The 144,179-nt window shown below is 41.3% G+C and overlaps 2 protein-coding genes across 6 annotated transcripts; one reads left to right on the top strand and one right to left on the bottom strand.

Moving 5' to 3' along the window:
• Nucleotides 1–26,243: 26,243 nt before the first annotated feature.
• Nucleotides 26,244–49,314, bottom strand: NEUROD4 (neuronal differentiation 4). Of its 2 annotated transcripts, XM_042946777.1 has the most exons (5): nucleotides 49,215–49,314; nucleotides 48,884–48,952; nucleotides 43,907–44,089; nucleotides 42,724–42,854; nucleotides 26,244–28,177 (listed from the first exon to the last, which is right to left on the bottom strand). In XM_042946777.1, exon 5 carries the CDS (start codon nucleotides 28,167–28,169, stop codon nucleotides 27,174–27,176), a length of 996 nt encoding a protein of 331 aa, XP_042802711.1. In that variant the 5' UTR covers nucleotides 28,170–28,177; nucleotides 42,724–42,854; nucleotides 43,907–44,089; nucleotides 48,884–48,952; nucleotides 49,215–49,314; the 3' UTR covers nucleotides 26,244–27,173. The 2 variants fall into 2 exon arrangements, with proteins under 2 accessions (XP_042802711.1, XP_042802710.1); XM_042946776.1 differs by lacking the exon at nucleotides 48,884–48,952.
• On the top strand, nucleotides 48,244–89,298 carry TESPA1 (thymocyte expressed, positive selection associated 1). 4 transcript variants are annotated; one of them, XM_042946773.1, is made up of 12 exons: nucleotides 49,455–49,558; nucleotides 50,710–50,991; nucleotides 59,236–59,313; nucleotides 63,900–63,976; nucleotides 74,874–75,090; nucleotides 76,036–76,078; nucleotides 81,640–81,689; nucleotides 82,333–82,386; nucleotides 83,152–83,188; nucleotides 83,450–83,548; nucleotides 85,072–85,280; nucleotides 87,548–89,298. In XM_042946773.1, the coding sequence occupies exons 5-12, from the start codon at nucleotides 74,928–74,930 to the stop codon at nucleotides 88,495–88,497; spliced, it is 1,605 nt and encodes a 534-aa protein (XP_042802707.1). In that variant the 5' UTR covers nucleotides 49,455–49,558; nucleotides 50,710–50,991; nucleotides 59,236–59,313; nucleotides 63,900–63,976; nucleotides 74,874–74,927; the 3' UTR covers nucleotides 88,498–89,298. The 4 variants fall into 4 exon arrangements, with proteins under 4 accessions (XP_042802708.1, XP_042802707.1, XP_042802709.1 ...); XM_042946774.1 differs by lacking the exons at nucleotides 49,455–49,558; nucleotides 59,236–59,313 and adding an exon at nucleotides 48,244–48,325; XM_042946775.1 differs by lacking the exon at nucleotides 50,710–50,991.
• The last annotated feature ends 54,881 nt before the right edge of the window (nucleotides 89,299–144,179 follow it).

Raw genomic sequence — 144,179 nt, 5'->3', positions numbered from 1 at the left:
GAAACCCTCAGAAATACTTTGAGTTTATTATCACTGGAGTTCTTACCAAAAATTGCATATTCCAGAATAGCCATGCCTACTAAACAAGAATCTGCTGATATAGCCTTAAAACCTGAATCTTAACAAGCTCTCCTATCCTCCCCCCCCACCCCCGACATAAGCGCATATGAAGCAATTCTGAGGCATGCTAAAATTGAAGTACCACTGAGCTCTCTGAAAGCCATCCATAAAGTATTTCCCATTTTCTACTAGCTAAAATTAAAAATGTTACTGAACAATCTTAGGAGAAATTATTACAGTATTAGGACAGGGGAGAGAGGATGTCTGAAAAGAGAAGCATGGTTTCATTACCAACAGATTTCAAATTTTTGAGTTCATTGAATTACATGTATCTACAAACCCTTACATAGAAAATGTTCGTCCTCACATCTAACTTTAGTGACTGCTTTGGAAGTTTTAAAAAGGTCGGTCCTTTGCTGGAGCCTTGCAACTGACAGAACAACAGGTTACTCTTTGGGATTTAAAGGAGTAAAGAGTTGCTTTCAGGCCAAAGGATGCAATGGAGAGAGTAGCAATGCCTTCTGGACCTGTGCTCAGAGGCAGATGCTATTTCCTCTGGAAGTATAACACGTTTGCTGGCAAAGGAAATCTCCCTCCAGGGCAGGCAAGGGAGGACAATAGAACCACGTCACCACCCACCATCTGTCGTGAAAACAGACACCAGCTGACAGAGAGGGAAGCTCAAAATCCTGCTCCCACCCCCACACCAACGTCAGCAACCTCACTGCCTGACCTCCTGAGAAGGGGGCCGGGAAAGACGAGGTAGGGATTAGCCTGAGGGGCCTGTGGGGATCAAGTTCGGGGTCACCCTGCCCAGATTGCTACAGTTCTTTCGTCAGGGCCTCCAAATCATCAAATCTTCACTCTTATCTGTGAGATGAAGGGAAAAACCATGGCAGATAAGCAGAGATCAGTATACAAAGAGCCCAGAAAGGCAATCCCATTTCTGTGTGGCCAGACAGTCTGCCCCATCTCTAGATGCCCAAGGCCCCAGAGGACACAGAGACAGGAAAAGGCAACCTTGGATAACTGGCAACAGAAACCATTCAACACTGTGGAGGCAGCAATCAGGCAAAGAGTGGGGGGCTGGGGGTGGGGGGGGTAATATAAATAGAAGTCGCAGAGTAAGGGTGGCTCCCTGGAGAGGGGGGCATCCAGAGCCACTCTTGAGGGAAAAGGCTTGGTTTTTCAGTGAATATTTTACGAATTATAGTGTAAGGATCAGAGTCAGGAGTCCTAGGTTCTGCCACTGACTTAGATATGGCCAAGGGCAAGTTCCTTCCTTATTAAAGAACTTGGTCTCCCCATATAAAATGATGAGTCTGGACGAGGAGATCTTAAGGTGACCTCTCTGATCCATGAGTGGCACAGGCAAAGGGTGAGGTGGAAGCTCTCAGGATGCTGAAATACACTTGAAAGGTCTAAGATACAACCACAGAGTTCCCAAACCTTAAGAAAATTGAATAATTCTCCCAGTACAGCAGGGAGACACCTTAATTTGCAAAGCACGTTCTGATCTGGTGAGATTAGATCTTCACAACAGATCTGTGAAGGAGCTGGAACAGTGACTGTTATTCTGCCTGTGCTAAAGGATGCTTAGAAAGGGTGAGTGGTGTGGCCAGAGCTACAAATGACTACAAAAAGGGGCTGTGTCTGAAAGCCAACAGGATTGACACTCAAAACAGGGCAAGCTCCACCAGGTCATGAGTTAACTGAGACCTTGACTAGAATGGCATTAATGTTCCCTTCAGCTTAACTACAGTTTAGAAAGGCTTCTTCCTGACTCTAGGCCCCTAACCTCCCTATGAGATGTAAACATGTTTGAAGGCCTCTTGCCCAGTTTTACAACGTAGAACTATCTTTCTTAAGGACATGGGGACCATCTCTTTGAAATGTAGTCATCAAGGAAGACAGCACCTCTATTTCACAGTCTCTGTAGGAAGGAGGAGCCTAACTTCAAAGGGAATATTGCTTGCTCCAAGTTGCAAAACTACCTACTTTCTTAGGGATATGAGAAGCTTATTTTTACTCTGGATAAAGCTATTAGCAAACAGATGGTTTATGACTTCCCCCTAATGTCTGCCCATCCTTCTCCAATAGATCATTCCAGTGTTTAAAAACTTTCCCACCCTTTATTTTAGCAAAGTTCAGACAGATTTCTGGCCTCTCTCCTCCATTGCAATAACCTTGACAAAAATCTTCCTTGTCTGCCTAACTTGGTCCAATGCAATTTTTGCTTTGATAACTTCCTCAGCACATTTGCTACACCTCACTTCATTTCCCCTACTTTGGGTTTATAACTTGTTGTACAAATCCAACTTATGACTGAAGTTTTTCATTTATTGAATGACTATTTATTAAATATCTACTATCCATCTGACCTAAGTCCTGGCTTGGTTATTTTCCATTAAAATGTAGTGTTACATAAAGTTATAGTGGATGTAATCTATGACAGATTTTTTAGAAGTTAGGCCAAGAGTTTCTCCACTTAGCCTATATGGGCAATGTATAAACGTCCACTTAACCAATCATTTACTGAACTCGGAAGCTACATATTACTTCTTTTCTGCACCAGACTTTGTGCTAAACCCAGAGACATACAGAGATATAAAAAATAATCAAAGTAAGTCATACCTCTGCCCTCACTTTAATCCAAGGAGAATGAATTCCATTCTACAAGTGGAGGGCTCCGTGTGCATAAGCTGTTCCAAACTCTGCTCAATAAGGGTTAGGTGAGTACAGGGCACACACATAAAAATAAATAAATAAAAATATTAAATTCGGTCTTGGATAGACATCAACTTGTTTGCCTCACAGAGAATTCAAGTGCTAGACTAAGATTTGGAGATAAGCTGAAAGAGTCCTGAATATAAAATGAGCACGGCACACAGGAGTAGGCAATACCCTACTTTATCAATGACTTTGTAAGTGTGACCCTTCCACAGAACCTGTGGAAGCTGGAGTCCCCAGGAAACACAATGTTGATGTCCATACTGCCACCTCCCAGTTGAAGCTGTAGGCATGATATTTGAGGCTAACGGCAAGATGAGAATACAGCTGTCTGTCTTGTTCTCTCTAATCTAGTTTCTTTGGAAGACCCAACTTCCCCTGTCCATTGGGTTTCCAAGTGACAGAGAGGAATTTAATTTTAGAAGAATGGGGGAGGAGAATTTTACAGCCCATTAGATATGTATGTATACAAAGGTTGTGTTCATCTATTAAACTTCAAATAAACACAAAAGGAGAAGAAAATGAGAATATTTCCAAATACAAATGTTTTGAAGTACTAAACATTAAAAGAACAGAAAAAGAAGCAAATATAATGAAGCAAAACAAAGAAATAAAGAGATCGGGAAGATCCCGAAGAAACACCGTTGTATAATCCATACACAAAGTTCCCCAAATTATCCCCAAAACTTACATCGATGTTATAGGTTTCTGCCTTCTACATATGAGGGACAGAAAGAGCATGAGGTTTTGTAACTTGATATAAAAAATCCAGAGGAAGTATCAGATTAGTGGGAAAAAGCAGCTAAGAATCTAGAAAGACCTATAAGATTAGGTGAAGGTAAAGGTAAGACCACAGAAGTCACACATTGCTGATTATTCAGAGACCGGTAAGTAAGACTATGAGCATAACCATAGGGTAGACTTCACAAGATTATTCATTTTACAACAGAAAGGACAAGCATGATGTATATATACAAATGCACACTAGAGCAAGCAAGATGCATATATACTCACACACACTAGCTAAGTTCCAAATTGAGTCAAGATAAAGGAGTTCATAATGACTTTCTAAGATTCCAGTCAAATCAAGAGAAATTCTCTTTTATTTTGCTCATTACCAATGTGAGTCATAACAATAATAGGTCACCAACTATCTGTTACACGCATTAGTCTACTTAAGCATCACAGTAGTCATTTGAGGGAGGTACTATTATTACACCTATGTTACAGATAAGAAATGGAACCCTAGAAATGTTAAATAAATTGCCTAAGATAAAACAAACAAACAAACAAACAAAACAGTGAAGGACAGGTTTAGGATTCAAACCCTGGAATTCTAATGCCAGATGCCACGACAGAACTCCAAAGTCGATCTTACAGAAATGACCACCCACTCCCTGCTAATTTTCTGATTTTACAAGGTTGTTTGCCTGGATGCAGTTAACTGGCAGAAAACATTCACAACAAGTCTAGGACTGCCTACGTTAACATATGCAGCATCCTGGTAACACAGTCACACCTGATATCACCTCTTCTTGTGTCCTGTCAGACTTATGTCTTGTGTGGTACTTTCTGTTTGTCAGAGGATTTAGATTACCTGCTTTCTCATTTTATCCTGCTTCTTGCCATTAAATGCATGCACATACATGCATACACACACACACACACACACACACACACACTTTTTTTTTAAGGGAAATACATTTTCTAGAAAAGAAGCAAATTGAAATTACCTAATTAAAATATCCCAGTTTGTGGGGCACCTGAGTGGCTCAGTCGGTTGAGCTTCCATCTCTTGATTTCTGCTCAGGTCACAATCTCACAGTCGTGACATTGAGCCCCATGTTGGGCTCCATGATATGCATAGAGCCTGCTTGGTATTCTCTTGCTCTCAAAATAAATACAATAAAATAAAACAAAACCATTTAAAATACCCCAGTCAAAGTACGAGAACAAAAGACAAAGGTAAATGTGGGAGAAGACACTTAGCTTACAGGTTCCCATCAATAACCAGTGCACCCCCGCCCGCTGCTATTGGCCTTCACCTTGCTGCCCACAGATGCTCCGGCTCAACAGGGCCTGCATGGTATCAGTCCTGGAACCTTCAGTCTAGACCCAGCTTTCCCACTAGTAAGGTCTATGACTTTTGACAAATAACCTAAACTTTCTTGCACTCATGTGTTTCTTCACCCCTAAGATATCCCCAGATCCTAAACAATGTGTTCCACCATGGGAAAACCCATAATGGGGATGGGAGATGGGGTATTTACTACTAGCTGGGGGAAATCACTATCATATCAGAACTATGAGGCAGTGGTTTATCCACAGCTTTGATTGAGTGTTACTCCAACAGACATGGTTGCCTATCCAGTTGTCATTCCCGTTTCCCTTATTCCCAATCATCTGCTGCTGCCCCAGGGACAGAGGAAAAATACAAGGAACGAGTCTCTCATCCAACTAGGGATAAGCAGATGGTCCAATTCTAACCAATGAAACATAAAAGGAATTATGCTAGGTAGATGCCTGGAATGTTTTTTCTAATTAAGAGAGGAAAAGAAAATAAAGAACATTGTTCTCCACCCACATCCCCTTTCTTTCTAGTGTTTTGGGTGGAATTGTGGAGGACAATGGTGCTGACACAATGTGCCGACCACCTCGTGACCATCCTAGCAACAAAGATTTGGTGAAGGCCCACCATGTGTAAGACATGTGGATTACTGGGGATTAGAGATGAAGTAGGCCACAGAGGGGATTATGGTTCATTAGTATCATGAAACTGATAATTATTTGTGAATAATTAAAGCCTACAGAATTCAGCAGGTGGCTGAATATAAAATAAAGAGAAGAATCACTATATTGTACACTTGAAACTATTATAATACTGTATGTTAACTATTATGGAATTAAAATTAAGAAATAAAAAAGAGCGACTTTTGACATATGCTTCAGGGGGAAAAAATCACACTACAGTCAGGAGTTTTAGAATTTCTGTTGGATTTGAGGAGTCAGATGCAGCTTGTAGCTCTTTCATTAAAAAAATTCTTTTTCTCGGGGCGCCTGGGTGACTCAGTCGGTTGTGTCCAACTTTAGCTCAGGTCATGATCTCACAGTTCATGGGTTCGAGCCCCACATCAGGCTCTGTGCTGGTAGCTTAGAGTCTGGAACCTGCTTCGGATTCTGTTTCCATCTCTCTCTGCCTCTTCCCCACTCACACTCTGTCTCTCTGTCTCTCTGTCTCTCTGTCTCTCTGTCTCTCTCTCTCTCTCTCTCTCTCAAAAATAAATAAACATTAAATTTTTTTAAATTATTTTCTCATCCTTACCTAAATGCTTCTCCATCAGCTTCTCATTTATTCCACACACACCCCCCCCCCCCCCACACACACACACACACAAGTATATAGGATGGGACACCTGGGTGGCTCAGTTAGTTAAGCCACTGACCTTGATTTTAGCTCAGTTCATGATCTCACAGTTCATGAGTTCAAGCCCCACGTTCAAGCCCCCGGCCTCTGTGCTGACCGTGCAGAACCTGCATGAGATCCTCTCTCTCCCTCTCTCTCTCTGCCCCTCCCCTGCTCATGCACGTGTGCTCTCTCTCTCTCAAAATAAATATATAAACATGTTTAAAAAGTGTATAGGAAGTAGGGGTTTTTTTTGGAAGTAGTTTATGTCATGTTTAATAAACTCTACAAAAAGCTCTGTAAAACAAATCAATAGCAAAGTTTTACAGAGAATAGTGTAGTCCATTGGCATGCCCTTACCTATGGATTGCCATGCTCTCTCCCTTCGCCTGGGGTCAGGAAGGCAACGATCTCTCTTCTTTTCCAGTGCCATTCCCTTATCTGGAGCACCTCATTTCACAATCTGGGGGTCAGCCTAGTCAGCTGAATTTGAATTCAGCCTATTATGTATAAACTTTTAGGCATTGAATTCTATAGTATAAATTTTAGAAGTCATTCATATTAGATTATATTTCATAAAATTTAAGGGTTTTTTATGTTTCTCATTAAGATTGAAAATCACCCTAAAGGTGATGTTGGTAACTGGTAACAGACTGAGCTTCTAGGTGTTTCTTCTGTCTCAGGACTCTGCACAAAGCATAGAAGGGAGGGGATCCTTTAAACTGGAGATCACCCCCAGAAATAAGGTATGGAATACCATGATTCCCGGGTAAAGATTGAGAGCCCATGCTTTACATTTAGCAATGTTTATTGAAATCCTAAAGAAGTGACAGGTAATTGAAAAAAACTCTAGCAGAAAAAAAAATCTATAAATTTTTCACTTGTCCACAACCATCTACCTGACCTAACTAGTCCTTCTTCCCCACAAGGTCTTAACTGGGGGAAAAGAAGAGAAAGGAAAGAAAGCTAACAAGGGGAACATTTTCTGTGCCCCCATAACTTGTTAATCTAAGCACATTTTCATGTTTAATTTTCATAAAAGTTCTGGAAGAAAGATTGTTGTGATCCTGATTCTATAATTAAGAAACTAAAACCTGGAGGTATTAAGTCAATTTTCCCAAGATCACATAGCAACAAAGTCAGGAAGCAAAATCCAAAGGCACAGGGCAGGACCTTTCTTACCAATAACATCCAACTAGGAGAATGACGCTCCAAACTCTGCTCCTCTTTTCACCAACTCCCAGCCCTCCAATTGGAAGGAGGAGGACTCCTGGCTGAGTAGTCAACTGAGCCATTACAAGCTGTAAAATCTTTTATTCTGAAGCTAAAGTAAGATCCATTAATAGATATATGGTCTATAATTGGACCTGTCTCTGATTCCTGGTAGACCTTAAAAGAATATAAAAATGCTTTGTGTTTGGTGAGGAGAAGTAAAAGTAAATAAACAAATGATCATCTAAACAAGAAAGTGCAGTTCAAAACAGAAAACATATGTATTATCTTCCTTATGATATTGGCCTCTACTCTTTCTGAGAATTCTTGTCTGTCTTAGGAAATGTGTGTGTGTGTGTGTGTGTGTGTGTGTGTGTGTGTGTGTGTACATTTGCATACATATGCAACTTATGTGGTGCTTATCCAACAATTAATTGCTGACAACCTGAATAATTAACATGTGTATCATAATACGCACTCCTGAGAAAACAAAGGATTCTTGTTTTGGAGTGCTTGTACTACTGAGAACAAACTGAGGGTTGATGGGGGGTGGGAGGGAGGGGAGGGTGGGTGATGGGTATTGAGGAGGGCACCTTTTGGGATGAGCACTGGGTGTTGCATGGAAACAAATTTGACAATAAGTTTCATATATTGAAAAAAAAAAAGAAAAGTATCAAAACTTCCATGAATTGACTTGCTGGAAAACCTAGGGTATTATTCTAGGTTCAGTAAAATAGAATTGGAACAGTGTACTCTTAAGAGAAAAAGATGGGTCCAAGATTAAGACCAGCCCATACTGGTCTGGTAGGAATAACACTAGCCAGAGAAGTAAGAAAATAATGCACTTTCATAGACAGAAGCAGAGCATGGAACAAGTTTAAAAACTAGGAATGTTGAGAAGGGGCATTTGTTGAAATGCTTTGGAGTATTTTTTCTGTGGCCTAAGAGAACACTCATTTATAATGGATAATTTCTTTTTTTTCCCTTTAATATTGTAGTTATCTTAATTTACCTATGTCTTTAAGTGGTGTGTGTGTGTGTGTGTGTGTGTGTGTGTGTGTGTGTGTGTTTTAAGAGTGACAGAGTGAGCAGGGGAGTGGGGCAGAGGGAGAGAGAGAGAGAGAGAGAGAGAGAGAATCTTAGGTAGGCTCCACACTGAGTCCAGCATGGGGCTCGATCCTATGACTCTGGGATCATGACCTGAGCCGAAACCAAGAGCCGGATGCTCAACTGACTGAACCACCCAGACACCCCTAAGTGGTGGTTTTAGAAGAAATGTATTTAAGAGTAGCAGAAGGTGTAGTCTATGACACATTTGCATATTTTCTGATATCAGCCTGGAGGAAAAGCATCAGGTAATGGCCATGAGTCCCAAGCCTTGAAATGAGAAATGCCCACTGCAAAATTGGATGAGCTGGGAAGAGAACATAATCCTGGGAATAATTGCCAGCAGGATGATTATAGAAGAATATGAGATAATCTCTTCAAACTTCATTTTCTCTCAACCAACTGAGCCACCCCAGACTCCCCCCTCTACCTTCATTTTCTATATTCCCTACAAAAAGGAAGTCGTTTAGAGGGAAGAAAAAACTGAATTTTGACTGATTTTTTTGGTTTGATCAGTTCATACACTAAATGTAGCCATCTAGGGCAGAAAAAAGTTAGATGTGTTGCCAGACAAATCAGGCGCCAGGGAGTACTCAGAGATAATAACTGGAAGTCTCACTGTTCATTTCCATTACCTATCTTTCAAAGTTGCTGTGGGAGTAAAATAAATAGAAAAAGTGGATGATTGCATCAAATTGATGCAAGAAAGAATTACTGCATCAGTGAAAAATGTATTCGAGTGGAACTAAAAATTAATCCTACGATCTATCATTTACTCAACAAATATTCATTGAACACCTAGTAGATGCCAAATACTATGAAGGCGTCTGGTAGTAGCAAACACTATTGTTAGTTTTTGCTACATACTAATTAACAGAGATGATTAGAAGCAATCTCTCGCATGTTAGAGGTCAAACTGTAATACTAATATTACTGATAAAAGAAAGTAGGTTATTTAGAAGCAAAGAGGTAGCTGGAAACTGTATTACAATCTTTTCTTTGAACCTCAGACATTTACCTGGATGTAGCCCCCCCCCCCCCCGAATATGGATCTTCCCTAGCTGCCCAGAAGAGCAGTTCTTTTCCCATCCTTCACCCCGACCTCATCCATATGGAAATAGTGATCCCTCCTCTGGAGCAGGGCCTTCAGATCAAGGTATCTCAAGTTTTAGCATCTAGGAAGTTATTCCTCAACCCTGACTTCAATCTTCCTCCTATAATGGAAGGACATCCCCCTGATATTGTCCCCCATGGAGGCACAACACAGTGAGTCAGTCTCCTGGAATCAACTTCCAGTCATGGGAAGCCTAGTGTAGGGCTCCTCATGCTTAGTAATTTTCTGGGTTTCCATAATCTTTATTGTTCACCACTCTCCTTTTAATTTGTTTAAAATAAACTTTTAATTCAGAACAGTTGAAATCTACAGAAAAATTATATAGTATAAAAAGTTTCCATATATGCTACACCCGATTTCCCCTTTTAACATTTTACATTTGTTTTTTTATTTTTATTTTTTTTAATGTTTATTTATTTTTGAGAGAGAGACAGAGCATGAGCAGGGGAGGGGAAGAGAGAGAGGGAGACACAGAATCCAAAACAGGCTCCGGGCTCTGAGCTGCCAGCACAGAGCCCCATGCAGGGCTCGAACCCACGAACCGTGAGATCATGCCCCAAGCCGAAGTCGGATGTTGAACCGACTGAGCCACCCAGGCGCCCCTAACATTTTACATTTGTAAGATGCACATTTGTTACAATTAATGAATTAGTATTAATACTAATACACTACTATTACCTAAAGTAAATAATGTATTACCTAAAGTAAATAAGGTATTTTTACCTTATTTGGATGTCCTTGGTTCCTACCTATTGCCCTTTTTTGTTCTAAGATCCCATCTAGATTCCACATTATAGTCATTAGATCTCTTTTAGCTCCTCCTGTTTGTGACACTTTCTCAGGCATTCCCATTGTTAACCACTTTGTTTTACACGGTATTGGCCAGGTATTTTGTAGAATGTCCCCTATCTGGGATTTGTCTTGTGTTTATCTCATAATTGTTTTGGTGTTATGTTGTTTTGTTTTGTTTTTGAAGATTACAATGAAAACATGCCATTTTCACATCTTGTCAAAGGGGAAGTTGATGGAATGACTTTTTTTTCACCCTCTCCACAATGTACTCTTTGAAAGGAAGTCACTATGCATAGGTCACATTTCAGCAGTGGGGAGTATGTACCACCTCCTGGAGAGCAAAATAGCCATATAAATTATTTCGAATTATTCTACACAGGACAATTGTCTATCTATATGTTTTTTGTATCTCTGCATCTTTTCTCTATATATTCTTTTTTTAAGTTTTTATTTAAATTCCAGTTAGTGAACATACAGTGTAATATTAGTTTCAGGTGTACAATATAGTCATTCAACACTTCCATTCAACACCCAGTGCTCATCGCAAGTGTGCTCCTTAATCCCCATCAGCTATTTCACCCATCCCCCCATCTCCCCTTTAGTAACCATCAGCTTGTTCTCTAGAGTTGAGTCTGTTTCTTGGTTTGCCTCTCCCTCTTTTTTTGTTCCGTTGTAATATTCAGTCATTTGTCTATATCCGTATGGAATCATGTGTTTTGATTTTATGCCTTGCACCGCCCTCCCTTTTTATTTATTTCCTTAAAACTGAAAGCCCTGATCTAAGCCCTTTGGAGTCTACAACAGCAGTTTTCAAAATGTTTTGCAAGAGTACCTTCAGCAAAAGAGGCTAGGGGTGGCTAGGAGAAGGTAAAGGCCAGTAGAAAGGATGGCAAGTTAGCTAAATCTCCTTACTTCTATATGAACCTTTAACAAGAGTGTACCCATTTCTTTCCCCTGGACTTTCATTGAACAACAACAACAAAAAGCTACAGCAAAAATGTAAATATCACTGGGTAGGTTTATTTTCAGTGGATCTCATCTAATGAAATGGCTTTATTTTGTAAATGAAGCAGAAAAGGACTTACCCAAGACTAGGTAAGTAGTAGAACTAGACATTGGTGATCTTCATTCTAGCCCTCATGGCAACATGTCACTTTGCTGTTTGTTTCACTGAAACACCTTAGAAAGATAAACTCTAACGCAGATTATATTGGTGAAGTGCTACAGACTTGTGCTACAAATGAGTTTTAACGCCACCTTGAATTTCTCTGGAAATATGCACAACTATTATTGGATTAATCTTTGGCATGGTGGAACAGAAATTCATGTTTCCCCTCCTCTATCTTTCAGATATGGAAATTGAGGCATAGGAAAATGATCTGCAAACAATATCAGTGATTGTTGATAACAGAATTTTTAAAAACTTGGGAAGTCATTCAGAGCAATTACAGATATACAGGTCTGACCCATTTTAAGAAAGCTCCAAAGTATAATTACTAGTTTCAAAAAGGAAAAAAGAGGAAAATGAGGTGAGTTTGCTTTTGAAGAGTCTGCATTTAAAAATTTTTCTAATACAGGATTTATTCAAGGGATAAATTAACTCCTAGTTATTAAAAATGCAACCCAATTTAGAAACACATACTTACTTACAATACACTGGACAGGAATGGGAAGTATCTAGGATAAGGGCTGGACTTCCAGACTGAAGGCGGAGGTGAGGCATTGGCTGGGGGAGCAGGGAATAGAAATATATTTCCTTCTGCCCAGAATCATTAGCTTCCAGCTACTATCTATATTTACAAAATCTGTTCTCTTGCCACAGGGACTCACAAGTTGTCTATTTCTCAGCCCTGGGTACAGTTCAGATATAAGAGTGGAATCTGAGTATTTGATTGTGTAAACAGTCTTCCTCAGATAAAAATTAAGGAATTACCTAATTAGTTGCTTGACTGTCTCCTCGAGCCAACATGAATATGCAGGTGGGAACAAGCCCCCACAGTCCTCTGCTGGGAACTAAAAAAGAACCACCACGCTCTTTATTTCCAGCAGTAAATGTAAGGTGTTCACTGTACCTCCCTTGCCCACATCCCTCACACCCTGAAGAATGGCCCAGGACCCTGTGGTGACAAAGGGGAGTGAGGCAAAACACGGCTAAGTCTCCAGTTAAGAATGAAAGTTCAGAGTTAAATCCTGACTAGCAGTCTTAATCATATACATTAGTACTTTGAGAAGGTTCAGATTAAATAGCTTATAAACTAGACCTATTTCAGGAATTTAACCCATTTTGGTATCAGCTTTGCCAGGTAAAAGGACCTATGGGTTTCGTAGTGCAGGGGATAAGGGGTAGGACGAGGGTAAGACAAAATGAAGACATTTTCCATCTAATGAAAAAGTTCTTTCTCTGAGGATGAGGAGGTTCACTTACTACTTGGCATTGGTGTTGGTGTCATTGGAAGTGAGGATAAAACATGGCTATGAAGAATTGGAATGAAGAAGTGGAGGAATAAAAACTTGATGTTCCCATACATCTCTCTACCTAATTAGATCTCTACTTAACCCAGCCCCACGCAGATAAGGATTTCTTTGTCCTTGCTCAGAATTCAGTTAACTGTTAGTTTCCCCTCTTACAATTGGAAAAATCCTTCCTAATATCTAAACTTCTCAATTCTCCCATTCAGTCTGTGTCCCCGACATCTGTGTTATCATCAGACTTTAATAATTCCATTAATAAAATTTAATTAACTATTTAACGAACTTTAGTAGAAAGATCATGTAATGTAAAATCACAAATTCAAGCCTTGGTTCTGCCACCTGTTGAGCAAATCATAAACACAGAGTCTCAGTTTCCTAATCTGTAAACTGGGGATGATAATACCTACCCCTGCAATCCGTTATTGTGAGGACCGAATGAATTCAAATCCTGAAGGTAAACTTCCTAAACCGTAACTAGCACATAGTTGGCATACAGTATTTAGTTACAATTTGTTAAGCACTGAACTAGGTTTGTTGGATACTATCCCACATACCACCATCTGCAATGAGGGATCCACGCTACAGCAGAGGAACATCAAGGTATTTGAAAGAGCCACAGAAGGGAAGGGAGATGCTGGAATTGAGAGAGGCTGTCTTGTGGAGGTAGCATTGAGTATAGCTTTGAATGGCTGGACCAACATCCAAAGGTCTCAGATGACATGGTAGTGAGGGTTTTGCAGAGACAGGTAACCAAAAAGGTTCCGAGTTGGAATTTGGTATTTAGAGATGCTTTCAGCTAATAGTTCATAGGCTAATAGCACATCGAAGGCCTGATTGAGAAGAGATTTGCACAGGAGTGCAAATAGCCAGGAGGAGAGACCTGAACTTTTTCAGAGGAAAGATCAAACTATTTTCTCCAGTTAAGCCTATACCCACCCATGCTGTTCATTCAGGCCTTAACAGCCCCCGAGAAAGGGGGTTGGGGCCTGTGGAAGGGAGAAGGGGACCTATAGAAGGGGAGGGATGGGGGTGGGGGATATCAGGCCCGGCTGTTGTGTATTCCAGCACCTGCCAGGGATGCCCTGGGGACGCCAGGTCTGCCCTGCTGGGGCCCAGCTGCCACCCAGGCCCTCCTGACATCTAACAATGCACGGTTGAGAGGTCAGGAGGGAATAGGGCAGGCATGACAATGAGATTCCGATGCTATAGAAAGAGAAACAATTGGGACCCAGGGAGAGAGAAGCCAAGTGTTTTGGAACTGTGCAGGAAGGGGTGGGGGTGGGGGGCAGCAAATGTGAGGATAAAATTAGAATGACTGGAATTTTATGGGGGTGTCAGGGAATGAGGAGGAGAGACTCTGTCCTTGATTATTCTCTTCAGAAGAGAAAAGGTCAGCTTGGCCAGGGAACAGGCTCCCTTGTTCCTGACCTTGGGGTTGGTCTGTCAGTAACACTGATCTGCTCTGCCACACGAGTCTGATCTTGTCTCTAGCTCAGTCATTTATTCTTCTGTCCATTCAATGAATATTTATTAAACCCCTGCCATATATCAAGCTCTTTGCAAGGTACTAGGGACAGAGATCTATAATTTATCTCCCTACTATTGATGAGCTAACAGTCTTCAGGGGAGACAGATTTAGGAATAACACCAGTACAGCAGAATGAAGTGGGGAGGGGGGAATGTTTTGTGGGCGTGAGTAAAGGAGCCATTAGCTCACTGAGTAGGGGAACTTCACTCAGCCTAGGAGATGTGTGTGTTAAGAGAAGAATCAAAAAATCTTTCCAGGACAGGTGATATTTGAGCTACCTCTTGAAATCCAGGTAGGAGTTCAGCAGGCAAAATAGCAGGGAACCGGAGAGAGAATAGGATACTTAGAAATTAATCAGGAAAGTACTTGTCAAATAAAGCCTTGGAGTTTCCAGAGGCTTACGCTGATGTCAGGGGAAGTTATTCAAGTGTCACAAGGCTCAAATAAAAATTCTACTTCAAGAATTATCTGGGGAGCTGTTACTTTTCTTGTGTTTGCAGGAAATAACATTTCCCTGGTCTCTGATCTACTTGTGACTCTTTCCTGTGTACAAAGATGTACCATGGATCCCAGTGGAGGGCTTCTTCAGTGATACTTAGAATGGAAAAAAAAAAAAATGTTCCTTTGTGTCCATTCACATTTGCTGACAAGAGGATAGACATCCGGGGCAGCAAAAGTGACTTGGATCTGGCCTTTAAGGAAGACGGGTTAAAATCTTTCCAACATTTTTTTTTTTTTTTTTTTTTTTTATTTTTGGGACAGAGAGAGACAGAGCATGAACGGGGGAAGGGCAGAGAGAGAGGGAGACACAGAATCGGAAACAGGCTCCAGGCTCCGAGCCATCAGCCCAGAGCCTGACGCGGGGCTCGAAGTCACGGACCGCGAGATCGTGACCTGGCTGAAGTCGGACGCTTAACCGACTGCGCCACCCAGGCGCCCCTAAAATCTTAAGTACACTGCAAAAGGTGCCCTCCACCAACTCAGACTTAAGGGATGAGGGCCATGTTATGTGGGTGGAGAGCAACCAGGTGCGGGTGAAGAAAGAAAATCAGCATTACCGGAAGAGATGTCTTCTGTAACAACATCTCCTTCCCTCTGATGCCTACACCTGGCACTTTTCCTAGATAACAATCTAGAGTCCCGAGGGGGGTATCACCTTCTTCTCAAATGAAGAGTCTAAGCTCTTGACAGTGACTGCCTACCATCATCCTCTGTCATGATGGATTCTGAAGAACCTCCAGGAGGAAAGAGTCATAACTGATGGATGGCATCCATATGCCCAGGCATGTCGGAAATCACTTCCCACGTTTTCTGACCTTGGGATCCAAACCCACAGTTTTGAGATGGAAAAGAAATTAATCCATAGAGATCTGTCTCTAAAAAGACAGAATCAAGCTATGCTCTCCACTGTGTCTCAACTAACTGTATGAGGCTATTTAAATTTAACTTCTTTCTAATTAAATAAAATTGAAATCCTGTTCCTCACTTACACTGTCCATATTTCAAGCGCTATACATGATAGATAGGACATTTCCATAACTGCAGACCGTTCTACTAGACAGCGCTGCTAGAGAGCAACGAACAAAAATTCAAGCTGAGTGAGGGTGCCTGGGTGGCTCAGTCAGTTAAGCGTCCGGCTTCAGCTCAGGTCATGATCTCGCGGTTTGTAAGCTCGAGCCTCGCATCAGGCTCTGTGCTGACAGCTCCGAACCTGGAGCCTGCTTCAGATTCTGTGTCTCCTCCTCTCTCTCTGCCCCTCCCCTGTTCATGCTCTGTCTCTCAAGAATAAATAAAGTTAAAAAAATAATTCAAGCTGAGTGCCAAGCTTCCCAGGTTCAATCTCAGATTTGTCACTTGCTTATTATGTGGCCTGAGAGAGCTGCTTTACTCCTCTGTGCCTCGAATTTCTATCTGTAAAATGCAGACAATACCAGCGCTGATTTCATAGTATTCTAGTAAGAATTACATTATCTCGTATATGTAAAAAATGAAGGCCATGGCCTGGCATCTGGTTGGCACACACTTAACATTAGTTATTGTGACTATTATCTGCCCGTGTGTCGGCAGCAACCTGAGGGCAGAAGAGGCTAAGGAGGTCTTGACCCCTAATCTAGCTCCTCTACTGAGCCATCAGCCTGCTGTCACTACTGAGCATCATTTCACATTCAGAACACCCCCTCCTTGCCACCGCACACATCTCCCTCCTTGCCCAGGCCCTCGCTTCTGTGCAGTGGAATCTGCCGTCCTGGGAACCCGGGGCACTGCTCCTTGCTTGTCTCTCCCTCCCTTTTGCTTAGCCTGATGCCCACTTTCCCTGGGAATCGAGGCTTCTGCAAACAGCTGCCGCTGCTATCCCTGCTTGCAGCTGCTGCTCAAAAACAGGGCAGCATGGTTCAGCGGTGCTCTCTCTCAGGACTGATTTTTTTTTTCATTTATCCTTGAAAATCTCGTTGGATTGTGCCAACTGTGGGCACGGTGTCAGCTGCCCCCTGTCTGTCCCTGATGCTTCTGCTTAGGGACCCTTTGTACTCAGGCTCCAGCTGAGTCACACGCTCCAGACTACAACCCAGTAATTCCATTTGATGGGTTAGTCATTATCCCATACTACTTGTCCCCTTGTGGGTCACCTTTTCTCAGACCTTTGCCTCTGCATTAATCTGTCCTTCCGCGTGCCCAGCGTGATGGAGACCTTACCTGCCCAGGGGGAGCAATGTTGATAATGATGATGACAAAGACTCAAGATTACTATTATTGAACTCTAACAATGTGCCAGGTCTCATGATATATGGATCATAACAATTATATTTAAGGTTACGAAAATCCTGCAAGATATTACTGTCATTTTGCAGATTAAGATTTTGAAGTTCTAAGAGTTTCTGAAATTTTCCCAAAGTCATTGAGAGCATGTAGCAAACCTAAAATTCACGCAGAGTTTGTCTCTGTGGACTCACAAGCCCAAAGCATCGTAGACCTCAGTGGCCATGTGGGCTGGAGAAATGTATTCACCCACCTCATCGGCAAATAACACTTTGTTTGCTGTACCTTGTCATTGAAGAAGATATATCCAGTGACCAAATGGAAACTTTCATACTGCAGCATAAGTCTTCCAGCTAATGGAGATACTTGGAAGCATGGAGTCTTTGATCTTCTCCAAAACGAGATATGGTAGTGATATTTCTGTTGCTCAGAAGACAGATAACCAGGGACTGTCCTCAAGGAGGCTTGGTGGAAAGTATGGTGGTGCCCAGCATTTTGTGCAGCAGTAATCAAGACCCAGGTCTCCTGCCTGAGACACAGCAGATTTCCTGATGTGGACCCCACCCTCACCCACTGCCATGGAGCCCTGGGCCCTCGAACAATATCTAAAAATACTGGAACTGCCCCATTTGACGAATGGGACACACTCTTATCTTGCCTTTATTCTGTTCTTTTTTTTAGACTTCCTAGTCTCTCCCTCCTTTCCTCCCCAGGCCCACTCGGCCTTTATGTTGGCTTATTTCTGTTTCTCTGGTTTTGTTTCTCCCGAAAACCCTACTTTTTCAACATTCTTTAATTTGTCTCTGTATTTTACTCCATATTATTTAAACTGACCTCTCTGGCTTTGTCTAAATAAATACTTTGATAGCCAAGTTCTTGTTACAGTCAATGGCATGGAGGGCATTGAGTAGATAAAACTCATGAAATGTTTAGTCTTTTTCATTCACACATACGCTGGTGCAAAAATCACCCTGACAGAAAGTCACTACTCCCTTTTAAAAAAAATTTTTTTTTTCATGTTTATTTATTTCTGACAGAGAGGATGACAAGCAGGTAAGGGGCAGAGAGAGAGAGAGAGAGAGAGAGAATCTGAAGCAGGCTCCACAGTCAGTGCAAAGCTTGACATGGGGCTCAAGCCCATAAGCCATAAGATCATGACCTGAGCTGAATTCCAATGATCAACCGACTGAGCCACCCAGGTGCCCTACTACTCCTTTCTTGTAGACTTGGACATTATTGGAAACCCCTTGTGATCATCTATAACAAAGGAGAGAAAGAACACTTCTCTCCCAGTTATGTGAGTTTGTGGGATGTTAACTTAACATCACAATTCCCAGCACATATTTAGAAGCCCCTCAAAAAATTGTGCTTTATTTCCTCCTTACTCTATGGGAAGAACTGCCCTGGGAGCTGTAAATATAGCAAGCGGATAAAACAGCCTCTCATCTCAAGGAGCTTATAATCCAGTGGAGGAGACCTAGGTGGAAATAGAACTTTATGTCTAAGATCGGCTTCCACGGTTCCCTACGCTGCAAAAGAAGGAGGCAATAATTAAATAAATATACAGAAAGAAGGGGGCAATAACATAAATAAAATAAACATAAATATAAATAATAAAGAAGGAGGCAATAATTACTATAGGGATGCTTTGTAAAGGCTTTATCAAGGAAGAATTTTATCTAGGATTTGCAGAATAAATAGAGTTTTGGTAAGTGAGGGTGGAGGAGAGAACTCTCCAGGGAAAGACATTGCAGGAGCAAAGGAAAGGGAGCTATCTCACTTCATGTTGATTAAAGGAAGGGTAATCCGGAGAGGTGGCACAAATGTAAAGATGGGGTGGCAAAGAAGGGTGGGGGAGGGGGATGGGTGACTTCTGATGTCAGTGAGGGGAGAATTAGTGGTATTTACACCTGGAAACATAGACCAAGACCAGATGTGGTGGGCAGGGTTAAATGAGAAGCTGGGAAGCTTAGACTTCATTCTACAGTGGTTTAGAGAACCCATGCAGGTCTTTGATCAAAAAATGACACAGTCCTGCCTTTACTTTAAGACGATCAGTCAGGATGGGTTGGGAGGAGACGCTGGGTGCAAAAAGACTGGAGGTTTGAAAAAACACTGTTGCCTGAATACAGACATAGAGATTCTGAGCGCCTGAACCAAGGCAGGGTCAATGAGGTGAGACTGCACGAGGGAAGAGTAAGAAATAAGGAAAGGTAATGTGGCAGGTGTGCACATGTGCTCCACTGATCCCTGTGTCCCTGACTCTCTGTCACACTGTCTGGGCGCTCCTGAAGCTCTGACTCTCCTGGCTTCTGTTTCCCTCACTTCCCGTCTATGACTTTCCCTTCCTTGTGGAAACCCAGACTCTGTGGGTCAGTGAATGCTCTTTCTCAGATTATTTGGCAGCAGCTATGGGGAGGTCTGGATTCTTTCTTCCAGAGCTTCTGTTCAGGTGAGAAAACAGCTTGCCTGGGAGCTGCTTGAAGAAAAGGAGACTTTAGAACCTCCTTTCAAGCCTGGCCCATTAACCAAACGTCTCCCAGGCTTGTCTCCTTTGCTCCTCCAATACGGAACAGCTCTGAATCCCCCCGGTCCTCCATCTGGCTGCATGTGTCCTAGATCTCCCTGGGCAGGGATTAGGTAATTGCGCCATTTCCATCAGCGTGCCCAGGGGCCCGGCAGGAGGGAAGCTGCCGGCTGGCAACAGTAGGCTGAGCAGGAGCCAGGGGAGCGTCTGCTCCAGGAGTCCCTGAGCAGCTTGCGGCTGTGCCTGGCCCTTGGCGAGGCAGCCACGTGCTTGCCTGCCCTGGATCCGCCTCGCGCGGCGGCCGGCTCTCAAAGGAGAGAGGACAGGCTCAGACCAAGGAAGAGCACTTACCGTATCAGGCTGCCCCTCCAAGTCCAGCCCAGTGGGAAACACTAGGTCTCCTCCACTTCCTTCCCAGCTCTCTGCCTCCACCCCCCCCTTGCCAGTGCCTGGCCTTCTAGCTGTTGTTACCATCGGGTTAATGAAGGAAAGAACTCAGCATATAGACTGGGCAAACATTGAATGATCCAAAAGGGTTGCCATTTGACTTTAGACCGTTCAAATATGTAAGTATACATGGATGGATGTGTGTGTGTGTGTGTGTGTGTGTGTGTATGTGTGGATGTGTATGTTCGACATATACCAATACATACCTTCAAATACACACACACATGAACACACACACACACACGCATATATATATAACTTGATGTATGTTTTTTAAATGTAGACACATTCATATGTGTGTACACACATACACACACACAACAAAATGTAGGAACATATCAGCAAGCATGAAGAAACAAGATTCATGTGAAATATTTTCCACCAGTCATCCACAGCATGGATTATTCATATGGATAACGGAGAACACGCTGTATTTGCAACCAAGTAAATAAGAGTCAAACGCCTTCCTATCCTTTCCCACTTAAGGGAGGGAAAGGGGCACAATTCTAGGAATAATGCAATTTCCTAATTTGATTTTTGATAAGTTTATTTTAGCTCCGTGTAGCGTATGGGCCTTTCAGTGGCCAAACATGTTGCAGTCAATATCTCTGTTATGAAATTGGCCTTTAAATTGATAACAAACTGAAATCACCCCAGTTCCTTAAAATAGCTGCCTGGTAATTATAAAACCACACGAGGAACCCCAACCTTCATTTTAATGTTTAAATGTATTTTACACATACTGTAAACACTATGTGTTTCCTATTTCCATTTTGCCTTACCTATTAGCTTTGACTTAATCACCATTCACTCATTTCCCCCCTCCCAAAATGTGGTTATCTGTCAGTGAATAGGGACATTGGCCCCTCATGGAACTATGAAGAATGTCTATTGGCACAATCATCTCATTTTATTAATGAGAAAACAGAAGCCCCGAGAGTTTCCATGACTTGCCACATCCTCAAATTTGCTTCCACGTTTCTACACAGGTTTCTACACAGGTTTCTACACTATCTGGAACTTCCTTTAGTGGCTTATTTTGAAGACTGATTCAATATTGTAAACTGACTTTATGACCTGGTGTGGATGCTCAATAAACAGCAATTTCCTCTTCCTTTCCTTGAGTCTTTAGCTATTATTTTTTAAAATGATCTCCAACTCACATTTGGTAAGTTTATTTACTTACACACATAGGAGGCATTGGTCAAACATTTTATTTTCAAGTGTGTTATTACAACCATGATGGGATTCTTTTAATTTTTACGATCAGCTTACCTCCCTGGTTACTGCATCTACAGCTAGCCTTGGCCACAATTTTCTTCGCTTTATTTATTATTCATAGTGATTAACTTTAGCAATGTTAACAAAGCAACTGAGACTCTGAAGGGTTAATTAATTTAACCAAGTAAGTTATCCAAAATTATCATAATAATCCATTAACCTTATTTCAGAATATGTATTTTACTTAACCCCAAATAAAGCAAGACTTCACTTATTGAAACAAATAAACAAACAAAACAACATTGTAATCAGATAATCTGACTTAACTTCCAGCTGATTACCTGACTTAGCTATTCAGTAGTATCTCTTGAGTGTCAGTTTCCTCCTTTATCAAGCAGTATTTATAATACTTCAACTATTGCCCTCACATTGTTGCCAATATTGATAACTGTGAAAAATGCTCTATTATTTTATACTGTCCCAGACAATCAACCTACAAAGCATGGTCATATATTTACTTCTGTATTCCAAGCACTTGGCTTTGTGCCTGACCCACAGGAAATACTCAATGAGTATTTGTAAAATTGAATTGAAATGAAGTATGAAATATAAAGTACTAAGTATTTGTAATGTAATAGCATTCTTTTTCTACATGGCCTCAAGCCAGATGACATAAAAAGCAACCACAAGTCTCCTTTTATTCTATACCAATTTCCAGAAAAGAAAGAAAAATATGGTGTTTCTTATTTGCTAAATTCAGGAAATTTGCCTTTGGGGAATTCTGTCCCTGTGATGAGTTAGAATATAATATATTCCAATGTATGGACTACAGGTCCAAAGGCTTGGATTTTGATGTTGGCTCCAGTCAATGATTTACTGTATAAATTCAAAGCTCTGCTTTGTCCCCTTGTTCTCCATTCTTGTTCTCAATTCCCTCATTTGTTCCCATCTCCTCCCTGGTAATAATAATAACAATAATAATGGCAAATTGTTTCCTTTGTGCCAGAACCTGAGGCAAACCCTTCACTGGCATTATCATTACTTTTAATTCTCATATCAACTTTATGGATTTGGTGGAATTGTTATGCCTTTTTTTATACAGAAGGAAGCTGAAGCATAGAGATGTTGAATAAACTACATAGGACTACTCAGATGGTTAGTTTCAAACCCAAGTCTACCTGACCCAATCCTCTTAACTAAGAATTCTATAGGGGCCCTAAGCCTGCTACACTCACCATCAACATTCCCCCAATCAGATATTGAAGGCAAAGAGACAAGTTAACATAAAAATTACCAAAGACTAATGAATGATAACATGGGTGTAAGTAATTACCACTTATTAGATACTTACTATGTGCTCTGGATGTATTATCTCAACTGACTCATCATAAGAACCCTGTGACAAAGCCAGGGGGTATAGTTCAGGGGTAGAGCATTTGACTGCATAATAACCCTGTGACATAGCCATTGCTATCATTGCCATTTTAAATTTGAGGGAACTGAGGTTTTGAGAAATTAATCAACTTCACAAATGTTATTCAACCAGTAAATTGCATAACTAAACTATCATGTATTTTCCCCTAAAGCTAATGTTTGCAATAAATGTGCCAAACTGTACTTTAAAGTTTTATAGCTAGACAAAAAATAATCTTGAAGCTAGGATGCTCCTCTGTTGTTGCAATTTTCATTTCTATAATTCCTTGGTAAAACTTTTTTTTTCCCTAAAGCACTAAAGGTCTATGAAATGATAGCAGTGAAATAGATTTAGGCCCTCTGAAAGATGGACACTTTCAAGCAATAAAGCATTGGTCTGTGAGCTAGCCTGTATCTACATAATCTACATAGGCAACATACAATACAAAGTTGAGCTTTTGTCAAAGGAAGGAAAGTCTTCTCAGATTCAATGGCAGAGTCTGGGGTGGGCCAGTCTGGGTCATAGATACAACAGGATGTCATATGTAAAGAATAGCTCAAGAGATGTCAGAAAGTTCCACCAGCTCTGGCTTCTTGCAGATATGACATTGTTATGTACCTACCAGGCAAACAACCAAATAACCAAATAAACTAGTTCCAATTCTAGCTCCACCATTAACTAGCAGTGGGAGTTTGAACAGATTACTCTATGCCTTAGCTTGCTAGTTGGTAAAATGAAAATAACAATAGTGTCTCCCTTATAGTGATGGTTTTAAGATTAAATGAATTACTACATGTAAATCACTTAGAAAAGTGATAGTACGTAGTAAAAACTGCTAGATGTAATTGTTGTTATCTGCCAATTTATCATTATTCCTCTAAAACATTATTTGTAAAGATTCTCTTCATAAGTGTCAAATGACATGTGTACGTGATTATTCACTCAATATCATAAAAATTGGGAAAATCTAAATTATGTTTTAATTACATTTTAACATGGAATGCCAACCAGCTATAAGAAAACATTAAGAAATGTTTATGACATAAGAAAATGCTCCATGGTATGTGTCAAAATAAACAAAAGTAATATGCAGAACTGTGTTATATATGGGAAAAGGAGAAAATAATGTAACTTAATATTTGTATCTAATCTACCTGATATTATCTTATCAGTATAACAGGTCTCTGGTACCTGATAAAGTAAAACATAAAAAGCGGTTTCAAGTTGGAAAGTGGGTACCAGGCAGATGAGGAGAGCTGTGGAAGAATGACTTTCGTTCCATATTTTTTGCTTCTTAAATATCTTAAACCAACTCTCTCCTTTGACTAACCAACTATGTTTTATCATTATCATCAACATCATCATCATCATTATTTATCATCAGCATTTTTGTTCATGTAATAAAGGGACCTGAAAGAAAAAAAGTCAAGAGAAGAGATGTTAAGAAGAAGCTGCCAAAAAGTATAGTTCATAAATTTTGAAAAGTTGGTGGGCCCAATTTTGGATAATAGTACATCTTCTTATGGTCCACCTGTTCGTGCTTCAGTGGCTTAGAATGCCCATCACCCTAGATTTCTGTAAATGGGAAGATCTTTTTTCCTCAACTGCTAATTACATAGTTGATTATGTGTGTGACAGAGATCAGTGCTTCTAGGTTTGTAACTACTTAGTTTAGACCTTTCAAATCTTCTGAAAGGAGGAGTTGAAATATGGGATGTAAATCCTCCTGACAGGCTGGCCTGTGCTTTTGCTGGCTGCTTACAGGACACAGAGTCCAAGAAAAGGGATAGAAGAAAGTGAAGAAAAACTTTGAAGACAGACAACGCAACACAGTGTCTAATAAAACTCACAGCTTTATTTCTGCTAGAAAAAAGGGAGGAGAAACAGTCTGGGTTGTGTTTTGTTTTGTTTTTTTACAAAAAGTTTGAACAATTGTTTTTCTTTTATTTCATAAAATCCCCTGAAGAATGAGACCACCCTGGGTAAGAGAGTAGGTTCTTTCCAATCATACTGCACTCCCAAATTTTAATTCAATTAGAAAGTCTCTCTGAACAATCCCAAGGAGGCCTGGTTCATGGGTACCATATTCCCCAAAAGCATAAACAACAGCTTCCCAAAACTAACTCGCTCTTCTTAGAATGGATGGGAAAAAAATCTAAGAACATTAACTTGCATAGCCATTCAAATTTATTGCTGCTTTTTATAAAATCATTACAGGTAATTCTGCACTAACTTCCCCTTTTCCCCTTACCCCAAACTCAGGAATTTCAGAAAAATTATGAGCTACTTTCCAAAGGAAGCCTTAGGGAAGGTTTGCAAGCACATGTAAGGAGCCGAAGAAATTTGCATGAAAGGGAGAAATAAATTAAATAAATAATATCTAATAAATAACTCCAACAACATTCATTATCTACAAACTTAAATGCCAGAAAATACTACCTTCAAGGATAGATTCCCCCACAGCCTCTCACAAAGGTAAGTGCCAGTATAGACTCAGAAAGCACATAGGCTGGCCTTGTAGACACTTAACTTGCCTTTTCCCGCTAGGAAAAGGGAACCACTTCAGTAGCTGGTGGGATTTAAGATCTCTCAGCAAGGATACTTTCGAGGGGGTCTACAAACCAAGGGTGCAAAATACAACAGGGTTAGCACTGCAAGCAAAATGGAAAGACAATAACTTAGACTGTAAGGAGATAATAAATAAGAGGGTAAAAAAAAAAAAAAAAGTCAAGATCCACAGATAGTTTGGCAGCGTTTAGGGGATAGCTGAGCTGTAGAAAATGACATACTAATCTGCCTTATCAATTTTATTCATTGGTCCTATTTGTGTACCCTACATCCTAAACTTATCCTCTCTGGCAGAGCAGGATGTGATCCACTATCATGTAAACCATTTAGGCTTTTAGTTTGTTTTAAATAATTGTCCTGGCAGATTGAACAGGACATTGAAATTTCTCAGATCACATTTTTCTGAAAAAAAAAAAAGTGACAAAATTAATGCTGATATAAACAAAAGAGGAGTTCCATGAAGAAAAATAAACATCCTGCAAATCAGGATAAACCTGTGATGAAGACATAAATTGGTAAAAGCATTCACCGACCTTGGATTTGATTTCTGCATCCTTAAGTCCGCTCACTTGGAATGTTATCTACAATATGTAATAACATATTATATTTTAGAAGTGAAGAAGAGGTAACAATTAGTGGAGGAGGAGATAAGGAATTGTATATGCATTGGAAAAATTCAAGTTTGGTCATAAATTGATTGGTGCTTATCCCTCTAGAAAATATAAGAATAATTGGTGTGAACAGAGGTCAGTGGTTTTAACCATGTTTTGTGTAACCAAATGAAATGTATCTTGCCAAAGAAAATTTGGTCTTCCTATGGGCAGATGTGAGATAGAGGGAGTCACCAAACTATGGTAAGGTATAGCCAATTGCCATGTTAGTATAGCCAATTGCCATTTTATTGCTCTTGAATATGACCTGGGTTGTTTGCTGATTCCAATAGCAGCCCCTGAGCATCTTCAGAATTTTTAGAGCCTCCTGGTTACAGAAGCTATGAAATGGTATGGATGACTTCTCTAAGTTCCATTGGTCATAGGAGTCTGTTTACAGTGACTTGCTTGCCCCATCTCTAGAACTGAGAAAAGTGCTTTTGAAATGTTAATCAAGAATCAAGTTGGTATGAGATCTCTACTATGGTTCTCATATTACTAAGAAAGAGATGTTCAGCCTCAGCCAACAAGAAGTAGAGCTAATCTCTTAAAGAACATGCTTTGTTATTCACAGTGACAGCCAAGTTAGGATTTTAGCCTTTGGAGACAATTTTTAGATAGATGTATAGACGTCCTATCAGGTCCCCGAGAGAAATGCATCTGTGCTCCTTTGGCAACTCCATCTAATCATTCCACACACAGTGTTCATTTACTATTATTCTTCAATTCTTTCAGTTTCAGTAAGTTTATAGGAGTGATCACCAAAATTATTGAATTTTCAGAACTGTGAAGGACTTTAAAATCATCTAGACTTAAAACAGTTGTCTGATTTTACCAATCAGTAAACAGAGGCCAGAAATGGAAAATTAAGTGGCATAGATCATGAGTTTTTGGCACCATTAGAATAGGGCCCAGGGCTTCTGTTGTATTTCCACGTGATTGTAAACAATCAAATAATTTCACTTGAGGACCCTAACTAAATGAATCAATACAGTGTGAGAAGCTGATGATAAATGAGGGTGGCAGGTGCAGGAAGGCCTAAATGGACTGGGACTACTGCGTTTGATATCTATCTATAGGGTTCCTTTAAGGTCATTGAATCTTCAGCTCAACCCACTTGAATTATGGGAAACACGTCCACATTATCCTCTGAAATGCTTGTCTTACTGCCCTAATCAGTGAAGATTGTATTAAGTTGGGCCCCAATGCCATGGTGAGGGTAGGAATCATAGGACATATCTATGGGAACATCATAACGAGGGGTACCAGCCTGAAAGGGAGTTGAATGAACATGCCCTGAGCTTAGACTTGCAGAAGGGTAATGTGGCATGAAACTGTAGGATTTATCCAGGTCAGGAGAGCCATCTTGCTTCAAGGAGAAGTTCCCACTGATGCTCAAGGGTGGAGTGAGTGGGCCCTCATAAGGTGGTGTACTGCAGTCAGGTGGATGGCTCCCAAAGGATGATTCTCCCAAACTCTTGAATACTTGGGGTTTGAGATTAATAAGATGTGTTTCCATATGGCCATAAGGAGGGCTAGGGAGCCCAGGAGACTGATAGTTGAAGTTATGGACAGAGATGGCAGAGTCACAAATAGGAGATTTCTCCTCATGCTTCTCCAAGAGGACAGACTGAGGGCCCAGCTGGAGGCATCCAGCCACCAGGTTGCTTGTAGGCTGAGAGAGCCCTTTGCAGAGCATCTCCACAAAGCCCTTCCCTTCAGGTGTCTGTCCAGTTTCCAGGACCTCAGACAAAGCCCAAATATAGTTCCTGGCCAGTCTAAGAGTCTCTATCTTGGAGAGCTTTTGAGTCTTAGAGTAACATGGCATGACTCTCCTCAGGTTGTCCAGGGCATCATTCAGGCCATGCATCCGGGTCCGTTCTCTAGCATTGGCCTTGACTCTTCGAGCCCTGAATCTCTCAAGGCGAGCTTTTGTCATCTTCTTTTTCTTGGGACCCCTTCTCTTAGGCTTCTCCCCATCATCTTCCTCCTCTTCTTCCTCCTCAATACTGTCATGCTCTTCAGCTAAGCTTCCAAGCATCCCATAAGCAGCTGATCTTCTCTCTTCCTCCTTCATCTCATTCTGAGAGCCCAGAGCTTTGTCCATCCAGGATGGTGTGTTGACCAACTCTGTCATCTCCTTGGGTTTCACATAAGGTTTTGCCATTTCCAGGTCTGGAACAGGAAACGGCAATGATTAGTGTCTGTGAATATCTGCTTTGATTTAAAACTAAACTTTCTTTTTATATCTTAGATATAAAACAGAGAATTGTATTGGGATTCAACTTGTGATTATCTAGTCCAAGTCCACCATTCTAAATAAGTAATCTAAGACTCAAATAAATGCCAAGAACACTAATATAGCTATGGCATAGTACAAAAAAATCAACTTTAGAAAAATGAAATTGACTTGATTACTCATGGTAGTGCCACTGCCTTGTACTTTTCATTCTCTGGTGCCTTGTCTTGTAGAGATTTTATGCAAAAATAACTGGTATAAGAGTCAAAATATATCTTTCCTTCTTTCCAGAGTACAGATCAAAAAGGGAAATAGATAAGGTGGACATATAAATTATTATCCAAACAGAGAAACTTCTGAAAGTAAAAGAAGGTGCTAATGTAGTTAAAACTTATAACATGGATATAATTATAATTATTGCAAAATTTAAAAAGCATATCACACAGTAAGTAAGTACACTGTTGTATTTTACACCACAAAATAAATGAAACGCTGTGCTGAGATCATTCAGACTAATTTGTTCTTCAGAGGACTGCCCAGCCTCTATTGAGAGATATGCCACATACACTTAACCTGTAACATTCCATGTTTCCCACTGACTCTGCCAACTCTTAGCTTCAAGCATCCTAGGAAAGAGCAGTGCCACAACTGGCTGGTACCCCCATGTGACCATGACTATTTCTTTCACTATCACCAGAAGAGCATTTTGGTTTTCATCAAGCACCTTATGGTCTGTCTAATGTAGTGGTATTAGAGATGTCAGTGACATGGTGTCTAAAAGGATCATGAAAAGAGAGCAGGGTTACCACTGACCATTTTTTAAATTCACCCATATGTTAAAAATAAAACTCTTTCATTGCACAGGCATCTCACACCATCAGACAAGAATATGGCAACATCTAGATTTACAATCCAGAGGTCTACAAAGCTTATTCAAGATTATCTTAGTATAACTATTATAATAATACTTCATTAAAAATGAAAAATCTGGGGCAAACTCTAAACTTAACAGAACATAGTGACTGCAGGCATAAGCGAGGACTATTTCAGACAAACATGGAAATACCCTGACTACTTTAATTCACTTGCCTAACAGATACTGTTTAATCCAGATTTTCTTTGAAAAAAAATTGCACTTCGAAAACCAGAAGAGACTGGTGGTTTAGTAAACATTTTATGTTCAATTCTGGAAGGGTGAATTGTTTTGAGATTTGCTGAGCGATTTGCAGGTATATAATTTACCAAATAAAAGTATCTGAGAAGCAGCATTGGGGCATGCCAGTTTACCAACTTAGTCTTTGAAACGCTAAACCTTCCATCACTTTTGTGTATCAGAAAGGGGAGAACATGAGACACATTTTTCGATCCTTAAAGCTTGAGCCTCAAATCAATGAGGCAGGATTTAGCACATAGATTTTAAAAATATAAATATATGATCTGATTTGTTTCTGGTAATTTGAGCTTGTTTTCCTTCTAACCTCATTTACCTCCTATAAATAATTAATGTTACTGCATTGCAAAAACAGCCTAGGTTTCATGTTAATCAGCACAGAAATCATGTCAGCTTGACTTACTCACTTAATAAGGCTTCCTGGGTAAGCAGCTTTATTGAAAACACACGTTGGAACCTATTGGTCAACTGGCTGCCCAGGCCAAGTTAGAAAATCCCACTTTTAATATGGATGATGGAGCTTGTGTGCTGAGCTGCACTTCTAACTCAGCCCGATATCCAGAGGGAGGGTGAAGGACCTAATTAACTTTCTGTTAAAGTAACACAGACCTTTCTGAGGCAGGTGCACTCTGAGGCCAAAAAGGATGGAGTAGGCTTGGGAAACGTAATGTTGCACACGTAATTATAATAACATTTGTGTAGCCTTATAGCCAACCTTTGAGGGAAATGGGGATTTATGCTTGTTTTGTAGTCGAGGTCACTGTGGGTCAGAGATTAAGTGATGGAAATGCAAAGATATAGAGCTGATAGAGCAGGACATAAAGTCAGTTCTTCTGATTCCAAATCCTAGGTTTTAGATTATTTCTCCTCCCCCCCCCCCCCCACCACCACAGCTACAGGAAGAAAGGAAGGCACTTTGACTTCAGGGGGTGTGGATCAGCTGAACTAAATCACCAGGAAATGAACATCATCCAAAGGGAGGCTAGTTTAGCTGTTCTTTGCAATGTTTAACTCTCAGATTCCAGGATTCCTTCCTCTTATAGATTTTTTTTTTCTTATCGCTTCCACCCTTTTATTCCCCCCCCCACCTTCTCTTACTCTGCTTCCTTATCTTTTTTCTCTTCTATTTCTCTCATCTCCTCTTCATCATCATCATCACTCAGTCATACTTACATGCAGGGAGAGTTGAGAAGGAAGATGCAGGAGAGGAAAGCAGTCTCCCAAATTGCCCCTGATAGCCTCTGTAATTGGCCTTTTTCATTATTACTATGATCCTCACCTCCGTACCTCTGGACTCTAGCCAAGTTCTGTCCATCCTCACCCCCACCAAGAAGTGGGATTAGGAGAATAGAGTAGACTATCCTTCGCCTTTAACATAATTTGATGGTTTCTATAAGAGTCAAAGAGTTGCTTTCAAGTCAGGTTATCAGCAGGTACGAAGGAAAAGAACCAACTGGCTTTGGCTAAAACAATGTAAAGGGCAACCATTTTTTATCTTTCTTCTCTTACTAACCCTGGGAAGGATATAGATGGCTCCAGTTTAACTCTCTCTTTTTTCATAGATTCTCGTCCATTAAGTTCTAGGAGCATCGCATGGGTATATACGGTGGCTTCAAAATCATGAAAGCTGGAATGACGCACACTCTAGTCCCAACTGTTCTGATTCCCAGTTGCTGATTTCAAACACATTACATAGCTCTCTGGTCTTTCATTTCCTCTTTGATAAAATAGAGGTAAGGTATATTTAACATGGTTCTTGCAAGACAAATAAAAATAAGATTTTGTAAACTTTAAATGCTATAAAACATTATCCATATATTTATCTTGTGTTTATTCTTGAGTTTTCTTATCTAATCTATTTACACAATTTGCATATTCAAAAATAAAAGTTGTTTCCCACAGATGAATCATAAAAGTAGATTCTGCTAACTACTGTACCTCTTCTTATCTTGAGGGAACCTCCTCTAATTGGCTCAGAAGATGATCTAACAATTGCCCAATAGCCCATCTTTTCTCCCAGTGTATCTGGACAGCAGACTCTGGAGTCACATTACCTGAGTTTAAACTTCAGCTCTATTACATACTAGATATGTGATCTTAAGGTTTCAGAATCTATCTGTGCCTCAGTTCCCTCTCTTTAGAATGGGAATAATAATAGTCCTACCTCATAGGATTATTGTGAGCATAAAATGAGCTAATATAGTGCCAGACATCATAATGCCATATAAGTATTAAGTACTATCGTTCCTAAAGTTCATCATGACTTCTCCTGGACACATGGACAAAACCAAGTATACTTAACAATCTGTGCTTACTATTGATTTCATGCCAACAAAAGCTAATGGCTCTATCTCAACATGCATTTTGAAAAATTCCCTGACAAACCCCCTCCTCCAACCTAATAACTAAGTATCAAAGCTTCTACTCCATTGCAAGAGGTGAAGAAACAGAGTTCTATCAGCTGTTTCTACCGGATTGCCCAAAACTCTTTTACCATATTCATGGAGGAGGTTAGTCACTTTTATTGTTTTTTTTATTATGGGGACACAGCAGTTTGCTGGACACTCCTACTCAGTTACTTTAATGTTTAGGTTCATGAAGTTTCTGACAGAACACACACAGCTCTTAGCCCTGGACATTTGTTTCCTTTTGTCTTTGATTAGACACTACTGGGGATAAGACTTTCCTACCAGAATCCAGTGCCAGAGCTCTGAGGAGAAAAATGAAATGTCTCTCAAATAGAAGTAAAAGCCAGGACTCCTCAAAGATTAAAAGAAGTAATAATTCTTTTCTTTTGACTTTTTCCACCTAAATGTCTCCAATGCCTCGAAAAGTTAGCAGGGGAAAAAAGATGATGAACATCCAGTTTTAGACTTGAGAGCCGAAAATGTGTGTGGTGCAGTTGTGATTTCTGATCAAGGAAATCAACTCCGTTTTCTCTAGAACAAGAATCTAATTCTACCATGGCTTTGAGCCTGTTAATGAACCCGCTCAGAGGTGTACTGAAAGAAGCCTGGCACTGAGACCCTCTCCACTCTTTTATCACTCGCTTATTAAATGAGCACAGAAAATTATTTTCATTTTTTTTTTACTCCTAGGGAAAAATGGAAATAGTATTTCTGTCTTTCGTATCTCATTTAGAAGATTTATGAAAAGCAAGGGTAAGGACTTGTTGTGTAGAAGTTTCTATTGATGGACACGTGAATGAAGGGTGCTTACATGTGTGCATGTGGTGATGAGACAGTATATTTCCTCTTGGAAGCTGACTGTACTCACTTCACCTCCTGAGCCTAAGACTGAATCCTCAGTACAACAGGAAGGAGCCTATTCAGCTCAGTTTCTAAGGAATCCAAGCACCAGACAGGCTAAATGCCTTGCTCAGAGCGGCAGAGTCTTCACACTAAAAAGACAGAATGCAGACCGGGGTGCTCACAACCTGCTCTGCCCAGAAACTGCCAGTGGACTGTTTTGTGCTCTTCCTATACAACTTTTTAGACTCTACCACTTTCTCTCTTGGTTAATACCTGTACACACAAGCGCGCGCACACACACACACACACACACACACACACAGGCACACCGTACCCAACACAGCCATATCATATTTCGGTTTTCATAGCCTCAAACCCAAATGATGAACTTTGCAAACAGAAATTACTCAATCTTTTAGTTTTCCCCCTTCTTCTTCAACATTTGATCCCTGGTCCCTCTGTCCGAAAACAAGGGAAGCATTTTACATTTATTACTATTGTTCTGGATACAGTTTGGGGGTGGTAAATGAAGAATAAGAGGCAGAGGAGACAAAAATATATAAGAACAACCTTTCTTTTCTGATTTCTTAGTGGAAAGAGCTGAGGAAAAGGAAATTTTCACCACTCTATTACAACTATCTAAGAATTTCTAGCACACCAAATGGGGGAAACGGTAAGAATATGCTCCATAGCTTTCCGACATCTTCTCTCATATCTTAGTCTATTACCATTCCCCTTCTTACCCCTTCCACTCTCTCCACAGCCTGAAAATGCTGTGAACAGAGCAGCGGATTGAGTCAATTCTTGCAACCTACTTCCTGAGCCACCTCAGACAAAGTTAAACTTTTTGGACATTTTTTTCTCCTGCATTAATAAAATGGAAGGGTGAGTTTGACAGACATAGAGGATGATAATTTGTAATCTCTACTTTATAAAAATGATTGAGTGTGTGAGTTTCACTTCGGGTGGCAGGTGCTATTGGAATTAGTGAAATTGTTAAAATTTTAATATCCGTCCCCAAATGTTCTCTGTCTGCTTCTCTGTTCAAGTTGCCAAGTCCTACTCCCTCTTCTCCTAGCCCAGAAGAGACTTACCTCAGCCCAACTGCTCCTCTAGGTCTGTGGGAACTTCCCACAGAAACTTTAGTAGTCCCGTACCACCCCCATCCAAGGGCTCACCTCTGTCAGTGGTGGTCCCTGGTGTGAAGTCTGGATCTGTGTCCTGGAGGAGACTCAGAGAACCCAAGTCTCCCTGAGCGTCCAGATCATAGGAGAAGGAAGTACTTTTAGCGATCCATGTTAAACCGGCCCCTGCCTCTTAGATATGTCACTGAATCTGTTTTTTCTGACTGATTCTTGTTCTACTCGTTCCTTGGAGTTCTGTATGCTCCTCCAGGACGCCTTCAGGCTGATGCTCCCGTTGCAGCTGATTTAGCTGTTCTTCAGCACCTCCTCTGAGTGGCTAGTTCCCCGGAGTGGAGCTTTCAGGACCACAGCCTCTGGGCAGCTCCTGCGCTCTGGCCGGAGTCTCCGAGTTGCAGCAGTTTTGATTGCTTTCCCAGCTGACCAGGGCGGGGTGATGCTGCCGGAGGTCTAACTCCTCCCCTTCCCCAGTCGAAAGACACACCTACTTCAAAGGGCTCCTCTGCCCAGGTCCAGTTTACCATTCATTCGTTTTGTTTTATTTGATCGTTTGTATAAATGGGGAGAAAGGTTAATAGAAGGAGAATATGGGAGGAGAGTTGCTGAAGTTGAAAGGTAAAGAAAAAGAGGACTGGAAATCTTTGTGGTTAAAAAAGTAAGACATTGGGTGAGAGAAAATTGGAGGGCGTCTCAGAGAGCTAAGAAGGGTTAATGAAAACAGTGGTCTCCATCTGAAGAGTCAAAAAATGAGAAAGATACATGCCCAGGACACAGCATCACTATTACCTTATACATGTAGATTGGTGTCTTTAGTTTTAAAACTTCAGAATTTTAAAAGAAGAAGGAAAAAGTACCTTCCTCTCCCTTCTTTTCAACATGTCAGACTTATTTCCATTCAAAACCTTTTTATTTTAATTAGTGACTATAGACAGGGCCATATCTATATTTGTTGTACTGTTCTTTCAACTTTTGTTTGCTTGAAATTTATAAAAATGTAAAGCAAATGAATGAAATAGTTCATTGTAAGGACACTTAGCTCCTTGAATTACAAACTGGGATCCACTATTATTTTTCAAAAATATATCAAAATATATCATTAAGCATTCAGGTAGAAAAAGTCCATCTGAATAGTAATGGACTTGGAAGAAAGGAAAGGTCCTGCAATTGCTAAAATCCCTGTGGTATTCTGTGGTAAGATTAATTGGCTAGAAGAGAAAGAAGAAAACTACACCTAGAAAGATTTAAAGAAAATATACGGATATGCTTTATTACAGAGAGCTACCAAGTCAAAATGCAGAATCTTCATTTTAAGATGTGAAGGATTTTGTAAACTTCTATGGTTCTGGGGAGGCAAGGGAAGAAGGGTGCTTGGAAGAAGGGAAGAAGCAGTTGGCTGAATGATGTTCGGTATTTCAACCTCATTTCCAATATCACATCTGTAAAAGGACCTGATCAGTAAAGTGTTCCCCACTGTAGCAAGATAGAATTCCGGGTCCAAGCTCAGCCTCTTTTTGAAATTCCCTTGAAGGAAATCCCTCAGTTTTTTGGAAATCACTTGCTCTACCAATGCAACATATGTAATATGCTCTACCATATTACATGTGTGATTTTGGAAATCACAGTGCTCTACCAATGGTACATATGTAATAGAGATGAAGAGCTATAAGAATGTCTTGTGTGCAAAGAAAAGGGCAGAAGGTTAAAGCAAAAGATAGGTTTACTGGATTACTTGGCAATCAAAAAGAATGAAATCTTGCCAATTGCAACAACGTGGATGGAGCTAGAGGGTATTATGCTAAGCGAAATTAGTCAGAGAAAGACAAATATCATATGACTTCACTCATATGAGGACTTTAAGACACAGAACAGATGAACGCAAGGGAAGGGAAGCAAAAATAATATAAAAACAGGGAGGGGGACAAAACATAAGAGACTCTTAAATATAGATAACAAACTGAGGGTTGCTGGAGGGGTTGTGGATGGGGGGTTGGCTAAATGGGTAAGGGGCATTAAGGAGGACACTTGTTGGGATGAGCACTGGGTGTTATATGTAGGGGATGAATCACTGGATTCTACTCCTGAAATCATTATTGCACTACATGCTAACTTGGATGTAAATTAAAAAAAAAAAAAAAAAAAAAAAAAATATATATATATATATATATATATATATATATATATATATATATATTTTTTTTTTTTTTTTTTTTTTTTAAGATAGGTTTACTGGAGTGCCTGGATGGCTCAGCCAATTAAGCCTCTGACCTCAGTTCAGGTTATGATCTCACAGTTCATGGGTTCGAGCCCCATGTTGGGCTCTGTGCTGACAGCTCAGAGCCTACAGCCTGCTTCGGATTCTGTGTTTCCCTCTCTGCCCATCCCTTGCTTGTGCTCTCTCTCTCTCTCAAAAATAAATAAATAAACATTAAAAATTTTTTTTATTAAAAAAAAAAGCAGGGGCACCTGGGTGTCTCAGTCGGTTAAGTGTCTGACTTTGGCTCAGGTCATGATCTCACGGTTTGTGGGTTCAAGCCCCATATCAGGTTCTGTGATGACATCTCAGAACCTGGAGCCTGCTTCAGATTCTGTGTCTCCCTCTCTCTCTGCCCCTCCCCCACTTGCATGCACGAGCGTGCACCCTCTCTCTCTCTCAAAAATAAATATTAAAAAAAAATTTTAAAGCAAAAGATAGGTTTGCTGTCAATAAGGGTGAAGGATATGTCTTAGTTTTGAAACAGTTCATTTTTTTAAAACTCTTGTAGGTGTGAAGGACTCTTGTCCTTCACCAAGAAGAAAGAAAAAAAACAAAGAAAGAAAGAAAGAAAGAAAGAAAGAAGAGAAAAATTAACATTTTCCCCCATTTTATAAGAAGTGGTTCATCTTCAGCAAATCTCTAAGCCCCTACTAATATTTCTTGTATTTCTATTTAGGAAATACCTGCTCAGCAAAACAAACTTCATGTTCAGAGTAATTAAGTAACACAGGCTAGGAAAGGTAGATTTCTGAAAACCGTATCAGAATCCCCTCTTCAGCCAGAGGAAGTGTATCTATGGAGGCATTTGTGCTCAGGAGAGAGCTGCAATGACCATGTATAGAATGGATTGATCCCCTGCTTTGTGTCTTAGAAGCCATCTCCCTGGATATTTGAGAGTTCATGATACTGGCGATGTTAGTATCCCGCCTGTGAAATGCTCAGAGGGCAGGGAAGAGTAGTGGATCAGCAGAAAGGTGAACATATTGAGACAAACATGAGGGTGGGGACAGAACATTCTGTAGGGCTCCTTGCTCTCTTTGACAGATGTAAGAAACTAGACACAATGGGATTAGCTCTCAAAACACATTCAGTTGTGTGTATGTGTGTGTGCCCACGTGTGCAGCCTCAAGAGGGCATTGAGGAAGACGCCAAATTTTCTTTAAGAGCTGCCTTTTGCAGAGGGAGGGATGCAATATAATTCATCAGGGTCACCCACATCACAACTCCTGGAAGGTTATACAGACAGTTAGCTATTGAACTCAGAGCAGGAAGGGGCAGGAAGGGTGTGTGCAGTCAGCAGAGGAAAGAGGGCGGGGACTGCATGCAAAGCGTTTACATTCATTCTCCTCCCCCACATGGTTCCTGGGCCAGAGGGCCAATCCCCAGGCCTTCCTTCTTTCTCTGTGCTTTTTGTAAAGCTCTGAGCTAACCTGTTAGAACCATCTGCTGGGTGGGGGAAATGCAACCAGCGCTCAGTTGCCGGCCCACAGGCCGAGTGAGAGCCATTGAAGCAGAGAGGAGGGAGGCAACAGGCAGATTTATGGGCAGCAATCTGTTCCCCCCACCCCAGGCCCCACTGCCAGGAGACAGCTTGATAATCCATCAACCCCACTAATGAATTAATTAGTATTCCCAGTAATCCTGACCCCCAAAGGAGACCGGCCCACGGGCCCCTCAGGGGGCTAGAAACTGCCTTCTTAGACCAGACACTGAAGCCCCGGGACCAATGCCTGACATTAGGCCCCAGGGTGCTCAACTACATGCCACAGACCCTGTTGTTAAGATCCCCAGATGTCCCTCCTTCTCACCTTCCCTCGGGAGACAGCTAGCTTTTGCTGAATTGAAACCAATACTACCAACAAATGGAGTCCAGAGCCATAAATCAGGGATGGTAGAAAGCGAGGATTCATGCTGCCTAGATTTAGGATAAAACTTGAACAGATCCTAAAGCTGCCCTCCAAGGATTAGTACAGGGATGGAGTAGGTTAGGCCTGACCTCAAAAAGCTCCAGGAGGGAAATGACACAGGGTCAAAAATAATTGTGAAACAGGTTGAAACAGAGTGATTGGTGACATGAATCTCTCCTGAATAAAGACTGCAGTGAAACAGAGATGTCTGTGAAACAGCTGAGTTTCTGAACAGTCTAGTCTGGAGACTGGCATGTGGGAGATTCCCAACCCCCCCCCTTACAACAGTAAACACCACCGCTGTTCTTTTACAAAACTCCAAGATGCGATGGGGTGAAAAAAGCTTGGAAGTAAAGAAACCTGTGTTCTAAATCTTAGCCTGCTTCTAGCTGTGTGGCCACGATGAGTGATCTAAGCTCTCTGGGTCTCATGTCATCAATGATCCGGTTGGATCATGATCTCTTAGGTGCTTTCCTCCCAGCTGTAACATTTAGTGATGGTGACACGGCCAAATGTTACAATTCCCCTTGGAAAGTGAACAACACTAGCTCTTCAAAAATATACAATTTGAGTCCCCAGGTTTGAATAAGGTAACCAACCAGGTTAATGACAACAGTGGGTCTAGAAAACAGATAATAGACATGGGCGTCCTCTCTCCACCCAGATTCCTGGTCTCTCTTAAGGACGCTTGACTCAACCTTCTCCCACCCCATTCGTTCAAGGCCTTTGCATTTGCGCACTCACAAGGCACACAGAGTAACTCATTCCAGCAACAAAATAATGACCTGCATTTGTTAAAAGTCTACTGGGAAACTGCTGCGCCTTTGAGAGCTCTGTACCTTTGCCTTCAGCCTGCCTCCCTACGCTACGATACCCAACTCCTAAGAACACAGTCCTCTTGGATTCATTTGAATCCTAACATTGCCTTTCACTAACCATGCCACTTCAGACAAGTTATTTATCTCTCTGGGCCTCAATTCCCTCATCTGTAAATTGAAGGTAATAATGTTTATCCAATGAACTTGCTCTGAGGAGTATACATCTCATTAAATATGAGATAATGTATGCCAAGTACCTAAGATAGAATCTGGCACTTAGCAAGTGTTCAATAAATTGTAGTTGTTATTGGTATTTTGTCTTAAACATTTAAATCTGATTTTTTAATCTCTTAGAAATCAAGGAAAAACTAATATCAGAATCTCCATGTAGAGCTCCTGTCTCTGTGCTTCTACCTCAATATACATACCCTTTTTTATAGCAATGACCACACTTTATGCATTTATCCCAGAAATGTGTCTTATGTACATATAAAACCCTAGGTACCGTGTAAGAGTCTGGGAATACAGAGCTGAATAAGAGTTCTCATTCCTAACCAACTTCCAGTGTAGCGGCAGAGGCAGAGAAACAAATTATATGAGTATATAATTCAAAAACTCCACTTTGCAATGTCTTTCTAACATAATTACATGTGTACCCCAGGAGCCATATATGGGCCAGAGATGTTCATGGCAGTATTGGTTTTAATAGTGAGAAAGTACATTATCAATACATTAAATAACCCAATGGTTTGGCCAAGCAACAGAATATTACTTAATTTGCATGACTTGGCCTATATACACTAACAAGAAACGTATTTTATGTAATTTTTTTAAGGTGTATTTATTTTTGGAAGAGAGAGAGCACCCACGTGCATGAGTGGGGGAGGGGCAGAGAGAGAGGGAGACAGAAGATCCAAGCAGGCTCTCTGCTGTCAGTGCAGAGCCTGATGTGGGGCTTGAACTCACAAACTGTGACATCATGACCTGAGCTGAAGTTGGACACTTAGCCAACTGAGCCACCCAGGTGCCCCCGTACTCTATGTATTAACATATGTGGGAGGAAATGTAAAACTATATGTAGAAATTAGGTTCCGTATGATACACTTAATTTTTTTGAATGTGTACACATATGTTAAATAATAGATATTGTAGACACACACCTACAAACTGATAACAGTGAGCCTTTTCCTCAGGACATAACCTTCCTGAGAATAAGCACATTGAGAGTAGGTAGTTATCAAAGGAGACTATTTTCTTTTCATTCAAGAATAATGTATTCAGGAGCACCTGGCTGACTCAGTCAGTAGAGCATGCAACTCTTGATCTCGGGGTTCTGAGTTTGAGCCCCATGTTGGGTGTAGAGATTACTTAAAAATAAAATATCTTAAAAACAGAATAATGTACTCCTATATAATCTTTTAAAGTAAAACTGATATTAAGATATAATTAATGTATGCTCTTTTAAAAATCTTATTTCCCACGCATAGCCAACCTTATTTTCGGGAAGGATCTGACCGTCTCCCACTCGGCCCCAAACACTGGGTATACGGCAATATGCCTCTTCCATGACAAGACCACCCTAGCTTCCACTAACTCTGGCCCCAAACCCTCTGCCCCAAGAGCATTTGACAAGTCTTAGGAACACACTTTATGTTGAATTTCAGAGGCTTCAATTATGTGATTCCTAAGCCCTGAGAAATACCTGGTGGAGAACAGAGGGGATTTTCTAAGAATCCAGCCTGAATTTATACCACTGGAAGCAGATTAGGATAAAGAGATAAATCAAACCAAGTCTTCTGGGAGGACCAAACAGAGCACTGCCCTTGGCACTCTCCCATCACAGCCAAAGCTCCACTACTCCAAGTGGGCACTACACTGTCATGGCAGAAGTCTCCTTGCATGCCCGGAAGCTCTCAGTGGTCTACTGCATTAGCCCAGTGCTCTGATCACATCACTTCTAAGCATTCAGGAACTGAGTGAGATAGAAGCCAATGAGGAGAAACAAATTACTTACCGTGATAATTATAGCTAATCCTTATAGAACATATACTATATGTTAGATGTTGTTTTAAGTGCTTTTCATGTATTAATTTATTTTATCATCACAACAGATTTATGAGGTAGGTAGGTAGGTAGGTAGGTAGTAGTAACATCTTCTGTTTTACAGAGAAATTGATCCAATACAAAAAGGTTAAAGCACTTGCCGAAGGCCACGCAGGGAGTGATGGTGTCCTATATGATGGTCCTGGAATTTGGATACAAGTAATCTATCTCTACAACATGATACTGCCTTCCTAAAGCAGATAATTGATAGTTAACTCATCTAAAATCTATTGCCCCAGCAAGGTTACTGAAAGTAAAATGATTCACAATACCTGCTGGGAACAGCTAGCAGGATGGCATCCACATCTGGTTCCCTACTGTCCGGGATATGTTCAGTAGAATCATATTTTGCCCATAACACACTTGCTGAGATTCAGTTTCAGGAGACTTTTTACCTCTACTGCCGATAATGTAATATGAAGAGATGGTTTCATGGTGGTACCTAGAAGCTTCTACGATAGGAGAGCTACTCCCCATTCATCTGGTCTGAGGCCCACTCTACCCGAGATCTCATGCTCTGCGACAGTATTTTATGAATCCAGAGCAGAGAGGATGACCTCATTTGTGGAAATAAAACAGGAAACCTTTTAGGATTTGAGCCAAGCAGAGTGCTGAAAGACCATTGTGGCAAGTCATATACTGTTTACTAGCCTGAGACTTATCTTCCAGGTGGGGTTTTCCCTTTCTCCCACTAATTTTAAAAGAACAACAATACCAAAAGAATACATGAAATATCCACATAGCCCAGTTCCCAAACTCTGATGTTCTGTTCCTGCAATAAATGATTTTTCAACCACAGAGGTCTGGTTGAATTTCTCATTTTCCCCTTCTTCCTGCTCACCCATTCTCTCAGCTAGAACTGCTTTCATTTCCAGACATTTTAATTCCTGGTCTGAGTCAGGAAGGCAGGGAATCAGGCAACACAGAGAATATAAAGCCATGCGGGTCCTCTGGGGCTCAAAGGTGAGTATTTGAAGATACCAGAATTATAGTGTGGGGAAAGGGTAGGGATAAAGCAGGAAACTGACATTTGCAATGTGTCTATACCCTACAGTTGCTGCAGCAGTAATCTGCATATATCATCTCTTTTAGAAATGCTTACAGCCAGCATTCCGTGAATTTTTACATTGAACTGAGAGCTTTACCAACATGACTTCATTTAATTGCAGCAACAACTCTTTGGAATGGGCACTATTATTATCACCTTTTTTCAACAGATGAGGAGAATGAGGTCCATTAATCCATGCATTCAATAAATATTTGACTGCTTCCTGTGTGCAATTAACACCGGGGATATATCAGCAAACAAAACACAAAGGACAAGGGACTTGCCCAAGATCACACATCCAGGAAATGAATGCTATACTGCTTATTGGTATGTCCCTTTTATTTATTCTGATTGTTATTCTATTCTTTTAATCCTTAAGCACTGAGAAGATAGTTTTGAATGAAAACTGAGTCAGTTAATGTTCGCACCTCCTCGACAGAGTCACATTGGTTAACTAAAGGAAAGTCATGGTTCCAGGTAGTTACCACAGAAAGGGATTCTCTCGGGCAAGCTGAACAGTCTCCACATCCCCACCCTTTCTCCCAAACACACACGTGCGCACACACTCACACGGAGACAACACACATCTATTGTGTTACATGCCGATTCTTCATGTTCAGGGTGACCGTAAGTTCTGGTTTGCTTAGTATAGTCAGTTTGCACCGATTTTAGATCAATTAATGTCCATTAATTATTTTTTGACCCCCTTTCACTTCAAAGAAATCCCAGCTTTAATGTACTCTGTATGATCATCGTACTCACACTCTGCACTGAATTTCTGGACTTACCTGTTCCTGGACCATAAGTTGATTTTAGTTTACTCCACTCTTAAAGGGAAAAAAGCTGTCACTCCTTCCCCAGGCTCAAAAGGATGGTGATCAAGGGAGTTGGAGAGGTGTGGAGATATTGCAGAGCAGGGCTTTAAGAGTAAAAGATGATTAAAATGAGAACTGGGGAAGGTAAAGTGAGGGAGAAGAGGTTAAAAAGCAAAGACAAAGACAAAACCTCACTCTAACCCATCCTGTGACCCCGCGAAAAAATACCCCCAGGCCAGCTCTTGACATTCAGTCCCCACTCCTGCCTTCACCCAGCTGAAGCTGGTAGTTAGAAGCTCAAATCCAGCTTTAAGGGTGGGATCCGTTTATTCCCCCAGGCTAGAAGGGATTTAAGGTCTTTAAAGGCTGACTCAGGGCTGAATATTTTCCGTGGGTACCAGCTGGGGCCAGGATAAAACCGCTGTACTGTCTTCTAGGAAACCCTTGGAATAATTCTTGGGGACAGTTGCCACCTACTATTCTTGAGTGCCAGTGAAGTCTTTCCCTAAATATTGCTCCCCTGGCCCCAGACGGTTATTTATCGCTAGTATTGAGAGTTCAGTCTTGCCTAGATTTGAGAGTGATTGAAATGCTCTTCCACCTTCCCTGAGACCTTTGGGAATTCCGGCTCTCAGACCCTCCCTGTCCCTGTTTCCCCTTACTTCCTAACTGTTCCAGAAAAATGCCAGCCTCCCAAGATGGGACCTCCTTTTCCTTTTTCTCTCCCTAACTCCCTCTGCTCTCTCCCCTTCTGGCTCTGAGGGGGCTCCATCCCACTCTCTTCACCCCCACCCTACTGTGAGACCTGCCCCCCCCCCCATCTTCCCCCTTCCTTTAGCGCACATGTTCCTCAATTTGATTTACTTCTGTACATTGTGTGGCTTTGCAACGGTCGGTCCTTAGAGAGCCCTCAGAGGGAGCACTCCATCTGTCAGCCTTTCGCCATCCCTCCCTGGCCCCCAGCCACCGGCCCTCCCTCCCCTCCCTTTCCCGCGGGCAATTTCTAAGAGAGCCGTGGAAGATTTAGGCAAACTTCCCTTACCCCACTTCTTCCCACTTCAGCCCTCACTTGTTGGTTTTCCTTCTCCTACTTTCTCCCCCGCCCCCCGCCCGCCCCCGCACTCAACTTGATCCCTGCCGCCCTTGCAAGGAAAACCTTTGAAGCCGCTGGAGTCGGTGAGAAAGTACAGTCCGGTGAAGTCCTTTTGCGCCTCCTTCCCTCCTGGGATGCTTGATGTCATATAATTAAGACTTGCTGATCTAACACTATATTGGGTCCTCAGTCAATTCAGGATTAGGCGCACAGACGGTAGGGGGCAATGGTGCAGAAAATCCCAAACTGCAGATAATCCAAAATTATTTCCCACTTAACAAGTATCTATTTGTTCAAATCCTGCGAGGTACTGAAGACACAAACATGAATAAAATAGGAAACACGCCAAGGATCCATAGTCTAATGGAGGCTATTCACATATACAAATAACTTTAATCGAGGAAAATGATGACAAGTGCAAAATAATGGGCTAGGACTCCTAGAGAAGATATCATCTCCTGGCTCAGGGAATCCAGCAGGAGGTGGAATTTGAACTATGCCTTGAGACAGATGTATTCCATTAACTCAGCACCAAATGGCAACTGGGCATTTACTGCATTTTTCTTTAAAGCACCACAGTAATCTATTTTATATACTGCGAGCAAGTAAACTTGCAGGAGTTTATTCGTTTAAGGTGAAAACCCTAGGGTGTTTTGTTCTGTTTGTGAGTGTTAAGGAAAACCCACCAATGTTTGGCTGGGGTTGACAATTCAATAACTTGTTTTCTGTGAGATGGGTGGCATGATAGTACCAGCTTTTAAGATTGTGACAGTTTGGAGCATAGAGAATAATAGCAAACTCATATTTGCAGAGAGCTCTCAATATCTGCCTTAGTTTTAAGTCCCTTGGGCAGAAAGTCGGAGTTATTTTGTGCATGGCAAGAGAAGAAGAAGAAGAAGAAGAAGAAGAAGAAGAAGAAGAAGAAGAAGAAGAAAAATACCCATAGGGAGAGTGGCTTGAATGGGGTTATCCATTGAGAGGGTTTGACTTAGTGACTGGAACTTGTCTGGAAACAACCAAAACAAAACCAAAACCACTTATAGCCACTTTAGTGTTAAGATGTGACTAACTCCTTGGATTCCATAATTTCGCCTCAAATGACCTAGCCAAAGGAAATAGCCCCAAACCAGAAATATCCTCATGCATAAGTGAATTCATCCCTGTGTTATTTAGATGAATTAACATAGGAAATAACTGAAACAGGCTCAATACAATAATTAATTCAAGTTAGGGGAGTTCATGAGATAAAACTTTGCTGCTTTTCCTGGGTGCTTACAGCAGATTTCCGTGACATAGAAAAATGGCATAAAGTACATAAAAAGAACATAATATATAAAATTTTGTATGCAATGTGATCTCAATTACCTATAATGTATACTAAGAACTGAAGCTTTTCTTCTTTTTTTGATATGAAATTTATTGTCAAATTGGTTTCCATACAACACCCAGTGCTCATCCCAACAGGTGCCCTCCTCAATGCCCATCACCCACCCTCTGCTCCCTCCCACCCCCCATCAACCCTTAAGAACTGAAGCTTTTCTATATTTATGCAGCTTCTGTCTACATTAACCTGGCTTCCGTACTCCAAAAGTTTTGCCCAGAAGGAAAAAGCTTTCAAATAACTTTACTGTTTATTTCAGGAATTTTGCTGAAAAAAAAATTCTTAATGAACATTGAATGACAGTATATCAAATGACTGTTTACTATCATGACTCTTCTTTTTGTTTTAATGTTTATTTATTTTTGAGAGAGAGAATATGGGGGAGGGGCATAGAGAAAGGTTGACACAGAATCTGAAGCAGGCTTCAGGGTCTGAGCTATCAGCACAGAGTCTGATGCAGGGCTCGAACTCACGAACTGTGAGATCATGACCTGAGCTGAAATTGGACGTTTAATGAACTGAGCCACCCAGGCGCCCCAAGACTCTTTAAAATTCTCATCCCATAATCCTTGCTTTGCTTTCTTTCTCAATCCTAAATTATTCTGTTATCTTTATCCAATTATCTTTATTCCTCACATTGGAAAAAGCTTCTTAAACTATACTTCTATCTTACAAGACCCCTTTGTGCCTCCAAAAACCAAAACAAAAACAAACAAAAAAAAAAACCCATACTCCTTGGACTCTGACAACATAGTGATCTCCCTTGCTGTGGAAAGCAAGAAACTAAACTGTGTCCTATAAACAACTTATTGGCAGAATTTTTGAGGAATACAGCATTTTTGAATATTCAAGAAAAAAAAAATCAAGAACGAAATACAGCAGATTTTTAACAATGATTATCGTTTAAGCAATAAGCTATGTTTGACTTTTCTTTTCTTTGTTTTTTATTATAAAAAATGTATATTTTACAACTTTAAAATGAGTTATTAGTGGGGTGCCTGGGTGGCTCGGTCAGCTGAACATTCCACCCTTGATTTGGGCTCAGGTCCTGATCCAGGATCAGACTCTGCACTGAGAGAGGAGCCTGCTTAAGATTCTCTCTCTCTCTTTCTCTCACTCTCTCGCTCTTTCTCTCCGCCCCTCTCCCCCACTCACACGCACGCACACACACACTCTGTCTCTCAAATAAAAATTAAAAAAAAGAAAAGAAAAACTTGTCTTCCTTTTCAATTAAATCTCTGCAGCACACAACACAGCACATTCATTACATTTGTTGACCAGAACCAGGAGAGATCAGGGCACCTGAGTGGCTCAGTCAGTTAAGTATCTGACTTCAGCTTAGCTCATGATCTCAGGGTTTGTGAGTTTGAGCCCCACTTTGGGTAAGCTAGAGCCCCACTTCAGGCTCTGGACTTGTTCTCTCCCTCTCTCTCTCTCTGCCCCTTGCTCACTTGCTCTTTCTCAAAAACAAATAGATAACATTTTTTTAAATAAAATATTTTTAAAAAAGGAACCATAAGAGGTTATCTCTAGAATCCTGCACTGCTTGTGGGACCACCTGACCTCATTGCATAAATGTCTACTAAGACCATATGATTGCCAGACCCTGTTCCAGGCACTGGTGGAGAATTGAACCGACAAGTTTCTTTGCAATTACATGATATGATTTATGCTTAAGTAGAAACTCGAAAATTTCATTTCACAGGTGCTTCTCAGGAATACTCTCCTGATGCTTAAAGTCAGAACGTTCTACCTTGGTTTCAACCTGCCTTAGATTCCTCCTGCTATGAGAGAAAGACTATTTCTTTTCTCCAGTGCGAGGTCCTTGTTAAAAAATTCTTTACTCAAGGGGCGCCTGGGTGGCTCAGTAGGTTAGGCGTCCGACTTCGGCTCGGGTCATGATCTCATGGTCTGTGGGTTCGAGCCCTGCGTCGGGCTCTGTGCTGACAGCTTGGAGCCTGGAGCCTGTTTCAGATTCTGTGTCTCCCTCTCTCTCTGACCCTCCCCCGTTCGTACTCTGTCTCTCTCTGTCTCAAAAATAAATAAACATTAAAAAAAATTTTTTTTAAAAATTCTTTACTCAAAACAAATATTTTGTTCCAGACCTCAAGGACCTTTGGACGTTAGAATACTTAAAACACTGTACAAGCAATTTCATTAAATGTGTTATCAAGTGTAACTGGGCATCCCAAGAGAAAATAGTGAAGTGAGATGTTAAAGAATCCATCCAGAGAGTTAGTTTAGAATACAAAAAGAGAAAACAGAATGGCTTAAAATAGGAAAGTAAGATGTAGAATAAGAGGTGAAATGAGCCAATTCTCACGATAGATAGATAGATGATAGATAGATGATAGATAGATAGATAGATAGATAGATAGATGATAGATAGATAGACAATAGAAGATAGATAGATAGATAGATAGATAGATAGATAGATAGATCTCCTACTGGTTGGTTTCTCTGGAGAACCCTGACTGACACTATATTCAAAATAAGTTGTGAAGAGACATTATTTCACTTTTGCAGTTAATGATTAGAAATTAAGAGGAAAGTAAATAACCAAATGATGTGCGTGCCTATTAAGTGTCATAGCAGGACTCCAAACCACATTTGCCTGACTGAAAAGTTCATAATCTTTTGATCACCCAGAGTGGTTGGGGAGATAAATAAGGCTCATGTGTGAGGAAAAGTATAAAAGGCAGCAGATAAAATGTGAAGAAGCCCATACAAGGCGCATGCCGAGGGAGTGGCAGAATCCTCAGGGGCTGTGGAGTTTCAGACCCAGATGACCTCACTCTGATACAGTCAATTGATTATTCTAAAGAAGGGGCTTACAAACAAGTGCCTGCTTGGCTCATGTGCCTTTCTGAGAATAAGTGGTTCATCCTTCCTAAAGTTATCATTCAGCCTTTATCTAAAAACTGAAACCTAACAATGGAGTTGAGTGGACCCACGGTCAGAGGCAGACCTTGGGGAGGCCAATCCCCTCTGAAGGGGCCTGGGGCAACACCCAGTAGAAAAACGGCATTTCGGATATGGGTGAGAAGCCCTCATCAGATCCTCTCCTGGGAAGTGCCAACTTAGGGTTCACAGACAGTGAGGTAAGAAAGCTCAACTGTGCCCTTAATTATCTCAGTGTCCCTCCCTGTGCATCACTGAGACCCCGGTATTCCTGGGACTCAGAATGATTAGGCTGCCGCCACACACTCTCATGCTTCTTTACTTCGTAGTCCACATAGCCCGATAGTAAACATGGATTATTAAAGATTTCTGTGAGTCTTGCCTTATAATCTACAAGACCCTCCCTGAAACAACTTTAAAGATAGCGGAGAGGAGTGGACACCAAGAAGGGTAAATGGCATGAGCCTAGGCGCATCACTTGGCCAAAGGGGCCTGCTCAAAGTTTTGATGCATTTAACATACCTTTCTATCTACCCATTCCTTCCACCCATCTAAATCCAGCATGCCCGTTGTATCAGCTATTGTGCAAAAAGCCGGGAGTACGGAGATGAATAGGACAGAGTCTCTTTCCTGTGGGGTTTATATCTCATTGGGAAGTCCAGAAATGATGGCTGTGCCTGTAGGAAGGCAGTATGAAGGCTGTTTCAACCACTGAGGAAGAGACATCCATCACTTTCGTTTTCCCAAATCCCACTTACTAGCAGCTCAGGCTCCCATTTTTCTGTGGGCAGAGCAGTAAGCCAAAGTCCATAGGTAACACACAGCATCTGGTGGGCACCAGGAGAAAGTATTCACATCTTAGTCCCCATCACGTTGTGATCCAAGCACACTTCTCAAGCCTATCATTCCCTGCTTTGTTTCTCAATATTTCATTCTGTAGCTACAGGAACTCCCTCACACTCCTCTGGTCTGTTCATGCCCTTTTAGTGGCTTCATCCCTCTTCCAATGCTATTTCTTCCCAAAGAATATCTTTCCCCAAATCACTCTTTTGGTTAATCCTTATTTGATTTTCTGGGAGCAAAACTTACTTCAATCATTCTCATCTCTAGGAAAATTCTTGATACACCTGGGAAGAGTTAGGTATCTGATGCAAGCTGACTGTGTTCCCTTCAAAAAAGACGCATTGACATCTTAACCCCTAGTGCCTCAGAATGTGATCTTGTTAGAGAATAGGTCATCAGTGAAGTTAAAATGAGGTCATACTGGAATGGGGTGGGGCCCTATCCAGTATGACTAGTGTCAATAGGAGAAGACCATGTGAAGACAGAGACATACAGGGAGAATGTCATGTGAACACAGAGGATGGAAAAGATGCCTATATAGGCCAAGGAATATATAGGAATGTCAAAGATTGCTAGCAAACCACCAAAAGGTAAGAAGGGGGAAAACAAATTCCCCTCCTCACTCAGGGGGAGCATAGCCTGACCGACATCTCAAGATTGGCCTTCTAGCCTCCAGAGCTGTAAGACAATAAATTCTGTTGTGTTAAGTCACCCAGTTTTTAGTATATGTTTACAGCATCCCCAGGAAACCAATATAGTGTTCCTCCTCTTCCACGCTCTCGTGATACCCTCTTTTTAACATTAGCCTATTTTCCTCTAGACTGAATTCCTCAAGGGGAAGGACTCTCTTATTTGTCTATGCTGGGCCATGTCTAGAATAGTGCTCCATACAGAAAAGGACTAAAAGCATATGTGCTGAATCAGCAAATAAATGAATGAAGAGGAAAAGGAGACTGGTGACTCTATGGGGAAACATGGAGATCCAGTCCAAGGGCTTTGTTCTTTTCTTTTCTTTTCTTTTCTTTTCTTTTCTTTTCCTTTCTTTTCTTTTCCTTTTAGCAACCCCACTGCCAGAATTTTTCCATTTATATCTTTGGAAATCTTAGCTTCTTCTTTAAATGCACCTAGAAAGGAAATGGTCATCAAGAATGGGACAGTTACGTGTGGGAGGGATTATTGCAAGCCAATTTGAAGAGGAAAGTTAATGCAAAGGAAGGGGCCCTAACTAGAGCAGCTCAGGTCTTTGAGAAGGAGAGTTGTTCTCCCTGAGTAAAGAAGGCATGAATTTGGGGCCCAGAAAGATCCAGAGATAAAACATTCCTCTACTTCCTAAGACTCATCCTTCTAGCTACTCCTTTTTGTCTTATCCCATATGCTTGCAGGTCACAAATCTGTTGTACCTTTCTTCCCTCGAGATCCCTTATCTCCCTTCCCAGAATTCCTGTCCTGTTGTAGTTTCTGAGCAATTTTTCAGAACTTCACTCCAGTGACCTTTTTAATAATGCTTTTTCTGATTCCTATCCCAAGCCTCTTGCACCATTACTGCACCCTCACATATCTCTTAAAGGACCTATCTGCACATCTACATATATTTAAACCAATCATGAGGCCCTCCTCTCCTTCAAAACAGAAATTATGTCTTTACATTCTTTAACATCCATCTCACTAGGAGGCATGTTGGTGGAATAAAGAAATGAAGGCCAGGTAAACTTTGCCCTAAGAAAATCGCAACTCTTCTTAGGTTGCAGGCATGAATAACGGAAGAAAAGCATTGGAACCTAGGCTACAAAACAATACTCTGTAAGGGGACTAGCATTCTTTCCCACATGCGACAGAACTCAGAACTCAAAGCATCGGCAGCAATCGTGGCAGGACAAGCGGCAAAGCATATTTGCAGGAAAGACCTTGGAGTCGGGCAGGATGGAAGGAGCAGCAAAGATAACAGTAGAATCTCATTCCTGAGAACGAGTTCCATATCCTTCTCTCTCTCTTGGCCCAATGACGGTGGCCAGGCACAGTGGAGGTAGGCAGCAGAGTGGATGGGATTTAGGAAGGTCCCTTTGAGTAAAACTCTCTTCTCTCATTCTAGTCTAATCTAATTCAAGGGGCCCAGATTGGCTGGGGAGGACAAAACCATCCAGGCAAGAAGAGGCAAATATCCTCAGCAAATATTGGCGATGCTCATTTGCTCTTCACTGGCCCAGTACCCCAAAGGTGGGGGAAGAGAATTCCAGGCCAGAAAATATAATTAGTCAGCCTGCTGGTTTGGGCTCTAATTTAATCTGGGCAGCTGTGCCAGGAGCCTGTATTAGCATGACACTGGGAGGCGGAGAATATAATTACGGAGCAATAGAGAAGGGGAGGTGAGGTGGGATGGTGACCCCCATTTGTGCCCGCGTCCAGGATGGGGGGGAGGGGAGGGTGATGTCAAGGGGGAGTGTGGATTCCCCTGAGAGAAGGGAATAGGAAATAGGCTTCTGTCAGTGGATGGATGGCAACTTTAATTTGGCTTTTGAGAAATTATGTGTGTGGTGTGCAGGATGTGTGTGTGTGTGTGTGTGTGTGTGTGTGTGTGTGTGTGTGTGTGTTGGTGTTGGTGTGTTGGGGGGACAGGGCTTTGTAGCTAGGGGCTAGTCCACTCTGCATGACAAAGGTGAGTCTGAAAGTTGATGGATGGCCTTGGTTACCTTGGAGGGGACAGATGGGAGGGGGATGTTGGAGCAGGTTAGGGCTGAGTTCTGGACAAACCCTTAGATACTTTTTCAGTGGGCTCATCTAAATGGGTTAAGCAGAGTAAAGATTTTAAATCTGCACACTCATTACCTCCCTTTTGCCTTTGGCAAAAGAAATGTTATTAAAAGAATACTTCTTAGGGAATGTCATTCATAGCAAAAAGGGACCAGCTACTAATTTTACTTCTAGGGAGTTAACTTTGTGCTGGGCTGTGGGTTAAGCAGTTTATACTTTATTACGTAGTCTGTATAAAGCTCCACAAGGTATTTGGTATTATAATCCCCACTGAACAACTGAGGAAACCGAGCCTCAGAGAAGTTGAATAAGATGCCCACAGCCACACAGCTAGTAAGTGTTGAAGGTGCAATAGAAATCAGGCCTGTCTGACTCTGGATTCTAGGCTGCTAACCAGCTACAAACTAACATCAGTTGTGAGTTACTATCACAATTGGAAATAGAACTTGGCTCTCCCACAACACTGCCTTTCTGCACAGAGGACTTATGGGGGAAAGAGGAAGATATCATCTGCCAGGGTAAGAACTGGATGTATTAGAGAAGTAGAAACAAAAGCCGTTTTCCTCATCCTCAACCCAATGCTTTGGTCAGTGGAAATAAGAATGTGATAGTAACCGCTTAATTCTTTGCTCACTTGGTGTGCACTGAGTGATATGCCCTCTCATTTCACACCTACGGCATTTGGAGGTCCCAAATGTCTCTCACTGTCCCATATCATGTGAGGAGACGTAGGCTTCTGGATTCCAGCACTTGCCCAAATGCAAGTGGCTGACTCATGACAGGGCAGGGGTTCACATCTGGACAGCCCACTCTCTTAATCCCTGTCTCACTGTGAGCCACACTCGTCCTTCAGGCGTCATTGCCTTGGATGAGGGAGTGTGGGGCAGCCTGACCTGCCCTCCGCCCCAGGTGGGATGTGTGTGATATTCCTCAGGCACTCCTGGCTGCCCAAGAACAAAGGAAAGGAAAGAAAACAAATGGTTAACTGATAAAGATCACAGTCCTGCAGGACAAGAGTCTCCCTCAGTTTACAAATGTCTTAGTAAATTACAAGAAATAGACAATCTTATCAATAGCCTAATCTCCAGAAACCTATGGACTCCGTTTCCTGGAGCCCCTTAGCATCACCCTCCCCTCCATAGTGATGTGGGGAACAAAGGCAAGAAGGAAATGGCAGGTAAAATTAAATTTCCTTATAACCTGCAGCCCGTTGACAAATACCTGAGGCAAATACGGAGTACAACATTTCTCCTGGAACCTCCTACCCTCCTAATGTTAATAATGCTTTGCCACAGAGAAAAACAACCTTAGCTTGACAACTGCAAGGCCTCAGGTATCTTAAGAGTCCTCTTTAGCATATCACCAGTCCCTCGAGAGACCTCCCATTTGACTTTAGTTCCCCCACCTCCATAGTATATAACCAAGCCTTTCTTCACAACCCCAGTGCCGCTCTTTCTGCCCACGGGTTCTGTCCCAATACTTTAATAAAATCACCTTTTTGCACCAAAGACATCTTCAAGAATTCCTTCTTGGCCGTCAGGTCTGAACCCCACCCCCATCACCCAAAAAACCTCATCACCATCCTTCCCTCTGTGTCCATGATGGAGCTGTGAGGCCTATCCACCCCAAGAAGTGACCTGAAACTTCAAAGATCCATAGAAATCTTCCTTAATTTCAAGCCTCAACACGTACAAATCACATTTCAGCCTGTTGTTTGAGGGAATAGGACAACCTACAGCTGTAGCAGGGATCTCAGAGTTAACTTTTCCTGTGGCTTTTAGCCTTTTCCACTACCCTGTGAGGACCTGCAAAACTGTTCTGTCGTGTCCTAGGGTCCTCTGGTCTTACAAAAAAAATGGGGAGGGAGCACAGAGAGGCCTGGTTCTTCATTTTCTTTTGGTTCCATTACTCTTTCAGCTCTCTTTTTTCCTAAGCAAAGACCTCCCTCCAGGGCCTTGAAAGCCACTGGGAGTAAGAAGGGAGAGCAGCCAGCTTCCTCCTCCCAAAGGAGGAAGGGAGGGAGGCTCTGCTCCCAGGGTGTCTGGACAACAGGGTTAGCCAGAGGAGATGGCCCTCCCTGCCTGCCTGTCCTGCTTGCTCAGCTGCTCAGCATCTGCCCTGCACCCAGGAGTGGGGCTTCTCTAGGGCCCCTGCCAATCTCCTGGGCTCTGGCAGAAGGAGCCGGAAAGGGCGCAGATGGGTCCTGTATCCTGAAGCCTGCGGGCGCTGTGGGGCGGCTCCATGGTCCATGTCCAAGAAGCCAGAAAAGACGTCTTGATTTCACAGATCTCCCTACCCTTGACATCCTCCACTTGTATAGCTTTTATTCCCTATATCCCCTCTTTTACTCTCCAAAATCCTCCCGGCCTCCTCAAAAGAGGGCACATGCTATCATTAGAAAAAGCTTTGGGCCGAAGGTCAAAAAAGCTTGGTTTTGCCCCTCGTTGTGTGGGCAAATCTTCATCTATAAAATGAGACAAATGGTATCTGCTCTGTGTTTCTCACAAAGCTGGGAGCAGGGGAGGAAAGGCCTGTGAAGACGCGGTTATGTCAGCTACTGAGACGATGACAAGGGTTGCCCTTAGTATTGCCACCACAGCGAGGGGAGTTACAGAGCAGCAGAAGTCTCAGAATGAGACCCACCAGGCGTGAAATCCGGGCCTCCTACTGACACCGCTAGAGCTCATTTTCTTCATCTGTCTATTGGGGATAAGATTCTCTGCCTTGAAGGGTTGCCATGAGGTTCAGCAAGGGGATGGATAGGACGGTAGTGAGAGCTTGATACGTGGCTGTCCTCTCCCAGATTACAATGTTTCCCACATCCAAGCCAAGGCTGTAGGGCCCTGCACTAGGGCTGTGTGGGCTGGACCTTGCATAAAAGTGAAAGGAACAGCTTTGAATCCAAATGACAGCCCTGCCTTAGTTTAAAGCTAGGTTCTCTTTTCTGCTTATTATGGATCTTTCATAAGAAATACAATTGCTGAGAAGTCTGTTTTGCTTGCTGTTTGCTACGAGCATTGTGAGACCTTTCCTGATTGTAACCCGCTGTGTAGTAGAATGGGCTGTAAAACTTCCTAAATGTAGTCTGATATGTAATGGAATGAGTGATTTTACATAAACTAACCGGCATTTCTCGCTTCTGTAAACCTGCTTGCTTAGCACATTCCTCACCTACCCCCTTCCCCCTTTCTTCCTCCCGCCACAAGTAATGGACAAAGCCTTCCCACCAAAGGACAGACAAAGGACGCCCAATCAGAGAACAACAAATGTCCTTACTTTAAAATCAACTAATCAGGCCCCTCATAATTTGAAACCTCCCCTGTGCTATTTGTCTCTGTCTATAAAAACACTATACCAACCCTGATCGTGGCCTCTTGCGTCACCGGCGACGAGTGCGCAGAGGACCAGGTTCGAACCTGCAATAAAGGACCCTTGCCGCTTGGCTTTGACTTACGACTCTGGTGATCTTTTGTGGGAGGTTTAGGGACTTCAGGCATTACAAAAAGTGCCTCCCCAAGGAACCAAATACAACCAAGGTGCATGCTCTGAGACCTGCCTGTACTGGCCGGGAGGAAAGGTGTCTTTTTTTTGCCTGTCCCCCAAATCTACCGAGATTGTGATGTGCTAGACTCGAGCATAAAGGTTTCCTGAAGCGGGTTAGGACTCCAGTACCAGAGTTTCAGGCAGAAGGAGTATGATGCACAGGAGTTACAGTAAAATCACACACACACACACACACACACACACACACACGCACGCATGCATAAACACAGCTTCCAGAATGAGATTTCTAAGCATGCTTCTGCTTACATCTTGCTGCACTCAATATAGTTTTGATATCTTTCTGACACTCCCCTGTTAAGAAAATGAAATACTAAAGCTAGGAGGTGAGAGCTTTGATCACGAATAGGGTGTTTACGTAGTCCTCAAATAGTTAGGAGGACTTCATAATTTTAAAACATTATAATTTTACAATAAAAAAAACCCAGAAAGTAGCATCTTATGTTACCAATAATGGGAAAACTGATACCGTGTGCTTCCCGATGTGATGCGCTGAGGATACAAGGCACATACAGACTCCTGACGAAATCGTCTCACCCGAATTTAGTCACATGAAACTGCAAGCAAACCAAATTGAGAGATGCTCTACAAAAGAGAAGGACTATCCTGTTTAAATGTCAGTGTCTTGAAAGAGAAAGGAAAGCTGAGGAACAGTTCCCAATTAGAGGAGACAAGAGACATGGAAATTAAGTGCACTTTGTGATTCTACACATTATTAGGAGAATAACGAAATCTGAACTAAGTCTGTAGATTAGATAATAATATTGTATCCATCTTAAATTTCCTGACTTTGATCATTGTGCCATGGTCGTGAGAAATCATTGTTTTCAGGTCAGGGTAAGGGGGCATAACACCTGCCAATTACTCGCAAAAAATTCAGAAAACTAGGCAGTGTGATAAAGCAAAAATATTAACCCTTGTAAATCAAAGGGACAGTTGCACCAGAGTTCTCTTTACTCTTCTTCCATAAGTTTGAAATTATTCCAAAAGAGTAGTTCACAAAATAAAACAAAATTCAAACCCAGAAACGTGACATTCAAGGATTTCTTACATGTCACCTAAAACTAACTGAACAGTCTTCTGTTCCATTCATTGTCATGCAACTCACATGTAGCCACCTTGAGCCGCTTGATTTTTCCCAAACAAACCCTGTATTTTCTACCTTGCTATTCATGCTCACTCAGATCTCTCTGCCAGCACAGGCTTCTTTTTACTCCATGAACGTTTGAAATCCTATCCAACCCTGGACATCCTTAATAAAAATTACCCAATATTGAGGAAGAAACCCTCAATAGCCCCTAAATCCATCCAGTCTGCTGGGTTAATTCCTAGGTCTGGGTTAAGTCAACCTTCCCAGCAGTGGGCTAGTCTCAGATACCACGGGGGAAACCACAGGAGGAATTCAGAGCCTGGGTGTAGGCTGCCACCTGGTGGTCATTAGGAATACATTCGCTTGAAGAATTCCGTCAGCCAGTTTGTAGGGAAGTCAGGACACGTTCTCCGTGGCGCCTCATTCAGTTCATCTGAGGGTTATAAAATCCACTTTACGGTTTGTTTGAGACTAGAGTTAAGATCTGTTTATTGTTTTTCACAGAATATTCACTCAATAAATGATAGCTATTATAATTAGAAACAAAATAGTATACTGTAGAAACCATTTATTTTTCACGTTTTCATTTTGTGGTTAAGGAGCATGAAATCCAGGAAAGATGCAGAGCAAAGCCTACAAGACAGATTTGTTGACTCCTGACTTCTTTACCAAATGTAGGTCAAGAAGAAACAAGTTCATTATGAGCATGGCAAAAACTATAATAGGGAATCAAAGAACACTTTGAGTGGTCTAAATCTTTCATGCTCATCCTCTCATGTACTTCTTTTTTTTTTTTTTTAAGTTTATTTTTTATTTTTGAGAGAGAGAGAGAGAGAGCACGCAAGCAGGGGAGGGGCAGAGAGAGAGAGAGAGAGAGGGAGAATCCCAAGCAGGCTCTGCACTGTCAGTACAGAGCCCAAGGCTGGGACTCAAACTCAAGAACCATGAGATCATGATCTGAGCCGAAACCAAGAGTTGGACAGTAGGACGCTTAACTGACTGAGCCATCCAGGCGAGGACTGAGGCCCTACTTCATGTACTTCTACCTTCTAAGGTCAGCCTGGCAAGCTGCTAGCTCCACGTGGGTAAGAACAGGAGGGGACTCCAGAGGTGGGAGGGAAGAGAAGGACGGTCCTGTTAGGAGTTGCTGCCCCAGGGAAGGAGGCCATGTTTCCTCCCGTGAGGTACACCACAGCATTCGGGGTGGTTATACTTCACTTTCACTTTCTCTTCAGTGTGAACCTGTTCCTTTCATATTCTCTTCCCTCTAGTTCAGTGTCCCTTTCTTCTCCACCTCTTCCTGCTTTTCTCTAAACCTAACAAAGGGTTCTCTCCTTGGTGCCAAGACTCCTACACAGACCAGGGGCTGGGGTTAACACACATGCCATTTCCCCCTCCTGTAGCTCTCCCTCTGATCAGCAGATGACGGTTATCCCACTTCCTGTGATCAACTGACAAAACACTGATGCAAGGGTACAATGTCTTTCCAGAAATCCTGGGTTGTTCTTCCCCAGTCCATCACTGGGTTCTACTCCACACCCTCTCCTGCCCCTATGTCTGCTCCACTCTCTAGTCCACTGTGGCTGGGGAATAGTTAGACTTTGGTGGGATGGCCTCAGAGCCTCAGGGCTTCCCTTTTATAGAGATGAGAGAAGGACGCAGGCTTAAGAAAGAGCCACCCTCCCTCCAATCTATTAACCTCCTACCCCATCTCACTATAACCCAAGTGCTCATGCTCTACTTCTGCCCCTGACCCCACACTCACCCTACGTTTTTTCCCCTTACACCAAATCTCCAGCAACCCCCAAATTCTACCTGCTGTTGTGGCTTTTAATGCCTATCCCTTTAAAGATTTTAGAGTGCTGGACACAAAGACCCCAGTTTTAAGTTCCTCAAATCCATGAGGTCACTAACCTCCTGGCACTTATCCCATAATTTCTTCAGGGTTCAGCCCACCTTAGATGCTATTTGACTCAAAAAACATTATATTGCTTTTCTGTCATCCCCTCTTTATTTTCCCACCACCAATGAATGATATCATCGTCATGAGTGTCTGCTTTGTACCAGGTACCTGTATAGACAGGAACCCTACTAGAAGTCCTCTTTTCTTCTAGAAAGGGAGACCAAGATGAAAATTATTCCACATTTTTTTCCCTCAAGTGCATGGGTCTGACCTAGCCCCAAAAGAAGCCTGACTCTCATCCTAGTACATCCCCAGATCCTTCCCCCTCCACTGCTCTTACACTCTATATTATGGGTCCCAGGATCTGTCCTTCTCAACAGGCTTGTAAAACACTGAGTATTCACTATGTGAGTCACACTTGAAACCCAGTGAGGCCCTGTGCTTCTAAACTAAACAGGCTTGATCAGAAGAAAGATAGAACATAGCTCACCAGACAGTCAAACAATCTTGAGCTCAAACCATCTGAGTATGATGAAACACGTGAGTGTCACTATTTAATCTAGAGAAGACAGAACTGTAGTGGCTGTAGTGGACAACTTTCCCAAAAGTAATTTCCTTGGGATGCTCCTCAAAAAATAATCATGTATGTAATATATATATTATATTTGGGAACTACAAACTCTCTCTCCTTCTAGGAAAGTCACATTTCCATCACTTATTAAAAACTTCAAGGAGGTGTGCCTTACAGTCAAGTTTGTCTTTTGTTAACCACGTGTTTCCCCAAATTATTAGATTAGCCTGGAAGTAAGCCCTCTAATGGATAGCATTTTATATTGTCTCTTTTCATATCCTCCTGGATCTAGCTTATTTCTGGCACTACCCAGTATGAATAGATTTATAATTTCAGATCTCTGAAGGAATATACTCTACAGAGGCCTGTAACAGATTGTTCTCCCATTCTGTAGGACTTATAAACAAGGAAGATAGAGCAAGACAGAAGGAAGGACTTCCCTGCAATTGAGTTGAGCGATTCAGGAGGATGGGTATGTTAGAAAAGTTAGCAAAGCCCATTTCTTGGAACCCTTAACTCCCAGAACATAGAAGCAAAGAGAAGGAGACGATGACCCTGGTCTGGTGGACCCTTTTGTGTCTGAAGAAAGTTTAGAAAACCCTTGATTAGTTGAACCATCGCTTTCTCCCCTAAGATTCCATCCACTGTCCCCACTTTTGAGCCTTTGCTATGGTAAGGAGACAAACTCACTCTAACTCCCCCATCAGCAATTTGAAGGAATGGGACTCAGTGAAGAATGGGCATTTGACTCAGTGAAGAATGGGCGTTTGCAAAGCCATACATCTGAGAAAGAAGAAAGCTGACGTCTGAAATGGAAGCAGGTCACTTGCATCTGGGCCTGGGAGGAGGGGCTGTGAGCCACAGCTTCTCCGTCATGGGACAACCTCTCTGAGCAGCCTTCCTGGCTCTGTCCTGGGTCTGGCTGGGCACCCTGCCAGCTGAGCTCTCAATTCGGCAGCTTCAGAACTCACTCCCAGCTCCAGTTCGGCTGTTTGAGGGGTGCATCGGTGTTCAGAAACTGTTCTGACTTATCACTGCTACCAGGCTACCTATCTGGGGGATAATATCCTTCGTGAGCAATTTTTACTTGGCTTTTCAATGGACAAGAGTTGTTTTCTAATGTATTCTCTATTACCTTTACAATAACTTCTTTTTTTTAATTTTATTTTTTTTTTTTTTTTTTTTTTTTTTTTTTTTTTTTTTAAATTTTTTTTTCAACGTTTTTTTATTTATTTTTGGGACAGAGAGAGACAGAGCATGAACGGGGGAGGGGCAGAGAGAGAGGGAGACACAGAATCGGAAACAGGCTCCAGGCTCCGAGCCATCGGCCCAGAGCCTGACGCGGGGCTCGAACTCACGGACCGCGAGATCGTGACCTGGCTGAAGTCGGAGGCTTAACCGACTGCGCCACCCAGGCGCCCCTCTTTTTTTTAATTTTAAAGAATTTTTTTAACTTTTTTTTCTTTTTTGAGAGAGAGAGAGAGAGAGAGAGAGACAGAGCACGAGTGGGGGAGGGGCAGAGAGTGTGGAAGACACAGAATCCCAAGCAGGCTCCAAGCTCTGAGCTGTCAGCACAGAGCCTGATGCAGGGCTTGAACCCACTGACCTAGGGATCATGACCTCAGCCAAAGTCAGATGCTCAACTGACTGAGCCGCCCAGGTGCCCCCCTTTTTTTAATTTCAGAGAGAGAGGGTATTCAAGTTGGGGAGAGGGCCAGAGGAGGAGGAGGAGAGAGAGAGAGAGAGAGAGAGAGAGAGAGAGAGAGAGAGAGAAGGAATTTTAAGCAGGTTCCATGCTCAGTGTAGAGCCTGACACGGGCTCGGATCATGGGCAGGGATGGTGACCTGAGCCGAAATCAAAAGTCAGACTCTCAACCGACTGAGGCACCCAGGTGCCCCTATAATGATTTCTTACCAAAAGTCTGTCATTTAATATTTTCATTTTCCACAATTAACCTCATGTGATCATATGAGAGAAAAGAACACTCGTGTGGATAGATATCGTAGATTTCTAGAGGCAAGAGAATCTTTGACATATTTCCATATTTTTCACAAGAGGAAAATTGATGTCAGTGAAATTAAGTAACAATCATACAGCTAGTGTTAAAGTTGAGGGTCCCTTCTATTCCCAGTCTCAGTGTTTATACTGAATCCCTTAACGCAGGAGGGAGAGCGCCCAGAGTGACAAACTGGCCATGGAATGAGGCGCTAATCTGCTGAATTGCATAGGCATTATGTGTCGCTTCATTTAGTATAAGGGTTTTTATTTTTAATCAAGGGCGGAACGAGCAAAACATCATTTAAAAAGACCCTGAAGTCCTGGACTGCATGTAGCACCCAAGGGGCAATTGGTTTTCAGAATGCACGTGTGATATATGATCAGAGCATGTTACAGTGTCAGAGATATCCGGGCACTTCATGTTTGCAAAGGACGGAGGAAGAGTAGATGAGAGAGAGAGAGAGAGAAAGAGAGAGAGGGAAAGGGAATTAGCCAACAACTGAGAAAGAAGGTCATCACGTCCGCACTTCCTTCTCTTCCTAGGAATCCCGTGGCTTCCAGCCACCGCTGGTGAAAAAGAAAATATTCTTTAAAAAATCACACAAAATAGCAATTTTCTTTTTTAATTAACAAAAAAAATCTCTAGAAATTGGCTTGAGAAATGGTTTATTTAAGAAATGAAGCGATGTTGGTGTATACAGACATACGGCTTGCTGAATATAGTGAAAACGGTATTAAAGACCTAGGAAAACATAGCTGCAACTTGAGCATTTGTGCTGGGTCATTATCCTATGTTCCTTTATTCCTATAGCTTTGCAACCCCTCCTTTAAGGAACGTTGTCTGCATTTTGCAGACAAGGAAGTTGAGGCCTTAATTAATGTGTGCGGGAGTGCAAAGACCCCTAGTGCCGGAGTCTGATACCAAAGCCTGCTCTCCTAACTGTGACACTACCAGTGTGTATCAGAATGCAAACATTTTTGCCGGGACAATCAATTGTTCCTTATGCGGGAAAGTCCTGTACCTTCAAAGACATTTAGCATCTTTGGCCCTCAGGCACTGAAAACCAGGAGCAGCTTGACGGTCACTCTGAAAATTAAAATGCCCTTCCATATTTATGCACTGCCTGTAGAAGTACCCCAACTGTTAAGGAAAAAATTGCATTTCAGAAACAGGGTTAAAAAGAATTTTTTTTTAAATATGAAATTTATTGTCAAATTGGTTTCCATACAACACCCAGTGCTCATCCCAACAGGTGCCCTCCTCAATACCCATCACTCACCTCCCTGAACTTCCACTGGTTTATGGGGCACCTGGGTGGCTCAGTCAGTTAAGCTTCCGACTTCGGCTCAGGTCATGATCTCACAGCTCATGAGTTCGAGCCCGGCGTCGAGCTCTGTGCTGACAGCTCGGAGCCTGGAGCCCGCTTCCGATTCTGTGTCTCCCTCTCTCCCTGCCCCTCCCCTGCTCACATTCTGTCTCTCTCTCTCTCTCAAAAATAAATAAACATTAAAAAAAAATTTTTTTTAAAGCTTCCACTGGTTTAGTTTTTGTAGTTAATAGTGTAGAATAGTGATAAAGAGACCAAGGGAATGCTGAGTTTGAGTTTGTTTTTTTTTTTTTACTTGTTGACCTTGAAGGAATTCTCAAAAAGCACCCTACTATCGTACTGGAAAATGTATTTGACATTTTCATCCCTACATGTAAAAAAAAATGTGTTTGTGTATGTGTGTATTTGTGTATGTGTGTATTTGAAAGAAAAACAGAGAGAATTATTATTTTACTCATATTACCCTTGAAGAAAATAATGTTTAGAGAACTTAATTTGATGATCAAGAATTTTATTTTGGCTTCTTCCCACCACACTATAGCTATACTGTGGATAGCCAAAGAGTCGTCCTCTTCGCAATTGGAAATGGAGTTTAGGAACACGGTAAAAAGAGATGAACCTGTGGTGACAGCCATAAAATTTGAAAGAAGAGAATGGGGAAATGAAAGAAAGAAGAGAATGGGGAAATGAAAGAAAGAAAAGAACAGATATGTGAAAATCAGTCACACTTAGTACATTCAAGATATACCCCGTACAAGGGTATTGTGATAAATATTTGTAAATAAATGCTACAAGGAAGGAAACAGTTGGGTAAGAGGGATGGGAGATGGCTGGAACGGTAGACATCAAGCGAAGAGAGAGGAAGCAGTCTTGGCAGATGTTGGAGAAGTGGAGCGAGGGCTGGTCCACAATGCTGAATGCTAGTCCAGGGTGGCAACGATTGGGGATGGAGGCAAACTTCTCAGAGTTTAAGAAAGCTTCTTGGAACTGAAAGCCAATGAACTGGAGACATCTCTAGGATGTGACAGTGTTTTAAAACTTCACCTTTAAAAATTCCTTGGGAAAGCAATCATTTCTTTATAAAAAAAAAAAAAAGTAAGAAAGAAAAGAAAGAAAAACTTTAAAGGGATTTGAACATAAAAGCAAAAGGCTAAGAAGCCAACCCCAAAAGAAGTTGCCTACGACGGCATGCAGTATTTGAAAACAAGCTTCTAGAGAATTTACCAGAGTGTGAAAGAGTTATGCAAACCGATCAATTTTGGCTTAGAGCGGTCTCAAGTGTGTTATAGGGCTGTGAGCATTTTCTCTGAGATACGTATGAGCGAACTTTCAGACACTCCTCCTCCTGGGGACAGCAAGCTTTATCACAGTAATGAGATTCCAGTTACATGGTAGGAAGACTCCCATGCACATGTTATTAAATAGGCTGTGCCTTTCCCTTAACAGGAAAAGATCTCTTGTTTTGGAAAGAGCAAGGCAGCACTCAGACAGGAAGGGCTCCTTAGTGCTGAGCTCAGTGACTTCAGATCTTTTGTTCTTCAGTCTCCAGAGCTAGAGCAAAGGATGTGGCTGGGGTAGGAGGCGGGGACTGTGTGTGTGTGTGTGTGTGTGTGTGTGTGTGTGTGTTTTCTCATTTCCGCTTCCCCTTTCTGGGCTGGCAACAGCAATTTCATGAGGACAGAGAGAAAGGTACAACATACAATATGATACTTTGTCACTGTCCTCACTCAGGTCCCCATACCTGGGAAGGGCTTGGCCGGGCTTTGACAACCGCTTTGCCTCACACGCTGCTCTCTACCAGCAGACAGGTGAGTATAATTTCCACCTCAATTTTAAGATGATACTGATTTGGGATGGTGCTGGGAGATAGGAAGCAGGTAGGAGAGAAATCACATTGCCAAGAAAAGGGAAAAGTCAGGAGCAAATTTCCCACATTCTCGACTTCAACCTTAAAAAATTCATCACTACCTCGCGGAACAAAACATCCCTTTTTTTTTTTTTCTTCCCTCCTCCTATTCCCAGAAAGGTACTCTGTGTCGGGTCACAAAACATGGGTTCTTCTGATGGCCTGAAGTAATATTTAAGAATTTTTTTACCTTTCTCACCTGGGAAGTCCCTCTCTGTGTCTTGCTGTACTCCCTCGTGCTGTAATTCCAATCTGATCCTTACTTTGAAAGGTTCTCAAGGAGAAGAGTTTCTCAACTTCCCTGTAGGTTCCATTCCAGCTCCCATAACGGTGAACAAGTGGGAATCTCTAGCTGAAATTAATGTTGCTTTTGCAGATGTAACTACTTTCCTCAGAAGCTGCAGAAGAAAGCTGGTGAAGAGATAAACTGTAGCAAGATATACGGGGATTAGATACGAGGGAGAATTCACACCATCGGACAATGCCAGGCCAATTCAATGGGAAGGTTCTAGAAAGATAACCACCTGTGAGGGTTGTTTTCCAGACTGTCCATCTCAGAGATGGATCTGTGGATATGTTGACCACTTAATGACTTACCTTATGTGGGATGGGGGGTCTGTGCTCCATGACTTACCTCATCTGGGATGGGGGGTGGTCTGTGATCCTCCAGCACCCTTTGTCTTATAGGCAGCCAGGCTGAGCATGTCACTCCCTACATGAGTTTGGGGGAAGGTAAAGGAGTGGAAAGATCCTTGCACTGGGGTTTTCCCAGGCCCCCGCTATGCTCCTGCACTTTCCAGTGGGTGGTGAAGAGGCGGGTCCCCAACATAGAACAAGGACAAGAGAAAAGAGCCCCACAGAAATGGTTTGATAAGATCATGAGGATTTATGAGTACTGGTGACTCTGTCTATCACAAATGACTGCCTGTCTAGGCAAGGGGACTTTTTAGACAGTATGTGGGAGGCTGAGGATAGGAGGTTGGAGGTTGGAGGTTGGAGGCTTTCAACTTGTGTGTCCAAGCTTACAGACTTAAGGGTTGTTAGGCTTGAGTGATTGGAGCCAAAGATCTGGCATGATTATCCTGTAACAGGATGCATTATTAGGAGGAAGGTAAGCCAGGTTTATTTTCTCTCTCTCTCTCTCTCTCTACTAGAATACTATCGGGGTTAACAAGCAGAAGGTGTAACAAGAGGGATAGAAAGAGATCTAACAAATGATTTCTTATTCATGGACACCCCAGGGAGTTTAAAGCCATCTTAATAACCTTTCATCACAACTCCCTGGCCCCTGAAAGGGGGATGGAGCCTTGGGATTAAACATTACATAGTGGCCACAGGAATCAGAACAGTCATTTTTAGCTCAGGGTTTATGACTCTCATTCTAATGGAGAATGGAGAGGAGGTTTGGTCTCAGCTTAGATCATGACTCGTGGGCCCACTCTAGGCTACAGTAAGGAGAAAAGATCAGACATTTATTGCCACTTGATAATTGACAACTGTTTTCCACCTGCAGGGCAAAATCGAAGTGGGTGTTCTGGTACCCACTGTGCTTTGTGCCCTGCCCACACCCAAGCCTAACACAGAATTGCTTAAACATAGATTTTGAGAAGAGAGGGTGTAGATATGTGAAAAATAAGAGGGGAGAATAAAAATGAGCCCATGAGGGAAAGAGCTGCATTACCATGGAAACAGGGATGAAGAATTAAAGACGTGCCAAGAAAGCTGCTCACCCTCACTTCTGTCTCTAGACTGAGCTATCTACACACCAGGACAGATGAACAGATGTTTCTTAGTCCTGCTAGCTTTAGAGCCCATCCAGGTGAAAAAAAATTAGTATCTCCCAACACCGAGAGCACCGAATGACTCTTTTCCAAATGTATAACTTTAATGTTTCCTGTGGTACTTGACAAGCCTTCCATGGAACTCATTCACACTGTGGAAGTGGACGTAGGGAAGAAAGGGAAGGAGAGAGAAAGTAGTCTCTGGTGGTCTTCTTTCAGTATTGATTCAGCTGAAATTATTTGGGGGAGAAAGGTGGTGAAAGAGGAGGGTAAAATAGTTATATTGATTAACTGGAATTTTTCTTGGAATTGTCAAACAACATCCCCCTTTTCCCTGAAATAGATTGAACTGCTGCTTTAGACCACAGACGTCTCCGAATGCTCAAAGGCTATACTCAGGGTAATGTTTGCTCTGAAGATCTTCCCAACTGCGGTGGCATGGAAGATAACTAGAAATTAGGAGTGTATTTCCTACCTGTGAAGGAACGTGAGAGCATAGGGCAGGTTGGGGGCGTGTTGAATGGGGTGCAGTCAACCTGGTTTGAGGTGGAGATTGTCCTATCTATAAACAGAGAAATGGCTGTCCTGGGATTTCCCACAGGCCTTTGCAATGGGGGTGATATGTGTGTATCTTGGCTGTAAATGCGAATGAGATGCAGAAGGTCTTGTGGGCCTCATCATGGAAACTCTGTTTCCTCCTTATCTCTTCCCACGCTTGTTTTCATTCTTAGTCCCAGTTTATAGGCCCTGGTTGGGTGTAGGCACGATACAGACAGAAGAGAAGAGAGGTCTGTCTGATACATGTCCCTGGGAGGAGCCCCAGAGTGGAAACCAGAGTGGCATGAGGAAGGCTGTGTGATGTAAAGGAAAAAGCGTATACTTGGGGCTCCGAACTTGGGAACTTTGAGTCCCACTTATAACCATCATATTTTATGTGAGTTCAGATAAGCCTCTCTCTCTCTCTCTCTCTCTCTCCCTGTCTCATTGTCTCCTTCCGTCTCCCTATCTTTCTCCCTCTCTCCCTCCCTCCCCACTCCTCTTTTTCAAAATGACTGACTGGGATTAAATGGTCTCTCTGGTCCCTTTGGGCATTAAGAAGGAAGGACCTACTTAGTGTTTATGTTTCATTTCTGCTTAACAGCAACACCCCTCTTTCACCATATGGATTTTACACACACTACTGTATCATGTTGCTCACTCTTTCTTCCTTCTTATTCCTGGAAATGTCCCAACTTTAGTGAATGGTTTAGACTGAGGGAAGATTAATAATAATAACTGCTATCCTTTATGAAGCACCTCCCTTATACATCAGGGACTTAACATACATTACCTGATATTAGCTCCCTAGAGCTCAACTAGTTGTATGTTACCTGTTTTACTTATGAAGAAACTTAGGTTTAGAGGGGACAGGTAAGTTACCATTTACATATGCAGTAGGGAGATAGAACTGTGATTCCAAACAAGGTTTATTCTGATTCCAAGGCTCTTGCTCTTTCTACAGTTTTCCTTCTCAAAAGTTGGCCATCCTTACTGGGTCCCTTAAAAATACCCCCTTGAGATACCTGCAAACAGCTGATATTTAACAGGTACAAAATGTTAGATCCATAATGATTGTTAAAATATTTCAATAGTTCCGGGGTGCCTGGATGGCTCAGTCGGTTGAGTGTTCCACTTCAGCTCAGGTCATGATTTCACAGCTGGTGAGTTCGAGCCCTGCATCAAACTTGCTGGTATCAGCACAGAGCCCACTTCAGATATTCTGTCCCCTTCTCTCTCCGCCCCTTCCCCACTTGTGCTCTCTCTCAAAACAAAATTAAAAAAAAAAATTTTAAATAGGGGCACCTGGGTGGCTCAGTTGGTTGAGTGTCCGACTTCAGCTCAGGTCATGATCTCCTTGCTCGTGGGTTCGAGCCCCGTGTCAGACTACATGCCGACAGCTGGGAGCCTGGAGCCTACTTCGGATTTTGTGTCTCCCCCTCTCTCTCTGCCCCTCCCGTGCTTCTGCTCTGTCTCTCTCTGTCTCTCAATAATGAATAAATGTTAAAATTTTTTTTTTAATATTTAAATAGTTCCATACCAAGTTATGATAAATATCAATTGCTTCAAGCCACTGAGCGCCCATAACCAACCCAACTATCCGAAAGTAATGTGCAATTCTAGGCAGCCCTTTTCCCCTCAACTAGAACCTAGTTGGACCCTCGTTGCTGAAACACTCTGTAAGCCTGACAAAAGCAAAACTGCATCATAATCTAGTTGGAGTTCAGAAGGAAAACTATGCTAATAACCAAATGAAGCAACACTTCCTTCACGAAGACTGTCACAAAGCCAAGGATAAATTTATTTTGGTTTACACTGTCTCTTCTATACCGGGCTATAAAGTAGAGAGTTTATATAGCATGTGAAATGGATAATTTACAAAAATAGTTTCTCCTTTCTTTTATCCCAAATTACATGTACCACTGATACTTGGGTGGTGATATTAGGTTATTTTCCTGTTCTGTAATTAATGGAAAGACCACACAACTAGAGTCAGACCAACCTGAGTTTAAATCTCAGCATTACAAAATCCTAAATATATGACCCTGGGTAAGTCACATATCTTCCTGAGTTTCACATAACAGTAATTAGCTCAAAGGTGATTGTCTTGATTAAGTGATAGTGTTTACAGGAAGATCTTATGGATAAATATAAGGTACTCTACACATCCCAGTTATTATTAGCACCTATCACTTTGACTTACCCATGTAGCGAATCTGACTACATCCCTTAGAAAAACATACTTGAGGTATATGATGTTCTCAGTGTAGTAACAATGACAGAACTACAAAGGTTTTCTCCTGATACTAAACTCTCTGCTTCTGCTGATGATTTTCATTAGAAGATATTCATTTCAAAGCTCTTATTTCCTGAATCTTCTTTTGTCTAATTTCCATCCTATCAGCTGAAATTTCTACTTTTAACTATAACATCCTCAGAACAAAGAGAATTCCTTCCTACTCTATTTGTTGTAGTCAGATTCCAGAACATTGGACAGGTTGTGGAGAAATATTTGGGGAGTGAACCTTTAGAGAACTGGAGAAAAGAGGAAAGGGCAAAGGGCTGGAAATGAGAGCAGAAGGGCGAAATAAGGCTTTTAAGGGGTAATTCAGGTAAATAGCAACAGAAGTAGTGTGGAATTTTTTGGGTTGAGGGGGCGGGCAGTTCGTAGGAACATCAGGGAAAAGTACCAGCAAGCTAGGACTTCCTTCCTCATAGAAGTTAGATTAAGTACAATTTTGTAATATAAACCAGCATCAAGAAAGATAACAATCAGATTCCAAAAGGAACCTCTGACCAAGGAATGGAAACTTAGAATGGAACACTCTGGAAAAATAATTTTTTAAATATAGAAGAATTTGGTAATTCAAGTGTTGCAAAATTTTGGTCAAACCCATGTGACCCCTACGTTCCATCAAGAAAGGATCAGCATGACTATGCCCCAAGCCTCTTTCCTCTTCTCTACAAGGTATAAAATATATATATACATTAGGATTTGGGACCTTGTGGAAAGTCAGGAGCACCTGTCCCGTAACACCTACTAAACGAGGGTAGTTTCTCAGCGCCAGTCTGATTCTCACGTCTCTGCAGGTACAGCATTTGCTGAGCTCTTCCTGTTGCAAAGGTATGATGCCGTGTCTGAGTTGGGGCTTGGGGGAGGGTTGATGAGGAGTGACACATAACGACCGATGGGTGACCATGTACCTCTTGCTGGGTGTGGTAGAGGCACATGTGGCAGTTGCTAGAGGCAGGTAAGAGAAGCAATGACTTGAATCAGCCTTCAAAGTGTAGACAGAATTTGTCTGGATAGAATATGCTGTGGATGACACAGCATAAGCCAAAGAAAAAGAAGTGGAAAAGTTGAAAAAAGGGCAGTAACACCTAATGGAATCACGCTCATTTGGGTTCCTTCTCAGCTTCCCTCGTTCAAAGACTCAAGACTCACCGCTTTCCTGGGTCAATGAAAGTTGGAAGTGTAGGAACCTCATAAGCCAGGGCCACCTTAAAAAGGAATCTGCCAAGTGGGAAGTAACACCAGAGGCCGCTGGACCATTTCCTAATGCGTACGGGGAAAATGATACAAAGGCATTTGCTTTTACAGATAGTAGCCATACAGGTATTTGAAACCCAACTCAAATAAATTCGTATACATTGGTCTCGAAGGTAAATGTACACAACATCGAATCCCACCAATTCATTTTCAAGAGGATGAAACTGCTCCCCAAGGAAAGAATGTAATTGGCTTGCCAGACGTCAATGGATCGGACAAAAAGTTTGAAAGAATGTCCACGTCTCCCGATTCCTCCCGGTCAACACTCTTTACACTGCACCACACTCTGTGGCACATGTGGGTGTGTTTGTGTAACTTGTCTGAAGGAAATAGCTCCACACCCTTCCCTCTCTTACATGAGGTCCCAAGGCCTTCAAAGGTGCCATTTCGACCGCTGCGTGCACCCATCCATCCTTCAATTCTTTCTAACACTTGTCACTGCTGATGTGCTTCTCTGATATCATGTGCCACTTCCTCCAGATTCCCACAAAGAATACTCAGTTTCCTACCTCTCAGCAGCACAGCTTCCTCCCTGCAACCGCTAACCAGACAGTTCTATCCCTCCCTCCCTCATAACATCGCTGAGCTTCTCGCTCCCACATAACACCCGTGAACAGGTCTCTGTGGCAGAGATTGGGAGAATTGCTCAATTCTCTGAGCCCGTGACCAGTTTGCCAAGGTTGAGATTAGCTTAGATACGGCTGGCATCCTTTCTTTCAGACTTGAAACCGTGTCGCTTCCCCAGGTGAAGAAAGTATTCCATTCTCGCACAAATTGTTCCAAAAATGGCTGTCATTCTCAGTGGGTGGTAGAGACCTTAACTTGTCTAGCCTTTCTGTTGCTGTAACCATAATGGTCATTTATTTATAAGCCCTTCTTTGGAACACTTATTCATTGCAGATTCTGTTTCCATGGGCTTTCTCCCGTAGGTATTTACACTGAGTAAAACCTTTGTGCATAGGACAGAAGAGCAAATAAGAATAGTTAAGAAGGGGTGCCTGGCTGGCTCAGTCGGAAGAGCATGGGACCCTTAATCTCATGGTCAGGAGTTCGAGACCCACATTAGGTGTAGAGATTACTAAAAATAATAATAATAATAAACTTAAAACAGAAAGGAATAGTTAAGAAATTACAACTTCTTTTCATAATTATAGGAGCTCCTAGAACAGAAACAAGTCTTAGACTCTCAAATTCATCTCTTTTCTCCCAACTTGAAGATGGAAACATTGTTACATGCTTAGTAGCACACAGTTATAAGTTCATTGTTAACCCTTTGGAAGCTGATCTCCCTACATAGGTCTCTTAGGTTATGATGAATCTGTAAAGCAATGGGCTCCTTTGGGGAATAGTCACCTACTGAACATTCATTCGTTTAGAGAATAAGTATTTCCTAAGTAACTACAATGAATTCCTCTCGGTTTTATGCATTAGGGATACAGCAGTGAACAACCCAGACAAAATCTCTGTCCTTGTGGAGTTTATATTCCAGTCAGAAGAGCAAACAATAAATAGGATTAACAAATAAAATATCAACTATGTTAGTGATAAGGACTAAGAAGAAAAAATGGGCAGGGAAGGAAATCCGTGAAGGTGACTATTGTAGGCTATAGAACCCGGGTCTGACTTCATGAAGAAGGTTGGTTAAGAGTGGGCTTTGCAAGTGAAGTATGTCAAAGGCTGAGGAAGAGGCAGATGGAGAGGGGAAAGAACATGACAAAAGTGTAGGGTTTAAAAGGAGATAAGCATTTTCAGGAGGCAAAGAGGAACTTAGCCTATATGCGTGTAATATATTTTCCAAGATGTGGAGGAATGTAGAATAGAATTCCTATCACAGAAGATGTTGAAACCCAAGTAGAGGCGTCTATCTACCATCTCCACTGGTGAGATTCGGACACTCTGCTGGCCTTATAGGGGTTTAACTGTAAAATGACACATCACAAATTTATGGTATGAGAAGCATCAAATTTTAGAGCATAATGTCCCAGTTGAGCAACTGAGAACAGAGAAATGGACTGAAATTTCCAAGGTCATACCACTAGCAAGTGGCAGAGTAAAGTGTGGGAGTCATATATTCTTTCTTTCCTTCTTTCCTTCCCTCCTTTTTCTCCTCCCTCCCTCTTTCCTCTCCTCCCTCCTTCTTCTCCTTTCCTCCCTCCCTCTCTCCCTCTTCCCTTCCCTCCTTCCTTCCTTCCCTCCTTCCTTTCTTTCTTCCTTTCTTCACTTCTTCCTCCCCTCCTTTTTTCCTGCCCTGCTGCCTTCCTTTTAAATCCCCCTCATCGCCAAAAAAAACCTCTCCTTTGTGAGCTGAAGAATTCTTGTGTTTGAGATGAGGTCCAATTACTCTGGGAATTAAAGACAGTAGGCAAGTCAGCCTTTGATGTTTTCTTCTTTGGACCAACTAACACCAACCTATTCAATATTTTGAAGGTGAAGAACTTGGTAAATAAACCCCAGTCAAAGCTTTTTAGACTCTTTTCCTCAGTTCTTCCTAGTGGTAATTTCATCCTCCTTTTTATCACCTCACAGCATCTCTGTCTAAAGGACAAGTTTTTTTCTGCACCGCCTCTTTGTGGCTTCTCTGCGTCACAAGCTTAATTTATTCATTTAATTTGCCTTAAAAGGCACAAACAGTGGATGAAGAGCCGGGTGCTCTGGGTTAACAACTTCTCAAAGTGCCGGCTGCTGTCTCTCCTTGGAGGATATTTTTGCTGTTGGGCTGGACACAAGTGAAAGAATTTAGCTCAGACAACAGTAACTATGTATTCTTTGTTTCTGGATATGTTTTGTCTGTAGCAAGCAGAGGCATCCAAAACAATTTCATTGCCCTAGGAAGGCATCTTATGTTCCGGATGTTCTTCTCAAAAATAGCTGTTTTAGGGCCTAAATTGTTGAATACCTCCCTAATGATCTTGTTTTTAAGTCCTTGAAGAATAAGAAGTCTAAGGAAACTGGCATTCTTATTCTTTTCCTGTTGTTTTCCTTTGCTCCAACAATTAAAAAAAATTTTTTAATGTTTATTTGTTTTTTGAAAGAGAGAGAGAGAGAGACAGGCAGAGCATGAGCAGGGAAGGGGCAGAGAGAGAGGGAGACACAGAATCCCAAGCAGGCTCCAGGCTCTGAGCTGTCAGCACAGAGACTGACGTGGGGCTGGAACTCACGGACTGTGAGGTCATGACCTGAGCCAAAGTTGGACACTCAGTGGACTGAACCACCCAGGCACCCCTCCCTTGCTCGAACAATTAAAAGCACAGCGATGAAGAAGAAGCTGTTGGTGGCAGCTCTGGGGAGGAGACAGATGAGACCCCGAAGAGCTCTGGTCCCACTTCTACTTGTTCACCGTACGGGCTGAGTGAGAGTAGCAGGAGGGAAGAGGTAGGACAGAGTATAAGCCAGTGAATGTACCTCTAGGTACATCAGCCTCAAGGCTTTGTAAGCTCTATTTGGACAGCTGAGTGATTTTTTCCCCTCCTTCTTCCTCTTTGAATAAGTGGCTAGTGCCATCAGAATGCATCTTTGGGAGGAACACAAGAGATGTTGAGTGGGCAGTGTTAAATGAAATATGAATGCATTGGGGCACCTGGATGGCTCAGTCGGTTGAACCTCTGATTCGACTTTGGCTCAGGTCATGGTCTCAACAGCTGTGGGGCTGAGCCCCACGTCAGCGTGGAGCCTGCTTAGTATTCTCTCTCCCTCTCCCTCCCCCCCACCCCCCACCTCTCTAAAATAAAAACTAAAAACAAAGAAAAAAGAAAAAAATATATAAATGCATTGATGAACCAAGGCGTTAACTCATAGCTATGGAGAAACCGAGGTTGACAAATCAGAAAGTAATGATCCTGGAGGTTGTGACTGCTAATTGCATAAGGCCACATCTCCTTGTTGTTTGTATTATGGGAATTCTTTTCCAAGAGAAATCTTATGCGGATCCCTAATACATAAAACAGGAAACGAAACAAAACAAACAACAAACTCAGAATGACTGTAGCTGGAGTGACATCTTGGCTGTGGCACCTTAGAAAAAGTTGTTTAACCTTTCAGACCTGGAAATTCTTCATGCATCTCTATGAAGATCAAATAAAGTGAATTGTATACATTGCAAATGTAAAGATATTCTAATTTTTTTAACATTTATCTATTTTTGAGAGACAGAGAGAGACAGAGTGCAAGTGGGGGAGGGGCAGCGAGAGAAGGAGACACAGAAGTGAAGCAAGCTCCAGGCTCTGAGCTGTCAGCACAGAGCCCGACGCGGGGCTCGAACTCACAAACCGTGAGATCATGACTTGAGCCAAAGTCAGATGCCCAACTGACTGAGCCACCCAGGCACCCCTAAAGATATTCTAATTTTAATGGAAGCTTCTGAGAGGCAACATCATTAAGGATTAGAGAAAGTTTATTTTGTTTTGTTTTATTTTGTTTTGTTTTGTTTTGTTTTGTTTTACACAGAGAGCACGCACACCAGCAGGGGAGAGGGGCAGAGGGAGAGAGAGTGAGAGAGAGAGAGAGAGAAAATCTTAACCAAGCTCCTCACTCAGCACAGATCCCACAACCCTGGGATTATGACGTGAGCCAAAGTTAAGAGTCAGACACTCAACTGACTGAGCCACCTACATGCCCCCAAAAGTTGTTTTTTAATATAGTATGTCAACTTTCATGAGAAGTAGCAGTTCTTTTATGTTAGAAGAACTTTCTCAATGTCCTTTACATCATAAGATGTTCGAAATTGCCAGATTTGCTGATTTGAAAGACTTGCCCTGGTATATTTCAGAACATTTTTTTTTTTTCTTTTGGAAGACAGAGGAAGGGCTGGACATCTCCTCCCTCTTCCTGGATGGGCACAGAGGTCATGCTCCTTGATGCAGAGCTGGGGAGTTGTGGGGCAACCCTGGGGTGGCTTCTGAACGGACGATGAGGGGGCTATCACTGTGTTTCAGCTCTCAGAAGAACAGCATTACGTGGCGGGAGGCCCTGAAGTCTGAGCCAGGGCCATGGAGGGCTCTGTGCTGAGCCCCACGTCCTGGGAGAAGCGGCGGGCCTGGCTCCGGCAGAGCCGCCACTGGCAGACCCAGGTCTTGGAAGAGGAGGCTGGGGCCATCCTGCAAGATGTCTCAGATCCTGAGCCTTCCAGCCTGGATGACGTTTTCCAGGAAGGTAAGAGGCAGTTAGACCACAAATAGACTTCCACATCGCCTGGTGCTGGGGAAAATGTGCCCACGGGCACAGGTCTGCAGAGCGTGGGCAGTGGTTTCCTGGGTGAGGCTAGGCCTTCAGGGAGGCTCATTTTGATGGGTTTAATGAGTTTAAAGGAAGAAGAGTGAAATGATACAAGATATAGATTGTGGGAGAGAGAGAGAGAGATAGGCATAAGATGAGGAAAAAGAAAGCACATTGTTGCATCATCCCGGGCTATAAGGGCCTGAGGTCAGGGTTCTCTTGAATGCTTTGGGGCATTTTTATTTTGTCTGTGCAACAAGGTTACACTCAAGTGGATGCTGAGACTCTGACTTCAACTCCGCTGCTAGGGAGCTGTGTGACCTTTGGCTAGTCACTTACCTCTCACAGGCGTGTTTGTCTGATTGAAGTGGTCATACCTCAAGTCGTGGTAGTACGTTTTCTATGTGCCTCTCACAGCTTCTTAGAGGTTCAAATGAGACTGTAGACCTAAGAGTTAAAAAAAAAACAAAAAAACTTTTATATAAATAAATCCATCCTTGCTTATTTGGCAGAAAACAAAAGTGTAAGCACAAAATTCTGATTTTTTTGTTGTCTTTTTCTTTTTATTATTATTATTTTTTAAATTTTGTTAGAGAAGAATCCACCCCTGTTCCCAAACCTTGAGGAAAAGGGAGCCGTGGGCCTGCCATCCTGGGCATTTTCCACAATCCAGGCAGAAGGGGGCGGGAAGCAGAGAGAGAAGAAACACCCACTATTTTTATACATGGGAGAATTCTCTCATCTCTTACAGAAAAGCTTTGTGGGGGGAAAGGGGTCATGGTACGGCTTACATAAGGACAAACTTGCAGAACAGGCTGAGTTGCAGGGAGGAAGCCTGGCCTCCTTTAGCTCTCACGGCGATCTGCTCTCTGCTATTTCCAGGGAATCCGATCAGTAAGATTGAAGACTGGCTACAGGACTGCGGGTAAGTGCCAGACGGGCGGTGACAGTGAGTGGGGTGGATGGCTAAATCTGCGAACAGGCCCTGACTCTTGGGAGCTCAGAGACAGCGAAACGGGTTTGACTGGGCTTCATGGTTAGATGTGAGGTGGAAATGGCCGGGGTGGGGGTGTGGATTGCAAGGGTTTGGGGCGAATGTGGGGAGTGGGCCATGAATGAAGCACAGCTCTGGGCTGAGACTAAGTTAGGAGCGGAGGCCTGGAAATCCAGACTGGATGCGGTCTATAGTCCAGAATGATGGACATCTGCAGTTAAGGGCACTGTCCGGGCTTTTCAGATCCCTCCTCCATTGCTTCTTCTTCAGACTGAAGTCTGACACTGTATAACAAAACAGGAGTTAGAAACCCAATTGTCCTTTTTTTTTTTTAACTTATTTAAAATCAAGTTAGTTCACATGCAGTGCAGTATTGGTTTCTGGAGTAGAACCCACTGATTCATCACTTACATATCACACCCAATGCTCATCTCAACAAATGCCCTCCTTAATGCCCATCACCCATCTAGCCCATACTCCCACCCACCAGCCCTCCAGCAACCCTCAGTTTGTTCTCTGTATTTAAGAGTCTCATATGGTTTGACTCCCTCTCTTTTTATCTTATTTTCCTTCCCTTCCCCTAAGTTCATCTGTTTTGTTTCCTAAATTCCACATATGAGTGAAATCGTATGATATTTCTCAGAAACCTCATTGTTCTTATCATCATAGGAATTCATCACTGTGTTAATTTCTACTACAGAACGCAGGAAGACAGGCTGTCGGTTTACCCCAGTCATTGAAACCAGAACTGGAGAAGGTACTTCAGGGCAAAATGCAGTATCTCTCTCCTCGGAAACAGTAAAATACGAGACCCCACACCTCATCAGTACCTAACCCTAACCCTAACCCTACTTTTAAGTAGGCTCAGTCTACCCAGAGGGAAAGCTTCTATGCCCTACTTAATCCTGATCCTCTGTGTGATGATGCTGAGAATGCAGCTCCTTAGTTCCCCTTATGTTTCAAACTTTATATGGCCTTCAATCTATAAAGTCTGGGGACCTGTTAACATATCAATAAACCCATCCTTGCTTATTTGGTAGGAAATGAATCATCTAAGGTTATTTATTTCAATTCTGCCCCAGAAGGTAATGCCAGGAGGGATTTATTTTGTGGTTTTGTGGTTTACAAAACATATTGTCCTTCTTGTCCTAATCTGGTTCACAATTCATTGACTTCAAAGTCAGTAAAGGGTCCTCAAAGTTCAGAAAGTTGAAGGGGTGGTGGTAATAGGAATGCTGGCATTTTTTGGTGCATCACAACTGTCCTAGGATTTAGAACGCCTCACCTGATACCTACTGGAGAACCAGTCAGCTCCTGGTCTTTCTATCATGAACTATTCTTGAGTCAATTTAAATTCATCAGTAATTGTTGACAGCATATTTGCTGATAATGTCTGATCGTCTAAATGCCCTCAGAGGGGGCCAAGTAGTTTAAAATATGCTCCTTGACTCAAAACATACTACATTCCAGCTGGAAAGAATAAATTCACAGAAACACAAGATTGTAAACTCCAGAAATTACGTTCCCCCCCCCCATATTTTACAAAAATAAACCCTAAACAAAACATGGGCTGAAAAAAATAGTCTGGTGAGTAAAGAGGCTCCAGGATTTGAGCCAAAAGTTGTGCTAACTATCTGTGGAACCACCTGTAAGAAAACAATCAACACTCCTTCTATTTCAGACTCCTTGCCTAGAAAGTAGAGACCTAGAATAATAATAAAGTTTCAATGTTTATTGTGAGATTTAAATGATATAGTATATGCACAAATGCTTTATGCTCTGTAATAATACGTGAGCGGTGAGGTTTATAAAGGAGGGGCTTTGTGCTACTTGAAAATTTCACAAAATAGACCTGCCTATATACTTAGCATCTGTCTGTCTAAATCTCTTTATTTCTCAGAAAAGTATGTGCAGAAGGGATACATGCCAACTCGAGGATAGTGGTCACCTCTGGGAAGGAATGGGAGTAAAATGAGGCTGTAGTTATATTTTTAATATTATATTTTTATTTTTATTAAGAGAGTTCAGGAACAAATATGACAGAATGCTTACAGGTGTGAAAGTAGGGTGGCAAGTGCAAGGTATCTGTCATTTTTTCTTTACCTTTTGATGTTGTTGAAAAAATTTTAATAGTGAAACTTTAAAAAGCCCACAGGAAAATCTCTTAATACACATTTGTCAGGGTGCCTGGGTGACTCAGTCAGTTAAGCATTCGACTCTTGATTTCGACTCAGCTCATGATCTCACGGTTTATGAGTTCAAGCCCCACACTGGGCTCTGTGCCAAGAATGCAGAGCCTGCTTGGGGTTCTCTCTCTCTCCTCTCTCTGCCTCTCTCTCTCTCTCTCTCTCTCTCAATATAAATAAATAAACTTAAAAAAACTACATTTGTCTCTGGAGGGGGAATTATTAGGTTTATAAAATATTTCCAATTATATCTATTTTTGAATCCTCCCTAATACAATGTAATACTTTTTAGTTATATGAAACAATTAGAAAAATTAAAGGTTAAGGATGATTGACGGTAGCGAGAGAACACTTGATTTTGGTAATAGACATTGAAGAAGATAGGGAAAATGCATTCCAGATATGACTTTCTGAGTCACCACAGTGTTCAATTCTTAGGCTGCCAAGACCACAGACGAGACAAGATGAACGAGGAGCCCATATTCACCGGATACCTGTCCACTCTGTTGACAGGTGCTTGGCCGCACTTCTCAAATTTTATTTCAAGGCTCTATGGTTTCCATTTTCTTTCCAGTGCCAAATAAACATTCTCTGATAGCAACACGGTTTTGTTTTCTGACAGGCTCTCCAGGAAAACCTGCCAACTTCCTGAGTAATTTAGTGTCAGTGTCTCTCAGTGTATTGAATCCAGTGGCAGACCATTCTGCTGCAGGTCTAGATCATGTATATCTTCACAAACTATGCCTCTCCTTTTTCTTTCTCCTCTTAAAGCTCCCAGGGGGGTTTCTAGGATATGAGTGTGTTGCTTGTGCATCATGAGAGGTAGGGTTGGGAGCCCAGAAATCATCTGTGTGGACTTGAGCTTAAATCTCACAGGCAAGATCTATGGAAATTGCTGGAAGAAGCTAAAAAGAGTCACATCCTTCTTTTCACAATCCGATCCTCCCTCCTACTTCTGCTTAGGAACTCGCTATACAAGACAAACAGTACCTTGGCTCTCCTATTTCAGACTTGAGATGATGCAAAGGGATCTTTCAGTGCAAGACAGAGAAGAGCAGCTACGGATCTAGTTCCTAGTCATGGGTTTTATGTCCTAAGCATTAATACACGAAAGGCCTGGTACTTGGGTGATGGTCATGAAGTTTTCAGTCATCTTCGGGTCAATCAGTAGATCCAGACTCATGTCCGTACTTCTATAGTAGATTCCACCTACACACAGCCTACTGTCCCAAAGCTCATCCTGGGCTGGTCCTCATATAGAGAATATGAACATGCCTGCCAGGGCACAACCAGAGAAGAGACATGTAGGCTGAACACCCAACAAAACCTCGTATTTAGTGAATAGCACTGAGTTGTGCTTGGACACCCCAGAAATTTTACCTGCGGTATTCTTTAAAGTAAATTTTATTGAAGTTTAGCATACATATCAATTGAATTTTTCTTTTTAATATAACTGTAGTACAGCTCAACACGTATAAGTTTCAGTTACACTAGATGAGTGAGTCTTAGAGCTCTACACAACATAGTGCCTATATTAACAGTGCAGTATTGTTAACAATGCAGTATTGTGTGCTTCGAAGTTTGTTGAGGGTAGGTCTCCTGTTAAATGTTCATTCTTTTTTGTCGTTGTGAAGCATTAATTTATCATACGATTTGTCCATTTTACAATAGAGATTTGGTGTCTCCCAGTTCTGGAGGGCTTTGATACTTCCATTACATGTAGCTACATCACAAGCATTAAATGCAATAGTCAACCTCACTATTCTAATAGTTGACTTTATATGTTGTGGTTCTTTAGTAGTAATAGTAAATATAAATTTATACTGATATTTTTAATAGTGTATATACTAACATATATGTTCATAATATTATATTAAAATATATTTTTGTGTCATCTGTTAGGAAGAGAAGCACATTTATAGAGTTACCCATTCTTTTTTTTTTTTTATTTTAATTCAAGTTAGTTAACATATCGTGTGGTGTAGGTTTCAGGAGTAGAATTTAGTGGTTCATCACTTACAAATAATACCCAGTGCTCATCCCAACAAGTCCCTTCCTTAATGCCCACCACCCATTTAGCCCATCCCGCCCCCCACTAGCCTTCCAGCAACCCTCAGTTTGTTCTCTGTATTTAAGACTCTCTTACGGTTTGACTTTTATCTTATTTTTCCTTCCCTTCCCTTATGTTCATCTGTTTTGTTTCTTAAATTTCACGTATGAGTGAAATCATATGAGAGTTAACCATCCTTAATTAGCTTGTGTATTACATTATTTTATAATGTACCTTGATGTGCAGTTTTTTTTTTTTTCATGAAGACGTAAAAATACAGATTTTGGAAAACATGACTGATTTTCCACTATTGAAAGGAAGGTGCCAATAAAAGATGTCTATATATGCAGTGATTTATTTTGCAAAACTCAAACACAACTTGATCTATGGGTGTTCAGTTAGTAAACTCATTACCATCAATGAGTAATTAAACATTTCACTGAGTGATTACATACTGAGGTTAGATTCAAAGCATCATGTGCAACTTCCCGTTTAAAAACTTTCAGGAAAATGAACGCTGTAAAACTCACAACATATTAGTCCTTGGAAGCGGACATATCTAGGTATCCACATCCTCTTATGTAATATCTGAGAACAGCACAGCAGCCAGGAAGCAGGAATGCAATCACCTGTTTCAGACACAGAATTCTTCCTGGTTGGTAAAACTGAGTTGTTTCTCACTAGCAAGTATGCTGATTTCTGTCTGTCCCTCTTGTGGAGATGGTAAATGTTTGATAAGACCATACCTCAAAATGTAAAATCAGAATCTCTAACCAAAACGCAGTTTCTGCTGCTTCCTGAGAGATATGATCATGGCTCAGAGAGAAGGAAGAGGGTGTGGGGAGTCAAGTTGACCTCCTCCTACAAGTTGAAAACTATCAACACTTGTATCTGTCATGTGGAAATTATGGCACCCCTAAGCACTGCTACTATAAATGTATTTCTCTTGTTTTGTTTCTCTGTTTTTTCTTTCCTGTTTTACCTAGCAACTGCAGACTTGTCGCTTTCTGAGCTGACTTTGGACGGAGTGGTCAGTACAATAGCAGCACAATCTAAAATACAGTGCACCCTAGTCCCACTTCCCCTGACTACTTCTACGAATTTGTCAACTAGCCACTCTGTCTTAGCTTTCTTCAACATAAAGGCAGTTAAGTACTGCTGGTTCGCATTGGAAAATTACGTGAACTTGTGAGATTTATTTGAGGAAAAGCACCTTGGAAAATGTAGTGGCTTCAACCCTCATTTTTGCTCCTCAGGTACTCTGAAGAAGGGTTTTTTGAGGAAACAGGACAGTCAGGCTACAGTGGTGAGTATAGGCTCTCTTCTTTCTTCTATTATTCTTCTATCTGGACAGTGACATGGCTGTGTGTGTGTGTGTGTGTGTGTGTGTGTGTGTGTGTGTGTGAGAGAGAGAGAGAGAGAGAGAGTATATATACATGCACACACATATGCACATATAAGAATGCTGACTGCCTTTTAACTGTCTATAAAACACCTATTAGTAGTCACAAGGCAGTCTACGAGGTCCAAAAGATAGAGTAAGCGTTGGCTCAGCTGACAGGCTGACTAGTACTCAAAGATTATCTTCTGTTAGTGGTTGTTCAGCTACCAACCACCGTTACAGGAAAAGAGCTTTATAAGATGTGTGTGTTTATGCGTGTGAGTGTGAGTACACACCTCCGTGTGCTCACTACCTGACAGAGGATCGTGTACATGACTATGTGATATAGGAGACAGGTTAATTACAGGTGATTGTTTCAGTCTTTCTAAATCAAAATACAAATGTGATTTCTGAAGTAGTGTATGTATAGCTGGGGGGAGTTTTGCAAACATGTGATGTCTGATGTGATTATGTGTTTATAGATGTTCGTGTATATAAATGTGTGTGTGTGTGTGTGTGTGCATGTGTGTGTAAGCCTGTTTTCTGTGACCTTTGCCTTATTCCACAGGGTGCCTCAGCCATGGAACCAGCTTCGAAGATGATTTGACCCTAGGAGCAGAGGGTAAGTGGCACAGCTCTCTGATGTTGGAATCAAAAAAGAGGTTATACATTAGATACTTAAGAAATGAAAGGGTAGAATGCAAAGGGAGAACTGTGGAAAAAAGAAACCCATTCACTGGGGTCTTATCTGTAGGAAAAAAAGCAGTCTCGTTATGACGTAAGGTAAAACTCATAAAGCATCATGTGTCCAGACATACTTCCTCACCAACCTCACATGATGCCTACCAGTCCATCATGAGGGCTTTCATTTGGCTCCTGGGAAGATTACGTATAAAATCACCATAACATTGGCTGCCCAGACATCACTGAATCTGTATAGGAAGCGTAAAGCAGACTAAATACTGGGTATAAGAGAGAGATTGCCTGCAAGAAGATGACGGTTTAAATAAAGGATGGAGGTATTGCAATGTACCAGTGTCTCCCGGGACCTGTAGAGACTCACCCTGTGGGGAAGGAACACTAGCCTAGAAGGCTGAATGATGTTACCCTCCTCAGGACAGAGAAACTCTGGCCTAGACACCAGTCATGGTTTTTATAAGTTCAGAGGCTTAGGGCCACTTGTTCTCTGCCATGTCTGCCTCCCTTCCAGGTCTATGTTTGATGATCTTTAGATACTCCCGTGAAGAGCAGAGTTCATGGGGTTCAGCAAGCCTGTAGTAGTGGCAGAGAGGAATGGAGGGGGCTGAGTTTTAAGTTCAGAGAGGCAGCATAGGTGATTTTCATTTTCCCTTCTAACTTTCTTTTTGCCTTTTTGTTCCTTGCCCAGCCATACTGCTGGCCGCCAATGGCAAAGTCTTCTCCAGGTAAGTGTTAGGGTCACCCAGACTGAATGATGTCTCTGTCAGGAGCTACTGAACTAGGGTAGGTGTCAGAGTCAAAGAGATCAAACACAAAGAGCTAAAGGGTGAGATTTTCCAACCAGGAATGAGGCCCTAGACTGAGTTTGTGCAGTAGACGGTAGAAGGTACACAGCAGGGGGGTAAATATGCCCAGCAGAGCACGTCTTGGAACCAGGATGTAGACTGCTGACAAGAGTCATGTGACATCAGCTCTTATCCCTGCAGGAGTCTCCTGGAGACAGCCCGGCCCTTCCAGCTACTGGATCTTGGCTGCAGTTTGGCTTCCAGCAGCATGACCAGTGGGACCAACAAGACTAGTTCAAGGTAGATACCAGGTGTGGCAGGGTTGTACGAGTGGGGAAGAGGAGAGGCAGAAGAGAATGGAACCAAGAACCCTTGCCCATTTTTTCTTGGATACCTTACTGGAGATTCTATGCAGTCACGTACTTGAGAAGTATGTCCACATTTGCTTCAAGAACAACGGGCAGGGGGCAGTGCAGAGGAATCCATGGCTCAGAGCTGGAATGCTGTGTCAAACAGAGGTGAACTTGTACCCCAGGAGGTGTAGTATGGGTATCACCACAGTTCCTAGACTTATAGCAATTGTTTACGGTAAATGCATTGATTGATTGATTTGTTGATTGAATGAAGCAATTAAATATTGATTCACTCAGGCAATTTTGTATCCCCTTATGCAGATGGGGCAATGACTATGTGAAATTTGAAAACGTGAAGCAAAGTGCTTGCCCCCAGGAGCTCCAGTCAAGTAGGGTGAACAAAAGACAAACACAAACAACTTGAAGGTGGAAAGTTATGAAAAACAAAGCAGTGTGATAACAAGTGTTTGGAATTTGGTGTCAAGGTTTGAATTTGAGACCCAGTTCTCAGATTTATTAGCCATGTGCCTATCTTTAGTGATTTGTCCTCACTAAGCCTCTACCCTGGCCACATCCCACTTCAGTTGAGTCAGAATCTCTGGAGACTCAGATATCTGTACTTTTTTACTGAAATATGCTTGACATACAACATTATATTAGTTTCATGTGTGTAACATAGTGATTCAACACTTCTACACATTACACTGTATAAGATAGGATAAGTGTGGTAACCATCTGTCACCATAACAATGCTGTTACAATATTACCGACTATATCCCCTATCCTGTACTTTTCATCCCCATGACTTATTCATGTGGAATGCATAGTTATTGAGCTCTAGTGTCACCAGCTTGGTGGTACACAGCTTTGGATGTAGAGACATGTTAGTGCCACACTGAGAGAGACAGAGAATGCTTGATCTTCTGTAATGCAGGGTTTCTGTCCTGAAAAAAATAGTGCTACAAAATCAGGTTTTGAACATTGGTTAATTTTTACCTCAGGGTAAGGATAAAATGAGTTTTGTGTTTCTTACACACTCAGTGCCTCGTTGTCCCACACAACCATCAGGGTAAGTTGAGTAGCAAGCCACAAAGCATTTGGCAAAAGCCAGCGAAATCATAGTATGTGCAGGTGGGAACTGACTGATTAATAACCCATAACCATAAGATTTCTTTAAATCTATGATGTTTTCAATTTTTTATATCCCTCTCATAGCAAATTTTCATTCATCTGTGATGTTTAAAGTACTATGATAGAGTCTAATTGGATTTTTAAACCAGGGCTGGGTTGTAATTCTCATGTTCAGACCAAAAATGTAGGTTCACAGAAGGGAAAGCTTTTCTCAAAGTCAAAATGGAAGCTAGAGAAAGGATCAGGAAGGTATGTAAGTCTTCTGACAATTTTATTAGGTACTCTGGATGACCTTGAAACTCAGAGTTGCCCCTATTTACCGAACCTCCCTCCTTTCAGCATCTCTGAGATTCTGGACAAGGTGCAAGAAGATGCAGAAGACATCCTCTTCAGTCTGGGCTTTGGCCAAGAGGACCACAAGGACAATTCTCGGATTCCCGCCCGATTTTTCACTACCCCTTCTCAGGCCAAAGGCATTGATTTCCAACTCTTCCTGAAGGCCCAGGTGCGGAGGGTTGAGACGGAGGACCCTTGCCTCATGCTGGCCAGTGAGTGTTACCATAGGCCTGCTCTACTTCGCCGCCATTCACAACAGTGGCTCTAGATGCTACTTCCTCTTGGTCAGTTTCACCGACCCTTTGTTTCTTGTGTCTATTTCCTTTCTGCTGTTTTCAATGTGGAGAATTTTGATGTATGCCTCTCCCTCTTAAAGAAATAGTCTTGAAGACACTTCATATCACTATTACTTTCTTAGGCCTTCTCTCTCCTTTAGCTGAATCAAATGAGAACAATGTTTTTACCTCTTATCCCCATTTTTATTTCTCAGTTGGAATGATAGAATGTTCCTCATTTATAGCCACTGTATTAAAATCACTTCCCTTTAGGGCAATTGTTCTCATCAGTTGGAACAATAGAACGTTCCTCATTTATAGCCACTGTATTAAAATCACTTCCCTTTAGGGCAATTGTTCTCATCAGTTGGAACAATAGAATGTTCCTCATTTATAGCCACTGTATTAAAATCACTTCCCTTTAGGGCAATTGTTCTCAAAGTTAAATATGTTAGATTGTCCAGAGACTTTATAAAACATTCATATTCATAGGCTTTTTTTTTTTCACAGAGGGAGAGGCTCAGGAGTATTTATTTTATTTTATTTTTTAAATTTTAATGTTTTATTTATTTTTGAGACAGTGAGAGACAGAGCATGAGCAGGGGAGGGACAGAAAGAGAGGGAGACACAGAATCCGAAGCAGGCTCCAGGCTCCGAGCGGTCAGCACAGAGCCCGACGCGGGGCTCGAACTCACGAACTGCAAGATCATGACCTGAGCCGAAGTCGGATGCTTAACCGACCGAGCCACTCAAGCGCCCCAGGAGTATTTATTTTAAACAAGCACACAGGATTCTTATGTGTAATCCTTAGACCACATCCAGGGTAACAATTATTTAAATTGTCCTGATTCCATACTAAGCAAAGATATGAGAGGACTTCTCTAGCTGGATGAGGGATAAAAGACTCTATTTGATTCTTTTTTTAATGTTTATTTATTTTGAGAGAGAGAGAGAGAGAGAGAGAGATACAGCAAGCACAAGCAGGGATGGGGCAGAGAGAGAGAGAGAGAGAGAGAGAGAGAGATAGGATCCCAAGCAGGCTCTGTTCTGTCAGAAAGGAGCCTGGCATGGAATTCAGTCTCACAAACCATGAAATCATGACCTGAGCCAAAATCAAGAGTCAGACGCTTAACCAGCTGAGCCACCCAGGTGCCCCTCTATTTGACTCTATATGTTAGATTATGTTTCAAATTATATTCTGTGACATCCTCAACATGATTGTGTTTCTGACAGTGTTGTTTCAGAGTCTTTGCATCAGATTCAACTTGAAATAATCTTGGTAAAATTACATTCCTGAGTTCGACCTGCTGCAACAATGATTTTGAGTTGGAGTATTTTCACAACCTTAGATGATTCTTATGCACACTAAAATTAGAGGATAATTTATTGAATTTATTTTAAGTGCCAAGTACATAATTAGATGTTAAATTCTGGAAGAACAGACTAGAGAAGAGGAACATGATTCTTGCCTTTTGGAAGTTTTACACCGTAATAGACGTATGGTTTATCACAGTGCTTTTCAAACACGGATATGCGCATGAATTACCAAAGGAGATTATTAAAATGCTTGAGATACAGTCTGAGATTCTACATTTATAACGGGTTCCTAAGCAGTGCCCATGCTTCTGGACCAGGGACCACACTTTGTGAAGCAAGGTCTAATAAAATGATATAGTCCATGAATAGGAGCCCCACATTGGGTGTAGCGTTTACTTTTAAAAAAATGATATAGTCCATCTAAATTTCTGTACCCTAGTCCACTGGCTAATAATTGCCATTCTTCAAATTTGTCGCTGTCCAGAAGCCTTCTAGAACCCTAAAGTTTTGTTACTAAGAAAATGATGTTGATTTTGTCCTTTTTTGTCATGTTTGTCATCTAAAGCAAACAGTACTAGAAGCCATTGTTTAGAATATACTGACATCAGAAAGGATATGTTAAATCAGGATGCAGAAAAGCTCCTCATCCCATACAGAATTAATTTTTGGGCTGAAGGAAATCATCTATTCAGGATGGTGAATCAAGAAGTCAAGAAAGTGAAGAAGGGGGATCCTGGGTGTGAGAAATCTAAATGGGAGAAACACTGCTGGGAAATATGGCATCTTCTTTCTGAATTTTGAGCCTTGGGAAGGCTATTGAAGGAAGATATACAAGGGATAATTTACTGATGACCCCCAGATTCACCATCTTTAACCCTTGTGCCCAGGCAGGTTTAAGCAGGTGCAAACACTGGCCGTCACTGCTGATGCCTTCTTCTGTCTCTACTCCTATGTGTCTAAGACACCTGTCCAAAAGTTCACACCATCCCACATGTTCTGGAACTGCAACCCTGATGTGCCATCCATCAAGATTCTGGCTCCACAACCTGAACCTCAGTCACCCAGAGAGCGCCTCCGGAAAGCCATCTCCAAGATGTGCCTGTATACATGTCCCCGAGACCGGCTATCAGCACCCCATAATATCACCAAAAAGAACAGTTTGGACCAAGTGGTATGGGAAGTGATGGACAGAGTGAGAGGAGATAAACTGGTCTTCCAACAAGACCTTGGGTTTGGGCCAGGCTCAGAGGAAGATCCTGTTCCTCCCACCAGGGACACAAAGCTGCCCACTTCTTCTGGTCCATGTGCCCTTTGCCATAAAGAGGAAACACAGCAGGGGATATCCACAATGCAAACACCATCACAAACTCTGGATTCGAACCCAGAGGCAACCTGTTGCACACATTCTTTGCCCAAAGCAGATCTACAGTGGAGCACAGACCCTGCACAGGTGAAGAGAGAGCTGTGGGGTCTACAGGCCACCAGTAAGGAAGTCCATTTAGCCAAGGATGCGACTTTCTGGAAAAGAAAGAGCAGAGCAAGAAAGAGCCTGTTTCAGGAGAATCCCATGAGCAGGATGGTTAAGTCATTGGACTTGTCCATCATCCAGCAGAGCCAAGAGCACCCAGCACTGCACCCATCTCTAACCCAGCAGCTGCAGGACACTTGTGACTTGGAGGACATGAGAGTGTTGGGGGCAGGAGAGAGGCTGGCAGAGAAAGGCTTTGTATTCTTGCCATTGGGTAAAAGGAATCCAGGCTCCCTGTCCTCGCCAGATATCCCAATTCTTGAACTACATTCAGAAACTTTTGGGAGTAGGTTAATGGAGAAGGATTAATAGGTGTGATTTCTTAAGAGCATCCAGGTTTCCAGAACTTTTCTAATTCCTCATCTGATCTGATCTTCACTGAAGTTTCTCATCAAGCACACCTGTCTATCATTTGTGGGATCAGCACAAGAGTATAAATAGAGGTCGATTATACACTAAGCTAAACACTATGAAATAAAGTATGTTCTCTTCTACATCAATAAATATGTAACCATAAAGACCTGGAAGTCCAGGTTCAAATTTAAATTCTCAGACTCTTCGGATTTCTGTGCTAGAACACAGCAGTGTGGGCAGAGCCACTCCCTAGTTCCTGGACTGTCACCTTCTCTTCCCACACCCAGATCTGTCCTAAACCACAAAGACTTTGCTTATAGATGTGTGAGCACCCCAGCCTGCATATCCAAAAGCTACACACACAAAATAGCCATCTACTCACAAAAATAGCCATCCGCTGGTCATCACTCATGCCTAGGAGTGCATACGTTAGTCCAGAGGTTAACCTTTTAAGACAACAGATATCAGGCAAAACCAGTGCAATTCCCTGAAGAAGCCTTGAAGCCATCTGAGCACAATATCTGGGCATCCTTTGTAACCGGAACATGTTCTAGAAGGGGTAGTGCAGGATCCAGGTGGGCATATCATGTAGGTCCACCAACTCTTCATCCTGTGGACTCTCAAAAACCTAAGACCTCTCTTGCCTGGGACTATAGACAGTACTGCCATCAAATGCTGAGCTCTCTTGGGAAAGTTCTCAGACCCTTGCCACAAAGAGAAGCTGTGATGATTTGTAATATCGTTTGCATGCATGTCACCTCTCACTGGACATAGAGCTGCACCTCAGCTCCTGCGTTCCTCACTACCACATTCCTGCCAAGACAGAAGAATCCAAGTCTCTCAAGTACACTCAGCCTCTTTCCCCTATGGCCACCTGCCACCCAACACCTTTCCCCACTGGCTCTGGGTTCTGCTGGGATCTTGGTTACAGGTGCAAAGCCATAGTGAGGACGAAGAGAGCTGCTGGCCCAACAGTCCCAGACACCCCCACCTGTACCAGATGTGCCGGCAAAGACTCAGGCAGTAAGTGGGTCTCTCCCTCCTCTCTCTCTCTCTCTCTCTTTCCCTTCTGCCCTCCCTCAGGCAGTGATTCTCAGACCTGGCTGCATATTGTGATTGCCCAGGAAAATTTTTTTAAATACCCATGACGAAGGGTCTCACATCCTGTGATTCTGATTTAATTGACGTGGCATGGAAACCAGTGCCTGACCTTTTGTTTTTAAGCCCCTCAGGTGATTCTACTATGGCTGGTTAGATACTTCTTTAGTTCAGTGGTTCTCAGACTTCAGCATCAGAATCACCTGGAGGGCTTATTGAACTACAGATGTCTGGGCCCAAATCCCAGAGTTTCTGATTGAGTAGCCCTGGACAGGGCCCAAGAATTCGCATTTGTAACAAATTCCCAGGTGATGCTGATGCCACTGGTCTTGTAATCACAGTCTGAGAACTGTTCTGGGGTAAATTCTGTATAACCTTCATATTCCAAACGTAGCCTGCAGACTGGCAGCCCTATAGCATCACTTGGGATTTTGTTAGAAATGTAGAATCTCAGACCCCACCCCAGATCTCAGGAATCACAGTTTTATCAAGACCCTTAGGTGGTTTATTTGCATGCTGAAGTTTGAGAAGCATTGCCGGAGTTTTTAACCATAAAGAGCTACGTCCTGGCTCCTGCTTAGGGCTACATTCTAATCAGCCCACATCACCACATGGGGAAGACCCCGTGTATCTCGCAGCTATGTTCCCCTAAACTCTGAGCTCCTTCCAGTAGGTCTGATGTCCACAATTCTCCTTCCCTTGTCAAAGAAGGATAACAAATCTCACATAGGTGGTTATTGCAGCTAAAATGTCTTTCCTTTCAATGCGAGTTTGAGTATTAACTGTGTCACTTAACTGTGTTCATTAACTTTGAACGCTTTGGCTAAAGATTCATTATTTAAACTAAGTATAAGTGAGGCTCCTGTAGTCTTTACCACCTATCCCCTAGGACCATAGAGAAGATGGCATCAGGAAAAAATTATTTTTCTAAGATAGCAGGACTTGAAATCCTTCTTGAATTAAGTCAATGAGTCTTGCTTAGAGTTCCTTCCATTTTGAATCTCTTAGTACTATTGACTGCACTTCCTTGCCCAATAGTCATTTTGGGTCAGTACTCGAAATTTACTGTGTTACTTGTCCAGAATCAAAGAGATCTTTACATTTCTAGCTCTTCTAACTTTCTGTGATTGTAGAGCCCTAGTTGCTTTTCTTTCTCTCTTACTCATTACTTTCATCTCCAGATATATAAATTGTATGTATACAGTAGTCACTCACAAAAGAAGTAAATATCAGAAGGCAGCAATATATTATATATAGTTGGGAGAAGTTTAGGATATGGAGTCAAATGACCCATTCTATACTCAATGATCTTGTAAAAATCACTTAACTTTAATTTTATCCTACATAAGAGGAGACTAATAATAATTGTGTGTGTGTGCATGGATTGGACATTTATGTAGAGTTTCAACCCCTTATAGAGAGTTCGTGAAGGCAATGTAACATATTAGAACAACAATGGTGTTGCTGATTTTAGAAAAGGTATTCATGGGCATAAAATATTTAGATCAGTGATTCTCAGTCCTACAAGGTTTTTTTTAATTGCTATTTCCTGGACTCCAACCAATAGAGTTAAATGCAAATCTCTAAGGTTTGGACTTGGGCATCGTTTATTCTTCTTTTAAAGCTTTCCTATTGCTGCATAGCAAACCATCTAAAAGGTAGTGGCTTAAAGAAAACGTTCTTATTTCTCACTATTTTGTGGGTTTACTGGAAGATTCCCCTGTTTGTCTCACCTGGGCTCACTTATGCAGCTGTTTTGGACTATTTGGTTGGGCTGGATTGGAAGGTCAAAAATGGACTCCCCCACACGTCTGGAACCTTAGTTTTGACTGTCAAAGGGAGCCCTCTCCATGTGGTGTGTCTTTCTTTGATAGTCTAGCTTGTCTTTCCTATTTTGCTGAATTCCTAAATTCATCAAAAACTGAAATTCCAATGCTTCTATTTACGGGTATGTTGCAAGTTTCACAACGTCCCCTTTACCACATGTTATTGGTCAAATCAAGTCACAAGACCAAACTAAATTCAAAGGGAAGGAAAAACAGACTTTTTTTTTTTTTTTTTACATTTTTATTCATTTTTGAGAGACAGAGGGAGACAGAGTGTGAGTGGGTAGGACGGAGAGAGAGAGGGAGACACAGAATCCGAAGCAGGCTCCAGACTCTGAGCTGTCAGCACAGAGCTCAACATAGGTCTCAAACTCATGAACCACAAGATCATGACATGAGCCGAAGTCAGACGCTTAACCGACTGAGCCACCCAGGCATCCCCAGACTCTATTTTTTAATAGGAGTGGCAAGATCACACTGCAAAAAACCATGTGGATGGGAGGGTTGTCATGCCACTTTACAAACGGTCCATCACAATGATCTCAGTGCACCGTGAGGATTAAGAATAACTGCTTTCATGGGGCGCCTGGGTGGCTCAGTCGGTTGAGCGCCTGACTTCGGCTCAGGTCATGATCTCACGGTCTGTGAGTTCAAGCCTCCCTGTCGGGCTCTGTGCTGACAGCTCAGAGCCTGGAGCCTGCTTCGAAATCTGTGTCTCCCTCTCTCTCTGCCCCAACCCTGCTCACACTCTGTCTCTGTCTCTCAAAAAGTGAATAAACATTAAAAAAAAATATTAAAACAAAAAAAAAAAGAATAACTGCTTTCATTAAAGGGCTTACTCCTCACATATTAAAGATACACTGGGGGTAAGTTTTCATTCTATAGCTAACTCAGACTCAGCCACAGCATACAAATTTGAAAAGGAAATTAATTGCTAGACTTACCACGTTAAAATAGAAACTGCGGAGTCTGTGCTCCACAGCTAGGTTTCTTTGCCACTGACTTAATTTACTCTGAAATACAAAGCTTTGCGCAAGTGTTATTTGTCCAGCAGATGTCAGCCTCACACAAGAAAATGCCAAGATGTCCGGCAAAGCAGGCCGTGTGCAGGTTCTATAATGTTATACTTTCTGGGCAGTACCTACAACACCCGGGACACCGGTTCCTCTCACAAAACTGTCCTACAGGGAAAAAGTATTGTTAGGAGTTGTAAATTTTAGATAAGGAATCAGATTCTGTTTTCTGCCAGGGACATGTGGTTAGAAATGATGTATTTCCCTTATTCTAAGGACTGCGTTTTTCCACATTTTAATATCTCTGAAATAGAATGGGTCTTACAACTGACAGTGCCGATGTCTATTTTTTATTCCTCCTTAGTGAAATATAAAATAAAGGAGTCTTGCAAAAGATGGTTTCTCAGATTCAGTGAAACACAGCAACTTTAGGAATTAAATGTACTCAACTCTCTCGAGTAGTTGAGGAAATGATTTTGCAGGTTGCCCTTCTATGATTTCCTAGAAGACTCCGAGATCTCTGCTTCACTGACACAGCCTTTGGCAAGCGGGCCACGGTGGTTCCCAAATCTTTTGGGCGTTCCATACATTTGTTTCATCGTCTTTTCACAAAGCTATGAATTATCTCTCTCTATTCACTCCTCTATCATCCTTTAAGACATCACAAGAAGGGGGCAATACCTGTGAAAGCACCTCAGGACTGCCAAGATTAAAGACTGTGTGATAAATATGGAAGGGGGAAGTTCACTCACCACCTTCTAAGGCAGAGCTAGTCTGCCTCCAGGACCTGTAATTATCTCTCCCCAGGACGAATGATCTCCCAGGAGCTCCGTATCAAGCTTCGTGTCCACCTACTACTCGTCATCAGGCATGAGAGGGGTGTGAGCCTGGGTAGGAAGGGATAGCAACCCCCAGCCAGACATTGAGTCCAGTTGTACAGTCCTCACAATGCACAAAAATACTCAAAGAGGCAAGCGGGGGTGGAAATCCAGCTCTCCTGTGCTTACCATCCAAAATCTCAAAGGCCTTTATCTTCTAAGCGGAGTTCCTTTTTTTTTTTTTTTTTTTCTAATTCATCTACATAAGGTGAGTGCTTTTCTGTAGTTAGCCCACGGACACCTTAAAAAAGGATCTTGTCCCCAGCTATCAGCTTTCACTTAGTCTCTGTCAGAGAAGAAGTCTTAATCTTCCTCCCAGATCCTAGGAAAGGATGACCCTCATCATGCCTCATAACTTGCACCACACTCAAGACTTTCGAATGCATAGCCCTTTCCATTTGTGCCCTGTTGCAGAAATTTAAGCTGTTGACCTCTATCACATTTATAAAAGGCAGAGCCAGATTGGGGGGGGGGGGGGGCACAGGCTCAAATATATTCTATCTGCAAAGGGATCATACCTGGAGGTGGGAGTTGCACTTTATGGGCAGCTCTCCTGGTGGCAGTGGGAGAAGACAGGCAGGATTGAGTGGGGAGACCACGAAGAGCATCGGATAAAGAAGGAAACTAGTCTTAGATAATCCCAAATGTCAGGTAATCCAAAGCTGTCTGTTGATATTTAGGGGACCGATATGAGACAGGTAGCTACAGACTTGCACTTTGATGTAAGATTTTCCCATGTGACAATATTAACAACAAATGTTTACGTATAGTGCTTACTACATGTCAGGCCTAAGCCTTAGCACTATGTGGGAGTTAAATCACTTAATCTTATGACATAGCCATTTTATTGTTCCCCATTTTATAGATGGTCACACCGGGCATGGTTACTTTTATACCAAAATAAATTTTGAAGAGCCGCTATCAGACAGGTGGTGTAGGGAGGGATGGGGAGAGGCAGAGAGGAAAGCAACAGGGCACCAGGAGCACGTGACGATTATTTTTCTGCCTCACTTACAGTTCTTACCAAGGTTTTTTTGCATCTATTGGGAAAATATAATTAAAGACAAAATCTTCTTCCATCCCAGAAAACCTCTCCAGAAAGGTATAAGAAAAAGAAAATAGTTTTTTTTTAATATGATGTGTGTGTGTCAGAGGCCATCCACTAAAGAGATTGCAGAGACAGGAAGAAATCCCACCCTCTTCCAAAGGCAGGCAGATAAAGGCCCTTACATACATACGATACACCTTGGAACTGGTGTGGCCAGCTTTATCAGTCAGCTAATTGCCTTTATCCAAAGGACTAATAAAACTTCTCGTATCTTTACGACAGAGGTAGTTGCGCAGGTGGGAGCCGGGCATCTACGGTAGACTCCTGGTCTCTCATGGGGACCCAGAGATAGGGCGAGAGTCTTGGATGATTATTACATTTCAAAGCAAAGGCTTCCATCATCCTTGAGAAAGACATTTCAGGGTCACAAATGTGGCAAGAGGCTTATTTAGAGATTTACATACATTTCAAAGGCAGAAAGAACTTACAAGTTTTCTAAAGAAACCCACTTTCAGAAAAGGGGAGGGGGCTTCCACAAGAGGGAAAATTAAGCCTTTTATTTTTAATTTGTATTTGCCATTATACCTGTGTTCATATCTTTCCTCTCCTTTGGCCTTCCCTTCACCTGGACTGGATCATCTCCCCTTGTGTTGCTTAATGTCCATTTTCTGAGTTACGTTTCCAATGTTTCGGTGGATTTCCAAGGCTGTAGCCAAAGCTGTCGAGCCACACAACTTCAGGTGTCAACATTCACGTGGCCTGCCATGCAAACATTGTTCCTAGAGACGTGCTGAGCAGAGGCCTGATCTTCATCCACAGCGCCTTACCCAGCTCTCAGGTAGAAAGGGACTTTCATGACAAATACAGCACTTTCAGAGATATTACCTCGTGTCAGTCTTTTAATCATTTAGGCTAGATGAGAAAAAAAATTGCTTAGCAAGATCACATAACTCGTTAGTTAAAAAACTCAGATCTCCTGACTCCCAAACCAGTGCTCTTCTCATCAGAACACACTGCCCTGAGTGTGCAGGAGTTCGGACTACCAAGGTGGATCAGAGCAAGCCTCACTGCATGTACTTGAATCTGATTATCATTGACTATGTGCCCTAATCCTTTGCACTAAGCACCAGTGCCCTCACCGCCTTTGTGACTACTGGAGTTTGCCTGCCTTCTTATAAACTCACCGGCAAGGGAATGCCATTCAGATTAAGCGGGAATGCTCACAGTTCAGCAAAAGACATGACAGGAAAATCAAGAAGCACATTTATATAACTTCATTAAATGCCGCAGAGGCATAGAAACATGAACTTCCCAGAGGATGACATATCCAGGTGAATCTAGACACATGAGTAAAAGGTCAAACAAGGCAAGAATAGTGGGGGGAAGCAGAAGAAGAAGCGACAGAACATTGATATACCAGGTAGAGAGATACACACATTCAAAGGCAGAGAGAAATGGAATATCATAACATCTTCAGAAACTATACCTTGTGCAAATTGAGAGAAAGGGGTATGTGGAAGATCAAAATGAAGAATAAGAAAGATAAGTAGAAATTACATTATGAAACAAAGGTCTTCAATATTATTTTAAGTGTTTTGATTTCATCTAGAAAGATGAGGAGCCACTTAAAAATTTACAAAAGAAGTGACACAATTAGATTTATCTTTTAGAAAGATCATTCTGGCAGAGGCATGGGAGATGGGTGGAATAGGGAGCCAACGGAGAAAGAAAAATCATTTGAAAGCCTACCACAAAAGACTGAGGGGAAATGGAACAACCAGAAATTAGATGAGCATACCAGGAACGGAGGGGAATAAGAGTGGGACTTCAGATATTTAATATGCCCAATGGCTAAACTGAGAACCAGTCAGACTTGTGTTTGGGGGGAAGGGGAAGGAAAAGAAAAAAAAAACATAGGGAAATTTCCAAGTTTCTTCTTGAGAGATTAAGTGAATATTAATGTACTTTTATTAAGAACAAAATACAGTAGGGGCGCCTGGGTGGCTCAGTCGGTTAAGCGTCCGACTTCGGCTCAGGTCATGATCTCACACTCTGTGAGTTCGAGCCCCTTGTCGCGCTCTGTGCTGACAGCTCAGAGCCTGGAGCCTGCTTCAGATTCTGTGTCTCTCCCTCTCTCTGCCCCTCCCCTGCTCATGCTCTGTCTCTCTCTGTCTCAAAAATAAAAATAAAAACATTTTTAAAAAGAGAACAAAATACAGTAGAAGGAGCAAGATGGAAGGCAAATATTTTAAAGGATAATTTTCAAAAACACAAAATAATGGTTTTCATGTTAATATAAATAAGGTAAACACATTCAAAGATTTTATTCAACTCATTAATTAATAAGAATTCCTATTAATAATGCGTTTGAACTGGTCCAAAGACTATTTGAGAAGCTAGTTCTTTTAAAACTAGGTAACCCGAGTTAACTACACAACTGGTTAATACACAACCAGACCATAAATTCTCATCTTTGAGGTTATTGGTTACACTCGAAAGAAATTATTTGCATCTCTACTTGGCATACATTTGTGAGATAACCTCTGCCCCCACAGAGTAGTGAAATAGCCGATAAAACACAAAACAAAACAAAACTCAAGGATAACACTGTACTGAAAGTACGTCTGGTAATCTTGTTTGTCTATTTTCAAGTCTAGAATAATTCAATGAGTTAAGATCTGGATATGATGAGTTGGCAGTAGTTCTGAAATACTAAAATAAAGAAGTCCATAAGGCAGCTGGATATATGAATTTGAGGATAACTTTTTTTTGGAATTCGAGGCTTACTTATAATAGGTGAAGGAAGGCATGAGAAATAATAGTTCACCTAGGGAAAGGTTGCAGAGTCAGAAGTTGAAGTGAAAAAGGAACCTTTAGAAACATTAGTATTTAAAAATTGATCAAATGGTGTGTAAGTGGCTCAGTCAGTTAAGCGACCGACTCTTGATTTCAGTTCAGATCATGATCTCAGAGTCGTTGGATCTAGTCCTGAGACGGGCTCCATGCTTAAGATTCTCTCTCTCTCCTTCTTCCCTTCCCTCACTTGTGAACTCACACAACCATGCATGCTGTGTCTAAAAAAAGGAAAAAAAAAGAAAAGGAAAAATTGATCAAACAGCGGATGTTCATAAAGGAATAGCCACATGGATTGAAAAAAGAAAGTGTCAGATAGTAGCCAAGGGAAGTTTGTCTCAGGAAGGAGGGTGTAGTCTTCAGTAACATACATCATAAAATATCCAGAAGGAAGGAGAATGCAAAGATATCATTGGATTTGCAACCACATAATGACTGATGTATTTTTATTCGTGTGGCAGGGCTTTAAAGTATGATTGTGAAAAGTGAATAGGAAATTATGCAAATAAAGTAGGTAAAGGGGTCCAGAGATTCTAAGGAATGTCTTGTTTTTTCTAGGATGGGGAAGGTTTAAGCATATATATTTGCGAAGGAAAAGAATCAATAGGGTGGGAGAGGCTCTGGTTCAGGAAGGAAGAGAGATTGACAATGTGGGGTCACTGGAAATTTAGAATCAGTTGAGATCCAAAGTGCTTTTGAAAACTTAACTTTAAAAAACAAAAATAAAGTGGGGTGCCTGGGTGGCTTGGTCGGTTAAACATCTGACTTTGGCTCAGGTCGTGATCTCCGGGTCCATAAGTTTGAGACCCACATCGGGTTCTGTGCTGACAGCCCAGAGCCTGGAGCCTGCTTCGGATTCTGTGTCTCCCACTCTCTCTCTGTCTCTCTGTCTCTCAAAAATAAATAAACATTAAAAAAAAAAGTGAACACTTCTAGGAATCTCACTTCATGAGGGGCACACAAGAAAATCCCAGTTACATGAGGGTTTCTTTGCTGCTCCTGCTGCTGCTGCTGCTGCTAATGACTTTAAATATGACTTGCAGTAGTGAGAAACATTTCAACAGGTGGGATAGAAAAGCTTCTACCAACCCCAGCACCCAGGGCTGACTCAAAAATGCATGATGTCTTTCTTTTTATTCCCACTGCAGGCTTTTTCCACCACCACAACCATACATGTTCTGATAGCAGTGACCTCATAGAAGAGCCTAATTCCCACCTCTTCTCACAAGAGGTTGTACTACCCCAATGTCCAGCTCCTGCTCCCTGACCCTACAAACCCCTGAACTCGGTAGGAGAAAAGCATCGTGGTCCACTAGAAAGATCAGACCTCGAGACTTGGAATCTATGCCCTGATGTTGTCATAAACTGCATGCACAGAGAAGGACCTGAGGCACATCACTTCATTTCTCTGTGCATTGGTTTCTCTACCATGTGGGCATGAGAAAACACAAGACAGGCAGTGGTAAACTGGACAAAAATGTAATTTTCCCCCATGCTTCGACACTGCCTAAGGCAGTTAGAGGATTTAACAGTGGTCGAATTTAGGACACAAGGATTGCTACGGGAATGCTCTCAAAGGACTCAAAGTAATGAAAATGGAGAAATCCCACCTTTCAGCTCTGAAGCCTTGGTGCACCCAGCAGTAAGGTTCCCTCTGAGCCTCTACACATCCCCATGTGTTCCCAATTAAGTTCCAGAAAATCTTCCACAACACCAGAGTCCTGTTTTTTTTTCCTTGAAGTCTCACCTGAAGAACATCCTCTTATCCCAAATTCCTCCCTCTATCTCTAGTTTCATATCTTCATAAGAAAAAGAAACATGGGTGGGATTCAGGGTTCCTCCTCTTGGTCATTGCAAAACAATCACAGTATTTTCTGCTGGCAGAAAACAAAAGACCAATAAAAATATTTTTTTTAACTTTGGCATATTTTTAAAGAGAATTAACAGTTGTGGTTTGTGTTGGAAGGAAAATATTTTGTCAACAAACAGGACTTGAAGACCTACAATGCTCTTTGAGGTGGTGTGTGGTACAGAGCATTTTAGACCTGTTCCTCCCCCCAAGAAAATTCTAGTAGAGTAGAAGTGATAACACACACACACACACACACACACACACACACACTTCCAATAATGTATTACTCAGTTGCCTAATAAACTGCAAGTCAGCAAAGACCAGAAGGGAGAGATTTGAGGGAAAGTATAACCATGAGTGTCAAAGTAGAAAAAAATCGTACTGGATGCGATGAGTCAACAGAGGTTGATTTTGAGAACGCACAGAGCATTGACCAAGTCTGGTTGTCGAGCTAGGTGGAAACAAGGGACCAGAGAGTTTAAGAGCTGGGATGGAGGGTTTTTAGAACATCTTTATTTGCTGGTTGGCCTTATATAATGGAAAAGTAAACTTTCTGGCATCTTTGTGACAACTTGGAGCTAGGGGCCCTGCTGAAGTTAGGTTCCAGCCTTCCACAGAACTTGGGAGAAAGGGGCACTATCTTCCTTGAAGTATCTCAGGTCCTAAGAAAGACTTTCCTGGGTTGTAAAATTGAAATGAGGCTGGGAGAAGATTTATATCTCAAAGGGTCAGAGAAGGATTTACAGTAACAAGCTTTCTAAAGTAAATGCTATAAGAAAACGGAAGTGAGAGCCTACAGTCAGAGGAAAAAAACTCTCCAAACTGCAGTTACACTGAGGAGAATGTTAAGGCCATCTTGGTCATGAGAGATAACAGAAGGATCTGAGATTACTTCATTTAAATTTTTTTTTTAACGTTTATTTTTGAGACAGAGAGAGACAGAGCATGAACGGGGGAGGGTCAGAGAGAGAGGGAAACACAGAATCTGAAACAGGCTCCAGGCTCTGAGCAGTCAGCACAGAGCCCGACACGGGGCTCGAACTCCCGGACCTTGAGATCGTGACCTGAGCCGAAGTCGGACGCTTAACCGGCTGAGCCACCCAGGCGCCCCTGAGATTACTTCATTTAAAAAAGCCTAAGAGACAGTATATCTGACCACATCTTATTGAGGAAATGGACTGGGGCTGCAGAAAGAGGTCATCCCCACACTCAGCTTTGCCGGATTCCCTATAGGAATTGTGTAACAGAAAGATTCTAGAAAGTGCAGTCGGTGGGAGGTGCTTGCCATCTGGGGCTGGGTATGGACAAGATAACCTCCTCAGGTCTGTAACTGATGGATCTGCATAGGCAATAACAAAGGAAAGAAAAAAAAACATGCATTTGCCTCCTGGTCCCCTCCAAGGCAGATTCCAAAGAACTTGGACAGTAATTGGAATTATCTGGGTAGGACTCTATCATTAGCCTGAGGAACAAAGGCTTCCCCTGCTTCTCTCTCTCCTTAGCTCTCTCCAGCATCTGCCCCGCTCCACCTCCTCTCATTTGCTACCAAGGACAACCAACCTCCTCTGCCCGGGCCCCAGCTGCAAACTGTCCCTGAGGTGCCGGTGACAGGGGTGGATAGGACAGAGCTCCAGGGCATTCGCAGCTGGACAACTGCTCACAGGCTCCAAGCCAGTTTGCAGTTCCCATCTCTCAGGTGTGGGTGGAAGGGGAAGGATGGGTGACAGAGTGGGTGCCCAGTTTAGGAAACATGGATTGGAGGGGTGGCAGTTCATGGCTCAGCAGTTGCAATGGGAGGGAAGGCGCCATAATCTCAGTAATGCTCCCAGATTCCTGTACCCCTCCTTACTGGCAGTCCCCATCAGGACAATCCAGCCATTATACGCAGTGAGCCCAACAGGGAAGGGGTTAATATTCCATTTCCACTGGGAATATCGAGGCCTGACCATCCTTGAATGTCACAGTTTGAAAGGACTAGCTTAGTTGTCTGTGAAGAAAAAAGTCCCAGAGAAAGGAAATAAATGTAACCAAGACCACATGTGGAGGAATGGACAGATTATCTAAGCAGAACCAACAAGGAAACAATGGTCTTGAATGACACACTGGACTGGATGGACTTAACAGGTATATTCAGAACATTTCATCCTAAAGCAGCAGAATACACATTCATCCTACACAAGCAGCACATAGAACATTCTCCAGAATAGATCACATACTGGGTCACAAATTAGCCCTCAACAAGTACAAAAAGATTGAGATCATTCCATGCATATTTTCCAACTGCAACGCTATGAAGCTTGAAGTCAACCACAAGAAAAAAATTGGAAAGCCCTCAAATACATGGAGGTTAAAGAACATCCTACTAAAGAATGAATGGGTTAACCAAGAAATTAAAGAGGAAATTAAAAAGTACATGGAAGTCGATGAAAATGAAAACATGACAGTCCAAAAACCCTGGGACGCAGCAAAGGCAGTCATCAGAGGGAATTATATAGCAATCCAGGCCTTCCTAAAGAAGGAAGAAAGGTCTCAAATACACAACCTAACCTTACACGTAAAAGAGCTGGGAAAATAACAGGAAATAAAGCCCAAAACCAGCAGAAGAAGGGAAATAATGAAGATTAGAGCAGAAATCAATGATATTGATATTAAAACAACAAAACAAAACACTAGAGCAGATCAACAAAACTAGGAGCCATTTCTTTGAAAGAATTAGCAAAATTGACAAACCCCTAGCCAGATTTAACAAAAAGAAAAAGGAAAGGGCCCAAATAAATAAAATCATGAATGAAAGAGGAGAGATCACCACCACCACCATGAAATACAATCAATAATAAGAGAATATTATGAGCAATTATATGACAACAAATTGGGCAATCTAGAAGAAATGGATAAATTCCTAGAAACATATAAACTGCCAAAACTGAAACAGGAAAAAACAGAAAATATGAATAGACCATAACTAGCAAAGGCATTCTATCAGTAATCAAAATTCTCCCAAAAAACAAGAGTCCAGGGCTGGATGGCTTTCCAGGGGAATTCTGCCAAACATATAGAGCAGAGTTAATACCTATTCTTTTGAAAATGTTCCAAATGAAAGAAATGGAAGGAAACCCTCCAAACTCATTCTATGAGGCTGAAATTACCTTGATTCCAAAATCAGACAAACTTCACTAAAAAGGAGAATTACAGACCAATTTCCCCAGTGAACATGGATGCAAAAATTCTCAACAAGGTATTAGCAAATGAATCCAACAATACATTAAAAGAAATATTCATCACGATCAAGTGGGATTTATTCCTGGGCTGCAAGGTGGTTCAATATCTGCAAATCAATCAATGTGATACACCACTTTAATAAGAGAAAAGATAAGAACCATATGATCCTCTCAATTGATGCAGAAAAAGCCTCTGACAAAATACAGCATCCTTTCTTGATAAAGACCCTGAAGTAGGAATAGAAGGAACATACCTCAACATCATAAAAGCCATATAAGAAAGACCCACAGGTAATATCATCTTCAATAGGGAAAAACTGAAAGCTTTCCCCCTAAGGTGAGGAATATGACAGGGATGTCTACTCTCACTGTAGCAGGATTCTCACACAGAAAGTCGTGACACTGAGACTTTTTTTTTTCCAGGAAGCAACTTTATTCCTGCCAGCACCACTCAGTTGGGTTCATACCCAAAGAACTGAGCCCCAAATGACACGTGGCATAGTTTTTTTAATATATTTTTTACTTCTTTGTCTCCCATATATGGTAACACACAAACATGTAGTCTGATTAAATGGTCTCATGTTACAAGGTCGTGAAGCATGTTGTCACCTATGCATATAGCCACGTTGCCTTGAGGGTTGTTTTTCTTTCCTTAGGAAGGGGACTCTACCACATCATCACTGTTTTTCAACATAGTACTGGAAGTCCTAGCCTCAGCAATCAGACAACAAAATGAAATGAAAGGCATCCAAATTGGCAAAGAAGAGGTCAAACTTTCGCTCTTCGCCAACAACATGATACTCTCCATGCAAAACCCAAAAGACTTGACCAAAAAAATGCTAGAACTAATACCTAAATTCACCAAAGTCGCAGGATATAAAATCAATGTACAGAAATCAGTTGCATTTTTATACACCAATAATGAGGCAAGAAAAAGAGAAATCAAGGAGGGGCCCCTGGCTAGCTCAGTCAGTTAACTGTCAGACTCTTGATTTCAGCTCAGGTCATGATCTCACGGCTTGTGAGTTCAAGCCCCACAACAGGTTTTGCACTGATATTGGAGAGACTGTTGGGATTCTCTCTCCTTCTCTTTCTGCTCCTACCTCATTCTCTCTTTCTCTCTCCAAATAAATAAATAAACTTTTAAAAGAGAGAGGAGGGGAGCGTCTGGGTGGCTTAGTCGGCTAAGCGTCTGACTTTGGCTTATGTTATGATCTCGTAATCTGTGAGTTTAAGCCCACATCAGGCTCTGTGCTGACAGCTCAGAGCCTGGAAACTGCTTCAGATTCTATGTCTCCCTCTCTCTTTGCCCCTCCCCCACTCACATTTTTTTTTCTCTCTCTCTCTCTAAAATAAACAAATATTAAAAAAGAGAGAGAGAGAAATCAAGGAATCAGTCTCACTTACAATTGCACCAATACCCTAAGATACCTAGGAATAAACCTAACCAACGAGGTAAAAGATCTGTACAGTGAAAACTATAGAAGGCTTATCAAAGAAATTGAAGAAGACACAAAGAAATGGAAAAAACATTCCATACTCATGGATTGGTAGAATTAATATTGTTAAAACATCTATACCACCCAAAACAAATTACATATTCAATGCAATCCCTATCAAAATAGCACCAGCATTCTTCACAGAGCTAGAACAAACAATTCTAAAATTTGTATGGAACCACAAAAGACCCTGAATAGCCAAAGTAATGTTGAAAAAGAACACCAAAGCTGGAAGCACCACAATTCCAGACTTCAAACTGTATTACAAAGCTGAAGTCATCAAGACAGTATGGTACTGGCACAAAAACAAACTCATAGATCAGTGAGATAGAATAGAGAACCCAGAAATGGACCCACAAATGTATGGCCAACTAATCTTCAACAAAGCAGGAAAGAATAACCAATGGAAAAAAGACAGTCTCTGCAAATGGTGTTGGGAAAACTGGTCAGTGACGTGCAGAAGAATGAACCCGGACCACTTTCTTACAGAATACACAAAAATAAATTCAAAATGGATGAAAGACCTAAATTTAAGACAGGAAACCATCAAAATCCTAGAGGAGAAAACAGGCAACAACCTTTGACCTTGGCCGAAGTAACTTCTTGCTGGACATGTCTCTGGAGACAAGAAAAACAAAAGCAAAAATGAATTATTGGGATCTCATCAAGATGGAAAGTTTCCGTATAGCAAAGGAAACAATCAACAAAACTAAAAGGCAACTGACGGAATAGAAGAGGATATTTCCAAATGACATATTGGATAAAGGGTTAGTACTCCAAATCTATAAAGAACTTATCAAACTCAATACCCAAAAAACAAATAATCAAGGTAGGAAATGGGCAAAAGACATGAATAGACACTTTTCCAAAGAAGACATCCAGATGTCATCCAGATGGCATCATCATCAGGGAAATACAAATCAAAACCACAATGAGATACCACCTCACACCTGTCAGAATGGCTATAATTAACAACTCAGGAAACAAAAGATGCTGGTGGAGATGCAGAGAAAGGGAATGCTGGTGGGAATGCAAGCTGGTGCAGCCACTCTGGAAAACAGAATGGAGGTCCCTCAAAAAATAAAAAATAGAATTGCCCTATGACCCAGAAATTGCACTGCTAGGTATTTATCCAAAAGATACAAAACTGTTGATTTGAAGGGGCACATGCACCCCAATATTTAGAGTAGCACTATCAAAAACAGCCAGATTCAATAAAAAATAATGAAATCTTGCCATTCGCAACTATGTGGATGGAACTAGAGGGTATTATGCTAAGCGAAATTAGTCAGTCAGAGAACAATAAATATCATATGACTTCACTCATATGAGGACTTTAAGATACAGAAGAGATGAACACAAGGGAAGGGAAACAAAATAATATAAAAACAGGGAGGAGGACAAAACATAAGAGACTCTTAAGTATGGAGAATAAGCATAAGGTTACTGGAAGGATTGTGGGAGAGGGGATGGGCTAAAATGGGTAAAGGGCATTAAGGAATGTACTCCTGAAATCATTGTTTCACTATATGCTAACTAACTTGAATGTTAATTAAAAAAAAATTTTAAAAAGCAGCCAGATTATAGAAAGAACTCAAATGTCAATGGACTGACAAATGTATAAAGTAGATGTTGTATATATATGTGTCTGTGTGTGTGTGTACACACACACAATGGGATATATACATTGTATATATACAACATATGTTGTATATGTATATACGATGGAATATTACTTGGCAATCAAAAAGAATGAATTCTTGCCATTTGCAACAATGTGAATGGAACTAGAGTGTATTATGCTAAGTGAAATAAGTCAATCAGAGAAAGACAAATATCATATGATTTCACTCCTATGTGGAATTTAAGAAACAAAACAGATGAACATAGTGGAAGGGAAGGAACAAACAAGGATTCTCCATAGAATCCAAAGGGCTATGAATTCAGAACTTGAGGGATTCATGGCAACTGAGAAATGTTCTCAAAGTAACATATACTTGACATATACAAGATGGACTGGGAGTGGAAAGGGGTGATCAATCCCAGACAACCAATTTTCCAGGTCTTATCTAAGGAAGAAAATTATTTGAAACCCCTTCCTCCCTCAGAAAGGCTATACTCCTTCAGAGTTCAGGTGAAGGAGCCCAAATAGGAGAGAGGGTTTTAGTGACAAACAAGAGAAATGTGGGATGTCCCAATTTCAAAGAGGACCAAGTCAAGAGAAGGGGTCCTCTGTTCAGACATGAACTGTGTATTTCTAGGTGTTGATGAAGAAGAAGAAACACTGAGGCAGCAGGAGAGAGAAAGGTCAACAAGGTCCTATTAGAACCCAGGCTCAGGGGTGCCTGGTTGGCTCAGTTGGTTAAGCATCCAACTTCAGCTCAGGTCATGATCTCCAGGTTCCTGAGTTTGAGCCCTGCATCAAACTCTCTGCTATCAGCACAGAGCCTGCTTCTGAATCTCATTCCTCCCCCACCTTCTCTCTCTGCCCCTCACCTCCTTGCACTCTCTCTCTCAAAAATAAACATTTTTTAGAAATTATTTTTTTAATTAAAAAAATTTTTAATGTTTATTTTATTTATTTTTTTGAAATGTTCATTTATTTATTTATTTATTTATTTATAAATAAATAAATCAATTAAAATTGATTTACCTTTATTTTTTATTTTTAAAAATTTACATCCAAATTAGTTAGTATATAGTGAAGCAATGATTTCAGTAGATTCCTTAGTGCCCCTTACCCATTTAGCCCATCCCCCCTCCTACAACCCCTCCAGCAACCCTCAATTTGTTCTCCATATTTATAAGTCTCTTTTGTTTTGTCTTCCTCCCTGTTGTTATATTATTTTTGTTTCCCTTCCCTTATGTTCATCTGTTTTGTCTCTTAATGTCCTCATATGAGTGAAGTCATACAATTTTTATCTTTCTGTGACTGACTAATTTCACTTAGCATAATACCCTCCAGTTCCATCCACGTAGTTGCAAATGGCAAGACTTCATTCTTTTTGATTGCTGAGTAATACTCCATTGTATATATATATACCACACTTTCTTTATCCATTCATCCATCGATGGACATTTGGGCTCTTTCCATACTTTGGTTATTGTTGATAGTGCTGCTATAAACATGGGGGTGCTTGTGTCCCTTCAAAATAGCACACCTGTATCCCTTGGATAAATGCCTAGTAGTGCAATTGCTGGGTCGTACGGTAGTTCTATTTTTAGTTTTTTGAGAAACCTCCATACTGTTTTCCAGAGTGACTGCACCAGCTTGCATTCCCACCAACAATGCAAAAGAGATCCTCTTTCTCTGCATCCTTGCCAACACCTGTTGTTGCCTGAGTTGTTAATGTTAGCCATTCTGACAGGTGTAAGGTGGTATCTCATTGTGGTTTTGATTTGTATTTCCCTGATGATGAGTGATGTTGAGCATTTTTTCATGTGTTGGTTGGCCATCTGGATGTCTTCTTTGCAGAAGTGTCTATTCATGTCTTTTGCCCTTTCTTCACTGGATTCTTTGTTTTTTGGGTGTTGAGTTTGATAAGTTCTTTGTAGATTTTGGATACTAACCCTTTATCCGATACATCATCTGCAAATATCTTCTCCCATTCTGTCGGTTGCCTTTTAGTTTTGCTGATTGTTTCCTTCGCTGTGCAGAAGCTTTTTGTTTTGATGAGGTCCCAGTAGTTATTTTTGCTTTTGTTTCCCTTGCCTCTGGAGACAGGTTGAGTAAGAAATTGCTGTGGGCAAGATCAAAGAGGTTTTTGCCTGCTTTCTCCTCGAGGATTTTGATGGCTTCTTGTCATACATTGAGGTCTTTCATCCATTTGAGTTTATTTTTGTGTATGGTGTAAGAAAGTGGTCCAGATTCATTCTTCTCCATGTCGCTGTCCAGTTTTCCCAGCACCACTTGCTGAAGAGACTGTCTTTATTCCATTATATATTCTTTCCTGCTTTGTCAAAGATTAGTTGCCCATACATTTGTGGATCCATTTCTGGGTTCTCTATTCTATACCATTGATCTGAGTGTCTCTTCTTGTGCCAGTACCATACTGTCTTGATGATTACAGCTTTGTAGTATAGTTTGAAGTCTGGGATTGTGATGCCTCCTGCCTTGGTTTTCTTTTTCAAGATTGCTTTGGCTATTCGGGATCTTTTCTGGTTCCATACAAATTTTAGGATTATTTGTTCTAGCTCTGTGAAGAATGCTGGTGTTACTTTGATAGGGATTGCATTGAATATGTAGATTGCTTTGGGTAGTATCAACATTTTAATAATATTTGTTCTTCCTACCTAGGAGCATGGAATCTTTTTCCATTTCTTTGTGTCGTCTTCAGTTTCTTTCATCAGCTTTCTATCGTTTTCAGTGTATAGATTTTTCACCTCTTTGGTTAGATTTATTCCTAGGTATTTTATGGGTTTTGGTGCAACTATAAATGGTATCAATTCCTTGATTTCTCTTTCTGTCGCTTCATTGTTGGTGTATAGGAATGCAACCGATTTCTGTGCATTGATTTTATATCTTGCAACTTTGCTGAATTCATGAATCAGTTCTAGCAGTTTTTTGGGAATCTTTTGGGTTTTCCATATAGAGTATCATGTCATCTGTGAAGAGTGAAAGTTTCACCTCCTTCTGGCTGATTTGGATGCCTTTTATTTCTTTGTGTTGTCTGATTGCAGAGGCTAAGACATCCAATACTATGTTGAATAACACTGGAGAGAGTGGACATCCCTGCCTTCTTCCTGACCTTAGGGGGAAAGCTGTCAATATTTCTCCATTGAGGATGATATTAGCGTTGGGTCGTTCATATATAGTATTTATGATCTCGAGGTATGATCCTTCTATCCCTGCTTTCTTGAGGGTTTTTATCAAGAAAGGATGCTGTATTTTGTCAAATGTTTTCTCTGCATCTATTGAGAGGATCATGTGGTTCTTGTCCTTTCTTTTATTGATGTGATGAATCACGTTAATTGTTTTGCGGATATTGAACCAGCCCTGCATCCTAGGTATAAATCCCACTTGGTAGTGGTGAATAATTTTTTTAATGTATTGTTGGAGCCAGTTGGCTAATATCTTGTTGAGGATTTTTGCATCCATGTTCATCAGGGAAATTGGTTTACAGTTTTCCTTTTTAGTGGGGTCACTGTCTGGTTTTGGAATCAGGGTAATGTTGGCTTCATAGAAAGAGTTTGGAAGTTTTCCTTCCATTTGTATTTTTTGGAACAGTTTCAAGAGAATAGGTGTTAACTCTTCCTTAAATGTTTGGTAGAATTCCCCTGCAAAGCAATCTGGCCCTGGACTCTTGTTTTTTGGCATATTTTTGGTTACTAATTCGATTTCCTTACTGGTTATAGATATGTTCAAATTTTCTATTTCTCCCTGTTTCAGTTTTGGTAGTTTATATGTTTCTAGGAATATGTCCATTTCTTCCAGATTGCCCATTTTGTTGGCATATAATTGCTCATAATATTCTCTTATTATTGTTTTTATTTCTGCTATGTTGGTTTCGATCACTTCTCTTTCATTCTTGATTTTATTTATTTGGGTCCTTTCCTTTTTCTTTTTGATCAAACTGGCTAGGGGTTTATCAACTTTGTTAATTCTTTCAAGGAACCAGCTTCTGGTTTCATTGATCTGTTCTACTGTTTTTCTGGTTTCAATAGCATTGATTTCTGCTGTAATCTTTATTATTTCCTGTCTTCTGCTGGTTTGGGGTTTTATTTGCTGTTCTTTTTCCAGCTCCTTAAGGTGTAAGGTTAGGTTGTGTATCTGGGATCTTTCTTCCTTCTTTAGGAAGGCCTGGATTGCTATATACTTTCCTCTTATGACCACCTTTGCTGCATCCCTTACGTTTTGTGTTGTGGTGTTAGAATTTTCATTGGCTTCCATATACTTTTTAATTTCCTCTTTAATTTCTTGGTTAGCCCATTCATTCTTTAGTAGGATGCTCTTCAGTCTCCAAGTATTTGTTACCTTTCCAAATTTTTTCTTGTAGTTGATTTAGAGTTTCATAGCATTGTGGTCTGAAAATATGCACGGTATGATCTTGATTTTTTGTACTTGCTTAGGGCTGATTTGTGTCCCAGTATGTGATCTATTCTGGAGAATGTTCCATGTGCTCTGGAGAAGAATGTATATTCTGCTGCCTTAGGATGAAATGTTCTGAATATATCTGTTAAGCCCATCTGGTCCAATGTGTCATTCAAAGCCATTGTTTCCTTGTTGATTTTTTGATTAGATGATCTGTCCATTGCTGTGAGTGGGGTGTTGATGTCTCTTACTATTATGGTATTACTATCGATGAGTTTCTTTATGTTTGAGATTAATTGATTTATATATTTGGGTGTCCCACATTTGGCGCATAAATGTTTACAATTGTTAGGTCTTCTTGGTCTATAGACCCCTTGATTATGATATAATGCCCTTCTGCATCTCTTGATACAGTCTTTATTTTAAAGTCTAGATTGTCTGATACAAGAATGGCTACTCCGGCTTTCTTTTGTTGACCATTAGCATGATAGATGGTTCTCCATCCTCTTATTCTTAATCTGTAGGTGTCTTTAGGTCTAAAGTGGGTCTCTTGTAAACAGCATATAGATGGGTCTTGTTTTCTTATCCATTCTGTTATCCTATGTCTTTTGATTGGAGCATTGAGTCCATTGATGTTTAGAGTGAGTACTGAAAAATATGAATTTATTGCCATTATGATGCTTGTATAGTTGGAGTTTCTGGTGGTGTTTTCTGGTCCTTTCTAATCTTTTGTTGCTTTTGATATATATATATATATATATATATACATATATATATATATATATATATATATATATTCACCTTTGTCCCCTCAGAGAGTCCCCCTTAATATTTCTTCCAGGGCTAGTTTAGTGGTCACAAACTCCTTTAATTTTTGTTTGTCTGGGAAACTTTTTATCTCTCCTTCTATTTTGAATGACAGCCTTGCTGGATAAAGAATTTTTGGCTGCATGTTTTTCTGGTTCAGCACACTGAATATATCCCACCAGGATATATCTGGCCTGCCAGGTTTCTGTGGATAGGTCTACTGCAAACCTGATCTTTCTTCCCTTGTAGGTTAGGGACTTTTTTTCCCTTGCTGCTTTCATGTTTCTCTCCTTTCCTGAGTATTTTGTGAATTTGACTATGATATGCCTTGTTGATGGTCAGTTTCTGTTGAATCTAATGGGGGTCCTCTGTGCTTTCTGGATTTTTGATGTCTGTGTCTTTCCCCAGGTTAGGAAAGTTTTCCGCTATGATTTGCTCACATAACCCTTCTACCCCTATTTCTCTCTCTTCCTCCTCTGGGACCCCTATGATTCTGATGTTGTTCCTTTTTAATGAGTCACTGCTTTCTCTAATTCTTAAATCGTGCTCTTTTGCCTTAATCTCCCTCTTTTTCTCTACTTCGTTATTCTCTATAAGTTTGTCCTCTATATTGCTGATTCTCTGTTCTGCCTCATCTGTTCTTGCCGCCGCTGCATCCATCCGTGATTGCAGCTCAGTTATAGCATTTTTAATTTCATTCTGGCTATTTTTTACTTCTTTTATCTCTGCAGAAAGGGATTCTAATCTATTTTCGACTCCAGCTAGTATTCTTATTATTGTGATTCTAAATTCTGGTTCAGATCTTGCTTGTGTCTGTGTTGGTTAAATCCCTGGCTGTTGTTTCTTCGTGCTCTTTCTTTTGGGGTGAATTCCTTTGTTTTGTCATTTTGAAGGGTGAAAAGGAATTAATGAGGTAGAAAAATTGAAATTAAAAAAATTAAAATTAAAAAAATATTAAAATTAAAAACTAAAAACACACCCACACAAAAATCTAATAGATGATGCTAGATCCTAGGTGTGTTTTGGTCCGGGTGTAGAAAGTGGTTCGACAGATTAGAGAAACAAACAAAAAAAAACCAAAAACAGAAAAAAGGGGGGGGAGAGCGAAAAAAAGAAAAACACAAGGAAATCGTTTGAGAATTTGAAAAAATGAATACACTAAAGGAGACTAAAATACACAAAAGTAGAGAATATAGTAGAAAAAAATTATGGAAAAATATTTTTAATAAAAATTAAAAAGAAATATGAATTTTTTAATTTTCTGTATTTAAGAAAAAAGAAAAACAAAAAAGAGAAAAAAGAGAAAAAAGAAAAAAGGAAAAGACAAAAAAAAGAAACCGTTTGAAAATTTGAAAAAGTGAATACACTGTAGTAGACTGAAATAAAATGATGGGAGTAAGGTAGAATTTGAAAAAATTTACATAAAAGCAAAAAATATAGTAATAAAAGTTAAATTAAAATATTTTTAAAAGAGGGGCGCCTGGGTGGCGCAGTCGGTTAAGCTTCCGACTTCAGCCAGGTCACGGTCTCGCGGTCTGTGAGTTCGAGCCCCGCGTCAGGCTCTGGGCTGATGGCTCGGAGCCTGGAGCCTGTTTCCAATTCTGTGTGTCTCCCTCTCTCTCTGCCCCTCCCCCGTTCATGCTCTGTCTCTCTCTGTCCCAAAAATAAATAAAAAAAAAAAAAACGTTGAAAAAAAAAATTAAAAAAAAAAAAAAAAAAATAGCAACTTCCCTATTTAAAAAAAAAAAAAAAAAATATTTTTAAAAGAAATTGAAAGTAAAAATGAAATTTTTCTCTTTCTGCATTCAAGAAAAAGAAAATAAATGAAAAAGAGAAAAAAAGAAAAAGAAAGAAAAAAAGGAAATTGTTTGAAAATTTGAAAAGGTGAGTACACTGAAGTAGACTAAAATAAAATGATGGAACTAAAGTAGAATTTGAAAAAATTTACACAAAAGTAAAAAGTATAGTAATAAAAATTAAAGACAGATATTTTTAATAAAAATTGAAAATAAAAATGAGTTTTTTCTTTACGTATTCAAGAAAAAGAAAAGAATTGTAAAGAGAAAAAGGAAAAAGAGAGAAAAAAAATTGAATAGATGAACCTGCTAACAGATTGAAGTAGGACTGAAATACTTCGTTTTCCCCTAGAAGTCAGTCTATGTAGCTGTTTATAGTCCATAGATTAAGCTGGCAGTGAGGTTCGTGTTCTTGCAGAGCAAAGTTGGCCCAGTTGGGTAGGGCTCGGTGTAACAGCTCCACTCTCCACTAGATGGCGCTACTAGGCTACTGGGGTGGATTGTTGCGGTGCTTGTAGGTGCGGATGCGTATGCACAGGAGTGGTGAAAAATGGCGCCACCCAGCCACCCAGTCTGTTCTCCCGGATCAGCAGTCACGCACGGGTCCTCCGTCTTCAGCTCTTGTACACTCCCCACTTTTCCACTCTCCGTGACCAGGCTCCAGGCAGTACCTCTCTCCCAAGTTTTGTCTCAGATGTGGCTGTTTCCCCCGGCCCCTGACTTCCGAAGGACTGCGGCTTTTTTTCGCCCCTTTGTGGGAGGGTCTCACCGAGCGATGGCCGAATGAGCAATGGCCGAATGTCGGCTCCACCCAGGAACACCCGCTGGATCCTGCTGTTGCCGGTTTCCCTTGAGACTGCAGCCAGGTGCCAGCCGGCCCCCCAAAAAAATCACGAGACAGTGTAGCCTCAGCGTTTCAGGGACCATGGAAAATCGCAACACACATCTGGCACCAGGCTTCACTCTCAACAACCTTGCCCCAACACCAGCGAATGTGGCTGCCTGCCGGGGTCTGCTGGGACCAGGTGACTTCAACAGGCTCTACCAAATGTCCTTCCAGCAGTGGAACCGCTTTTCCCCGTGTGGCCCAAGAACCTCCCAGACCCCACTCTGTTCCTGGGGATTCACCTTTCCCACCCGAGCACCTCCAGGTATCGAGCTGCAGACTTGAGCCTTTGTGTTCCCCTTGTTTACAGTCTTAATGGAATTTAAACCCTCTCCTTTCTCCCTTTTTAGTTTAGTCCCTGCGGCTGTTTCCAATTTTCCACTTTCTCTCCAGCTGCTTTTGGGGAGGGGTGCTTTTCCCATATGCTCCCCTCCTCCCCAGTCTCCATCCTCTTTCCACCCACAAAAGGGGTTCCCTACCTTTCCGGGCTTCTTGCTCCCCAAGTTCAGCTCTTCATGTTGTGTACCTGCTGAATTCTGTGGTTCAGGTTGTGCAGATTGTTGTGTTAATCCTCCAATCAGTTTTCTAGATGTGTAGGATGGTTTAGTGTTGGTCTGGCTGCATTTCGTGGATGCAAGACACACAAAAAGCTAGAAATTATTTTTAAAAAAACATAGCCCAAGCTCAGGTCCCATGGTCAGGCCCACATTCATTGTGAGTAATTCCAGTTGAGTAACTGGAAGATATAAATGATCATTAATTTTATTGCTGACTTTTACTATTGTTACACATAATGATGATTAACTATTATTACTGATAAAAAAACAAAAAACAACTGTAAGACAAATGTGCCTATCACGTTCCAGTCACTATTCCACATCCTGGTTAGCAATTTTATAAATGTCTAAAGTTTCGACAACATTGTACTAAGGAGAATGTTTTTAATTGGATACGTAGGGGAAAAATATCTCAAACTGTCTACAATATTAATGGAAATTATTGTCTCATGGCCTGGGAAGGTTAGAGAGAGAGTTGTCTTTTTTTTTTTTTTTTTTAATATTTCTTTTTTTTTTTTTAATTTTTCTTTTAACGTTTTATTTATTTTAGAGACAGAGAGAGACAGAGCATGAACGGGGGAGGGGCAGAGAGAGAGGGAGACACAGAATCGGAAGCAGGCTCCAGGCTCCGAGCCATCAGCCCAGAGCCCGATGCGGGGCTCGAACTCACGGACCGCGAGATCGTGACCTGAGCTGAGGTCGGACGCTTAACCGACTGAACCACCCAGGCGCCCCTAGAGAGAGTTGTCTTTACATACAGCTAGAACTTATAGTCCCAATGGTGGGACCAGAGGACTTTATTCTTTCCATTTCTTGCCTCTGATTCTTTGATGATTGGTTCTATTTTCAGTGAGTTTTGCCTTTCATCCTCCTAGAATTGGCTTCCACTCAGTCCTGGCCTCAAATCTTTCCCACTATGTATAACATGAAGCATGAATCTCTTTCCCCTATTTCAATACAAAAGCTTTTGGCTTCAGTCTGATTGGATCAACCTAAGTCACTGGCCTCTCACGAATCCCTCCATTCCTGAACAATCAACTGTGACTGAAGATTGAAGATTCACTCACTGGTTTGCTTAGGTTTCAGCCACAGGTTCCACCCTAAAGACGTGGGTAGATTCAGCTTCCCCAGAAGCACATGGAGCTACCTGAGAGACACGTGGATATTCATATGTAAAGCAGGCTAGAGTTACACAGGAAAAAGGAAATTCATCCTATACAGCTAAACTACCATCTATAGACAGAAGACATTTTATGTATTTCACAGTGCATTCCTAACATTTAGGAAATAACTTTCTCCTGATAAAAATGCGAGATAAGTCTCATTGGCTGCACGTTTGTCAAAAAGAGGAAAACAAAATTAGAAGTATTACGTGACATGTCTAAGACCTAACAGGAGGGGTCAAGGGCCCTCATCTTTAAATAGCCAACCTATGAGTGGTTCACAGAAGTGACCATCCAACTGGGTGCCTGGGGGGCTCAGTCAGTAAGCATCCAACTTCAGCGCAGGTCATGATCTCACAGTCTGTGAGTTCGAGTCCCGCGTCGGGCTCTGTGCTGACAGCTCAGAGCCTGGGGCCTGTTTCAGATTCTGTGTCTCCCCCTCTCTCTGTCCCTTCCCTACTCACACTCTGTGTCTCTAAAAAGTAAAATAAAAAACATAAAATATTTTTTTTAAAAAGGGACCATCCAAAATGAATTTTCCAAGAGGTATGTCTAGTGTTGTTTATTAGTACAGTTTTATTGAGAAATAAATAACATAACACTGTGTACGTTTAAGGTATACAACATAATGGGTTGATATATGTGTACATTGCTAAATGATTACCACAATAGGGGTGGTGGAAATCCATCATGTCACATAGTTACAATTTTTTTCTTGTAATGAGAACTTTTAAGGCCTACTCGTTTGGCAACTGGTGGATACATATGGTGAACACATAGAGTATGGTGAACTATAGTCACCATGTTGTACATTATTCTCCAGAACTTCTTTATCTTATAGCTTGAAGTTTGTGCCTTTTAGCCACCTTCACCCATTATATCCTTGCCTCTGGCATCACCAATCTGTTCTCTGTATCTTTGAGCTTGATATTTCATTTTATGATTCCACATACAAGGGAGATCATACAGTATTTATCTTTCTCTCTCTGACTCATTTCATTTAGTGTGAGGCTGTCAAAGTCCATACATGTGACAAATAGCAGGATCTCCTTCTCTTTTATGGCTGAATAATATACCATTTGTGTATATCTCCCATTTCCTTTATCCATTCATCTGCCAGTGGACACTTACGTTGTTTCCATGTCTTGTCTGTTCTACATAAGCTTCCAGTGAACATGGGAGTGAAAATACCTTTTCAAGATAGTGATTTTTTTCCTTCCAAAAAATACCCAGATGTGGATTTCCCAGATAATATGATAGTTCTATTTTTAGTATTTTGAGAAAACGTCACACTGTTTTACATAGCGGCTGCACCAATTTACATTCCGCCAATGCTGCACAAGTTTTCTTTTTTCCAAGAACTCAGTAAACACTTATGTTTTCTCTTTTGATAATCTTTACAATAGGTCTTCATATCTGGTCATAAGCCTTGAAAGGTTTGCAAATTTCTTCTTCTTCCAAGACTTCTTTTGCTGTACATGTAAATTATAAAATAAATTTGTCATTTCCACAACAATACTTTATAGGATTTTTTATAAAGTTGTTTTGAAAGTACATACAATTTTTTTTTAATTTTTTTTAATGTTTATTTATTTTTGAGACAGAGAGAGACAGAGCATGAAGGGGGACAGAGCAGAGAGAGGGAGACACAGAATCTGAAACAGGCTCCAGGCTCTGAGCTGTCAGCACAGAGCCCGATGTGGGGCTCGAATTCACGGACCGCGAGATCATGACCTGAGCCGAAGTCAGCCGCTTAACCGACTGAGCCACCCAGGCGCCCCCATACAATTTTAAAATAACCGACTTATTCACATTATGGAGTCCTCAATTCATAAACATGATCTATTTCTTGGATTTGATGTTTTCTTTAATTTATGTCAATAATAATTTCTATTTCTTAATGGAGATGTCTCGGAAAGTTTTATTAGATTTCTTCCTGGATATTTCATCCATTTGAACTGATAATAATTTCATATCAAAAATTAATTTGGGGGCACCTGGGTGGTTCAGTCAGTGAGGATCCAACTTTGGCTCAGGTCACGATTTCAAGGTTTGTGGGTTCGACCCCTGCATCAGGCTCTCTGCTGTCAGTGCATAGCCTGCTTTGGATCCTCTGTTTGTGCCCCCTTCTCTGTCCCTTCCATGCTTGCTCTATCTCTGTCTCTCTCAAAAATAAATGTTTTTTAAAAATTAATTTTTACTTTGTTATTTCTGGTAAAACCAAGAAAGAAAGAATGAGAAATGCTTTGGTACATTTACTTCATATGCAGTTATGTTGCTAAATTTTCTTAGTAATCCCAATTAATTATCTTCAATTTTCTATATGTTAAATATGTTCTTTATAAGTGATGTTAATTTTATTTCTTCTTTTCCAAGCCTTAAACCTCTTCTATTTTTTTTTTTTTTTCATGCTTTATTGAACTGGCTTAGACCTTCAGTACAATGTTGAATAAGACTGGTGACAGTGGGCAACATTCACCATACTCAATCTCAGGTAAAAAGGGAAATGTTATTCCAAAGCTAACAAAACTCTTCGCACATATGCTCAAATGATCTTACATTTGAACACACTTAGGACTCTGAAATCAATCATATTACTTCTCTATTGCTGAATCACTAATTATCACAAATTCAGTGTATCTTTAAAAATTATACATTTATTTTCTCATCGTTTCCATGGGTCAGAGGTTTAGGCACTAAAACACCAGGTCCTCGCCACAGACTCCCACAAGGCCGCCAGCAAGGTTTCAGCCAAAACTTGTTCCTTTCTGAAGCTCTGGATCTTATTCTAACATCACGTGGTCGTTGACAGAATTCATTTCCTTGCAGTTATATGACTGAGAGCACAGCTTCTTACTGCCCCTCAGCTGAGGCCACCCTCAAGTCTGAGAGGTCAACTGTAGTTCCAAGTCACCTTGTTCTCCCATAAGCACTTTATATCATGAATGTTTGGTTTTTCCAAGCCAGCAGGAAATTTTGTCCCTGCAATGTATGAACAAAGCATAACCAAAGGAGTGACATCATACGAACCTTGTCATGCCCTATTAAGTTAGAATCAAGTCACACATGCCATCCACTCCAAGGGAAGGATTACACAAGGGCAGGCGTGGGTCAGTGGGGTTCAGTCTACAATGTGGACACCACACGATGAAATCTCCTAATGGTGAACTATGTTTTCATTTTCATGCCACCTTGGAGTATTTCAGGGAGAGTCTGGAGAGCTACACCTGAACACTAGAGGAAGAATTCCATCAACAAAAGATGTGAGTCTAAGAGATCTTTTTTCATATTTGTCAGTGAATATGCTTGAATCCCATCAAGGAAGGACCCCCAATTAGATAGAGAAGGCATGACCAGACAGTTTCACTTCAGTGGGTCAAGGAAGAATGTCACTGTATGACCCCACACCCTGGTACTGAGCAGGTATTCAGGTGAGAGACTGAATGGTAGGTGTTGACAGAAAGAATGATCCAGAGAAGGGATCAACAGAATCCGAAAACAAGACTGAAATGGTCCAAATTGAGGATCAAGCTCTGAGAGCAGAAACTTGACGTCACCTGCCATGAAAGGAGAATGTGAGTAGTTCAAGAAAGGCACATTATAGTTGTCAGTTCACTGGAGGGGCTGATGGGCAGGCTACCAACAAATTGACTGGACCAAATCCACAAAGGTTTGGCCACAGCTATCTAAAAACGACTAACCTGGGGCACCTGAGTGGCTCAGTTGGTAAGCATCCGACTTTGGCTCAAGTCATGATCTCACAGTTCATGAGTTCAAGCCCCATGTCAGGCTCTGTGCTGATAGCTCAGAGCCTGGAGCCCACTTCAGATTCTGTGTCTCCCCCTCTCTCTCTGTGTTCCTCTCCCACTCACACTCTGTCTCTCCCTCTCAAAAATAAATAAAGATTTTTTAAAATGTTTTAAATGACTTATCTGGATATCTCAGTCGGTAAGTATCTGACTTCGGCTCAGGTCATGGCCTCACAGTTTATAAGTTCAAACCCACATCAGGTTCTTTGCTGACAGCTCAGAGGCCGGAGCCCACTTCAGATTCTGTGTCTCCCTCTCTCTCTGCCCCTCCCCCAATCATGCTCTGTGTCTCTTTCTCTCCTTCAAAAATAAACATTAAAAAAAATTAATAAAAGATAAAAACGACTTGCTTTTTGCCAGAACAGAATAACCTTTCTTGTGATTAGGTCCATTTCCCCAGCTCTGTAGGCAATAAGTAGGAAGCAAACAGAGCCTGAAATAGGAAATAAAAATGCCCGGGGAAAACCTCACAGCCCCAAAGGACACTTTGCTAAGGGTTGTTTGCAATACTTGCTTCTGAGTTTCCTCATATGATAGTTTTTCATTGCTGCAGTAACAAATAACCACGAAATTATCATCTTAAAACAGTATGCATCTTATCATTTCTGTGGATCAGAATTCAGAGCACTACTTGGCTCAATTGGATTCTCTGCTTAAGGTCTTACAAGGCAAAAGGAATTATGTTCCTTTCTGGAGATCCTGGGGAAGAACCAGCTTCCAAGTTTATTCAGGTTGTTAAAGAATTCACTTCCCACTCAAGTGGTCCCCTTCCTGTCAAATTTGCAAAGACACATTGACCCATTTATGTTACTCAAATATTTCTACCTTTTACCTCTGCCTTCCTCTTTTGCTTTTTGGGGCTCACGTGATTACATTGGGCTCAACTGGACAATCCAGGACAATCTTCCCATTTTAAGATCAACTATAGTAACCTTCATTACTGAAATTTCCCTTTTGTCCTATAACACAACATATTCATCAATGTGTTATCTCTTTATATTTACAGTCCTGGGGATTAGGGCCTCTGATCATTTTGGAGGTCGTTCTTCTGCCTACCTCATCTTCTACATATATAAAATATCTGTGTCTGTGTGCGTGTGTGCGTGTGTGTGAGTCTGTGTGTGTGTGTAGTTCTGTGAAGACTGTCCGCCTTCATTAATGGCATTGCTATTGTTCCAGTTGCTCAAGTACAAACCTTCAAACTATGCCTCACTCTTCTTTTCTTTCACAACCCATACCCAACTAAACAGCAATTCTTAAGCTACACCTTCAAAACACCCAGAAACAAACAACTTCACATCACCTCAATTGTTGTCCTGGACACGGTCAGCAGCATAGGTGGCCTGAAATAGCTTTCTATCCTTTGTCTTTGCACGGACACTGTCTCCCCATGTTCCATCTTTAAGAAATTAGCCATAAGTGTCATGTGAAAATGTTACTTCCTGTCATGTAATTCCTCTGCTTTCAGTCCTCTAAGGTTTAAAATCTCTCAGCAAAATCTGACGTCTTCATGATTGCCAACAAGCTCTACCTGACCAGGCCTTCTACACAAGACAGACTCATAGGTGGTTGCAGTCAGAGTACGTGTGGCTACAAAGCAGGGGTAGGAAGAGGAAAGAATGGAGTCAGCTAAAAACACTAATAGTGAGGCATCAGGATTTTATTTCTGACACTAGGAAAATTTTCTTAAAAATTTAATCCTCACAACTGATAACTGGTAACTAGCAATGAACTGTGGTTACTCTGTGACTGTGTGGCATAAGACATAAGTGAGACCACTCTGGAATCCTGGATGGACCCACTGCCACAGGACACGGTTCCACAAAAGTAATCAATCATCCCCCTTTAGTGGTGAGCATGTGTGATTACAACTGCTCTGTCAATAACAAATATTATGCCAAATTGATTCCTCTCCTTCCTTAGATGAAAAATTTGAGACACCTGCAGCTGTAGGGTCCATTCAGGAGACATAAACCATACAAAATTAGAATAAGAAATGTTGACCTGTTATTATGTGAAGAACATATAGAAATAGAACATGTAAAGGTATGCAACATTTGGAATATATAAAAAAGAACTCAATGGAAATTCAGAAATAGCAGATACAGAGAGCAGCCACCACTGCTGGAACTGGAGCTGAGTCCCAAATTCAGAAGAAGGATTCTGAGGTTTAGAATTCACATCTTGGTGGAGAAAATATGGACGTGGCCCACTGCATAGCAGAGACATGCTGAACTGCTACGGGAAGCTACCCACAGGCAGGAAAGAACTCAATGGGGCTTATGGAACTGACTGGGAGGCTACCAGTGGAGAGAGGGAGAGAAGGAGCTTCTGGGAAGCTACCACAGTGGGGACAGCAAGACCTGCTGACACAACCGCTAGGGCACCACATCTTACTCCAGAAACAGAATTTGTAATTAGGAACCTCAGACAAGGAAAACCTCCAGCTTCAGAAGTCGTCCCTAGTACCTTTCAACAAGCACCCAGGGAAGAATTTATACTAGTTCTGTATTTAGAAACAAACAAACACCCCTCCTAGAAAAAGTGAAAGGAGAAACTTCCCAGGTTGTTTTCATGAGGCTACTATAACGTTGATCCCAAACCTGAGAAAAAGACTAAAATACATAAAATCACATACCAATAGTCTCATGAATACAGCCTCTTATAGTCACACACTAGGTAGACAACACAAATAGCTTTAACGAAATATATACAAAAGGACAAACAGCAGGTAGAGTGTATCCAAGGAATGCAAGGTGCAGTAACATTTGAATGTCAACTAGTGTAATCCAACAATTCAAGAGAATAAATGAGAAAACACATGTAATCTTCTCAATTGGTACACGTAAATTATTTTAAAGAATCAAAACAGGGGCGCCTGGGTGGCTCAGTCGGTTAAGCGGCCGACTTCGGCTCAGGGCATGATCTCGCAGTCCATGAGTTCGAGCCCCACGTCGGGCTCTGTGCTGACAGCTCAGAGCCTGGAGCCTGTTTCAGATTCTGTGTCTCCCTCTCCCTGACCCTCCCCTGTTCATGCTCTATCTCTCCCTGTCTCAAAAATAAATAAAACGTTAAAAAAAATTTAAAAAAAAAGAATCAAAACATTGTCATGTTAAAAAGAGAGAAGAAGAAAATAACTCTCAGTAAACTAGGAATAGAAGAAATTTCTTCATCTGCTAAATAGCATCTATAAAATGTTACAACTAATAATATATACAGTGGAGAAGCCCTGAATGCTTTCCCCTAATATCAGGGATCAGAATTTGGTAAAGATCTCTGCTCTTATCACCTCTATGTAATCTTTATAAAGGTTCTAACCAGTTCAAAAGACAAGAAAAACAGGAAGAGACATATAAAAAGCTCAGAAATAATGAAGCAAACTGACTTTCCTTGCAGATTACATGATGGCACACATATATAACCATATGCACCCATGCACGCAAAAAAAGTTTACAAGAAAAAATAAATAACTTAAAGTAGTGTCATAAGACCGAAAGTCAAATATAGGAAGATCAATTATTATATCCACATGTCAGCAATGATCAACTGGAAAATGAACGCATTTATGAAAAATAAGCATTTATTTATGGATAAATTTATCCAAATATGTGCCCAAACTCTACAGTGAAAGCAACAAAACATTGATAACAGAAATCAAATCACCATAAATAAATGTAGGTATATTATGTTCTTGTTTTAGAAAAACCAATGACCAAAAGGTATGAATCTATCTATATCTTCAATTCAATCCCAATCAACTTTTCTGTAGGATTTTTTTTTTTTGTAAAAATTCACAGTTTCCAAAATGTACATGACAAACTAAAAACTGACAGTTAGAAGAAAGTAAATGGGGAGAAGTCAACATGGCAGAGAAGCAGGAGGACCTGAAGTTCCCTCCTCCCTCAAACACAGCAATATTGAAGCCAGAAGACTTGGAATTCCAGGTATCCAGGCTACAGAGTGACAGAAACCTCTCCAGGGGCTCATGGGGACAACTTGGCAGGTCATAGTTGCATGATTGTGAATTGGGAGAGATAAAACAGGTGGCATAGGCATGGAGGGGAGGAATCCTCTTCTGTGGAGAGACAAAAGGAAGTGAAAGAGAGTCTGTGGGAGTGTAGGATTGTATTTGGATAAAAGAAAAACCACGGACTGGGGAATGAAAAAACCGAGAAAGAACAATTTTTAACAAGATCCAGGGTAGGTCTTTATCCAGACTGGGGCCTGCCACCCTGTACACGCGCATGGGGAGGAAGGGAGTCAACCACAGGCTCGGTAGCAAGCTCAGAGGTGAAATCAGAGAGAGCAGTCCCCTCCACCGAGTGCTCCAGTAATAAGGTATAAAGACCCTCCAAGGATAAAAGACCCTACAGGCCAGCCAGAGGCCTTTGTAAGCTGACTGGGTGGAGTGGCACTACCCCAGACCCAGGGCCAGCAGAGAGGCATCCTTTAAATCCGGGGCTGGTTTGAATCCCAGCTGAGCACCTGGGAGGTGCAGGAGACTGTGGAGCAGGACAAACAGACCCACTCATGCCCACATGGCACTATGAGGATGGCTAGAATAGAGTCGTTTTGGTCTCCCAGTCCAGGGAGGAGAGACCAAGGTGTTGCCATTTTTCTCCTCATCACCAACAAGGTGGGGCTTCAGGGAATGGACAGTACTCCCACAGTGGAGGCAGGACCTGCCTACACCAAACCATGGCCCTCCGTACCTGGTAACTGCATGTCTACAGAGCAATATTGACACTGACCAAACCAGACGGCCCTTCCTCCAGACCAGCACAGCCACCGATTCCAAGAGACCATCAGATATTAGTCTACTGGTTTTCCATTTTCAGATTTAATGCTTGGTGAATTCTTATTATGTATATATTGTATATTATATATTATATACAATATATAATATATATTACATAAAATATATAAAACTATATTATATAACTATAAATATATATATGTAACAATATAATATAATATAATATAATATAATATAATATAATATATAACATATAATATATATATTGGGTTTTTTCCTTCTATTTCTTCCTCTTATTCTTTCTTATTAACCCATATAGTTTCTCTGATCCACTACCTGGTCTTTTTTTTTTTTATTCCTTTCCTCCACACCTGTCACTTCACTCTTTGTATGGGATAAGGCTTCTTCCACCACCCCCCCTTTTAAAATTTTTTCCAGGGTTACTTCCATGAACAAATCAAAGCACCCCTGGTGGAAGGTCCAAACCACCACTACAAGTAGGGAGATAAAGCAACCAGAGTCACAACAACAGAGTGCACGCAACACACACACCAAACATACCTTCTGAAGGGCCAAGCCCTGGAGAGTGTATGAATTCTTTTTTAAGCTGATAGTGCTTGCAGGTGCAGGACACATAACAAGCTATTAAAACACATAAAGGACAGAAAACTAGTCAAAATGATGAAATAGAAGAATTCTCTTCAAAAGAAATTCCAAGAATAAATGACAACTAGAGAAATCCTCAAAACATATATACACAATATATCTGATCAAGAATTTAGAGTAATAGTCCATAAGCTGGGCTTGAAAAAAGCATAGAAGAAAACAGAGACTCTATTGCTGCAGAGAGCAAGGAACTAAGAAATAGTCATGACAAATTAAGAAAGGCGATAATGAGGTGCAAAATAAAGTAGATACAGTGATAACATGGACAGAGAAAGCAGAGGGGAGAATAAGTGAAATAGAAGATAAAATTATGGAAAATGATGAAGCTGAGAAAAAGAGAGATAAGAAAATCCTAGACCACGAGGGGAGAATTAGCCTCCACTTACAGCAAAGAACGGATTATCTAGTCAGAAAATCAGTAACGAAACAATGGCCTTGAATGATACTCTGGACCTGATGGATTTGACAGATATATTCAGAACTTTTCATCCAAAAGCAACAGAATACACATTCTTCTGGCGTGCACATGGAACATTCTGCAAGATAAATCACATACTGGGTCACAAAACAGCCCTCAATAAATATAAAATAATTGAGATCATACCATGCATATTTTCAGATCACAACGCTATGAAATGAAATCAACCACAAGAAAAAGTTTTGAAAGTCTCCGAAAGCATGGAGGTTAAAGAACATCGTACTAAAGAATGAACGGGTCAACCAGGCAATTAAAGAAGAAATTTAAAAGTATATGGAAGCAAATGGAATGAAAACATGCCAGTCTAAACCCTTTGAGTTGCAGCAAAGGCAGTCCTAAGAGGAAAATACATTGCAATCCAGGCCTATCTCAAGAAACAAGAAAAATCCCAAATACAGAACCTAACATCATACCTAAAGGAACTAGAAGCAGAACAGCAAAGGAACCCCAAAATCAGCAGAAGAAGAGAAATATAAAGATTAGAGCAGAAGTAAACAATATAGAATTAAAGAAAACAAAAACCAGTAGAACAGATTGGTGAATCTAAGGGCTGGTATTTTGAAAGAATAAACAAAATTGATAAGCCACTAGCCAGACTTCTCAAAAAGAGAGAGAACCCAAATTTATAAAACCATGAATGAAAGAGGAGAGATCACAACCAACACCACAGAAATACAAACAATTATTAGAGAATACTTTGAAAAATTATATGCCAACAAACTGGGCAACCTGGAGGAAATGGACAAATTCCTAGGTATGCATACACTAACAAAACCCAAATGGGAAGAAATAGAAAATTTGAACAGACCCATAAACAGCAAGGAAATTGAGTCAGTTATCAAAAATCTCCCAACAATTAAGAGTTCTGGGCCAGATGGCTTCCCAGGGGAATTCTACAAGACATTTAAAGCAAAGTTAATACTATACTTCTCAAGGTGTTCTAAAAAATAGACAAATGAAGGAAAGTTTCCATACTCATTCTATGAAGCCAGCATTACTTGAGTCCCATCCCAGAGACCCCACTAAAAAGAATTACAGGCCAATATCCCTGATGAACATGGATGAAAAAATTTTCAGCAAGATACTAGCAAATCAAATTAAACAGTATATCAAAAGAATTATTCACCACAGTCAAGAGGCAGTCATTCCTGGGCTGCAGGGCTGGTTCAATATTCACAAATCAATCAGTGTGATATGTCACATTAATAGAAGAAAGGAACAGAACCATATCATTCTGTCAATAGATGCAGAAAAAGCATTTGACAAAATACAGCATCCTTTCTTAAAAAAAAAAAAATTCAAGAAAGTCATGACAGAAGGAACATACCTTAACATCATAAAAGCCATATATGAAAAGCCCACAGCTAATATCAGCTTCAATGGGCAAAACCTCTGAGATCAGGAATACGACAGGGATGTCCACTCTCACCACTGTTGTTTAACATAGTGTTGGAAGTCCTAACCTCAGCAATCAGACAACAAAATGAAATAAACACATCCAAATTGGCAAAGAAGTCAAACTTTCACTCTTTGCAGACAACATGATATTCTACATGTAAAATCAGACAGACTCCACCAAAAACTGCTCGAACCGCTACAGGAATTCAGCAAAGTCACAGGATACAAAATCAATATACAGAAATAGGTTGCATTTCTATAAACCAATAATGAAGCAACAGAAAGATAAATCAAGAAATTGATCCCATTTACAATGGCACTAAGAACCATAAAATACCTAGGAATAAACCTAACCAAAGATGAAAAAGATCTGTATGCTGAAAACTATAGAAGTCTTATCAAAGTAATTGAAGAAGACACAAAGAAATGGAAAAACATTCCATGCTCATGGAGTGAAAGAAAAATATTGTTACAATGTCAATACTACCCAAAGAAATCTACACATTCAATGCAATCCCAATCAAAATTGCAGCGGCATTCTTCTCAAAGCTAGAACGAACAATCCCACAATTTGTATGGAACCACAAAAGACCCTGAATAGCCAAAGTAATGTTGAAAAAGAAAACCAAAGCAGGAGGCATCACAGTCCCTGACTTTAGCCTCTATTACAAAGCTGTAATCATAGAGACAGTATGATATTGACACAAAAACAGACACATAGACCAATAGAATAGAATAGAATAGAGAACCCAGAATTATACCCAAAATGTATGGCCAACTAATCTTTGACAAAGAAAGAAAGAGTATCCAATGGAAAACAGTCTCTTTAGCAAATGGTGCTGGGAGAACTGGACAGCAACATGCAGAAAAATCAACTTGGACCACTTTCTTATACCATACACAAAAATAAACTCAAAATGGATGAGAGGCCTAAATGTGAGACAGAAACCATCAAAATCATAGAGGTGAATACAGGCAACAAGCTATTTGACCTCAGCCGCAGCAACTTCTTACCCAACTTGTCTCTGAAGGCAAGGGAAATAAAAGCAAAAATGAACTATTGGAACCTCAGGATAAAAAGTTTCTGCACTGCAAATGAAACAATCAACAAATCTAAAGGCAACCAGTAGAATGGGAGAAGATATCTACAATAGACATATTAGATAAAGGGTTAGTATCCAAAATCTATAACTTACTAAACTCCACACCTGAAAAAAAAAATAATCCAGAGACAAATGGACAGAAGACATGAATAGACACTTTTCCAAAGAAGACATCGAGATGGCCAACAGACACAAGAAAAGATGTTCAAAGTCACTCGTCATCAGGGAAATACAAATCAAAACCTCATTGAGATACCACCTCACAGCAGTCAGAGTGGCTAAATATAAAAACTCAGGAAACAACAGATGTTGGAGGATGTGGAGATACGGGAACCCTCTTGCACCACTGGTGGGAATGCCAACTGTTGCGGCTGCTCTGGAAAGCAGTGTGGAGTTTCATCAAAAATTAAAAATAAAATTACCCTATGACCCAGCAATAACACTACTAGAAATTTATCCAAAAGATACAGTAGTGCTGATTTACAGGGGCACATCTATCCCAATGTTTATAAAAGCACTTTAAACAATAGCCAAATTATGGAAAAAACTCAAATGTCCATCAACTGATGAATGGATAAAGAAGACATAGTTTATATATGCAACGGAATAGCATTTGGCAATGAGAAAGAATGAAATCTTGCCATTTGCAACAACATGGATAGAATTTATGCTAAGTGAAATGAGTCAGTCAGAGGAAGACAGATATATGTTTTCACTCATATGTGGAATTTGAGAAACTTAACAGAAAATCAATGGGGAGAGGGAAGGAGAAAAAACAGTGTCAGAGAGAGAGATAAACCATAAGAGACTCTTAAATACAAAGAACAAACTGTGGGTTAATGGGAGGTGCAGGGAAGGGGGGAAAATGGGTGATGGGCATTGAGGAGGGCACTTGTTTGGATGAGCACTGTGTGTTGTATTAAGCGATGAATCATGGGAATCTACTCCTGAAACCAAGAGCACACTGTATACACTGTAAGTTAGCTAACTCGATAATAAATTACATTTAAAAAACACAAAAACTGACAGGTAGCCAAAACCATCTTGAGAAAGAGCAAAATTAGAAAATCACACCATCCAATTTACAAACTTTTATGGCTACATTAATCCAATCACTAGATATTGACTTCAAGAAAGAGAAATGGGTCCGGTCCATGAGGCAGAACAGATAATCTAAATATATACCCACACATATACAATTAATCATTTTTCACAAAAATGCTAAGAGTCTTCAACAGAAGAAAGTCTTTCAACAAAGTATGCTGGGGGGGAAAGTACAACTACCTGTAACATAAAAGAAATAAACCATGATTCATACATCATATCATACACAAAAATCAAAGACTCGGTCGTAAAACCTAACAATATAAATTATTCAGAAGGGAACCTAAAAGTGTATCTGTCTCAATTTAGGAGATGCTAACATTTCTTAGACAGAAAACAAAAAAAGTCCTAACAGGAAAAGAAAATTGAAAAACTATATTTTATCAAAAGACATTATGTTTAATTTACCATCTCTGTTCATTGAATAGTACTTCCTAGCAGCAGTAAAGTTTGTAACCTGAGAAGAAGTATATTCCCGTGGACCAAATTGATGAAGAATCTATTATTCAGAACTTTCATTGTATCTTTCATTGTATCTTTAGGATTGTTTCTTTACATTATAGGCAACTCCCAAAGAAGACCAGGTGCCCAGTTAGCACCAGTACTTACACCCAGTTACAGAATCCTGGAGCTACCAGGAGAGGTTCAGTGTGATCCACTTGACCATATCAACTAATTTCACCTACAGCTGTTATTAAGCCAAACCTTTCTTGTAATTATTGGATACATTTTCTTGTTAATATCATTTGCCTTTGTTGAATTCAAGGAGAATGTGTCCTCTCTAGCTCATGGGGCCTGACCTGAGCTTCCGCAGGCATCTCCTCTCAGGGCCCAGATATATGGAGAAAGCTATGTCAACATTTCAATCCTTTTCTTAGCCAACATTTTTGTTTGTTTCATATCCTCACAATTTTAATTCCTCTACTAAATTCACAAAGACATTTCCTTATCTGAGTACATTATACACGTAGCTGTTTTTTTTAGTTGCCTGGAACCCATTTGCCTGACAATACATGCAACTCTTTGTTACAGCCCAACAGACTATAATATCTAAATGCTCCTCTAGAACAGGAGCCTAACACTTTGTCCACTGCTAAATGAAGAGCTTTGAATTCCACTCACTAGGCCAACTTAACCTTGCTCTCTTTCATCAGGGTTGTGGTATGAACACAGCCTGCTGAAAACTGACTTCCAGGGGCATCTGGGTAGCTCAGTTGGTTATGCATCCAGCTCTTAATTTCAGCTCAGGTCATGATCTCACCATTTGTGAGTTCAAGCCCCACATCAGGCTCTGTGCTGTCAGAACAGAACTTGCTTGGGTCTCTCTCTCTCTCTCTCTCTCTCTCTCAAATAAATAAATAAACTTAAACAATTTTTAAATATCAACAACCAACTGACTTCCAAAGAGCAACATAGGCCTCAACTCAACTCAAGAATTTCTATTGGTAGTCCTTCAATCCTTCATCCCCAGGACCACTCAGGAATGAGGTCAGGGATGTCCTTGCAATTCTATTTTCTGCAAACAAGTAGCAACACAGCCTGTTTGTTTTGTGTGGTACTTTCCCTGAACTTCTTCTGCTAGAATGCTCCTTAAAATAAATTGCCACTCTATGAGTGGACTCTCCCGAGCTGCCAATACATATTCGACTGTATGTATGGCATCATCCAGGACACAACAGAAAGCCCAAGGTATTTGTCTCCTCAGAATCACCTGATACTCATCAGTGCGAGGGCTTGTTTTATCAAACACCACTGACAAGCTAGCAACCATTTTTCAAATAGTCTGGGAGAAGGATCTATTCCTTCAAGTAGTTTTCAAATCCAAAACCCAAGACAACTTTGCAAGAAATCCTGCTTGGTTTGAGCCAAAAATTCCAGATTCCAGCATATAGGTGATGGCAGAAACTTCTATCATATAGTCATATCCTATGGGCTCATAGGAATTACCTGGAGCCAATTCTCAGTCAATCTACCAACAGTTTGGGCTCAGGTCTGCTGAAATTCAGATATCTTTCTGCTGACCTTGTGAGAAGAGGCTAGCAGGACCGTTACGTGAGGAGCATGATTTTGCCATAACCAGCCTAGCCCTAATAGTCTTTGACCTTCTTACTTATTAGCATGATCTGAAAAATATGACAACATGTTGCAAAGTTGGGCAATATCCTGTTGCTCCAACTGACATAATTCACGGGAATTTCACAGATGCGACATGGCCTGGAATATTAGCTAGCCATTTCAATTACCCTCCAGTTCTTCTATGGATACTAAAGGTTTTCATTCTTTGTAGTTTATTCCTCTGAGGAAGGAATACTCACAGTATGTGCTAATTTTCCCCTAATGCTCATTAACTCCAGATCTTACCTAGCTAAATTGTGACAATTTCTAATATACTCAGATATCCCTATGGATATATGGTAAACATACACTGAGCTCTACTCTATGAAAATTCTGTAGTGCAAGAGAGACTCAAACTACTGTGGAAAAGAAGGTGTTGGCTAACTCTATTAAGGTCTACCCATTCCACTTGGCCTATTGCACCTCCCAAATAGCCTTGATCACACCGAATCCTGCTCAAACAATCCGAATACACCTATTTAATCTTCAGTCTCCTGTACATCTTATCCACTGGCATTCCAGAATCGTTTTTTAAAAATCAAAAAGATTTAGTTCAAATCAAATTGTAAACACCAGCATTTCCTTATCAGAATATTGACATGTTCTTCTTGAATTGAGCACGGCTTAGTGTACTGCTGGTAAGAACTAGGACAAGTTTAAAGAATCCCATTTAGTAAGTGTGGGAAAACTGGGCACATGCCCACAGTTGAAACGATGAAGACAACTTGACTCATTCATGTGTAATATTCATCCTGATTATGCATTCAGGTATTGAAGCCTGGCAGCCAAAAACCACCAGGAGCAGCTGTAGCTGAGAAGTTTGGGGTCTTTGTCACTGCTGTGGGGGAGAGCATACACCAAGGGGAATTGCAGAGAGGTGTCTCAGTTCAAGGGTGTTAGAAAAGAGTTATATAAGATTTGGGCTTGTATTAGGTGGTTTGGAGGATGTTGTAGAGAAGCAGGCCTCTGCCCTGGTTTTGGATGCTGTCAAGGGGCATGAGTATGCTATGATTGGTTATCTTAAGAAATCTTTTCTATAAGGAGAAGAGAAAAATAAGGCAAAGCTGTGATAGGTAATAGAGCAGTAGTCACACATTAACTTGGAAAAAGGGATATGTGCTATTGTGGGCTTGCCACACTAACATTGCTTTTGTCTGTATTGAAACATACCCGGGAAGTGGTCTGTTTTTGACAGAAAGAGAGACAGAGGGAGAGAGCAGGGGAGGGTCAGAGAGAAAAGGAGAGAAAAAAATCTCAAACAGGCTCTACCATTATTGCTGAGTGGTGTGAGGTCTATCTTGTGACCCTGAGATCATGAACTGCACCATACCAAGAGTCAGACACTTAACCAACTGAGCCATCCCGGTGCCCCACTTTAAAGTGATCTTGGTTTTTCACTCCTTTCATCACAGTCACTGAGTGCCCTTCTCTGCTGTTGGACTTCTATGACTTTTTATGTCCAACAGGAGTACACCGTGTCCTGGCTCTCAGCTCAGGTGAGCCCCTAATAACTCCATAACTCCCAACCCGTTGCCACTAAGCCAACTCCCACATGGCAGGGCTGCTTTCCTCCTACTCACCTGCTATATCATTGCAGATAAGAGAAAAATTATGACTCAGTTAATAGTAGAGATTGATGGAAACCAGAATGGACACTGGTGCCTAGTAAATGTTGATTAGTGCATTCATGTTACAGAAACCTCTAGTCTCTACTGATGCACCCGAGAAGAGGGCCTTATGTGTAAAAATTGGGTAGACATGCACAAAGTCCATTTCACAGTAACACAGGAAGGATTAAGTAAAATCTGTCACTAAGGGCCGATAAAAGCATTGCACAACCACTTCCCAACATCTTAAAAATATACTATTTTTGATGTTGCTCAATGTTAATTTTATTTGAAAACAAACAAACTGATTAGAGATAGGAGAGACATGATAGGCATGGTACGTGGTTGGAGTAAATCAAATGAAAGGACATTCTGGCCGAGCCCAGCAGGATCACATGCAGGACATCCAGGAGACTTCCATCTCACAATCATAGCTTCAAAATACGCTTAATAAAGTCCAGAAGGCCTGCAAGAGAATAAAATATATCGTCAAGCAGGTTTCAAAAAGGATGAAGAATGTGGCTTCATTTGGGGAATCTGCAAGGAAACCAACAAATGTCAAATGGCACTGAATTCCATGGAGTCAAATGGCCATGAGATGTTCATCCCCCAAAAATGGGGTTTGCAGGCCTGGTTGGGAGCCCAGATAAGCTCGAAGTCTAGAGAGCCCAGGAAGTAGGTCCACAGGTACTAGTTCTCCCTCTATGATTCAACAGAGCAACCCTGCCACCTTCTCACCAGGGATATATACTCATTTTCTCCTTCATGCACTGCCCACTACTCACCCTTGTGCAAGGTGCCAAGCAATGGCCCCGACACTGAAAGGCTATAAAGCAATATTTGAAAAAGTTTCCTCAAGTACACATGCAACCTCTCCCATCTGTTCAGGGGAAAGTTTTTCATTGGAACTTTTCCATTTCTTCATCTTTACAGTGTTTCCTTGGTAGAATGACTCATATATAAATTACATTTCTATGTGAATTTTTTTTCATTTATTGCTTGGGCACCTGGCTGACTCAGTTGGTTAAGCATCTGGATTTGGCTCAGGTCATGATCTCATGGTTCGTGGGTTCATGCCCCACATTGGGCTCTCTACTGACGGCTCAGAGCTTGGAGCCTGCTTCGGATTCTGTGTCTACCTCTCTCTCTATCCCTCCCCCACTATCTCTCTCTCTTTCTCAGAAAAATAAACATTTTAAAAAATTAATGAAAAAAATTGTTTGTTTGTTTGTTTGTTTGTTTGTTTGTTTTAAGAGAGGAGAGTGCAAGCAAGCAGGATTGAGGCAGAGAGAGAGAATTCGTGAGACTGTGACCTGAGCCAAAACCAAGAGTCCATCACTTAACACAATAAGCCACCCAGGCACCCTGTATGTGAGTTTTATACCACAATACCTTGCATATGTTCACAGTCAATAAATCTCATAATCGATGATACATGAAAGTAGAAGGAGGGGAAAGATGAATCAGGAATAGGAAGACTGTACTATCTTGGTCCTCAATGGCTTTCCAAATTCCCAGGAATACCCTGAATAATGCTCAAAAGTGTCTGCTTCAAGGAGGCCTCATTTTAAAGCTGTTGTCTACGTTTAGAAAAGTCTTTCAAAGAAACAAACACTGGGACACCTGGGTGGCTCAGAGCTTAGGTGTTCACCTTCAGCTCAGGTCATGATCTCACAGTTCGTGAATTTGAGCCCTACATCAGGCTCTGCACTGAAAGGATGGAGTCTGCTGAGATTCTCAATCTCTCTCTCTCTCTCTCTTTCTTTCTCTCAGTCTCCCCCTCCACCTCCTCCAACACTTGCATTCTCTCTTTCTCTCTCTCTCAAAATACATAAACTTCATAAAAACTTAAAAACAAAAGAAACAAACACTTTTCTATAAAAAATAAACATAAACAGTCACCTGGCCCCCTATCTTTCTAATAATATTTCCACTAAAGACAAAATTCCCTATTAAAGCCAACATGTCAGGAACATGCAGGTAATATTAGTGAACAAGAAGCTGCAACCTCAGGGCTCCTCTGAGATCTATCTGCTGACTTGATTTGTAAAGCCAGAAATAATTAGAGAATGATGGAAACAGAGCTCTCTCATGGCTTCTCCTTCCTGACCACACAATAGAATCTGCCAGGATCATAGGGAACCAAGGAATCAAGAGCCCCGAAAAGAAAGCACAAAGATGAGTGGCTTACCCTTTGGAGTGGTAGTAGGAGCTGCAGTGGTGGCAGCGGCAGTGGTGGCAGGAGCAGCAGTGGTGGCAGCGGCAGTGGTGGCGGCAGCTGTGGTGGCAGCAGCTGAAATTAGAAGAAAAAGATCCAGGGGCTCTTGGTGGCTTAGTGGTTTAATTTTCTCTTGATTTTGTCTCAGGTCATGATCTCAAGTTTCATGAATTCGAGACACTTGAGCTCTGCACTCACAGTGCAGAGCCTCATTGGGATTCTCTCTCCTTCTCTCTCTTCCCCTCCCCTGCTGGTGCTTCCTCTCTCTCTCTCTCCCACTCTCTCTAAGTAAATAAACTTAAAAGAAAACTTAAAAAGACAGAAAAGATCCAGCTGAGACTTTTGACTCTTCTCCAGGAATGGAATTTGTCCCACTTGAGCTTGGAGGTACATTCTTCATTCTGAATTCAGTTCTGCAATTGTCAATAGTTTGTCCTCTCTTTAGCCTGGCTATCCACTTTTCCCAGACTCATTCTTCCTAGCCCTTCCCTAGATGGGACAGAAAGAATTTGGGGTTTCCTTACAAGGACTATAAGACTAAGAGACAAGCAAATACTTCCACCTAGTGGTGAACACAAAATACCAAATCCATATGTGTTCTTATTCACAGGGATCATGGCTCACAGGCAAAAGGAAATCCCTAGTGAGCTGACTTTATGGTTCTCTCCCATGGGATAACTTGATCTGACTAGTTTCCACTGCATCATGAATCAGTGTGAGTAGCGGAACAAACTATATAGGAGAACAACACAAGAAGAAGATCATGTATCGGGGGAAAAAAAGAAGTTCATGCATCTCAGATTTGTACAATAGTATCTCCTTTCTTTGAATGAAGTCCAATCTCTTCTCTCAGGTTCTGGCCTCAAAGGGGATTATATTTGTCTCACCTGTTCTTCAAGTTGGACTCTGTCTGTTATAGAAGTAACTAGGAGAGCCACATTAGACATAAAGGGAGACAAGGGTACTATTCTGACTGTATTAAACATGAGCAAATGCCCCCCAAACACCCCAGTTCAAAGGAAATGTGACAATTTGGGGGACAATTATCACTCTCCACACCTTACACCAGAGCTCCTGACAAATCGCCAGGGTCAGACCCCACACTTGTGGGTTACACCTACCCCAGCAAGTAGATAGCTCAGTCTCAACACTCACACTGCAGCGATAATGTCTCAGTCCTCAATCACTTGAGACGATATTTTTTCAGTTGGCCCTGGCTTTGCAGGTAGGATGTATGGCACAGTGTATGAGGTCTGACCATAGTCTATGCCCTTATTACCAAAGGAAACAAGTCCTTCCCCAACTGAGAAGGGCAAAAAGGGAAGTCGTCCCAATATACGCATGAGTACAACACACACGGCATAGGATGTAGAGGACACTGTGTGAGAAGCCCAAGAAATGCGCTTGGGGCTTTTTTACACAACCTTCAGTTTCACATAAGAAAAAAAAATGCAGATCAGCATGGGACTAAGGCATACGTTACAAAGAACAAAGCATAAGGCCATTCATCAACTTCACCCTATATTCCTCAATCTCCATTCCACACTCCCATGCAGGCCTACTGCTGTCATTTCTATATCACCTTCGGGAATTAATTACATTGTCTTTCTTCATCCTGAAACTGATTAATCCCACTTCTACACACTGACCCTATATTCACCCCTTCAAATGATGGTCATCAAGAAGACTTTACATGCAACTCCCCCAAATTCCCACACCACAAATTCAGACCATAATCCCTTGTCTTTTCTCCTAGACAACACTTACAGTTTGCATTGGTCCTTTCCAGAGACTATATTCTCTAAAAATGTATAAGAAATCAGCAGATTTTCTATAGTCACAATGAACTTTACAAGCAAGAATGTGGCTTTCCCAAGCAGCTGCTTTGCATTCTGTCCTCCATGGCCGCGTGACACGAGACAGAGATGGAAAACAGTCATGGCAGGAAGGACATGAAGTACAAACACAGACTTACCAGTAGAGCTATCACTTGCAGCGCCAGTTGTCTCTACAAGAGAAAAAGAAAAATAGGCATAAATTAAACACCAGCTTAGGGCATAGAGGGAAGAGAAATTATAGACAATATTGCAGGTTGTCATAACTGAAGAACCTTAGGCTTTTCTACTTGTGCTGAGGGCAAAAAGATACACACATAATATAAAACCAACAAAACCCCACAAAAGACATAATACGTCACCATTTTTTGCTCTCCTGAAATAAAACTCTGATTGCATTCTTTTCTTTATTTTTTTATTGATTACATTCTTGAACATATTTTAATGACACTCTCAATGACGTTGAACACCAAGGTTAAAACTGAGCAAAGACCTGACTGGATTGCCAAAGCCTAAAGGGAGAGTCCACTCTACCTTGAGGGGTCAGTCAAAATGGGGATGGAACGGGGCAGTGGGGTGGAGGACGTGGGGGCCACCATTCTAAGCTCCTCCAAACCCACACCCACACAGAGCATATACGTTGATGGACTCTTGCCCCAGACCTTCTTTTCAGGTAAGAATCTTTACTTACGGCCTGAAACCAGGAAGGTGGAAACGGCCACCAGTACCAGCAACGCCAAGAGCTTCATGCTGGGGAATTGATTAGCAGGGAGCACAGATAAGAAAGCGTGGAGCTCAGGAGAAGGTAGGACGCTGCCTTCAGCATTCCACATCCTGACCTTATATAGGCAGAGGGCACCAATCAGGAACTGCCAGATCAGAATCTGGGCTAGTTAATGCCAGGCAATGTTGGTACTGAGAGAAACCACTAGAGAGTCAACAGCACAGCCAGAGGCCCTTTGAAAAGATCACTTTAGTCCCTTGATTATGACACAGGTTTCAGGTCAAGACTTTTCAGTAGGAAACATTTTCCAGAAAACAACTTTGTTTCCAGGCTTCCTCTCAACTAAGAGGATCGAATGGCACCACGATTACCAGTTCTGCTGACAAGCCAGAGGAACCCAACACCTAGCCTTGGGGGGATCACTCACCCTGCGGTGCCCCTTTCAGACACGTTAGAAGATGCACATCTACAGCTTGCTCAACCCTAGGATTCCTCAAAGGGGAATAACCAGGGTATGGCAGCCTGTTCTCAGATCCATCCACCTAGGTCAGGCTGTACATTCCTCCACAGATGGCCTCCCTCATGTACATGTAGATACTGTCATCTGACACTCACGCACAGTGAAGCAACACTGATATGATCTCTCTGGATTGAAGCATTTCTTGTGGAAAAATCCAAAGTCAAAGAGAGATATAATAGAAAATGAAACTAACGTTGCTTAATTAATGCAGCCATTGAATCGATGCATTCATCCAACAAATATTTAGTGAGAGCTACGCAATAGAGAAACAGCAATGAACAAAGTGCTTAAAAATCCCATGGGATACATGCAACTGTGGGAGTTCATACATTAAAAAGTGAACAGAAAGGAAGGAAGAAATGGAAGGAAGTAGGGAAAGAGAAAGTTGGGGAAGAAGGAAGGGAGGAGAAAGGAAGAAAGGGATTAGGAAGGGAGGGAAGAAGGAGGAAAAAAACAGTGTATTGTTTGTAAAATGATAAGGCCTAATAAGTAATAATACAGGAGAGAGAAAGGAAAATATCTTTAGAGACAGGAAGCAAGGTTACAATTTCAGATGAGGTAGTCATAACAGGAATGAAGGGAAAGGTGATATGTGAACAAAGACTTGAAGATGCTGAGGAATCAATCTGATTACATCTTGGAAAGTGTGTTGCCAGGAAAGGAAACAGTGGGTGCAAACCCATTATTCATGCGGGCCTCTCGGCAGCTGTTGAGTTGGGTCCAACACCGCACCAAGACACAACCAACTATTTGCCCTAGTCACACACCCCAGCTACTAAGTCAATACAGCAATGAATCCAATACTCCATATTCACATCACAACCAAGTGTGATTCAGATCTCCAAGGAGAGGTACCGAACATGTCTTGGAAAACCTGGAAAGAATGAGAAATCACTACCTTCTAACGGTTCCTTTGCAGTTAAATGGCTCTAGTACTTTGAAGGCTGTTCTTGTTCATACAAAGGATGCTTTCTGTGACATACCCTCAGTGAGAGAGTCTCTTTCATATGGAACAGTATTGACATCTATTTCCACTTTCCTATTGAAATACACTTGATATTCAACCCTGTGCAAATTTAAGGTGTACACCATGTAAATTGGATACATTTGTATGTTGTAATATGATTGCCTTGTACCATTAGTTAACACCTCTATCATGTGACAGAATTATCATTTCTTTTTAGAGGTTGGAGTAATTAAGTTCTATTCTCTTAGCAAGTCCGATGACTATAACAATATTGTTGTTTATCTTGTGTCTATCGCTATACTGTGCATTAGCTCTCTAGGGCTTATAAATCATCAGGGGATGCAAACCACAACCACAATGAGATATCACCTCACACCTGTTAGAATGGCAAATATCAAAAAGACAAGACATAAGAAGTGCTGGAAAGCTTCTAGAGAAAGAGAACCACAGTGCTTTTTTGGTGGGAGTATTTGTTATGCTTATTTTCACTTGCTGATTATAGTACATTTGAGCATGTGCATACATTTGTAGACCACTTGAATTTCCTCTTCCAGGATTTGCCTACTCAACTCGTTTAATTGAGTGTGTCTCATGTTCTTATCACTTAAGGACTTATACAAGATGAGAAATATTAACATGTTTATCTTTTCTAAAACCACAAAGATTTCCAAAATAACACAGATGTTTTAGTTTATTCACAGTGTGCTTTTAGATGTTTTATTCAAGAAGACCTATCATCTTGATTATAATGTTTATATTAAATATTTGAGAAAGATGAAATGGGGTCATCTTAAATTTGTGACACCTTCATACTCATGCATACAGAGATCACAGCTCTCTAATCCCTAGATTTTCCCAATGATCACAAACCTGACCCCAGTCACCAGGGTACACTCTTCTGTGAAGCATATTTGAAAGGGAGACAGGCCCTGAGATGAAACCAGAAAAGCAGCGTCAGCCTGAAGTCAGGCCCTAGAGAGAAGCATCAAGGACTCAGTCCAAAACCAGACCCCTCACCCTTCAAAGTACACCACTCAGAAGGTGGAAGTCTCTGTAGCAGTCATGGGCTGCAACGAGCAAGGACACCTAACTGAGTCTCAACAAAACAAGATTAACAAGGCACAGACTGATGAGGGCTGAGGGAAGTCCCAGGGTGATGGGAGGATTTGGTATTAGGACCAAAGGGAAGATCTTTCCCTGTTCTGCTTCAAGGATCTGAGAGATACAAAGAGTGCACAGTGACTCTCCAGCATTAGAAATCTGAAACTCCGAAATCTACTCTTTTTCAATACATGTGACTGCTATCATACGTTCTTACCATTCAGTCTCAACTTCAATACCACCTCTTCAGGGAAGTGTCTGATGGCTTCTAAACTCAAGTACCCCTCAACTTACAGCCAGATAACTTGATTCTATTCCCATCATAATATTTATGGCTACCTGGTATTTTCTTGACTCTTTGTTTCTTTGCTCTTTGTTTGCCTGGTTTTCTGCCTCCTCTGTCAATAAATATGATCTAAGGGAACAAAAGTTTACTTTGTTCAACAATATTCCATAGGACTTCCAAGAGTGCCAAGCAGTTAGTAAGCTCCTGAGAAATGTGAGTTAAGAATGCATTAATGAATGAAATAGAAAGTCATAAAATAAGCATAAAGCAAACAGAGAGGGCTTTTCTTCACATATTCGGGAGGGATATACTCTGAAAAGCAGGACAGTGGATATGGATGACATCTTGGAAAGCAGAAGCTCAAGAAATGCCTAGAGTTATGATCTAAAATAGACAAGGAAGAGTTAGGCAGGCAAGAATCCCATAAGCAAAATTAACAAAGAGAGAATTCCAATGGTGTTTAGCTACAAATGTACTTTGTTGTCTCCAATCTCTTTAATCAAATAAATCTGGATATACGCAGAGTTACACAAAAAACAACATGCACATTTAGGGGAAAATGTGACTTCGACACATACAGGTGAAGCCTACACCTTAGTAAGCTGTACCTCAACACCTCACAGGTACTTCCTGTAATGAAAATCCAGGAAAGTTTTTTCCAGAACTTCCATATGTCTTTGTTCATTATTTTGCTAACAGGAAAGATCTCTGCTAAGCACGAATTCTCCCCATCATTGGCTTTTCCTAATTAACGAAAGGAACTTCCACATCTTCCCCTATTTCTCCTTCATTTCCCATTCCAGGATCAGCCCACTTACTGCTTTATATCAGTTCCTACCATTGTCCCATGGTCCTCCCTCCAAGTCTGAATGGCTGCTCCATGCTGGAAAGCCCAGGGCAAACCACTGAATGCTCCCCACAAAGCTAAATTCAGAGGAGTGATAGTTCCCAAATTTATCACTTTATTTTTATTTCTCTTCTAGGAATACTTCATTTTTACTCCTGTCTTTCTTGTTTTTTCCACTCTTTCTGTTTTCTGAAGCTCTTCCCGTTTCTGTCTACACTTCTTTCTCATCCGAATGTCTTTGTCATCTTCCAGTAATCTGTAGCTTCCATCATCCTTTGACCCCATCCAAACTTCACTACTAAATTGAATTTATTTTAGTTAAATGTCACTGGCTGTGCAACATTCCAGGCATCCAAAATGCCCTTCCTGGAAATCTGAAAACGATGACACTTTGAGAGTGTCACCCCTGATATCCTAGGGAAATATGTTTCTGAAGACAGTGGCAGGTGCACCCTGAAATACTTAAAAGAGCCTCCTTTTTCCTCCTCCTCACCTCTCTAAAACTTCACACTTACTCCTTCCATCTTTGATCATCCCATTAACCTCCTGGACATCTGACAATACTCATGTTTCTACAGTTTCCCTCCTGACACCTTAGGGCAGTATCAGTATGAATATGATGCCAAGCTGACCTTGAAATACCGTGAAGACTCCTTCTTCCTGCTCACTCGCTTCTACCCTAACATTTACATTCTCAGGCTTGTGAGATCATCACACTTGCCAGATGTTGACTCTGTACACTGACAACTATTTATTCAAAAACCTGCTCAAATATCTAGGACACCGATATAAATTTTATCTGAAATTATTGTTCACCTATTGGCACCTTTGTAGAAAGAAAGTGAGGAAGGAAGGAAGGAAGGAAGGAAGGAAGGAAGGAAGGAAGGAAGGAAGAAGAAAGGAAGAGAGAGAGGGAGGGAAGGAAGGGAGGGAGGGAGGGAAAGACTTATGGCCTCTTTTGAGAAGAACAGATTCTGAGGTGATATTAATTCATACCAAAACCTTCAGAACACATCTTTCAAGAGGAAGTCTGCACTGCATCAAGATTTAAGTCAAAAATAATTTCAGTGTTTGTATAGACAATAGACAGACTTTGGAGAAATCCACATGGATTGGATCATAAGAGTTCATCATTTACCCTGCGTAGGACATAATGCCCCCTGTGTAGCACTCTGGTGGGAAATGTATAACCTGAATCTAATTATGAGGGACAATTTAAAAAACCCCAAATGAGGAAATTTGTATTTTTTCAAAACGGGAGGGCAAGTGATCTTCAACTTATCAATGCCATGCAAGACTTTTTTTTAAAGCAGAAACATTGGTCCAAAGGAAAGGAGATTAAGATACCAAGTAATTAGATAAAATATGTGATCTTAGACTGGATCATATACTAGAGGAATACAATTACATAAGGGACTTTATTGTGTCAAGTATTAATAGTGGATACATTTTTTACAATAGATAAAGGATTATAGTCGTGTTAAATTCACCAAGATTAAAAACTCTACTCTGGTTACATGAGGAAAACTGTGGTAGAATCTACACTAAGGTAATTAATGGTAAAGAAATATACCTAAGGAACTTTGGGATCTGACAAAGGAGATTAATCATCTCCACTCTGTTAACCATCTTGAGATGGAATCATCTCCACTCTGTTAACCATACTGAGAAGTCCCTAGCTGCAACAAAAGTTCATATAGACATTCTGGCCTACAGACCCCACTAATCTCCACCGTAATGGCATCCATGACTAAGCACAAGAAACATGTTTGAAAGAGCCTCCAAATGATTTTAGCCTCTAGCCACTCATGGTGTCCCCAGTGTGGCTCCAGACAGAGTCAAGAAGAGACAAGACATTCCTTTAGTGCCTTAGCCAAACTCCTCATCTGCAGATAATCTAAGCACACAAAAGTGATTGTTGTATAGGATCTTAGAATTTTGCAGAATAAGTGATCAAAATGGATTTTGTTCCTTCTTCCTCACTTGGTTAGTGCAATATGAAGTGACCATTCCTCAATACAACTTTCTCCTTCCAAACACATTACTGTAACTAGCTTTGGTCACCGAGAAACAATCACATGCAAACAGATGCTATCTGTGCAGGAAAGAGAACAGACAACATGGCTGCACTGGTTCACACCCTTACGGGCCTTACGTGGTACACAAGTCATATCTCAAACGGATTGACGAGGGCAGAATGACTTGATCCCAGCCACAGAGGATGCATACTAATGTGTGAACTCCTTCAACTGAACTTTAGCACTTACCTTCTACGGCTCTCAATTTCCTTATCAGTTCAAAATGGGAATAATAATGTGAAAGCAGTTTTTTTCCCTCTCAATTGATTGTCATGAAGATCAAAGAGGTAAAGAGTGCTTCCTCAACTGAAAATCATATATATAATAAAGCATTTATTGTGTCTTCTTACAAAATCACCACTGACCTATAAATTCATTTTTATCCTATAATCAAACTAAAGATAAATGTAGCTATATTTTGAGAAAAACACATTACTCAGTCTTTGCCCCTGTCGACTATCATCAGTGTGATCAGGACACAGAACCTTCGTAAGGGTGCCTTCTGATCTTGGCACATGCAGGAGGAAAAGAGGAAAGAACACAGGAAGAAACCTTGGCTCATGCCTTGCCATGGCTATCACCTGCTGTCTGTCCCTGGACAAGGCTCCTTCCATCTCTCAGCCTCAGAGTCCTCATCTGCTTCCTCTTATGCCCGTAGCAGCCCAGCCCCCATCAATCCATATCCCCCTTTCTTGCTATCATTTTTCTCCACAGATCTTACATGATTTCACATTCTTATATAGTTTCCTTATTGTCTCTGTTTCCCTCATACAATGTAAGCTCCGTGTGGGAAAGCAGTCTTGTCTATTTTCTATCCGCAGGCCTAGAAAAGCCCATGAAAAGATGATGATGCACTCTACCTGTCAGAGAAACAAATAGATGAGGAATTAGGATATCAGATTAGATGATCTCGAATCTACTGGTCTTAACTGTTTGAATCTTTAATTTAGTCATGAGATAGTTTCACCATTTCATCTCATGGCCACAAGTGAACTATAAAAACTACTTCTACCATCTTGCAAGCTTAACAAAAGCAACAAAGATTCAGGCTAGATGGAAAGACATTCTGATACATAGAAATAAATTCTAAGATAGTTCTGACACCAGAAATGGCTCCCAAGTTTTCCATTTGTATACAATTTATCTTCCAAAATATACTAAACTTGCTGGAAGACAGAGAACTCCTCTTTATCTGTTTACCCAAAGGCAGAGGGTAGGCAATTTGAAAATAGGGCTCAGTGACCTCTGAAGGAACAGTATGAGGGGACCCTGGGACTCATTCCCTCTCCTTGAGGATCCTAGCACTTCAAAAGAAGAAAGAATATGCTCTGCACGGCAGGAGTTGATCCTGCCCAGAGGCAGAGAGATAGGTCATGATATTTCATCTGCCCAAAGTGCCTTAAAATTAGATTGGAAGGTTTCAGTCTGTCCAGTGGTCATTAGGAGGATTCAGCTAAAGAAGAATAGACCAGAGGATATAAATGATCGTTAATTTTATTG

The sequence above is a fragment of the Panthera leo genome, chromosome B4 (genome assembly GCF_018350215.1).
Source record: "Panthera leo isolate Ple1 chromosome B4, P.leo_Ple1_pat1.1, whole genome shotgun sequence".
Taxonomy (NCBI): domain Eukaryota; kingdom Metazoa; phylum Chordata; class Mammalia; order Carnivora; family Felidae; genus Panthera; species Panthera leo.
Note: the sequence above shows the minus strand (reverse complement) of the source record. Positions and strands in the feature narration are given on the sequence as shown.

Excerpts from the sequence above, each read along its gene's own strand:
- TESPA1 (XM_042946774.1), top strand. The coding sequence starts at position 74,928 with ATGGAGGGCTCTGTGCTGAGCCCCACGTCCTGGGAGAAGCGGCGGGCC. Across the intron at positions 81,690-82,332 it reads AGGACAGTCAGGCTACAGTG|GGTGCCTCAGCCATGGAACC; the intron begins GTGAGTATAGGC and ends CTTATTCCACAG. Across the intron at positions 85,281-87,547 it reads CCCTTGCCTCATGCTGGCCA|GCAGGTTTAAGCAGGTGCAA; the intron begins GTGAGTGTTACC and ends CCTTGTGCCCAG.
- NEUROD4 (XM_042946777.1), bottom strand. The coding sequence starts at position 28,169 with ATGGCAAAACCTTATGTGAAACCCAAGGAGATGACAGAGTTGGTCAAC.